The sequence below is a fragment of the Pseudophryne corroboree genome, chromosome 12 (assembly GCF_028390025.1).
Source record: "Pseudophryne corroboree isolate aPseCor3 chromosome 12, aPseCor3.hap2, whole genome shotgun sequence".
NCBI classification, from domain to species: domain Eukaryota; kingdom Metazoa; phylum Chordata; class Amphibia; order Anura; family Myobatrachidae; genus Pseudophryne; species Pseudophryne corroboree.
The window spans coordinates 48225525-48369703 of record NC_086455.1 but is presented as its reverse complement, the minus strand read 5'-3'; the positions used below and the strand labels follow the sequence as shown (position 1 = coordinate 48369703).

The following is a 144179-nucleotide window of genomic DNA, read 5'->3' as shown; positions in this document are numbered from 1 at the left end:
CACTGAGCACATGTGACAGACGTGACAGAGTCTGGAGATGCCAAGGAGAACAATCTGCTGCCTGCAACATCCTCCAGCATGACCGGTTTGGCAGTGGGTCAGTAATGGTGTGGGGTGGCATTTCTTTGGGGGGCAGCACAGCCCTCCATGTGCTCGCCAGAGGTAGCCTGACTGCCATTAGGTACCGATATGAGATCCTCAGACCCCTTGTGAGACCATATGCTGGTGCGGTTGGCCCTGGGTTCCTCCTAATGCAAGACAATGCTAGACCTCATGTGGCTGGAGTGTGTCACCAGTTCCTGCAAGACGAAGGCATTGATGCTATGGACTGGCCCGCCCGTTCCCCAGACCTGAATCTAATTGAGCACATCTGGGACATCATGTCTCGCTCCATCCACCAACGCCACGTTGCACCACAGACTGTCCAGGAGTTGGCGGATGCTTTAGTCCAGGTCTGGGAGGAGATCCCTCAGGAGACCATCCGCCACCTCATCAGGAGCATGCCCAGGCGTTGTAGGGAGGTCATACAGGCACGTGGAGGCCACACACACTACTGAGCCTCATTTTGACTTGTTTTAAGGACATTACATCAAAGTTGGATCAGCCTGTAGTGTGTTTTTCCACTTTCATTTTGAGTGTGACTCCAAATCCAGACCTCCATGGGTTAATAAATCTGATTTCCATTGATAATTTTTGTGTGATTTTGTTGTCAGCACATTCAACTATGTAAAGAACAAAGTATTTAATAAGAATATTTCATTCATTCAGATCTAGGATGTGTTGTTTAAGTGTTCCCTTTATTTTTTTGAGCAGTGTATTTTACTATGCTTTCAGGTCGGAAAAAGAGCCATTAACCACCCTGGGGGGAGTGGTTAACTGCAGACCAGCAATGAGAGGTTAATCGTGGAACAATGCCCTTGCTAATTTCACCCCCAGTGCTTAGGCTACTTTGAGATCCATTAACATTGCACTAAGTACATTTTCATAATTTAGACTTCTTTGTTTGAAATCAACAAGAGGCAAGAACTTCCAGTCATCTAGTCAAGAGAGCAGTGTGCCACCCCAAGGCATAAGGCTGCGATCCATTTTCAGCTAACAAAAATGACCTGATATTGCGGTTTCTGACCGATGGTCATTATCATGATATCCAATTAGAGACCGTTTTTATCAGCCGAAAACAGACCTGCGATCGTGCGATAACACATGGGATCCAAGATAAGTTCCTCATCCCATGTGTAATCGCGGCTCCGACAGCCACTTATCACTGTTTATGATTCAGGCGCCTGAGGCACCCGAAGCATAATCCCTGATAAGTGCAGGCATCGCGGGTAGGAGCATGCCGTATCGGGACTAATTGGATAGCCCCCGGCGGACCTATTAGCAGCAGTAAGTTACTGCTGCTAATAGGATACCCCCTGTGTCTGCAGACAAGAAGAGTAACTTAGTGATTGTGAAGCTGGATGTGAGAACTGGTGAGGGCTATGGCTTCCGCTGGGTGGTCTTCTGTTTGCCGGCGGCGGGGCTCCCGACGACCAGCATACCGGTGCCGGAATCCCGACCGCCGGCATACCGACATCTTTTCTCCCTCTTGGGGGTCCTCGACCCCCCTGGAGGGAGAATAGATAGCACCGTGCTCGCAGCGTGGAGAGCCCGCAAGGGGCTCATTTGCGCTCGCCCAGCTGTCGGTATGCCGGCGGTTGGGATTCTGGCATTGGTATGGTGGTCGCCGGGAGCCCGGCCGCCGGCATACCTTACTACACCCGCTTCCGCTGGACTGGCTAGAATCAAGGCTAGAGGAAAGGACTGTGAAAAGTCACAATCTGCTTTAATTGTTCTGAATCCCAGTGGGTTCTGTGTCCCTGCAGAACGAAGGATGTCAGTGAAGTGACCACTGTCTTGCTAGCCCAGTTTAAGGCTGAAGCATATTCTCCAGAATTGGATACTATGAGACTGTAATTGAACCTGTATGCATATTTGTTGTTAAAACTGTTGTAGTGTAACTCTGTTAACCATTCGTTAAAAGTGCTAAATTAACTTATTATTTCACCGGATATTTCGAAACGTATAATTTGACTGCAGATAAGAACCACTTGGCCCATCTAGTTTGCCCCTTTTTTACCTTTTAGTAACCTCAACCCTATTTGATCTTAGTTCTTTGTAAAGATATTCTTATGTATGTCCCAAGCATGTTTAAATTGCTCTACTGTCTTAGCTTCTGATGGGAGGCTATTCTACCTATCCACTACCTTTTCTGTAAAAGCAATTTTTCCTCAAATTTCCCCTTATCGGGGAACTGCTGAGGTCGGAAGTACCAACTTTGTCCATGTGAGAGACTGACGGGAGCCGGGGACCTACTGCCGCGGAAGGCAGGTCCCAGAGCTGGTCTACGGTGAGTTACAGGGACACAGGCAGCAGGGCGGATGGAACACACACACTTTCACTCTTTGTATAAAAAGACTCTACCTGGTGTAATGTGTATAAGGGGTTCTATCTGGCGTAACGTTTATAAGGTACTCTCCCTGTGTATAGAAGGGGCTCAACCTGACGTAACATGCATAAAAAGGTTCCTACATGGCGTACCATGTATAAAAGGTGCTCTACTTCCCATGATGTGTATAAGGGGCACTACTTGGCGTAATGTATATAAGGAGCTCTGCTCTACTGTGGTGTAATGTGTGTAAGGAGCTCTAACATGGCATAATATGCATAAGGGATACTACTGTGTGGTGTAATGTGAATTGGTACTATTCTAAACACATGTGTGCAAAAAGATAAACATAATCAGCAGGAAAATATGAGAACTGGGCGGGCGCCCAGCATCCTCTATTGACTACGAGAAAAGGATTTACCGGTAGGTTATTAAAATCCTATTTTCTCTTACAGCCTAGAGGATGCTGGGGTCCATTTTAGTACCATGGGGATGTACCAAAGCTCCCAGTAAGGGCGGGAAAGTGCTAATGTTCCTGCAGAACTGACTGACCAAATTTTAGGTCATCAGCAACCAAGGTGTCAAACTTATAAAACTTAGCAAACGTGTTTGCACCTGACCAAGTAGCAGCTCGGCAGATTTGCAAAGCCGAGACACCCGGGCAGCCGCCCAGGACGAACCCACTTCCTAGTAGAGTGGGCTTTTACCAAAGTCGGTAACGGCAATTCTGCCGTGGAATGAGCGTGCTGAATGGTACCCCTGATCCAGCGCGCAATAGTCTGCTTAGAAGCAGGACCCCCAATCTTGTTGGGGTCATAGAGGACAAACAAAGATTCTGTTTTCCTTATCCTAGCCATTCTTGCAATATAAGTCCTCAACGCTCTGACGATATCCAAGGACTTTGAGACGGCTGAGGTGTCAGACGCCACTGGCACCACCATTGTTTGGTTGATATGAAAAGAAGAAACAACCTTCTGAATCTCAGGAACAAAAGTCAATTGTTTCTGAAAGAAAACTGACAAAGCCGAAATCTGAACCTCGATAGATCCTAATCTCAATCCAGCATCCACACTCGCCTGTAGAAATAGGAGAAGTCTTCCTAATTGAAACTCCACCGCAGGAGACTTCTTGGATACACACCAAGATAAATATTTTCTCCAAATACGATGGTAATGTTTGGACGTTACCCCTTTCCTGGCCAGAATAAGTGTGGGAATGACTTCATTGGGAATACCCTTACGGGCTAGGATCTGGCGCTCAACAGCCATGCCGTCAAACGCAGCCGCGGTTGTCCTGATAAACTAACGGCCCCTGCTGAAGCAGGTCCTCGCGAAGAGGAAGAGGCCGAGGATCTTCCAGTATTAACTCTTGAAGATCTGGATACCAAGCCCTCCTTGGCCAGTCTGGAGCAATGAGTATTGCGCGAACTCTTGTTCTTTTGATGATCTTGAGAACTTTTGAAATAAGTGGAAGTGGAGGGAACAGATACACAGACTGAAACACCCACTGGGTCACCAGTGCATCTATCGCTATTGCTTGTGGGTCTCTCGACCTGGAATAATATTTCTGAAGCTTCTTGTTGAGGCGTGATGCCATCATATCCACTTGAGGAATGCCCCAACAACTTGCCACCTATGCAAAGACTTCTGGGTGGAGACCCCATTCTCATGGATGGAGATCGTGTCTGCTGAGGAAGTCTACTTCCCAGTTGTCCACTCCCGGAATGAAAATTGCCGACAGAGCTTTTGCATGTCTTTCTGCCCAGAGGAGTATCTTTGTCACCTCTGCCATTGCTGCTCTGCTTTTTGTTCCGCCCTGGCGATTTATGTAAGCTACTGCCGTTACATTGTCTGACTGTATCTGTATGGGACGACCTTGAAGAAGGTGTGCCGCATGATTAAGACTGTTGTACACAGCTCTCAACTCCAGAATGTTTACGTGAACGCGAGTTTCTTGACTTGACCACCTTCCTTGGAAGCTTTCGCCTTGCGTGACTGCTCCCCATCCTCAGAGACTTGCATCTGTGGTCACCAGGATCCAGGCCTGAATCCCGAACCTGCGTCCCTCCAGGAGATGAGACATTTGTAGCTACCACAGGAGCGAAATTCTGGCTTTTGCTGACAAGATTATCTTTTGATGCATGTGGTGATGCGACCTGGACCACTTGTCCAGTAGGTCCCACTGGAAGACCCTGGCATGGAATCGGCCATATTGTAGCGCCTCGTAAGCCGCTACCAGTTTCCCCAACAGGCGAATGCACTGATGAATTGATACTGTTCTTGGTCTCAAAAGTTGTTTGACCATGCTCTGGATCTCCTGAGCCTTTTCCACCAGTAGAAATACTCTCTGTACCTCGGTGTCCAGTATCATTCTCAAAAATGAAAACCTCATCGTTGGTTCCAACTGAGATTTTGGAAAGTTGATAATCCAACCGTGCTGTTGAAGCACCTTCAGGGATAATGCTATGTTTTGGATTAGCTTGTCCCTGGATCTCGCTTTCATGAGGAGATCGTCCAAATATGGAATTATGTTGACTCCTTGTTTGCGAAGGAGAACCATCATCTCCGCCATCACCTTGGTGAATATTCTTGGAGCCGTGGAGAGCCAGAACGGTAATGTCTGGAATTGGTAGTGGCAATCCTGAACTGCAAACCTCAGGTATGCTTGATGTGGCAGGTAAATGGGGACATGCAAGTAAGCATCCTTGATGTCCACTGACACCAGAAATTCCTTTTCTTCCTAGCTGGAAATCACCGCTCTCAAGGATTCCATCTCGAATATGAATCTTTTCAAATAAAGATTCAGAGATTTTAGGTTTAAAATCGGCCTGACTGAGCTATCCGGCTTCGGTACTACAAACAGGCTTGAATAAAAACCTTGATTCCTTTGTTCGGCAGGAACTAAAGCAATTACTTTGTCTTGACATAATTTGTGTATTGCGTTCAGGACATTTGTGCTGTGTTGAGCAGAAACTGGCAAGGCTGATTTGAAAATTCGTCATGGGGGAAGGTCTTGAAATTCCAACTTGTAACCTTGGGATATTATCTGTAAAATCCAAGGATCCAGGTCTGAGCAAAACCAGACCTGGCTGAAAAATAGTAGATGTGCCCCCACCCAATCGCACTCCCGCAGAGGAGCCCCAGCGTCATGCTGTGGCTTTTGAAGAAGTAGTTGCTGACTTCTGCTCCTGGGAGCCTGAGGGTGTTGTAGGTTTTCTACCTTTTCCTCTCCCTTTTCCTGTGAAAAAATGGGTACTTTTAGCCTTTTTGTACTTGTTGGGCCGAAAGGAGTGAATAGTATGAGAATGATATACTTTTTTAGCCGGTGTAGCTGCCGACGGCAGAAATGCTGATTTGCCAGATGTAGTAGTTGATATCATGGCATCTAGTTTCTCTCCAAAGAGGGCCTCACCATTGTAGGGGAGCGCCTCAATATTTCTTTTGGATTTCGCGTCAGCATTCCATTGGCGTATCCAGAGCGCCCTGCGGGCTGAAATCGCCATAGCAGAGGCCCCTGAGCCCATTAAGCCTACGTCCTTCATAGCCTCAACCAAGTAACCTGCAGAATCTTTGATATTACCTAGAATTTGCAGCATGTCATCTTTATCGACTGTGTCAATATTAACAATCAAGTTATCTGCCCACTTTTCAACCGTTACCTACCTACGCAGAAGCAATTTGTGGGCCTGAGCAACGTACCCGTAGCAACATAGATGGACTTTAAAGTCGTCTCTAATTTGCGGTCAGCAGGTTCTTTTAATGAAGCTGACCCTGGGGCAGGTAAAATAATTTTCTTTGACAACCTAGAGACTGAGGTGTCTATCATTGGGGGTGACTCCCACTTACGCCTATCCTCTTCAGGGAAAGGGTACGCTACCCGCAACCTTTTAGGGATAGCAAATATCTTTTCCGGGTTAGCCCAGGATTCCTCAAAAAATTTATTTAAGTCCTTAGATGGAGGAAAAGTCACCACCTGTTTTTATTTAATTTAAAATAATTTTTTTCCTCAGGTGGAGGTGTTGTGTCAGGAAATTCCAACACCTCTTTTATAGCGACTATCATACATTGAATGCTCTTAGCCAGTTTGGGGTCTACCCCCCTCAAATCCCCAGTGTCGACGTCAATGTCGGAATCTGTGTCAGTGACCCTTTGCATAATTTGGGCCAGAGACCTTTTCTGGGAACTGGAGGGGTCCCGAGTGGATGATGTGGAACAATCAGCAAATAGAGCATCTTCCACAGACTGTCTCCAATGCTTTGTCTGTTCCTCAGACTCAGAGAATTTCTTCACTAGTTTAGCCATATTACTCTGCAGCTTTCTCACCCACACCGGCTCAGAACACTCTTGTGCCTCTAAAATGGGTTCCTCTTGGGAAGAGCTTTCTCTAGACATGGTACACGCGTGTACAGTCACATCACTCACACACACACACACACACACACACACACACACACGGGAGCTAATGGGGACAGACTTACACTAATTTCTGTCAGAGGGACCCAGAGGGAATTGCCAGTCCACACCACGCGCCCTATATGTATTGCATACAATGAATATACATTTATACCAACACAGCGCTTTATATCCAATGTGAAGCCTGCAGACTTCAATAAATTATGTGCTCCCCTCCCTTCTATAACACCCTGGTACTTGTATCAGCGATGTGTGAGGAGAAGCAGCCTGCAGGATCAGCGCTCCGGCGTCTCTGTGAGGAGAAAATGGCGCCAATTGAGTGTTACAAGCAATTCTGAGAAGCCCTGCCCCCTGTAATGGCGCGGTTCAGCCACAGTAATATAATATTTATACTGGCAGGGGTATGTACACCAGCGGCTCCATTGTGTGTACTTTAATTCCAGTGAGAGTAAGGATTTATCATGTCCCCCACAGCGTGCAATCCCCCCCCCCCCCTCTCCCCGCGCGCGCTCTGCATTCTGTGCTGTGGGAGTGAGCCGCAGCCAGGCAAGGGCTGTGTTCAGTACCCTTCAGGAGCTAATGGTGTCCTGTCAGCGGAAGCAGAGCCATTAAACTAACTGAGAAGCTGGTTCCTACTCCCCCCCCCTAAGTCCCACGAAGCAGGGAAGCTGTTGCCAGCAGCTTCCCTGTAAAATAAAAAAACCTAACCAAGTATTTTCCAGCAGAACTCTGTAGAGCTCCACTAGTGTGCATCCAGTCTCCCGGGCACATTTTCTGAACTGGGGTCTGGAGGAGGGACATAGAGGGAGGAGCCAGTTCACACTGTTAAAAAGTCTTAAAGTGCCGAAGGCTCCTGCGGAACCGTCTATACCGCATGGTACTAAAATGGACCCCAGCATCCTCTAGGACGTAAGAGAAATATTGGTGCTCCCCCTCCCCCTTATATAGTTACATATATGTGTGTGTAGGTATATATATATGTATATATATATATATATATATATATATATTCCATTGTAAATGTCTGCACTCACAGCAATATTACAGTCACCAGTGTGGGGTGCTCCTCAAGGAAGCCTGCATAGGCCATCCACATATACCAGGTTATCTTCAAGACCCCAATAAGGATCTCAAATAGAGGGCACTCACCGATCTATAGCCATTGATAAAAGATTTATTAGTGCATTGAAGTCATCACATACATGTCGACGTTTCGGCTACACAGAGCCTTTTTCAAGACCGCCTCAGGAGACATCTGTTCAGCACGCCAGAAAACAGCTGTGTGGCAGTTCTCGGCAGGGCACCTGCCTGTAGCGTCCAAAGGATGCTACGGATGACAATGGCACAGGGATACTGGCTGCAGGGTGCCTTTCTCATATCCTGGGAAAGGCTGTCATGAAGTGTGTATTAAAAACTTTAAGAAATGTGCTAATTGTGCCTTGTGTGTTCTTGTAGTAACGACTGGTCAGATCGTGGAAGTATGGTCTACTGGGGCGTTTGAACAGAGGAGGTGTGCAGACTCCGGGTGGGCTCCCTCCTCTTCACAGAGCAGTATACTCTGGCATTGTGTCATAGTGTACTGCGCATGTGCAGGTCTCCGGAAACATGAAGCCCACCGTGTTCCGGAGACTAATCACTACTGCGCATGCACAGCAGTCATTTTGGCGGTGATTTTTTTTTTTACCACGCTGCAGCTCCAATGCGCGACTCCGATAAAAAGTAAGTAATAAAACATGGATGCAGTGTGTGTGGTATGGGCCCCCAGGGGCCTGTGTGCACTGCATCCATTGCATCCATTATGGGAACGCCAATGCTTGTCTGACTTCAGTAGCGGTCACAAGACTACAGATGACAGCAGAATTGCTTCCACATGAATGTGGTCATCAGCAGTTATTCAGATCTTCATGAGCAACAGGTTGATGCAAGGCAGGGAGAGCGCACAGGTTATAGTAAAATGCTCTGAGCAGATGTGAGATTCATGATAACTGAGATTCCTTGGGGCCTATTTCACAGCCCGCATAACTTCTGTATTTTTTATTTATTAGCAACAGGCAGCCTGCTTTGTCCTATGTTCATAATAAGTTGTGTCATTCAGAGTAATGCTTTAGCGCACAGGTTCTCAAACTCTGTCCTCAGGACCCCACACGGTTCATGTTTTGCAGGTCACCTGTAGATTTTTAAAATGTGACAGTTGGTGATCAATAGTGCAGCTGCTGGGTGACATGGAAAACATGAACCGTGTGGGGTCCTGAGGACAGAGTTTGAGAACCACTGCTTTAGCGGATACCTCTCTTATGTACTACACTAAGGAAAAAAAAAACATTAAAAAAAAATCATGTGCGCGCGTCAAAAAAATGGGCGTGGCCACACACCATAAGGGGCGTGGTCACACAACATAAGGGGCGTGGTCACACACCATAAGGGGCGTGGGCACACACCAGAAGGGGTGTGGCCATGCTCCAGAAGGGGTATGGTCACTGAAAATGGCCCACAGTGCCAGTTACATTGCCCCACAGTGCCAGTTACATTGCCCCACAGTTCCGGATACATTGCCCCACAGTGCCGGATACATTGCCGCACAGTGCCGGATACATTGCCCCACTCAGTGCCAGTTACATTGGCCCACAGTGCCAGTTACATTGGCCCACAGTGCCGGGTACATTGCCCCACAGTGCCGGATACATTGCCCCACTCAGTGCCAGTTACATTGCCCCACAGTGCCAGTTACATTGCCCCACAGTGCCAGATACATGCCCCACAGTGCCAGATACATTGCCCCACAGTGCCAGATACATGCCCCACTCAGTGCCAGATACATGCCCCACAGTGCCAGTTACATTGCCCCACAGTGCCGGATACAATGCCCCACAGTGCTGGATACAATGCCCCACAGTGCTGGATACATGCCCCACAGTGCCAGATACATTGCCCCACAGTGCCAGTTAAATGCCCCACAGTGCCAGGCCCCACTCAGTGCCAGTTACATGCCCCACAGTGCCAGGCCCCACTCAGTGCCGGTTACATGCCCCATTTGGTGCCAGTTACATGCCCCACAGTGCCAGATACATTGCCCCACAGTGCCAGATATATGCCCCACAGTGCCAGGCCCCACTCAGTGCCAGTTACATGCCCCATTTGGTGCCAGTTACATGCCCCACAGTGCCAGATACATTGCCCCACAGTGCCAGTTACATTGCCCCACAGACAGTGCCAGATACATGCCCCACAGTGCCAGTTACATTGCCCCACAGACAGTGCCAGATACATGCCCCACAGTGCCAGGCCCCACTTGGTGCCAGATAAATGCCCCCCCGTGCCGCCGGACCCCCCCCCCCCCCCCCGTCACTTACCGGCCGGTGGCTTCTTGTTGCTATGTGAGGGGAGGAGAGCGCAGCGCCTCTCCTTCCCCTCGCCGCTCCAGGTCTCCGGCGGCTGTCTGGCGCCAGTTCGCTAGCCAATCAGAGCTCGCGGACCGGCAGCCAATCAGGAGCCGGTCCGCAAGCTCTGATTGGCTAGCGCCGGAGACCGGACACAGCAGCGCTGCTGGCAGCGCTGCTAGTGCTGGCAGCGGCGGTGAGGGGAGGGAGAGATGCTGCGCTCTCCTCCCCTCACATTTAGGGTTGACAGGGGCGAGTGGGGCATGATGCCCTGGACGCCGGCGGCGCCCCCCTCTCCTGGGCCTGCCAAGGCGCCCAGGGCATGTGCCCCACTCGCCCTACCCTAGATACGCCTCTGGTTCTTTCCAAAATCGGCACCTTAGTGGCCATTTGGAATTTTGTACAATGGTATGCATGGGACAACCCCTGTTCTTTTGCAGCTTCCTGTGTTGCAGTTTCGGGAGTCATCCAGGGTGAGTTGTATTCCTGCAATGTTCTTCCACGCATTAATGGCAAAATACACAGTGGATTTAGGAACCATCCTAACATCTGCAATGCTTCTCACACTCATACTGTACCTCTGATCAAGCAGCCTACGATGACCTGTTTCCAAACTCAGCTCCTTCTGGCAGGCCAATTTGTTAGCAAATTATCTAATCAGTGCCCCTCTACTCGTTTTACACCTTCACGAAAACGTGCCTGCTGCAGGAGCACACCATTTCGCTTTCTCAGGGGTGTCCAATCAGTTTTGTCTTCATATTGTCTGATTGTTCTCATGCATTTTTGGCGTGTTTATAATTTTGTAGGCTTTTGAGCTTACCAGATGTGACTCAAGCTTACATTATGTCAAGTGTGTTTCTCATAAAACAATTATTACATTCTTGGTATAATGCAGTAGCAAAAATAGCATGACGTACCGGAGTTATCCAGTCTCTATGTTCTCAAGCAAGAACAAGGATAAAAGTATTTGTAACTTTAAGCTAACAGGTGCACAATCTGACCAGGGGTTAAATTTACCAAGCGGCGGGTTTGCCGTCGCTTTGAAACCAATGGACATCGCAAAGGCTGCTTGGAAGGATAAAATACAGTATTTACTAAAGCACTGTTTTAGGGAGTGTTATCCAAATTTCCATCGATACCCAGCAGTTTCTAAACAACCATCCTACTTCAAACCTACCACAAATTTCAAGCATTTCCATTACAGAGAGAGCCGGCCCTCGGCATAGGCAAACTAGGCAAATGCCTAGGGCATTTAGCATGTCTAGGGGCACAAGCAGATTCTGCTGCTTAAAATGATATGAGGCATGCCTATATTCTGTGTGTGACCGTGGCTGTATCTGCATACGAAATGCTACGTTACAGTGTATTCCTGGAAAACACTAACGTAGCATTTCATATGCAGATACAGCCACAGTCCAACACAGAATATAGGCATGCTACATATCATTTTAATGAGCAGAAGCTGCTTGTGCATCCTAGACATACAGCAATGCAAATAAGATGCATTTTTGGCAAAAAAGGCATCTCCTGCTGCATGGAGTATTGAGGCAAGATGTATGAGGACACATCTGTATCCAAGCAGAGGCAGAGGTCACAGTATTAGCTGCCATGTGAGTGCTGTGTGCGAGTGGGTTGGTTGTTCAACAGTGTTTGGCATATGTGTAAGGGGCATTACGTGTCATGTGTATAAATGCATTAATAGTGTGTGGCATATGTGTAAGGGATATTATGGGTATAAGGACATTAATAAAGGTTGCCGTAATCTGTGAGGTGCATTAGGTGTGTCATGTGTATAAATGCATTAATAATGTGCGGCATGTGTGTAGGGGACAATGTGTGTGTCATTATGTTTATAAGGACATTAATAACGTGTATAAGATGTGTAAGGGGCATTACTGTGTGGTATTATGTGTATAATTGCATTACTAATGTGTGGCATTATGTGTATAAGGTGCTCTACTGTATGACGTAACATATAGACAGGGCACTACTGTGTGTTCTAATGTGAATAAAGAGCAATATGCTGTGGTGTAATGTGACTAATGAGCAATTCAGTGTGATGTAAAGTGTATATAAGGGGCACTACTGTAAGAAGTACTGTGTGATGAAACGTGAATAAGCGACACTATCGCATGATATAAAGTTGCACTACTGTGTGGCGTAATTTGAATTGGGGGTACTATTGTGTGGCCATGGCCCTTCCCAGCAAGAACACGCCCCTTTTTGGGCTGTGCGCCGAATGTACGCACTGTTCCTATTTAAAATATAGGAGGTAGGAGCACCAAGATGAGGACTGTTATGGCTGAGGGGTGATGGTGCTGGAAAGGGGAGCAGGGTCAGAGGTGGAACTAGCGGCGGTGCTAAGGGGTACCTGCCAAAAACTTGCCTAGGGCATCATATTGGTTAAGGCCGACGCTGATTACAGATACTGCCTTAGGGATGAATGAGAGCGCTCTGATTGGTCAGAGTGTGGCTATTCCTATAGGAAGATGTTGTGCATTGTTTAAAGAGGGTTTTTGGATTTGCCAAGTACCAGAATGTCTATCTGGACTAAAGAGAACATTTATCAATGGAGTAGTAAGTAATACATATTTATAAAAGAATACAGTACACACACCAAATGTGCTAATTTCTTTAAAGATGCACTACAGGTGCCAGTAGGCCCCATCTGCCAGGGCGTGCTGGGACTTGTGGTTCTCCAAATGATCAAAAGCAATGGTAGACCTTAAAATTGGACACGACAGGGAGAGTGGGGACCTGCACTGCACCAGAACAATATTATAACTATTAGTAGTAACCTAAAACATTGATGGTGCTTTCATGTTATATATTTTTTTGTAAGCCTGGATTCTTGGAGAGATTGTCGTGGATTGGGCTTTAGTAAAACTGGGGAATGTAATCATGATGGAAAAATGGGCAAATGCATACCCTATGCTTTCATTTTTCTCCAATAAAATGCTTTACATATACAGTAAGAAGATACAAAACAGGGCCTTTAAACCCTCCTGACTGAGTACATTGGACCACTGCCCCCTCCCAGCGTAATTCTGTGATTCAAGAGTATCATTTTGATTCCACATTCCACATTCCACACCCTCCCATACACCTGCAAATCACAGCATTATGCTACAAGGGGGATGGGTAAAATGACGCAATTTAAATGACCCCGCTCCCAGCAAGAGCTGCTGAAGGCAAGTGTGGGATATAAAGACTTTTCCCCTCATGATGTGTCACAAAGAAAGAGAAAATGTAATGCAGATGCACACTCTATAGTACCAAGCACTGCCATAATAATAATAAACTCTGCAATCTAACATAGAGAAAAAGCTGTTTTAAAGAGTGTTACATAGATGAGAGTTATTCATTAAAATGATAAAAAGTGTTGTATTAGTATATTTGAAAGTGCTAAATTAAGTATTACACTGTGCCACTCCAAAGCAGCCTGGCACCACCAATTCAGGGGGCCCCGTGTCCCAAATGCAGGGCCGGCCCTAACCAATATGATGCCCTAGGCAAATTTTGGCTGGTGCCTCCTAGCACTACCGCTAGTTCCGCCTCTGACTCTGCACCCCTTTCCCAGCACCATCACCCCTCTTTCATAGCAATCCTCATTTTGGTACTCCTACCCCCTATATTTTAAATAGGAACAGTGCACACATTTGGCGCACAGCTCAAAAAGGGGTGTGTTCTTGCTGAGAAGGGGCATGGCCACAGAATAGTATCGCCAATTCAAATTACGCCACACAATGGTGCCACTTTATTCATGTGATAGTGTTCCTAATTCATATTACATCACACAGTAGGACCTACTTTACCTTATATATGTTACTCCTCACAGTAGTGCCCCTTATATACACTTTACATCACACTGAATTGCTCCTTATTCACATTACACCACACCATATTGCTCTTTATTCATATTAGAACACACAGTAGTGCCCTTTCGAAACATTACGCCACACAGTAGAGCACCTTATACACATAATGCCACATATTAGTAATGCATTTATACACATAATACCACATAGTAATGCCCCTTACATATATGACACACATTATTAATGTCCTTATGAACATAATGCGCCATACACATATGCCAACCTTTTTTAATGCGCTTATACAAATATTTGTAAATCTCATCCTCCTCCTCCTCGGTACAAACCACCCAATTAAACCCAGCAGCAGAATGGTCCAAAGTTTGATATCATTGCTGAGACCTATTTGGAAAAACGTAGGGATATTTTCTTCCCCAGACACTCATTGTTCATTGTCTACTCACTCTCGTGTGAAATGTTCTGACGTGATAATGTGTTTCTATGACATTACTGTTATGTTGTTCCATCATTTTGATGGGCTGGTAACTAGTATCAGATATTTTATATATATACCCCCATGTACTTTGCTGATGGTCTGATCAATAAATTCTCTAAATATGAAGACTGGTGAGTGCTCCCATTTTTACATGGTTTATATTGGAGTAGAATGACCTACTGGATCTTTTCCACATTGGATGTCACCCCAGCGAGTGATTACAAACTATATGGCCACACCTGTTAATTATTGAATTCAGGTGTTTCAATCAGACCCGTTGCCACAGGTGTATTAAATCAAGCTCCTAGACATACAGTCTCCATTTGCAAACACTGATAAAATAGGTCGTTCTTAGGAGCTCAGTGACTGAAGAGCTCAAGCGTGGTGCTGTGTTAGGATGTCACCTTTGCAATAAGACTGTTCATGAAATTTCATCCCTGCTGGATATTCCACAGTCAACTGTACAGTAATTGATATTATTAGAAAGTGGAAGCATTTAGGAACAATGGCAACTCAGCCACGAAGCGGAAGTCCATGTAAAAAAAATCACAGAGCGGGGTCAACGACTGCTACGGCGCATGGTGAGCAAAAGTTGGCAATGTTCTGATGATTCCATAGCTGAAGAGTTCTGAACTACCACTAGCATTAATGTAAGCGCAAAGACTGCGCGGCAAGAGCTTAATGGAATAGGTTTCCCTAGCGGAACAGCTGCATGCAAGCCTCACATCGCCGAGTCAAATGCCTAGCATCGGATGGAGTGGTGGAAAGAACACCAACACTGGACTGTGGAGCAGTGGAAACATGTTCTGTGGAGTGACGAATCACGCTTCTCTGTTTGGCAGTTGGATGGGTGAGCCTTAGTTTGTCAGATGCCGGGAGAACGCTACCTACCTGACTGCATTATGTCAACTGTGAAGTTTGGTGGAGGAGGGATAATGGGATGGGGCTGTTTTTCAGGGTTTGAGCTAGGCACCTTGGGGGTCATTCGCAGCGATCGGGTCGGAATTGCGCATGCCGGGACGGCCGAAGGCCGTCATTCAGTAGTGATCGCCCCTGCCTGATTGACAGGCAGAGGCGGCCGCAGGGCAGGAGGGAACTGGATGGCGGCATTAAGCCGCCGTTTAGGGGGTGCAGTCCGGCCAACGCAGGTGTGGCCGTACCGTTGGGGGGGGGGGGGGGTAGGGTCGCGGCGGCTGTGTGCCAGTGGCAGCGACAATCAACTTCCGGGCCAGTCGCAGGAGCTGCGCTGGCCGGGAGTTACTCCACATATACAAAAGCCGCTGTGCGATGCTTTTGTATTTGTGCGGGGGGTGGGCCGGACGGACATGCAGGGCGGACTAGCCCTGTGCTGGGTATCCCCCCTCATGTCAGGGAAGATGATAGTAGCTGTGCTAAATTTAGCACAGCTGCGATCATCTCGGAATGACCCTCCTTATCTCCGATAAGGGGGAATCTTAATGCTTCAGCATACCAACACATTTTGGACAATGCTATCCTTACAACTTTGTGGCAACAGTTTGTCGAAGGCCCTTTTCTATTCCAACATGACTGTGCCCCAGTACACAAAGCAAGGACTACAAAGACATGGGGGGATCATTCCAAGTTGATCGCTCGCTAGAGGCAGAACTCTGGGAGGCAATGGAGTCATCTGCCGCCGGGCTCCTGCTCTGAAGGGTGCACCTCTCCTCCCATTCTGTGACACCATTGAATTAAGTTAACTGATAGCCAGAGCCGGCCATAGCTATAGGCAAACTAGGCAATTGCCTAGGGCATTTGATATGCCCAGGGGCATCAGCAGCTTCTGCTGATTAAAATGATATGCGGCATGCCTATATTCTGTAGCATTTCATATGCAGATACAGCCACAGTCTCACACAGTATAAAGGCATGCTGTATATCATTTTAATCAGCAGAAGCTGCTTGGTCATCCTAGCCACATAACAATGCAAATAAGATGCATTTTCATAAAAAAATTTGCCCGACGTTAGCACTGAGGCAATATTTATGAGAACACATCTGTATCCAAGCAGAGGCAGAGGTCACAGTGTTAGCGGCAGTGTGAGTGCTGTGTGCATGTGAGTGGGTTGGTTGTGCAGTAGTGTTCGGAATATGTGTAAGGAGCATTATGTGTGTCATGTAAAAATGCATTAATAATGTGCAACATATGTATAAGGGGCACTATGTGTGTCATTATGTGTTTAAGGGCATTAATAATGTGTGGCATACTGTATGTGTAACAGGGTACTACTGTATGTGTCATTATGTGTATAGGGGCACTAACAATGTGCAGCAAATGTGCAGGGGGCACTATGTGTGTCATTATGTGTATTAGGGCATTCATAATGTGCGGCATATGTGTAAGGGACATTATGTTTTTACACATAATGTCCCTTACACATATTAATAAAGGTTGTCATAATGTGTAAGCACATTATGTTTAGAAGGACATTAATAATGTGTCTCATATGTGTTAGGGGCATTACTGTGTGGAATTATGTGTTTAAGGTGCTCTTCTATGTGGTGTTGCGTATAGAAAGGGCACTACTGTGTCGTCTAATGTGAATAAAGAGCAATAGGGTGTAGTGTAATGTGAATAAGGAGCAATTCAGTGTGATGTAATGTGAATAAGGGGCTCTACTGTGAGGAGTAACGTTTATAAGGTAAAGTGATACTACTGTGGGATGTAATATGAATTATGGAAACTATCGCATGATCAAATGTGAATAAAGTGCAGTACTGTGTGACGTATTTGGAATTGGGGTTACTATTGTGTGGCCATGCCCCTTGCCAGCAAAAACACACCCCTTTTTGGGCTGTGCGCCAAATGTGCGAACTGTTCCTATTTAAAATATAGGGGGTACAAACACCAAAATAAGGACTGCTATGGCTGAGGGGTGATGGTTCTGGGAAATAAGTGCAAGGTCAGAGGCAGAACCAGCAGTGGTGCTAGGGGGCACTAGCCAAAATCTTGCCTAGGGCATCATATTGGTTAGGGCCGGCTCTGCTGATAGCTGCCACTATCTCTTCAGTAGCCAACTTCCTCACTGGTCCCTGCACCTTACAAATCACACCCTCTTTATTATACTGTGAATATACACATTTTACAAGTGTCATAGCCAGGATTAGAAACCACAACCTATTATACTGGAAGCAGATACCTTACTGATGAAGCTGTTTGCTCCTGTATAGGAAATAAGAGAATTTTAACTATATGAAGATACTTCTCTGACAATTACATATAACTTCATATAGTTAAAATTCTCATGCTTCCTATGCAGGAGCAAATAGATCCATCAGTAAAGTGTCTGCTGTCAGTGTAACAGGTCATGGCTTCTAATCCTGGGTATGACTGCCAAGAAATGTGGAATTTAAAATAAGACAATTAAATGTATAAATACAGTATATAATTTTTTTTTCAGAACACTACACACACAGACACACAGACACAGACACACACACACACTTATCTTAATATAGGAAATAGGGGGGCACCAATATTTATCTTGCCTCCGGGCAACTGGGACGAACTTACGCCACTGTCGCTCGCTAGCTACTTTTAGCAGCAGTGCAAATGCATAGTCGCCGCCCACGGGGGAGTGTATTTTCACTTTGCAAGTGTGCGAACACCTTTGCAGCCGAGCGCAGCAAAAACATTTTGTGCAGTTTCTGAGTAGCTCTGGACTTACTCAGCCCTTGCGATCACTTCAGTCTTTTTGGTGCCGGAATTGACGTCAGACACCCGCCCTGCAAACGCCTGGACCCGCCTGCGTTTTCCCAAACACTCCCAGAAACCGGTCAGTTGACACCCATAAACGCCATCTTTCTGTCAATCACCTTGCGTTCGGCTGTGCGAATGGAATCTTTGCTAAATCCAGCGCCCAGCACCGATCCTCTTTGTACCCGTACGATGCGCCTATGCATTGCGGTGCATACGCATGCGCAGTTTTGCCATTTTTTTTACCTGAACACTGCGCTGCGAAAATCGTCAGCGAGCGATCTACTCGGAATGACCCCCATGGTTTGATGAGTTTGGTGTGTGGAAGAACCTCAACCTAATCAAGCATCTTTGAAATGAACTGGAATGGAGATTGCGAGCCAGGCCTTCTTGTCCAACATCAGTGCCTGACAGTGGTGCAAGTGGGCGGGTACGGGTGGGTACGGCGTACCCGTAAGAATTTAGCCGTGGGTACGCCGTACCCACACCGACGGGCCGCCGCTCCTCGCACCGCCGCTGATGTGAGGGAAGGAGAGCGCAGCCTGTGCCTCTCCTTCCCCTCAGTCTCCGGCGGCTGTCATAGTTTAATTCAGCGCCGATCCGTGAGCCAATCAGAGCTCTGATTGGCTCACGGATCGGCGCTGAATTAAACTGTGAGACACCCGCCGGAGACTGAGGGGAAGGAGAGGCACAGGCTGCGCTCTCCTTCCCTCACACAGGACGGCAGCGGCCAGCGGCAGCGGTGAGCAGGGAAGGGGGGGGGGGGTTATACCTGGCACTGGGGGATATCTGGCACTGGGGGGGCATTTCTATCTGGCACTGGGGGATATCTGGCACTGGGGGGCATATATACCTGGCACTGGGGGGCATATATACCTGGCACTGGGGGATATCTGGCACTGGGGGGCATATATACCTGGCACTGGGGGATATCTGGCACTGGGAGGCATATATACCTGGCACTGGGGGATATCTGGCACTGGGGGGCATATATACCTGGCACTGGGGGGCATATATACCTGGCACTGGGGGATATCTGGCACTGGGGGGCATATATACCTGGCACTGGGGGATATCTGGCACTGGGAGGCATAAAGCCTGGCACTGGGGGATATCTGGCACTGGGGGGCATATATACCTGGCACTGGGGGGCATATATACCTGGCACTGGGGGATATCTGGCACTGGGGGGCATATATACCTGGCACTGGGGGATATCTGGCACAGGGGGGCATGTATACCTGGCACTGGGGGATATCTGGCACAGGGGGGCATGTATACTTGGCACTGGGGGATATCTGGCACAGGGGGGCATGTATACCTGGCACTGGGGGATATCTGGCACTGGGGGGGCATGTATACCTGGCACTGGGGGATATCTGGCACTGGGGGCATATCTGGCACTGTAGGGGCATTTCTGTATCTGGCACGGGGGGCAATGTATATCTGACACAGTGGGGGCATTTGTGTATCTGGCACTGTGGGGCAATGTGTATCTGGCACTGTGGGGCAATGTATATCTGGCACTGTGGGGCAACGTGTATCTGACACTGCGAGGCAACGTATATCTGGCACTCTGGGGGCATTTCTGTATCTGGCACTGTGGGGCAATGTGTATCTGGCACTGTTAGTCAATGTGTATCTGGCACTGTGGGGCAATGTATATCTGTCACTGTGGGGCAATGTGTATCTGACACTGCGAGGCAATGTATATCTGGCACTCTGGGGGCATTTCTGTATCTGGCACTGTGGGGCAATGTGTATCTGGCACTGTGGGGCAATGTATATCTGGCACTGTGGGGCAATGTATATCTGGCACTGTGGGGCAACGTGTATCTGACACTGCGAGGCAACGTATATCTGGCACTCTGGGGGCATTTCTGTATCTGGCACTGTGGGGCAATGTGTATCTGGCACTGTTAGTCAATGTGTATCTGGCACTGTGGGGCAATGTATATCTGTCACTGTGGGGCAATGTGTATCTGACACTGCGAGGCAATGTATATCTGGCACTCTGGGGGCATTTCTGTATCTGGCACTGTGGGGCAATGTGTATCTGGCACTGTGGGGCAATGTATATCTGGCACTGTGGGGCAATGTATATCTGGCACTGTGGGGCAACGTGTATCTGACACTGCGAGGCAATGTATATCTGGCACTCTGGGGGCATTTCTGTATCTGGCACTGTGGGGCAATGTATATCTGTCACTGTGGGGCAATGTGTATCTGGCACTGTGGGGCAATGTATATCTGGCACTGTGGGGCAACGTGTATCTGGCACTATTGGGGTCATACGTGTATCTGCCCCTCCCCCATATGTGTATCACGCCCCCATTTCCATTGGCCACGCCCCATGTGGCATTTGGCCACACCCATTTTTTTGCGCGCGCGCCTTCGGCGCGCGCACACAGTACCCGTAAGACATTTTTTCTACTTGCACCACTGGTGCCTGACCTCATAAATGCTCTACCACAAATCTCCCCCACGCTCCAAATTCTTATGGAAAGCCTTCCAAGAACAGTGGAAGCTGTTACATCTGCAAAAGGGGGTCCAACATCTGCAAAAGGGGGTCCAACTCCATATTTAAGTATATGTATTTAAATACAGTGTCATTACAGACATTGTTGGTGTAATGGTCAGAGGTCCGAATAATTTGGTCCATATAGTCGGGGCTGGCTCTTCCATTAAGCAAGCTTTAGACAGCTGCCTAGGGCACCAGCATTTTGGAGGCACGACTGAGTCTGCCACTGCCTAGAGCACTAGCATTTGGGGTCTGCGATCACAAAATTAAGGATGTTTCTGTGAGACACCTGCTTGTTGTACTTAATGCCGCCTCCACATTTTCACCTGAGGGACTGGGAAGTCAGGGCTGGGGCTGAAGTTTTGCCTAGGGTGCCGAGAAATCTTGAACCGGCCCTGCATATAGTGCATGCATGCATGTATGTATGCATAATTATATACATACATACATATATATATATATATATATACACACACACACACACACACACACACACACACACACACACATATTCAAGATGTGTCCTAATGCAGTCATTCATACTATAAATAGGAAGAAAAGGGAATATAAGTTGCCTGTGTTCTGGTCAGCTTCCTTCTGCTTTTCACTGTTTCTGGGACATACTGCATGTTGTTCTTGTTTTATAAAAATTTTTTTTAGAAATAATTAAAAGTTAAGTTTTATCTATTAAAATTTACCTCCCACACCATAGAGAAAATAAAATAACAGCTATCACAGAATTTTTGGCACTTAAAAATCCCATGGTATAAGAAGCCTGTAAGGCTGGGAAATAATTGCTGTCACCGCTGCTAAAACAAAAATATGTCAACAGCCTTGAACTCAAAGTATAAGATCTCTCCAGCAAGCTTAGGTCCCAACCTTCTTACATAGCAAGATTATGACTGTACAAAGGGGGTTATTCAGGTTTGTTAGCAAACCAAATCTGATACCCCTTTTCCACTAACTCTAAAAACACGCGTAAATGCACGGGGCGTGCATTTACCCGTGTTTTTTTCTAGTAGAAACGGCCCCCCCTGCAAATTCCCGGATCAAGTGATCCGGGAATTCTACCCTGGTAGCTTGCCGGGTTGAACACGTGTTCAACCCGGTAAGCTGTGTAGTGTAAACGGAAGCCGTGTCGATGCGACATGGCTCCCGTTCACAGTGTATGGAAGGGCGGCCGCCCCTGCTGCGTCAGCGTCACCAACCTGGCAATATGCCTGGTTGGTGAGCTCATGTAGAAGGGGGCTCTAGCACGGGTCGCAGCCTTGTCAGGCTCCCGGCTGCAACCCCTGCTAGCAAGTGGAAAAGGGGTATAAATCTCTCTGCACGTGTTACATCTGCCCCACCTGCAATTCAACATGGTTTTGGCCGTTAGTGTGCTTTTTTGGTTTGCTAACAAACTTCAATAATGCCCAATGTCCACTTTATTATGTGTTATCTGAAAAAGCAGCCTTAATTCTTTTAGACATTTTTTTTATACTAAGGTTTTCCTATTTTAATTATTAAATCAGTAAAATCAAATAGGTAAAATTGAAGGGCAAACGTTTTAGACTAACAAACAAATGAGCTCTATAAAACTATTTCAGTAGTAGCAAGCAAAATATTTGTTAGTAACAGTAGACTGGTGAGGAATTCACCTTTAACCTTTTGCAGCAAAATTAGTGATAATTCACTTAATTTGTTTTGGCAAGCAGTCACAGTCAGTTTAGTGTATTATATCACCGAGAGACTAGAACAGAGTTTATGCAGTGTGTGTCATTTATACAATGGGACCCTGCGTATTGTAGTTTCATTGCAGGTAATGTATATGGGGGGTCATTCCGAGTTGGTCGCTCGTTATTTTTTGCTCGCAACGGAGCGATTAGTCGCTAATGCGCATGCGCAATGTCCGCAGTGCGACTGCGCCAAGTAAATTTGCTATGCAGTTAGGATTTATACTCACGGCATTACGAGGTTTTTTCTTCGTTCTGGTGATCGTAATGTGATTGACAGGAAGTGGGTGTTTCTGGGCGGAAACTGGCCGTTTTATGGGAGTGTGTGAAAAAATGCTACAGTTTCTGGGAAAAACGCGGGAGTGGCTGGGCGAACGCTGGGTGTGTTTGTGACGTCAAACCAGGAACGAAACTGACTGAACTGATCGCAGATGCCGAGTAAGTCTGGAGCTACTCAGAAACTGCTAAGAAGTGTCTATTAGCAATTCTGCTAATCTTTCGTTCGCAATTTTCATAAGCTAAGATTCACTCCCAGTAGGCGGCGGCTTAGCGTGTGCAAAGCTGCTAAAAGCAGCTTGCGAGCGAACAACTCGGAATGACCCCCATGGTGCAACACATAAATAAGTGATATACTGTAGTCACACCAAAAAGCAGATCTATAAATTGCCTCATAGACATGTAATGACATTGAGGTGTCTGCACTCTCACATTGATCACTTATAAGTTATGAAGAACTTTATATAACTCTAATACTTTACATGTAACACATATGGCACAAGCTGATAATTGCACAGTTGATTCGTAGTTGACCTGAAGGATAATATCACACAAATTATCTAGACATAAATTGTCCCACAAAGGTCAACGGACAACAAGATCTGTGTAATCCCAGGATCAAACAAACACATGCAGTGATCCTCAATGTAAAACCTCTAGATATCACAGTTAAACAGTAAGAGTACTTGGATATAGGTATTGTCTGGATACAACCATGTATATGTGTTTTATAAATTACCTCTCTTAATATTCCACGTTGAGCTGCATACCTCTCAACTGTCCCGATTCTAGCAGTGGTAATAGCGGTCGGGACAGTGCAGATCCTGACATCGGATGGGGTAAGTATTTCTACCACCACGTCCTGTACACTAACCCTCGGGGTGGGGGGGGGGGGGGGGGGGGGGCGTCTAGGGATAACCCCTCACTTGTGCCTAACATATTTTACAAGGTTTATTTGGGTGGTGCAATGCAATTGTTTTCCTTTGTAGACATGCGTTTATCCTAGTCTACACAAGGTCAAATTATTATTATCCTTTATTTATATGGCGCCACAAGGGTTCCGCAGCGCCCAATTACAGAGTACATGAATAATCAAACAGGAAAACAGCAACTTACAGTTGATGACAGTATAGGACAAGTACAGGGTAAATAAACATAGTTACATCAGCAGATGACACTGGAATAAGTATCAGGTGGCAGAAGACTGCTGGAGTTGATGCAGTTGAAGATTATTAAAGTAAGAAAGGATAAGCAAATGAATGGATTCAGGACATTCCCAGCAAAGTAGTTTAAATCAAGTAGAATCGTAACTGGTTTGCTCATCTCTTATTCAAAGTATTAAGGACTACATTCTACTAACCCTGTACTGAAGATTTAGTACCTCATACATTGTTTTAAACAGCAGGTATTCTACTTATATAACATTAAACTGAAGTTGGGTTTCCTAGAAGGCAGTATGGTTTCACTCTGTGTGGGTGGAAGGGGGGGGGGGGGGGGGGTTGGGAGGGGAGGGGGGTGGGGAGGAGATACTAATTACCCAGGCCCAGGTCTGACAGAGGTGCAGCTTCGGCTCTTCTCCTCAGCCCAGTACATGCTGCTGTGCTGCAGTGTGGTCAGGGAGGCGATTAAAGTACAATTTTTTTTGTATTTTTTTCTAAGGATGCATGGCTACATCTCCTGTAATTAGGCCCCCTGAAAAGTACATGGGCCCAGTCAGGATTTCTGCTGCCCTGGATAAAACACAGGAATTGCTGGAACATTTTGTGGTATGCCCGTTTCCAGTCACAAGTATATATCCAATTTCTTGTCTTAGAAAGCAGAAGTCAAAAGGTGGTCCTTGTATTTGTCTTGTACAGTATATCCTGTTTCCCCTTCAAGCCTGTGTCAGTATTGAACCAATTTTGTTGTGGTTGTTTCTTGTATTTCTGTCCTGGTACGTTTATCTTAAGATTGCCCTGTAATAGCTCTGAGAAAGCCAACGGCTTCCCGGTAAGTATTTTACCCTTACCCTACCCCCCTCCCTTAGCCTTACTCTAACCCACCCCTCACGCAACCCTCCACCTGGTGCCTAACCCTGATCTCGTCTCAGTGTTCCGTCGGCATTCACAGCGTGGGGATTCTGGCGTCAGGATTTTGACCTTTGGAATCCTGACCATATCCAGAGATTCCTTCTGGTAAGTTGTCAGGCATCTGTGTACCTCAGGATACTTCCAAACGCAAAGCTGGTGCTATAGGCCTAGGACTTCTGTAGTGGTCTTCCCTTCCTTGTGTGTTTGTGTTTAGCGTCTGTGTCCTGTTGTCATTGGGCCTTTAAAATATACATATGCCTAATCTTTAAATATGCCTCTTAATTAACATTAAATGTATTGGGAGCATTCTCACTTAGCGGACAATTGCATGTTGATGGTATGGACACATCTCAGAATATTTCTATTCAAATTAAGAACTGGGTTAAATTCAGCAAATGACCTAACTTTCATTAACTGCTACTGAACTCACTGATATACTGTATATACTGCTGTTGCCGACTACACAGACGCAGCAAGTGTCCTGAATGTATTAATAGCACATTTAAACCCAGGATATTTTTCAATAACTCTTACTGTCAGTTTAAATCTAGACAGTCTCTTTTCAAACCTTAATGCTAACTTTGTAAATGCTTTAATGGACTTTGGCTTAACAGTTCTCAGTCAGTTTCAATATACTGTACTAATCTCTTAATATAGATTAGAGCTTTAGAGACAAATTCTGAGTAAAGCTGCATTAATGCTTATTTTAAGTTGTGTGTGGGTATGTCCTCGCTAGTTTTACAGATATGTGCAATAAGCTATACAGTGCAATGCGCCCCAGCATTCTACAGCTGTCCTATTCCGTGACTTCATCGTAATAAATTAGGCTATATTTAGAATAGGACTACAACCACGGGTGTGGATCAATAGATCGACAGTGTCTAGGTCGACAGTCATTAGGTCGACAGGGTCAGAAGGTCGACATGTTCTAGGTCGACAGGTCAAAAGGTCGACATGAGTTTTTGTTTTTTTGGTGTCGTTTTCTTCGCTCGCCATGCTTCGGGCAAGATTACCGTTCCAATCGTAGTCCACGTGGATCGTTAAGTATAGGAAAAGTAAAAAAAAAAACAAAAACAAAAAAAAACAACAACTCATGTCGACCTTCTGACCCTGTCGACCTAGTGACTGTCGACCTATAGTGGTCGGCATAAACATTGTCGACCTAGACACTGTCGATCTTCAGACTGGATCCCTACAACCACATCCATTTACTGTTGGAGCAAAACATTTCTTAAAATGTTCTCTAATTAAGAAGCAGTGGTCTACTCCTAAGTTGTAACTTTTATCCAGGTGTACAAGAAAACCCCATAAAACTTCCCAAAGAAAAATATTCCATTTGACCACCTCAAAATAACATAAGGTAAACACAGGATAAAGATCAACCAATTGAATTATGTTTTGTGACATGGGCTGCCAAGTTTTTCTGGAAGTGCTGCAGATCTATGTTGGCATAACATGATGTGGTGTGACCAAACCCCCCATCAAACTGTTCAAGCACCCTATTACCCTGCCAATACAAGGCCATGGATGGCAGTCCTGACTGTGGGCATTCAGCACTTTCTCTGCCTTAAATTGACACTTAAAGGAGAAATACAGACGTAAGCTTAAAAATAATAGAAATATGCTTTATTAAATAAAACCATAAACATGTTAAAAAAATACCAAAAAAGGTTTCGTAATTCTACAGCAGGACTGTTCAGCGAGTGTCCCTCCTGGGTTTTTCGGAACTGTTGCTTTTGCAAAGTCTGTTACCCTGCTATAATAGGACGTCCTTTTTCTTTGTTTTTATTCAGCCCACATCAGCAAGCAGGCCTCTTGAAAGCAAATGTTTGGACAGAATAGCTTCAAATAATGAGCTACTTGTGCTTTTCCTGTAGCAGACAGCGTCATGCCAACAAATTCTATATGTCACATCCACAAATCAGAATAAGAATTCTTTTGTACAACATTATTATACGAAGCAGGAACTTCCTGCTACATTGTGTTCTGCAAATAGTTACAGGCTATAATGGTGGTATCAGTGTTATTTCCCCCTCTGCTGGTCTATTCAATAACTGTTTATTACATGATATACATCATTCAGGTACTTGTGTAAACTCCAAATAGTCACAAATCTACTCATTAGGTGACAAGCTGAATGAACAGATTTTGCAATAATTCTTATCAGCCAATCACTGCACACACACTGGCTGACGCTGTCATTGGTTGAATGGTTTTATGGGAGTATCCAATTAGAGTATGCAATTTTTTTTTTTGGAGCTATATGTTTCTGCAAAAAAACAAAAAAAATGGGGTTCTAAAGGCTGGTTATCTGGAATTCCACGATAACTGCCTGATAACGGTCAGCATCGGGGCTAATTGGATAGCCTCTGGGGAGTTTATTAGCCGCAGTTAATTACAGCAGCTAATTGGATACCAGCCTTAGTGTCCTTTCCTGAAGACGTTTTGGTCCTAGGTAACTGTAAGCAGATTGGGAGAGCAAAGTTTCTGCATAGTTTAGAAACCAATTGCATTTTAATGTTACCAATGGACCATGCCAGGAAAAACAGACACTTTTCACCATTGTTTCTGATACAGAAGTGTACTTAAAATATTAGGAGTGACTTTTTGGACTGTATAATATGCATAGAAATATTTAACCTTCAATAATCCCTTATGTCTTATAATGTTCTTATGAACATGGGGCCTCAACGTCTCAGCCATGAGAGAACAACGTCCTCTGCTTCTCTCCACATACGTACTGCAGATGGTCACTAGTTGGTGCTTAACACCTGTAGCCTTACACAAAGGTCTTCCGTCTGATGTGGATATTTCACCACTCCCAATTAGGAGATCCTGCTCATTATCTGTTCTGCAATACCCATGTATGCCTTGGCCTGTAAAATAAAAATATATGTCTAGTTAGTCCATAATAAGCGAATGTGCTAAATACACCATTGCAGACAATGTATGTGCCAGTTCCGCAGAAGTGCCCACCTCATTACTCTCTGGATCAGACACCACCACTGGCTTGCCCAAGTCACAGGATTCTCTAATGTTCATATGTAGAGGGATGTCACCTGAAATACACAAATGTTAAATATAGGCTCTGATGTAAGAGACCCAGGGTTCTTGGGATCTGTTGTTTTTGTAGGGCAACTCTGTACATGGTTGAATAACTGCAATTATTTATCAAAAGGATTCATGGTCGTGCCAAGTACTTTAAACACTTCCCTGGCTGTCCTGTGTGGGAGTGTGCCCGTGTGCAATAGGATGGTAGGTAGGGGTCTCTGTATTAGCAGCAGTATGCATCGTTTGAAACGGGGCAACCAATAGGCATGACGGTGAGGCACACACACGTGATTGGGAGAGCATACACGCATGCAAACAGTGCTCCATACATTTATCTGTGCATCCTGTAAGTATCAGATGGGCATTACATGTGTGTGTGTGTGTGTGTGTGTGTGTGGGTATAGGAGTTGGCAGCAGTGTGTATGTCGCCCCTACAGCTTCTGGTACTTTATGCATTAGCAGTAAAAAATTATTATACATTTTAATTCTTAAAACTACTTCTGTAAACAGGAAGAAAAAAGTTCAATCATTTCAGCAATTAATAAAATAAGTATCTACAAAAAGCACGGCATAGTATACGTACACACATATGCACGCCTGTATGAGCTTTGGCAATATGTGGCCCTTTTAGTATCTTCTGATCGGATGTATGAATAGGGATTGGATTTCTAGCATTAGACGTATAATATTCCTGTGTGCCAACGCTCCTGTCACAGTCCTGTCAGTGGCCATATACGGAGAGCTAGATGGGACAAATAGTACACACGTCCCAATCACTCATCATAGGTCAGTAAGTGTATGGCTATACTATACTAGCCTGGATTGGGGCTTCTTCTTGACAACGTTCATACAGCTGCTCATAGTGGTTGCTTACGGGTTTTCCTACCTAGAATATCCAGTCCCATGGAAGCAGCAAGTTGCCGTGCACCATCTGATCCAAAGATGTGGCTCTCATGATTGCATTTTGGACAACGGAAAACACTCATATTCTGCACTAAGCCAAGCACCTGACAACAAGCAGTAAGGGTTATTCAGTTCCATAAATGGTAATTTACACAGATACCTGTCATGCTCCCCTATAGCCTAGAAAGTACCAGAAGTACCCGTCATGCTCCCCTATAGCCTAGAAAGTACCAGAAGTACCTGTCATGCTCCCCTATAGCCTACAAAGTACCAGAACTACCTGTCATGCTCCCCTATAGCCTAGAAAGTACCAGAAGTACCTGTCATGCTCCCCTATAGCCTACAAAGTACCAGAACTACCTGTCATGCTCCACTATAGCTTACACAGTACCAGAAGTACCGGTCATGCTCCCCTATAGCCTACAAAGTACCAGAACTACCTGTCATGCTCTACTATAGCCTACAAAGTACCAGAAGTACCTGTCATACTCCACTATAGCCTACAAAGGACCTGTCATGCTCCACTATAGCCTACAAAGTACCAGAAGTACCTGTCATACTCCACTATAGCCTACAAAGTACCAGAACTACCTGTCATGCTCCACTATAGCCAACAAAGTACCAGAAGTACCTGTCATGCTCCACTATAGCCTACAAAGTACCAGAAGTACCTGTCATACTCCACTATAGCCTACAAAGTACCTGTCATGCTCCACTATAGCCTACAAAGTACCAGAAGTACCTGTCATACTCCACTATAGCCTACAAAGTACCTGTCATGCTCCACTATAGCCTACAAAGTACCAGAAGTACCTGTCATACTCCACTATAGCCTACAAAGTACCAGAACTACCTGTCATGCTCCACTATAGCCTACACAGTACCAGAAGTACCTGTCATGCTCCACTATAGCCTACAAAGTACCAGAAGTACCTGTCATACTCCACTATAGCCTACAAAGTACCAGAAGTACCTGTCATACTCCACTATAGCCTACAAAGTACCAGAACTACCTGTCATGCTCCACTATAGCCTACAAAGTACCAGAAGTACCTGTCATGCTCCACTATAGCCTACAAAGTACCAGAAGTACCTGTCATGCTCCACTATAGCCTACAAAGTACCAGAAGTACCTGTCATACTCCACTATAGCCTACAAAGTACCCGTCATGCTCCACTATAGCCTACAAAGTACCAGAAGTACCTGTCATACTCCACTATAGCCTACAAAGTACCAGAACTACCTGTCATGCTCCACTATAGCCTACAAAGTACCAGAAGTACCTGTCATACTCCACTATAGCCTACAAAGTACCAGAAGTACCTGTCATACTCCACTATAGCCTACAAAGTACCAGAACTACCTGTCATGCTCCACTATAGCCTACACAGTACCAGAAGTACCGGTCATGCTCCACTATAGCCTACAAAGTACCCGAAGTACCTGTCATGCTCCCAAATAGCCTACAAAGTACCAGAACAACCTGTCTTGCTCCCCTATAGCCTACAAAGTACCAGAACTACCTGTCATGCTCCCCCATAGCCTACAAAGTACCAGAAGTACCTGTCATGCTCCACTATAGCCTACAAAGTACCAGAACTACCTGTCATGCTCCACTATAGCCTACACCAGGGGTTCTCAAACTCGGTCCTCAGGACCCCACACAGTGCATGTTTTGCAGGTAACCCAGTAAATGCACAGGTGTATTAATTACTCACAGACACATTTTAAAAGGTCCACAGGTGGAGCTAATTATTTTACTTGTGATTCTGTGAGGAGACCTGCAAAACATGCACCGTGTGGGGTCCTGAGGACCGAGTTTGAGAACCTGTGGCCTACACAGTACCAGAACTACCTGTCATGCTCCCCCATAGCCTACAAAGTACCAGAAGTACCCATTTACAGAGATACCTGTCATGCTCCCCTATAGCCTTCAAAGTACCAGAAGTACCCGTCATGGTCCCCTGTAGCCTACACAGTACAAGAAGCACTCATTTACAGATACCTGAATGCTACCCTATAGCCTACAAAGTTCCAGAAGTACTTATTTACAGATACTCATCATGCTCCCCTATAGCCTACAAAGTATCCATTTACGCAGATACCTGTCATGCTCCCCTACAGACTACAAAGTACCAGAAATACTCATTTACAGAGATAACTTTTATGCTCCCATTGCAGTCTACAATGTATTCTCTGTATTGGTGCCTTTATGATCTAATGGTTGCAGTTGTAAGGAACAAAATATACAATTTATTTGACTGCTGAAAAAGTAAACTTCATCTAAAACTGTGCGGAGTTTGTATATTCTCCCCGTACTTGCGTGGGTTTCCTCCGGGTACTCCGGTTTCAACCCACAATCCAAAAATATACTGGTAGGTTAACTGGCTCCCAACAAAAAAAATTAACCCTTGCCTGAATGTGTGTGGTGTACATGTGATAGGCAATATAGATTGTAAGCTCCACTGGGGCAGGGACTGATGAGAATGGGCAAATATTCTCTGTACAGCGCTGCGGAATATGTGTGCGCTATATAAATAACTGGTAATAAATAAATAAATAAGCAGATCTTACATTTGCATTTACCATCCACAAGTGTGTGTAACATGTTACACAATACAATAAGAATTTAGATCAGAATAGCTGTTGCTATTGAACTACAAGTCCAAGCATGATCTGCAGCTTTGGGACTCAAAGTTCCCCAGGTGTAGGAAAAACATGGGGGTGAATTTACTAAGATGGGAGTTCTACTTAAAACAGGATGCTGCCCATAGCAACCAATCAGATTTTAATTCTCATTTATTTAGCACCTTCTAGAAGATAATACCTGAAATCTGATTGGTTGCTATGGGCAACATCCCATCTTAAATAGAACTCCCTTTTTAGTAAATATACCCCATGGTATGGGTAATTATATTTCACATGCTTGGCCTTGCAGTAAACTACTCTATGTGTTCCAGATCAGCAAGGATCCCAGCAGCACTCGAAATCCCACTGACAGGGGTGCATAAGGGGAAAATGCCTACCTCGAGATCACAGTATTCAGAAGAGCCTGTACCCACACACAATTATTTCCCACCCTCTTATCATAATATATCTACCCATGGTGGTCATTCCGAGTTGTTAGCTCGCAAGCTGCTTTTAGCAGCATTGCACACGCTAGGCCGCCGCCTACTGGGAGTGAATCTTAGCTTATCAAAATTGCGAACGAAAGATTAGCAAAATTGCGAATAGACACTTCTTAGCAGTTTCTGAGTAGCTTCAAACTTACTCCTACACTGCGATCAGTTCAGTGCTTGTCATTCCTGGTTTGACGTCATAAACACACCCAGCGTTCGCCCAGACACTCCTCCGTTTCTCCAGCCACTCCCGCGTTTTTCCCAGAAACGGTAGCGTTTTTTCACACACTCCCATAAAACGGCCAGTTTCCGCCCAGAAACACCCACTTCCTGTCAATCACACTCCGATCACCAGAACGAAGAAAAAACCTTGTAATGCCGTGAGTAAAATACCTAACTGCATAGTAAATTTACTTGGCGCAGTGCGAACATTGCGTATGCGCAGTTAGCGGAAAATCGCTGCGATGCGAAGAAAAATACCGAGCGAACAACTCGGAATGACCACCCATGTTCTTTCACTTGTCAAGAAACACTGGGGGACAGGCGGCAGGATCAGGAATATTTTATTTATTACCAGTTACTCATATAGCACATACATATTCCGCAGCGCTTTACAGAGAATATCTCCCTGCCCCAGTGCATCTTATAATCTATATTATACACACACACTAGGGTTATTTTTTGTCAGGAACCATTTAACCTACCTGTATATTTTTGGAGAGTGGGAGGAGACTAGAGTACCCGGAGGAAACTCACAGAAACATGGAGAGAATATAAAAACTCCACACAGTTAGAGCCATCGTGGGATCAAACCTAAAACCTCAGGGCTCTAAGGCAGTAATACTAACATCTACGCCAACTGTGCAGTAAATATGACAGATATACATTCAGTACTGTTAGCTCCTAGAGCTTTTCCAGTGATTAAAAGCCTTTCAAGCCAAAGAACACTCTAAATAGAATTACATTTTTCTCTAAATGTTTTCAAGTCCACAGAAAGTTTTGGTTTTCTGCACTTTTTTTTTTGTCAAGATCAATGAGAGCTACAGTTCTACTTGTTCTTCCCATCCTATATAATAAAAGGCTAATGTTGCTCCTCACCTCTATGGGGAGAATTAAAGTGTTCTGTGTGCCAGAAGCACTAATGCTAGACGGAGCAATTCAAGTACTATTCTGTTTGGGCGCGCACAGCCGCCGACGCTGACAATACCGTTATGTTGTTTCGTCATTTTGGTAACTACTGGGAGATAAATACCTTATTTAAAAACAATAATCTGAGTGGCCAAACACCGTCCTATGGGGGTAATTCCAAGTTGATCGCACCAAGAAATTTTTTAGCAGTTGGGCAAAACCATGTGCACTGCAGGGGAGGCAGATATAACATGTTCAGAGAGAGATAGATTTGGGTGGGGTGTGTTCAATCTGCAATCTAAATTCAAGTGTAAAAATAAAGCAGCCAGTATTTACCCTGCACAGAAATAAAATAACCCACCCAAATCTAACTCGCTCTGCACATGTTATATCTGCCCTTTCCGGCAGTGCACATGGTTTTGCCCAACTGCTAAAAAATGTCCTGCTTCGATCAACTTGGAATTACCCCCTATGATCTAAATTATCCTAAGGGTATCCTTCCCTTGCTCAGCCTGTAGACATTTGTAACTATTTAATTCAAGATAATGCTGTTCTAAGAAATGCTATAGAAAGTTTCCGGATAGGAGCAATTATTTGATCCAAGAGTGTAATGTGTAACTTACAGGAACATTGACTTTCTGAAACATTTCAGCCCCTCTGCGAGCATCCAGCAATGCAATATCCTGAGGAGTGGAGACTATCACAGCCCCTGGGAAGAGAAATCATTTAGTTACTGTACTCCCACTCACTAGCTGCAATGAGATCTGGCTCCCGCTGAGAAGATGTAATGACCAGCACAGTGGGCCAGGGAAGGGGAAGTCACAACGAGCTTTTTAACCAAATGAATGCTTTAGTGCTAGAAGAAAACTTATACATGTCATGCTCAACACTACGGATCGCCTAAGACAATTCTGCATTTCCGCATAAATGTAATACATACATTAGGCCGCAGAAGAGCAATGTGTAACAATAGGAAGATTTTCAAGCATGGCTACGGTATTGGTAAGGATCCCAGCTGTCAAAATCCAGACACTGATAACGCTGACAGACCCCTAGGATGAGTATGAGGGTTTGGGTTAGGCAGTTGGGGGGGGAGGGGCGGGACGACACGGACAGTTAGGCTGCGGGAGGAGAAGGTTAAAGGTTAAGATGTGGGAGGGTTGGGTTAGGTTTACAACGCTTACCCGGAAGCTGCCGGCATTCTCAGTGTCGGGATCCATTCTGCAGGGATTTCATACCCAAACCATTGATAGATGAGAAAATTAATACATGGCAGCCCTGTAACTAATGTAACATACATCTGGATTCCCTATGGTGCACCAGTGCAGGGCACATAGTAACGCCTGGATAAGCGTGTGCAGCTAGATTAATACATCTGCATTGAGAGAACACAACAGTAGAACAGGATGATAAATAAAACGCTTTAGTTGCCAGTGTAGACATATGAATGTAAATAACAGAATAGGAGGAACTTTGTCACTCTAGTGAAGTTAGTAGAACATCTGCTTAGTTCATTCATTTCCTGCTGACTAATCCAGACAGTGATTCAGAGACTATCCTTTCAGAGTTATAGTATATGCTAGTGGGCAGATAATGAGTGCACTCCGTACCAGAGATTGGGATGTTCTGAGAGATAGACAGATGCACATCTCCAGTTCCAGGTGGCATGTCTATAACAAGGTAATCCAACTCCCCCCAATCTACCTGTACCAAGATAGGGAGAAACATTTCCAGAGATTAATACAAGTAAATGCTGCAGAACCTTATATGCTATATAACTTTCAGTAATTTTGTTGTGCGTGCGATTTTCACCTGTCTTATTAATCGCTCGATCGCAGACATGACCATCAATCCCCTCCATACAATTGGAGCCGTCTCTTCCACCAGGAATCCCATGGACATGCTGGTACGGAAACACAAAGGGATCAGCACATTGTCTCTCTCTGCAGCCCATACGGCACACAGAGATACTGTACTAGTGAATCATTCTCTGTGTATAGAAAATAATACATCTCTGACTCAGTTTGTGTTTGGTTCTGCTAAGATCATACGGAGTGCATCTGTTCAGCAAATGTGTGGGTATAAATTATTGGCTGCTTATACTAGCCAATGAATCATTGTGTTTATTGGTTTATGTTTATGTGATGAACTAATGATATGTGACTCACTACATAGGAAAGGGATCCAGAGATAAGGAACAGTGGGGGTCATTCAGAGTTGATCGCTAGCTGCTTTCGTTCGCTGTGCAGCGATCAGGCAAAAAACGGCACTTTTGTGCATGTGTACGCAGCGCAATGCGCACGCGCGTCGTACTATTACAATGGACGATGTAGTTTCACACAAGGTCTAGCGAAGCTTTTCAGTCGCACTGCTGACCGCAGAGTGATTGACAGGAAGAGGGCGTTTCTGGGTGTCAACTGACCGTTTTCAGGGAGTGTTCGAAAAACGCAGGCGTGCCAGGAAAAACGCAGGCGTGGCTGGGCGAAAGCAGGGCGTGTTTGTGACGTCAAAACAGGAACTGAACAATCTGAAGTGATCGCAAGCGCTGAGTAGGTTTGAAGCTACACAAAATTATTTGGTAGCCGCTCTGCGATACTTCGCACTTCTGCTAAGCTAAAATACACTCCCAGTGGGCGGTGGCATAGCGTTTTCACGGCTGCTAAAAACTGCTAGCGAGCGATCAACTCGGAATGACCACCAGTATCTGTTGCTGAAGGTTTAAATATGATGGCTAGGCAACATAGCATTCACCATTTGCTTCAAGGCTTTAGCTTCGACAGGAACATAGGGGGTAATTCAGAGTTGATCACAGCAGCAAAATTGTTAGCAGATGGGCAAGACCATGTGCACTGCAGGGGGGGGGGCAGATATAACATGTGCAGAGAGAGTTAGATTTGGGTGGGGTGTGTTCAATCTGAAATCTAAATTGCAGTGTAATAATAAAGCAGCCAGTATTTACCCTGCACAGAAACAATATAACCCACCCAAACCTAACTCTCTCTCCAAACTTTATATCTGCTCCACCTGCACTTGCCCAACTGCTAACAGATTTGCTGCTGCGATCATCTCTGAATTACCCCCATACTGGGTGCCGTACATTGTGATTCTGGACCAAATTACAGAGTTGGGGGCAGAGTATATGGCTTGATTCCATTGGTGGAGGGTCACAATTTCTCATGACATCCTTATTTGAAAGAAGACTTTATACATTGCCAAATGCCACATGTAGTTTTCCAGCCACTAGTGATTATAATTGTGGGGGGAAAAACTCTAACAAAGGTTGACTAATTTAGAACGGGCTGCTGAAAAAAATAAAGAACTAAAAAATGTAATTTATTCCCACCTTCCTCTGCCATATTATCTGACCTGCCAAGCAAGTAAAGAGAAAGATCACTTATTGGGAGAGATTCAGGTCCTTCTCCATTTCCCATCTTCCCACTGACTTTACCCACTTTGGGCCTAATGCAGAGGTGGACACCGTTTTGATTCTTTTCGCAAATTGCCAATGGTTTGAGCCGCAATCCGTATGGTTGCTCAGAGGTCTGATGGTCAGACCAATGTTTCCGATGTTCGTCCAAAGTTGCGTCTTTGGGCGCATACAGTGGATCTGAGAAGCCAGTTTCAGGCGTCTCATTACAATGGGTGCAAAATATTAATTTGAAACAGGTGTCCCATCTGCATCCACACACTACTGAGCATGCCTACAACACTCCTGACACTCCCACTTGGCTGCTGCCCAGTTACCACCCAGAAATGCCCATTTTGCAGAAAGAGCGCCCCAAGCCACTAGTCTGCACTTGCGATCTCCGTCCGTGTGCACATTCCTGATTTGGCGCAGTCACAGGTTTCTTTCTACAGAGAATGTGCAGTGTGTGGACAACTGCTACATACGTCCGCAAACCCATTAGACTCAGACCCCTATGTACAGAGCTGTGTAATATCTAAGCATTCTTTTAACAACACGTTTTAAATTTGAATCAATCAGGTGACATGTAATAAAGAACAAATAAAACAGTATTTAAATATACTTCTCTAAGTTCCTTGCCATTCAGCTCTAATTTAGGTGTCACTATATTCAATGATACCCGTCTCCTTTGATGATATGCACATTTCTGTACGGCAAGGTTATACAACATATAGTTCTCCAGCTGTTGTGGAACTACACATTCCAGGATGCCCCAGTAGCAAAACTGTGTCAGGGCATGTTGGGATGTGTAGTTCCACAACCGCTGGAGGGCCGCATGTTTAATACCCCTGCTGTGCTGTTTCATTTACCTCTAATATTGGATGTTACTTTTTCAAGGTATTGTTTTTGTGAGTTTCTATTTTATTTCACAAAACAGTATTCTATGTATTGCTTATATATAAATATATATATATACATACATACATACATACACACACTGATATATACACACACACATATATATATACTGCACCCACTTTGTGTAATACCCTCCCACACACAATAAGACTCTCCCCTAGTCTCCAAACCTTTAAGCGTTTCCTGAAAACTCACCTCTTCAGGCTAGCTTATCACATTCCAGAACCGCTCACTCACCCTTCATAAGATTTCCTACCCAATTATATCCACACTGTACAGTCCACAAATATCCTCCACATGTTTTCTCTTTCTTCACTTTCCCTTCCTTCTGACCCTGGTTCATTATTGCTGGCATGTGATATCAGGCCTTCCTACCTCTATGACTGTTTGTAATTACCCAGTTTTATCATTGTGTACAATTGTAAAGCACAACGGAATTTGCTGCACTACATAAGCAACTGTTAATAAATAAATAAATAATACATAGTACCCGTGTATATACATACATACATATACACACACATACATACATACATACACACATATACACACACACACACACACACACACACACATATACACACACACATACATACATATACACACACATACATACACACATATACACACACACACATATACACACACATACATACATACACACACACACACACACACACACACACATACATATACACACACATACATACATACACACACATACATACACACATCTACACACACACACACACACACACATATGCACACACATACATACATACACATACATACATACATACATACACACACATACATACATACACACACACATACATACATATACACCTGGGTCTGACACCAATTTTTTTCTTACTTTCCACTGCACCTGTGTGGTCATAAAAAAAATGGAATTTGTGGCCCTCTTTGTGCTCTGTCACCTGTGTCTAGCACCCAATCTGTAGACTGTTTGTGCCCAACTCTCACAACAGCGACCAGCATGTGAAACCAGCCTCTCCAGCGCCCTCCCTGTGGTCTGTCACCTGTGCCCAGCACCAAATTGTAGCTGTTGTGCCCAGATTTCCCCAACAACGACCAGCATGAAAACATCCTCTCCCGGCGTCTCCTCTGGCTCTGTGGGTGATTACATCAGCTGCCAGTGCCCAGGAGGTACAATCAGCAGCTTTTGGCAAATTACCAGGTCGAAAATCCCGGGTAAGAGCAGTTTCCACTGCAGCTCACCCGGGAAAAACCCGCTAAAAAAACCCTGCTTGTGACCAGGGTATAAATCCCAGGTCACTTTACCCGGGATTTTCGACTTGTAGGTGTTCCAACTGACAGATATCCCAGGTAGGTGCACGTTCATGTGGAAAAACACGGGATTTTCAGGTCAGTGGGGGTATAAGTCTCATGAGAAACTGCTGCAGAAGTCACACTAACAATAAAACTAAATGACATCTTCAGGTAAACTGAAACAGGAAGGCACTCTACATAGTTAATGCTATATATTATATACAAAGATCTAAAGCATCTGCTTGTGCGATGCATATCACCGTCAATATGTATCAAGCTGAGTAAACAAGTTTGGGATGACAATGAATGCCTAGTCATTAAAGCATGCCTGACTGGGGCACAGATCAGTCGGCAGCAGTTTTTATAATACACTTTAGTAAATAAAGTTATGCAGGCTCTGTGCCACCAGTGTACTCTGTACAGGTCCTCAGCACTGCGACAGAAGCGAATAGATTTAAATGTTGCGTTTGAGCCAAGATTTAGCAAAAAACTCTGCACCAGTGGTTGCAGAAATATCTTCCTATCCTCTGGAGTTTAAACTGTTGTTTGATATCTGTGGACATCAAATGTGAAATAATATTTTTGATTTACTGATTAAGTACTCATAACCAGGGCTGGCAAGAGAAATCCTGGGCCCCGGTACAGTATCTTCCCGGGCCTCCCCCCCTATTTTCTTTTTCATCCACTAGGGGTCACTGGAGTACTTTTAGGACGTACCAAAGTTTCCCCCTTGGGCAGGAGAGCTAGTTGTAGGGATGGACATCGGAAGCCCATCATCGAATGGTGGATGGGCTTCCGCCATCGAATGTGCCGATGTGATGGTAGTTAACCATCACATTAAAAGCATTTGATGGTAAAACCATCGCGATGTTTGCGCGGGTGGTCTTCGGGTTGCCGAATGTCGGGATCCCGGCGCACAGTATACTGGCGCCGAGATCCCGACACCCGCCATACCGACAGATATTCTCCCTCGTGGGGGTCCACGACCCCCCCCTGGAGGGAGAATAAAAAGCGTGGCGCGCATATCGCGCCACTATGCCTGCACTTGCCACGCTGTCTGTATGCCGGCGGTCGGGCTCCCGGCGCCGGTATACCATACTACACCCGTTTGCGCATTCGCTATTTTCTTAGTTCACGCTTGCGCAATAAGCCGCACAGATGCGTAATCGGGGCGGGCTGGAGGTGGGACTGGAGACAGGGTAGAGGTGGTACTGGGGGGTGGGCTAGAGGTGATACTGGGGGCGGGCTAGGTGTGGTACTGAGGGAGGGGCCTAGACCAGAGACAGGCTATTACAAGAGGAAGCGGAGCGGCTTCAGCACTGGACACACCCACCATTACAGTAACCTACGGTAAGTGATGCCGCTGCCAGTTATCTGAATTGATTCGACAGACACCGAGTAGAGTACTGCAGTGGCAAGAGCTGTGTGGTTCTCACAGTGTCATAGAGTCAATCACAGCAAGCAATCTGCTCTGTTGCCTAGCAGCAGCCTGGGAGAGGGGAGGAACCGAACACGTCATGTCGGAGGCACAGAGACAACCTCCAATAAGTCACCAAGCTGTTTTCCCGATGCAGGGACAGCAGCAATACAGGAGCAGAGGCAGCGCAGCTTCCAGTATTTAAGTAAGCTAACCATCAGAACACCATCAAATTCTTACCATTAGATGGCGGCAAATATCGGAATGCCGCCATAGAATGGTTAAAAACACTAACATCAGAACAAAAACCATTGATGGTTGCAAACCATCATGATTCGATGTCCATACCTAGCTAGTTGGCTCCTGTAACACTAGACAGCCAAAGCTAGATGCTAATGCCGCAAACGTATCAAATTTGTAAAAGCGCACAAACCTGTGCACTGATGACCATTAAGCTGCATGGCAAAGTTACATCGTAGAAGCTCCATGACGTTCCCACAGAACACGTGGAATGGGCTGAAATGGATGCAGGCGGTTGTAGACTAGCATGCAAGTAAGCTTGACGAATGGTCAGCTTACGCCATCTAGCCAAGGTCTGTTTGGAAGCTGGCCAATCTATCTTGACTGCATCATTGAAAACAAACAATGTATCCGTTTTACGCACTGTTGATGTTCGGGCTACATAAACGTGAATTGCATGTACCACATCGAAAGAAGCTGGAGTCTCTGAGCCTTCTGAAAAAACAGGAACTACGATTGGTTGATTGATGTGAAAAGAAGATACTACCTTTGGTAGAAAAGCGGGATTCATCCAAAGTTCCGCTCTATCATGAAACACCAGATACGGTGGTTTGCATGACAACGCACCTAATTCTGAAACACGCCTTACCGAAGCTAATGCTAACAGAAAAACTGGTTTTCAGAGTTAGAAACTTAACATCCACTTGTTGTAAGGGTGAACTGTTGGCAAAAGAGACAAAAACGCCTTTGAAAGAAATTTGACAAGGCAGAGACCTGCACCTTTAGTGTAGCTAAACGTAGTCCTCCATCAAATCCTGCCTGTAAAAATAGCAAAAGACGGGATGACTTGAAAGAAGATGTCAGAAACTTCCGAGCTTCACACTAACCTATATAAGCTCGCCAAATCCTGTGATAATGAGCTGCTGTAACTGGCTTCCTAGCACTTAACATGGTTGGTATAACAGACTCTGGAATGCCCTCTCGTGTTGAGAGTGGTTCCAACAGCCACCCTGTCAAACGCTACCGTGCTAAATCGGGGTAAAGGAACGGACCCTGTTGTAGTAGGTCTGGACGCAGCGGAAGCGGCCACGGATTGTCTGCGAGTAGACTGCAGAGATCCAAGAACCACGCCCTCCGAGGCCAATGAGGTGCCACTAGTAAGACGGTCATGGCTTCTCTTTTGATCCAATTTAGCAACAGAGGAAGCAGCAGAAATGGTGGAAATAGATACACAAGGCTATACGGCCACGCTATTGTGAGAGTATCCACTGCCTTTGGATCTATTGTTCTGGACACATACTGGGGTGTTTGATGATTTTGGCGAGATATCAATAGATCCACCTGTGGGTAACCCCACCGCTGGACCAACATCTGAAACACTTCTGGATTTAAAGCCCATTCTCCTGGATGAAAATCCTGACAGCCGAGATAATCTGCTTCCCAGTTGTCCACTCTTGGAATTGAACACTGCGGGCAATATCACTTGGTGATGCTCGGCCCAATTCAGGATTCGAGCAACTGCTCGCATGGCCATGCTACTTTGAGTTCCTCCTTGTTTGTTGATGTATGCGACTGCTGTCGCGTTGTCTGACTGAACCTGAACAGTCTGAGACTGGAACATGTGAACAGCCTGTCGCAGCGTGTTGTAAATTGTCATGAGTTCCAGGACATTTATTGACAGTAATCTTTCTTAGTCTGACCATAGACCTTGAAGCTGACAATGTAGGACCACTGCTCCCCAACCTCTGAGACTTGCGTCCGTCGTCAGAATTATCCAATTCCAGACTCCGAACCTTTTTACCCTGGTAAGATTGTGTATGTGGAGTCACCAGAGTAGTGATACTCTGGCCCTTGGAGACAACTGCACCATCTGATGAATTTGTAGATGAGAACCTGACCACTGTGCGAGAAGATCAAGTTGAAAAGGACTTGAGTGAATTCTTCAGAACTGGAGTGCTTTGAAAGACGCCACCATCTTTCCTAAGAGTCGAATGCACAAATGCACCGAGACTGTCCGTGGTTTGAGCACTAACTGTACCAGATGACGAATACTTTGTGCTTTCTGTTCTGGCAGGTAAATTCGTTGATCCACCGTATCCAGAATCATTCCTAGGAATTGAATTCTTTGAGACAGGAGACAGAACCAGGCTCGATGTATTGAAGTTGACAATCCAACTGTGCTTAACTAGTACAATGTATGTCAGTAAGGCATTTTGAAGGAGTATTTGTTGAGACGGAACTTTGATGAGAAGGCCGTCTATCTACGGGACTATTATCACTCTAGGGATCTGAGATTAGCTATCATCACTGACATCACCTTTGTGAATACCCGAGGCGCTGATGAGAGGCCAAACGTTAGTGCCTGAAATTGATAATGGTTTTGTTGTACTGCAAACCTTAAGCACGCCTGATGCGGTAGCCAAACTGGAATGTGTAAGTACGCATCCTTGAGATCCAGCGAAATCATAAATTCTTGTGATTCTAAACCTGCAATTACTGACCGCAGGGATTCCATCTTGAATCTGTAGTAAGCGATGTACTGATTGAGCCCCTTCAGTTCAATATTGGTCTAACCGAGCCGTCCAACTTTGGTACTACAAAAAGATTGTAATAATAACCTTGACCCTGTTGGTGAACTGGAACCTGAATCAAAACTGCTGAATCTGCGAGAGACTGAATCGCGGTCTGCAGAACCGCCTTTTTTCTCCTGACACAGACAGGCCTGTCTTAAAAAACCGCATTGGTGGCAGACAATTAAACTCTATTTTGTAACCTTTGAACACTAAATTGCAGATCCACACATCTGTGGATGTCTGAAACCATGCCAAGTGAAACATCTAAAGGCGTGCTCCCACAACTGAAGATCCAAGATGGGCTGCAAGCCCGTCATGCCACTGGCTTGCCAGTGACCTTTGTGTCCTGACGACAGTTAGTGGTTTGTTGAAAACCACTTCCTCTACCACGTCTACGCTGTATGGTTGTTTCTCTAGCACGGCCTCAAAGGGTCTGAGGTCTAATAGATTTGAACGCTGGTCCAGCGTATTTCCTTTTAGGAACTGGTGCAGAAAATGGCAGGAAAACAGACTTTCTCCCAGTTGTCTGAGAAATCCATTTGTCCAATTCAGGACCAAATAACATATCGCCAGTGTAAGGCAACACTTCTATTCCTCGTTTTGATTCTGCCTCTGCCTGCCTGTCGGGCCGCAACTAGAGAAGCTGAAAGCCGAGAACTAACCTGGCCGACATCCATAGAAGCTGTACCTAAATACACAGCCGATTCACAAATGTTATCAGCAAGAAGTATAAGCTGTTCTAAAAAAAGATCCTTTGTAGGCCTAACTTGAGCTGTGTTGCAAATACAGCCTTGTTAACCCAAATTCCAACTATAGCAATTCTAAGCAATACCCCTACTGCTGTATACATTGACTTTAGCATAGCTTGTAGCTTACGCTCTGACGGGTCTTTAAACGTCGTTGCAGCTGGGACTGGAATGGTTAACTTCTCTGAAAGTTTTAAACTGAGGACTCCACTGTTGGTGGATTTTCCCATTTAGTTGTCCTAGACTCTGGGAACGGGTAGACAGAAACCGCCTAGGCATAGAAAACCGGTTATCTGGATTTTTCCATGCTTACGTTAACTGCTTATTAAGAGAATCTGAATAAGGAAAACACACTATTGCCCTCTGTTTTTTAGCAAATAAAACCTCATCATTTGATAGAGGTTCCTCAGTCTAAGTCAAATTTAGCACCTGGCGTACTGCCCTGATGAGATTATCAATGGCAGGGCCATCAGTAACCTCAATATCTGACTCCTGGCCCAATTCACCTTCCTCTTGTTCCTCCTGAGATATAAGGTCTGGCACTGAATCGTCAGAATGCAACGCAGCTGAAAAATTATGAGACAAACAATGACTACTCTTAGGAATTGAGTTATACCTGGACTTTTGTAAACCCTGCAAAGACATTGACATATCCTGAGCACACTCTGGAAGCTCAGACGGTATTAACTTAGAATCAGACCTAGCCACCTCATAGTCTTTTTGCACAGTGGCCAACTCTGACTTTAACTCAGTCATCACACCTGCCATCATCGCCCAAGGAGGATCAGGGTAGAGGTTTGTATTTGGACCCGTATTTGCAAGACACAGTGCAAGTGGAAATTCCATCAGGTAACACACTCTCACAGACACTGTAGACAAGCTGCTTCTTTGATTTTGCATTAACTTAGCTCATCATACACACAGACAGACAGGTTCCACGACTTAGTAAATTTTTTTACGGAAGTGTGTATAAGCCAGAAATGCACTGCACCCTGGAACACACAAAGTTCTGTTAAATATGTGCTTCACTGAAATTACTACTAACACCCCTGCCCTCCAGTGGCCGATACCAGATTCCTGCAGAAAGAAGCAGGAAGTGATTACAAAATGGTATCCACCATGTGCTTTGCTGTTTTTTTTTTTTTTTAACATAAGTACATTATGCACCATGTTAAACTATATACAGTATATCAATAAAGTACTACCATTCTCTAAATCCCTGGCCACCATCCCTTATCCGAGGTGAATCACTGGCTAGGGACTTAATATAACCCCCTCACCGCCTCTATGTCTGTGAGCCGCAGTGCTGCTGCAGGAAGTGCCAGCTCTGTTTCCCCCTCCCCGCAGTGTAGAGAAGCAGCGTGATCCTAGGTCAGTGGTGTATTCCCCCCTGTACAGGTGGCCAGCGGCAGCAGGGAAGCTGTACGTGGGCAGTAACTGGGAGCGGTATCAGGCAAATAGCTGGAGCTGTACGCGGCCAGCTAGGGTGGGAGCGGTACACAGCAGCCAGAGGCAGCAGTGAAAGCTGACCATGGCCGGACACAGGGACACCTAGCAGCGGTAGCTGTTACTAACCCAGGCTGGGGAGTGCAGGAAATCCATTTGTCCTTTAGTTTTAACTAAACATGGTGGGGCAGCCGCATGCACCGACCTCCCCCGCTATCCATTAACTGCCCGCTGTTACCTCAAGTGAGATTCAGAGAATATGACTGGGCTTCTTAAGCAAGCGTCGCCCAGCTTCTGCAGCCTTAGGCTGACATCAGCTACTGCTGATTTGGACTATGGCGGGGCTCCTATCCTGAGCACAGACAAGCCACTGCTGCACTTACCAGCACCCACAATCCCAGACCGACGCTTCTCAGTAAGCTGGGAAGGGACTGGGATATAAAAAGAAAAAATCTTCTTAAAAACAAAAGTAAACTTTGGAGATTCCTCCAAGTGTGCCCTTCCCTGTGAGGCACAAAAAAACACTGAGGCATCTTGGGAGTATGGAGGGTTACTAATTTAAATATTTAAATGTACCTATCCCTGCTAACACCTTATCCATATCCCAAGGGTACTCCAGTGACCCCTAGTGGATGAAAAATAAATATACCTCCTTTTTTTTTTTTTACCATGCCAGGTGAATACTGGCTGGATTTACATGTAACCCACAAATTTATTGTTACACTGCTATTTAGATCTAAGTTTGGACACGCCCCTACTAAATTCAAATATTTGATATTTTACACCCCCCCCCCCTTCCCCCCACAGTGCCACATGGTGTTACTAAGGTGCAAAGTAACTTTTTTGCTCTGCTTCCAATCAGGACAATGGTGTGTTGCTAGAACATAGCGCTATGCACCAGGGACATGCAGTAAGCTAAATGGCTCATGAGGCCCTGGCTAGAACCAGAGCCAGATTTACACACAATATATGAGCCCAAGGTTGTATGTGGGCATTATACACAGGTGCAATAGTATAAACTCCTGGAAATTTGAGTTGTTTTCATCAGAGATGTGCGGAAAAGATAGGCAATGCCTCACCTGCCACCGACTTTATACTCCAGAGTTTTGACTATAAAAATGATTAGAATAATACAAATAAGATATTTCTAATATATTCTGTGTATCTTTTATATACTTTATATAGTTAAAACTCTGGCGCAAACGTTAGTATGACAGGAAAGGCTCTGCCTCACTCACTGCCAGAATGGCCGAGACGGTCCCTGAAAAATCATGTGGTGCCAACGGCCTTTGCAGAAGAGTGGGCCAGTACCCCACCGCAACGTACACAACCCTCCCGCAGCTCGGTGGGCGAAGACACGATTTGTGGTGAATTGCGTCATCGTGGCCCTGCCTCACAATGCCTGTAACATTGGCATTGCGTGGAAGGTGCAGGTCCACGATGATGCAATTTTGCAGACACGCCCCCCCCTACACCACGCCCCCCCGCCATGCTAGATGGGGCAGCCAGAATATCGGCAAATATGGTTGTACAACTAATATGAGTGCAATAAGAATTACACTGGAAGTAAACAATGTCTTACCATCGAATTCCATAGTTCTTAAGAGGGATCATGAAGTTCTCTGGAAAAGTAAAATACATAGCATGACGCAGTGCTGTCTATTGTCTGACTAGCCTTAGTGAAAGCACAACATCATTCTTAAATCTTTGCCCTTATTTATCAATCAGTGATCAAATTCACTGTGAGTGATAAATTTCACCAGCCAATCCGCTCCTAACTGTTATTTTTCAAACACAACCTTTGACATGGATGTTAGGAGCTGATTGGCTGGTGCAATTTATCAATCACAGTGAGATTTATCACTCATTGGGGGTCATTCAGAGTTGATCGTAGCAGTGCTAAATTTAGCACAGCTACAATCTTTTTCTCTGACATGCGGGGGGACGCCCAGCACAGGACTAGCCCGCCCCGCATGTCAGTCCGGCCCCCCCTCGCAGAAGTGCAAAGAAATCGCACAGCGCCAATGCCTTTGCACTTCAAGAGTAGCTCCCGGCCAGCGCAGCTTTAGCGTGCTGCCAGGGAGCTACTCATTGCTCCCCGGTCCGCAGCGGCTGTGTGTGACGTCACGCAGCCGCTGCGGCCCTCCCCCCGTACGGTCCGGCCTTGCCTGCGTTGGCCGGACCAAACCCACGAAACGAACACCGCCGTTCCGCCCCTCCCGCCCAGCGATCGCCTCTGCTTGTCAATCAGGCAGAGGCGATCGTATCCCTGCTACGGTCTACGGCCGTCTGGCATGCGCCAGTGCACTACAGCGCATGCGCAGTAGGGACCGGTTCGCTCTGCTGCGTTAAAACGCAGCGAGCGAACGGGTCAGAATTACCCCCATTGTTAAATAAGGGCACTTGTTCCTTATATCAGTTCTGCAGCCTTTAATGAGTACTAGTAGAAAGAATCTCACTATCACTTACTGCTGGACACCTCTGGGTTTCCTTTCAGATTCATCATCCGGGGAATGGATGGTCCATACACATCAGCATCCAGTAGACCCACTGCATTTACCTGGATTTAATACACACATTTTATCATCACTGCTATACAACCACCCTCCAACATACAATACATGCTTTGTACATAATAGCATACTAAGGTGACCGTACGTGTAAGGAATGAGGTCACATTTTGTAGAACATACTTTAGCATTTTTTTCTGTACGTGCCAGGGATATCCACTTTGGAGGAAGGACTGCTGGACAATGTAGCATGAGCAGGCTAAATTCACAAAGACTTATTAGGAGCAGTCACTGCAGGTTCCTGCACATTTATATAGCAATAATAAATTGTCCTGTATAACTAATACTAGCCTTGGGATCTCTACCAGTGTTTATATGTGAATGCTGCGTGTACAATACCGAAACAATGCAGTGCTTCTGACTGCCATAGGAAGTGCCGGTGATGTCACCATGTACTGTCATCAGGGATTTCCACAACAGGCAGACCTTTCAGATTGCATGACAAAGCTTTCTCATAAAAACCACTGCTAACAGATCATATACTTAGTAGTAGCTGTTCCTGTATTAAGCCACACATTGAGTTTGCATTCACAAATTAATAATAAAAACAGAGAGGACCTGCACAAGTCTCTTTTTACTTCTAAAAGGTTTTACTGGATAAATAAATATGTCACAACAATCCCATATTGGGAATGCTAGACACCGCAGCATCAGCAGATTGCAGGTTTTTTAGATTTTCTCATTTTATCTCACATAATTTTACCCAGAACTATATATTATACTTGGGTGGATATATCCATTGTAGAAAGTGGTCAAGGTGAAAAACTAATCAAGAGCTCTGACTACTACCCATTGAAGCTGAACTAATACCGGTCATTTCGTCTGAGCTGGGCCACCAACAGAAATCTTGGGACCTCCCCGAGGTAGGTACAGGCTGGTCAGCAATTGTCTTATCCCCCTGTGTCTCCAACCTCACTCATTACCTGTATCACTACAGCCTCATCCTCACCTGTGGCTCTCCAGCACCTTCCTTCCCATCCCCCTGTGTCTCTCAGCCTCCCCATTACCCTGTATCTCTCAACCTCCCCTTTCCCTTGCGGCCCAGCCTTACCATATGTCTCTCCGCCTACATGGGGCACAGGGTGATCTGTGCCTAATGTCCAGATCACTTTATTTGTAGAATGGCTCAGGCCTTTTTGGCCTGCTTAACTGTCGATCAGTTGGAGTTATCTGGGCCTATGTCCAGATCACTCGTGTTATGGGGCTCAGGTTTACAGCCTTCCTAAATGAACACAGAGTGACCTGGGCCTAATGCCAGAGTCACGTAATGATGGGGCCCAGGCTTTAAAGCCTGCTTACCCACAGGCACTTGTAAGTGACCTGGGCCCAGTGCCCAGATCACTTGATTCACATGGGTGGCGGGTGGTCATTTAAATGAATAGATCCTAGTGCCCTCTAATGTGCACCGGGAAGATGGGCTCACCTATTGTGCCACAGGCCTACTGTCTGACTGTGCCCATGGTATAACTGAATTGCGATCGCATCACAGGGTGGCGCCATACATGCTGGGTGGCCTTGCCCTGTGCTGGATGGCCCCAGCATGCAATTTTATCCTTACCCCTATGGGGGTAATTCAGGTTTATTAGCAAACAAAAAAACCCTGAAAACATACAAATGGGCAAAACCATGTGCACTGGAGATGGGGCCAAATCTAACTCTCCCACCCAAATCTAACTCTGTAACATGCGCAGAGTTAGATTTAGGTTGGTTATTTTGTTTCTGTGCAGGGCTGCTTTATTTTTACACTGCAATTTCGATTTCAGTTTGAACACAGCCCACCCAAATCTAACTCTCTCTGCACATGTTATATCTGCCCCCCATGCAGTGCACATGGTTTTGCCCTTTTCAGTTTATTTCCCATTACCACATTTCTATATTTATTTTCTACATATAGAGTTATATGTAAAACAAATAATTAGTGTATGGTGCCATTAGAACCACATATCTAGAACAGATATCCTGGCACAATACAACTACTCAGTCATATTGCCCTTCTACATTTTCCTTCACATCCTTCCTTACTCATTGCTGGGTCTCCTCTATACTTCATATATTTACCAAAGGCCTTACAAGGTTTCTTTCTCTTTATACAATTCCCATACAGCGTTATATTCTTATTCTATTTGCATTTAGAAAGCAAGTCTTCAAATTAAATTTGTACTCTACATTATTCCTTACCTTTTATTATATTATACTGTATATATTTTAATTATTTTCACATATTACCATTCTGTATTTTAATCCCTTATTTTGTATATTGTATTTGACATATTATTTTCATGTGCATTTTCCTTCCTTTCTTTTACATAGTATTACTCTAGTCCATTCTTATTTTACAATGGTTTTAGCGCTAAAAATGTTTTAATACTTTTTCACAGTTACTGTATATGTAGTTTTAAATGTATTTCTAATTTTTGTTTATAACCTAATTATAATTCTGACTAACTCCTTTCATTTATACTATTATCTGCTGTCTCATGCCTGATACAGGCTATTCCTCTTCTATATAGCCATGCACCTCTCTTTAGAATGCCTGAATTTACTGCACTGACTAATTATATCATATTAGATATAACTTTTCAGCACTCACACCTGCTATTCTCACACAAGTGTCAGACTAAAAGGTGTCAGGCTGATCCACCTCTCTTATACCCCTCTTCCACCTGAAACCTGGCTCTGACTCTGGTAACTGAACATGGATTTTTCAAGCCATGTTACAGCAACTTGAAATCCTGTTCACGCCGCAGGCTGAACCCAGGTTGGTGGCAGGTCTTCCCTTTGGCGGCGCTTGGAGATGACATCATCAGCAAGCTCCGGTGAGCCAGCTCTCCATACAGTGTTAATGGGACCCGGGTCACCCTTTAACACTGAACCCTTACCCTGGTCAGATTCCCGGGTAACTGGCATATTGCCGGGTCGACATGGGTCTGCGTGTGGTGTGAAGGCGCCATAGCTGAAGTCCCAGGTTGCCTGACCCGGCAATTCAACCCGGGAATAAAGCAGTGTCATTCCCGGGTTGAATATCTGGGTCAATGGCAGCGTAAACGGGCTCCCAGGTCGATGCGACCCAGGACCCGTTCACTACAACAGGGAGAGGCGGCGCAGAGCTGATCTAATCTCCCAGCTCCGCCCCCGCTGCAGTCTCCGCCCCCCACCTCTATGGCAACCCGCCCGGTATATTGCCGGGTCGGGGAAGCCAGCAGCAGCGTCCAATGCCGGATCTCACACTGGAAGGACCAGTTTCCAATTGCCAGGTGGGATTCTGGGGTTCTGTACTTTAGTACCACAGGGTATAGATTTGGTCCACTGGAGCCTGGCACTTTAAAACATTTAGTGTGTGTATGTGTGTGCTGGCTTCTCCCCTCTATGCCCCTCCTACCAGACCCAGTCTAGGAAACTGTGCCAGAAGAAACGGACATTCCACGAGAGAAGAAAACAGTTACAACAGCGGTGAGGTACTAAGCCAACACACAACCATAACCGAAAAGGAGGGTGCTAACCAGAACAGGGGCTAGCAACACCAACCTAACCAGGATAGCAAAGCTATTTGAACAACATATGGGGACCGCAACGGTGGGCCAAACAAACACCTACTCAGATAAGCAGGAATCGAAGCACTGAGGCGGGCGCCCATTATCCACTATGGACTATAGAGAAAAGGAATTACCGGTAGGTATTAAATTCCTATTTTCTCTTACGTTCTAGTGGATACTGGGTAACTGTACTTTAGTACCATGGGGAAGTACCAAAGCTCCCAAACGGGTGGGAGAGTGCAGAGACCCCTGTAAAACCGCCTGACCAAACTGAAGTTCATCCTTGGCCAAGGTGTCGAATCGATAGAACTTAACAAAAGTGTTCGAACCAGACCAAGTAGCAGCTCGGCACAACTGTAAGGCTGAGACACCCTGGGCAGCTGCCCAGGAAGAGCCCACAGATCTCGTCGAGTGGGCCTGAATAGACGCCGGCAAAGGTAGAGCCGCCGAAGTATAGGCCTGTTGAATGGTCAACCTGAGCCAACGAGCAATTGATTGCTTAGAAGCCAGATGACCAATCTTGGTGGCATCATAAAAGACAAACAGCGAATCCGATTTCCGATGACAAACCTTCAGAGCCCTCACCATATTCAAGGACTCTGGACCAACGGAAGCGTCAGACAACACCGGAACCACAAAGGGTTGATTCATGTGAAAAGCGGACATCACTTTTGGTAAAAACTGAGGCTGGGACCTGAGTTCCGCCCTGTCTTCATGAAAAATCAAATAAGGGATCTTACAGGATAAGGCCCCCAAATCAGAGACGCATCTGGCAGACGTCAATGCTAGTGACATCACCGTCTTCCAGGTAAGAAATTTAAATTCCACCCCATGTAAGGGTCCAAACCAGTCTGATAGAAGAAAGAACAAAACCACATAGAGATCCCACGGAGCCGTGGGAGGTACAAAGGGCGGTTGTATATGAAGAACTCTTTTTCGGAAAATTTGTACTTCCGGCAACATTGCAAGTGGTTTCTGGAAGAAAATAGATAGCTCCAAAATCTGCACTTTGATGGAGCCTAAACGTAGGCCCATATCCACTCCCGCTTGCAGGAAAAGTAGAAAGCAACCAATTCTAAATTCCACGGGAGAACCCTTTCTACGTTCACACCAGGAAACATACTTTTTCCAGATACGATGATAATGTTTTGACGTAACCATCTTCCTGGCCTGGACCATAGTGGAAATAACCCTGGAGGGAAGCCCTTTTCTGGATAGAATCTCATTCTCAACTTCCAAGCAGTCAAATGTAGCCGCGGTAAGTCTGGATAGACGAATGGACCTTGCTGAAGAAATTCTTTTTGAAGCGGCAGAGGCCAGAGATCCTCCAGAGCCATGGTTAGGAGGTCCGAGTACCACGCCCGTCAAGGCCAATCCGGGGCAATTAGAATTGCTTGAACGCTTTCCCTTCTTAGTCTTTTTAGAACCCTTGGGATTAGCGGTAGAGGAGGGAACAGGTACACAAACTGGTATGTCCATGGTGTCGTTAGTGCGTCCACTGCTACAGCCTGCAGATCCCTTGTTCTGTAACAGTAACGGCATAGCTTCTTGTTGAGACGAGAAGCCATCAGATCTATCTGTGGACAGCCCCAACGGTGAATTAACTGTTGAAACACTTGGGGATGTAGGCTCCATTCCCCCGGATGGAGGTCATGTCTGCTGAGGAAGTCTGCTTACCAGTTGTCCACCACTGGAATGAATATGGCTGAGATGGCCTTTGCATTGGCCTCCGCCCAGAAGAGTATTTTTGACACTTCTTGCATCACCGCTCTGCTTCTTGTTCCCCCTTGTTGATTTATGTACACCCCCACTGTGGCGTTGTCCGATTGGACCTGGACCGGCTGATCCTTCAGGAGATAGGAAGCCTGCAGAAGGGCATTGTAAATTGCCCTGAGTTCCAGGATGTTTATTGGCAGAGCAGATTCCCGATTTGACAATGTCCCCTGGAACTGGGCCCCCTGGATCACGGCCCCCCAACCCTGGAGGCTGGCATCCATTGTCAGTAGAATCCACGAGTGGATATTGAAATTCCTGCCTTCTACCAGGTGAGGAATTTGTAGCCACCATAATAGAGAAATCCGGGCTTTCGGAGATCAGGTCACTTCCTGATGCATGTGAAGGTGAGACCCTGACTATTTGTCCAGCAGATCCAGCTGAAATGGCCGGGCATGAAACCTGCCGGATTGGATTGCCTCTTAAGCAGCTACCATCCTGCCCAGCAATCATATGCAAAGATGTATGGATACCTTGCAAGGATGGAGCACTGAGCGGACCATAGCTTGGAAAGCCAATGCTTTGTCCATCGGAAGAAACACCTTTACTGTGGTGAGAGTTTTGAAAATTTAGTATCCAACCATGATCCGTAAGTAGGTGAGTCGTCAGATCGATACTGTGCAGTAAACGCTACCTGGACATAGCCTTTATCTGGAGATCGCAGAAAATGGGGACAATGTTGACTCCCATCATGCGTAGTTGCAGCATCATCTCCACCATGACCTTGGTGAAGACCCTCGGAGCTGTGGATAGGCCAAAGGGTAAGGCCTGAAACCGGAAATGATCATCCAATACAGCGAACCTGAGGTAAGCCTGATGAGGGGGCCACATGGGAATGTGTAGTTAAGCATCCTTGACATCTAGAGAATACCCCCTCCTTCAGACTGGACACCACTGCTCGCAGGGATTCCACCTTGAATTTAAACACCCGTAGATACGAGTTTAGAGACTTCAGGTTCAAGATGGGTAGCACCGAACCGTCTGGTTTTGGAACAACAAAAAGACTGGATTAAAAACCCCTGTTACGTAATGGAGAAGGTAGTGGAACCACCACTCCCATCTGCAAAAGTTTTTGAATAGCCTCTTGCAGGGTAACTTTTGCTGCGTGTAAATCTGGTAAGCCCGACTTGAAAAATCTGTGAGGAGGAAGCGCTTGAAATTCCAGCCGGTATCCTGGGAAATGAGGTCCCTCACCCAAGGATTCTGGCAAGACTTCGCCCACACGTGGGCGAAGTGTTGAAGGCGAGCACCTACCTGAAAGTCGCCCTGCTGTTGGGGCCAACCGTCATGCAGAAGGCTTAGTGGCAGGGGACCCGGTGGTCTGGTCCAGGGATGCGTCAGTTGCAGGTTTATGGGACTTACCACGAGATCCTCTGGGAGTAGTAGAGACCCCTTGGCCCCTGCCTCTGAACTGGCAAGGAGGGTCATGGGTAAGAAGGTCGAGCAGGTGGTGCAGCAGACGGCAGATAGGGAGACTTACCCGTCATTGCCTGAGAGATCCATTTATTTAACTCGTCTCTAAATAAGGCATCACCTGTAAAGGGAAGGATTTTCAACACCCTTTTTGGAATCAGCGTCCGCTGACCATTGACGTAACCACAGAACTCTGTGTGCTGAAACCGCTATAGCAGTAGTGTGGCCATTTATCTTACACAATTCCTTTATAGCTTCGCTCATAAAATTTTCAGCATCCTGTATGTGTTGCAGCAGAGTAATAACCTCATCCTGGGGCAGAGTGTCTAATCCATTAATAATATTATTAGACCACTTGACTAATGCCCTAGAAAGCCAACCACAAACTATTGTGGGGCGATGTGCTACGCCCGCTGCCATATATATTGCCTTGAAAGTGGTCTCAATTTTTACGGTCAGCAGGGTCTTTTAGGATATAGCCCCTGGCACCGGCAGTAACAATTTCTTAAGACAGTCTGGACACAGACGTATCGACTGACGGGGTGTTTTCCCATACCTTCCCGTCATTAGCTGGGAGGGGAAATGTAGATAATTTCTTTTAATTTCTTGTCAGGGTTCACCCATGCCTCCCTGGACAAGGAGTTTAATTCCTTAGACACAGGAAACGTGGCCCAGGTCTTGGGTCTAACATTAAAGTACATCTGGTTCTTCTTCCTGTTCGGGCATGTGAAGAACCTCTCTTACAGCATAAATGAGGGCGTCCACCCCCCCGGGGGACAGAGACTTGTCCTCATCCATATCATCATCATCATCATCATCTACTTCAGGCTGGTAAGAAGGAATCAGAATTAGACTGGAGCACCTGTGGCAGTGTGTGTTTATGTGAAACCAACAGAGGGGGTTGAGAAGCCTTTCTGGTATCTGCTACTTTAGCCATAAAATCAATAGAGTGTATTAACACCTGTCTCTCCTTCTTAGCTGCAGCTATTTCTGAATTCACATTGTGAATCATGTTCTTAAAAGTATCTAGCCAGTCAGGTGCCTGTGAACTGTGTCCCTGTGGAGATAAGGAGCACTGTTCACACATGAGGGACCCCGCAGAAGACGGGCGGAGTTAAAAGCAGTACACATAACCATGTCAACAGACATATTGTACACAATGATAATGCAGCGTAAACCCACTGAAAACACATCCACACAGACCCTAGAGAGCCCCTAGAGTGACACAGAGAAATGGAGACCAGCACACAAAACACAGCAGCGCAGTGTGTAAAAGTATGTGTATCACCTTAAGTATGTGCAGCGGCGCTACCACTGATGTGCTCATTCCCTGCTATGATCCCGTGGTACCAGTACAGAGTCTGTAACAGTGTGGGTCCATGGAGGAGCAGTGTGCATGCAGCCTTGATGATCCGCAGCAGCAGGAAATGGCGCCTTCCCGTCTCTGGTCCCGCTCTCCGGGAAGCCCGGCACCATAATGGCACGTAGTCCCACGTAGATGTTTATACTGGCTGAAAGTGATAATACACAGTACACACAATGCCTACTGACAGTGTGGAGCACAAAGCCCTGTTGAGCCAGTGTAGTCAGCGGCAGCCACCGCAGCTCGTGGCCCGTGACATGCCACCAAACCGCAGCGGGACCCTGATGTTAACACTCACCGCATCTGTGACTCTTTGGCATCTGTTAGAGGGTGGCGGCTAGCTGGTGACGTGGGCCCACACAGGGTGGTGTGTGAAACCGCACCTCAGGAGCTCAGTGTCCTGTCAGCTGGGATTACGAACCATTAACCCTCAGGAGGTTGGTTCGGTCGCCCCTCTAAGTCCCACGAAGCAGGTAGATTGGTTGCCAACCAGTACTACCTGAAAATAACTAACTAAAACAAAAAATAAAGGAAACTCTCTGGAGCTCCAGAGAAATGCACCCGGCTCCTTGGGCACATTTTTCTAAACTGAGTCTGGTAGGAGGGGCATATAGGGGAGGAGCCAGCACACACATACACACATTAAAGGTTTTAAAGTGCCAGGCTCCAGTGGACCCGATCCATACCCCATGGTACTAAAGTACAGTTCCCCAGTATCCACTAGGATGTAAGAGAAAAGTCCATTTTAAATCACATCACAGTATTTAACATAGGTGACCTGGGTTTAGTGTGAAAGGCACCAACTCGGGAATAATAGAGTTGAAACTGCAATGTGAGAGATTCTGAGGCTGCTCGGACCTGGGTTTACGATGTGAAAACGGTATAACCGACACATAGCAAAACTGTGTAACGTGGTCTGATCTCTCTGCCCCCCAAAGGAATAATCCCCAGTCTTAAAGGGAGAAGGTATATAAAAAAACTGAATGTGTCTGAAGACAATAATAGTGTGAGTGTGGATGACATGTTTCACTAGATCCTAACTACTGGAAATGAACTTACATGATTCACTGCTGCCAAACTCAGAGCCAGATTAACTGTGAGAAAGAAAATGAAAGCATTAAGATATCTGAACTATATTACATTATATCTGCCATACTGTCCCTTATCACTTACCATTAACATCAAATGTAATTCAGCATAAGTGGAGCGTTTAGTCCAATATATACCATTTACACTATGTTTGTGGTCTACCTAAAAATACATTTTAGTCTATGATTTCACTGGGTGTGGTATGGAAGGTCGACAGTAACTAGGTCAACAATGTATGGGTTGACCACTATTGGTCGACAGTAACTAGGTCGACAGGATGTTTAAGTCAACAGGGTCTTTAGGTCGACATGTTCTAGGTCGACAGGTCAAAAGGTAGATATGAGTTTATAAGTTTTTTTTGGTGTCGTTTTCTTTGTATAGTGACCAGGAACCCCAATTAGTGCACTGTGTCCCCTCGCATGGCTCGCCATGCTTCGGGCAAGGTGCCTCGCTTCGCTCGGCACAGATTACAGTTCCAATCGTAGTCCACGTGGATCGTTAAGTATGAAAAGGTTCAAAAAAAGAGAAAAATTGTGGAAAACTCATGTCGACCTTTTGACATGTTGACCTAGAACATGTCGACCTAGTTACTGTCGACTAATAGTGGTCGACCTAGACATTGTCGACTTAGTTACTGTCGACTTAGAGACCGGATCCCGATTTCACTTATATGATCAATAAACCTGTATACATGTTCTCCTGCCTTCCCATGCAAAACATTGACAGCTACAGTATGGACTGTGCTATATATACACCTTTTCTGTGGACATTACACCGCTCAGATCAGGCAGTATTAAATCAGATTAGGGTATGTCACAAGCAGGGCAAGTATTATACCTGCAGTTGTTGATTTGCCAACACCTCCTTTGCCAGAAGCCACCACCAACACATGCTTTACCCCAGGAATTGGTTTCTGCTTTGGCAGACCGCGGGACATCACCTGGGCCTGTCTGTCCTTGAGCTTCTCTTCTCGAGATCCTGTTGTCTAAAAGAAGAAAGCACCAAAAGGTAATGTACACACAAAAACATAAATGCTACATTGAGCAATGCAAGATGCGTAATGCCGCAGGCCTATAATTATACCTGTAGAGAACAAAAAGAACTTAGCAACTAGGACTAGAAGCACAATCTTATTAGGAATCACTGAGAAATGTCTATTTAACGACCTACCAAATTAATATGATCATGCTTTGTGCTTTATATTCTAAAAATGGAAAATACCAATCAAGTTTTTAAGTATAGGATTAAGATCAGTTTTGCATCAAACCTATGAAACTTATTTTCTTGCACAGTCTTGGGGTTTGCATAATTAGAAAAGAGGAAACCTTATGGAATATGAAACTTGCGAAAAACCTTGCAAACGGGGCTAGAATATTATTGTCAGTAGCGGATCTTGCCACGGGCAAGCAGGACTTTTGCCCGGGGCGGCGCCTTCCGGAGGGCGCAGGGCGCCATCTGGAGGGCGCTGCACCAGGGCAAGATCCGCTGCTGCTGTGTGCCCCCCGCTGCCGCTGGGAAGGGAAACTAGACGCGTACGCGTCTAGTTTCCCTTCGTGGAGAGGTCCTTTACCGTGCGCGATGACGTCATCGCGCACCACACATCATTTCAGTCTGTACAGGGGGAGTAAATAACCACGCCCCCTGTACGAAGCCACGCCCCCTAATGCCTCCCAGGGCGCCAGAAGCCCCGGAACCGGCCCTGATTATTGTAAGCAGAGACGTGTAGTTAGGGGAGGCAGTGCCTTCCCCGTCATAAGGATTAAAATAACACAAAGGAGATATTTATAACACAGATTCTGTGATAAATATCTTCTTTTATTATTCTAATCATTTCCCCCCCTGTGAATATGCCTGCATATTGGGGTGGGAGGCAGCGGGAGAGATGCCTCCTGCTGCGAACACTAAAATTTGGGAAGCGGGGGCGGGGCCAAGCCATGGGCTGTAAAAATAGGATTTACCGGTAGGTAATTCAAATCCTTTCTCATAGTCCGTAGAGGATGCTGGGGCCCACATTAGTACTATGGGGTATAGATGGGTCCCTTGGGAGCCATGGGCACTTTAAGAGTTTAATAGTGTGGGCTGGCTCCTCCCTCTATGCCCCTCCTACCAGACTCAGTCTAGAAACTGTGCCCGATGAGACGGACATACTTCAAGAGAAGGAAATACACAGATAGTGGCGAGTCACACCAGCTCACACATAACAAGGCAAACCAAGCTAACCAGCTTGAACAAGTCAGCAACAGCTGAACAACAGTACTTAACCAAGTAACAAGGCAGTACTTAACCAAGTAACTACTGCAGGAAAATGAAGCGCTGGGATTTACCGGTAGGTAATTAAAATCCTATTTTCTCTTACGTCCTAAAGGATGCTGGGGTCCACATTAGTACCATGGGGATGTACCAAAGCTCCCAGTACGGGAGGGAGAGCGCGGAGGCTCCTTCAGAACGGATTGACCAAACTTTAGGTCCTCAGAGGCCAAAGTATCGAACTTGTAGAACTTAGCAAACGTGTTCGACCCTGACCAAGTAGCCGTTCGGCAAAGTTGTAAAGCCGAGACACCCCGGGCAGTCGCCCAGGAAGAACCCACCTTACGAGTAGAGTGGACCTTAACAGATTTTGGACAGGGCAATCCTGCCATGGAATGCGCATGCTGGATAGTAAACCTGATCCAGAGAGAAATCGCCTGCTTAGAAGGAGGCCACCCAACCTTGTTGGGATCATAAAGGACAAACAGAGCGTCCGACTTTCTGTGACGAACAGTCCTCTTCACATAGATCTTCAAAGACCTCACAACATCCAAGGACTTTGACGGGATTGAGGAGTCAGTAGTCACTGGCACCACAATAGTTTGGTTGATATGAAAAGCCGACACAACCTTTGGAAGAAACTGCCGACGCGTCCTGAGCTCAGCTCTATCCTCATGGAAAATTAAGTAGGGGCTTTTACAGGACAAAGCCCCCAATTCCGACACATGTCTAGCAGATGCTAACGCCAACAGTGTGACAGCATTCCAAGTGAGAAACTTGACCTCAACCTCCTGTAAAGGCTCGAACCAATCCGATTGCAGGAACTGCAACACCACGTTCAGATCCCAGGGTGCCGTAGGAGGCACAAAGGGTGGTTGGACGTGCAGAACCCCTTTCAAGAAAGTCTGAAAGTCCCAAATTTGGACCTTTATGGATCCCAAACGCAGGCCCACATCCACACCTGCTTGCAGGAAGAGTAGAAACCGTCCAAGTTGAAACTCTACCGTAGGGAACTTCCTGGATTCACACCAAGACACATACTTTTTCCAAATGCGATGGTAATGTGTTGACGTTACTCCTTTCCTAGCCTGTATCAGAGTAGGAATAACCTGAGCTGGAATGCCTTTCCGAGCTAAGATCCGGCGTTCAACCTCCATGCCGTCAAACGTAGCCGCAGTAAATCTTGATAAGCGAACGGCCCTTGTTGCATAAGGTCCTCTCGAAGAGGAAGAGGCCTCGGATCTTCCAGCAGTAACTCCAGAAGATCCACATACCAAGCTCTTCTTGGCCAGTCCGGAGCAATGAGGATCGCCTGAACTCTTGTTTTCTTTACAAGTTTTAGAATTCTTGGGATGAGTGGAATCTTCGGATCTCCATGCTCGGAAAACGGTGAGTAGACGCCCCGATCCGCCTCCCGACTGTCAATCTTCTTGCGATCCGCGCTGCGACCGCTTTCTTCGTTCCCGACGCCGTTGCCCCGCGACTGCCGTCGCCGAGCAACGACGTGCCTGCGCATCGCGTCCGCCGTGAATGCGCAGAAACGACCCGTTTGCACCACTGCGATGAACCGCAGCGTGCTAACGGGTCAGAATGACCCCCTTAGTGTGATTTGAGGACAGAGGTTGGGAAAGCCTGGCCTAGTGCTTATATTGGCATTTTCTTAGGACCTCACACTTTTCAGACACCCAGTATTTTACTACATCAGCCTGAGCTAGTAGCACTTGGAGAGGGCGTACTTTTTTTTTGTTAGAGTAAGATGATCATCAGTCGGTATCTAATGACAGTACATGCTTCCATCCACCGCTACATAGGACATGTGTGTGCATTGCCCTTACTGTACTCAGGCTATGCCAACCTGCCCTTTACATTCCTGTTCACTGCCTCTGTGTGAGTGGAGAGGTGCAATGGAAAGCTACTGTACAACTTAAGGGCCCCATACACTATTGCGACAGGTCCGTCTGACATGTCGCAGGTGATCACCCCGGCAGCCTCCCGGGCGGCAGGATCGCCAAAGGTACATGGTATGCTGTCCTTTTGCATACAATATATCTCGGCCAATCCCAGCCATGCCTGCGGGGTCCGACATATCACAAGTGCAGCACGTTCAATCTGGAGGATCCGACCCGATGCTCACGGGACGCGCATCGGATCGGATCAGAAACACCTCCAAAATGCCAGACTTCACCCGATTTCTGGCATTCGGCCTGAGATATAGCGGGATATCGTTCTAGCGTATGGGGCCCTTAAGTCTGCATAAATAGACGTACACGCTTTTAGTATGAACGGGCAGTGTGGAAAAGCATTTGTGCTTACATGTTCACATACATTCAACTTCTCTTGAGACCCTCTGTGCACAGCACGTTCTTCGTCCTGCGGGAACAGGCAGTCCTAAACTAATGAACCACTGACAGCTCTGCTATAAACTCCGAAATAGGCTGTAGAGTGTCAGGATGCTAATGAGGTCACTAGCAGCTACTGTCTGAAGGAGGAAGTGATCAGAGATTCCTGAAGAGGGCAGGAAAGAGCAGACATACAGTACAACAATAGAACACATCCGGCCTATACGGTACAATAATACGCTCACATTTTTTTCATGCTTACACAGTTTAAGGAAAAACAAGGCTTCATAGTCTAATCATTTGAAGAGCGAGTAGATTTAGTTACCCCACCAAGACTTTCATGAAGTTTTTGTAAGCTAACAAGTAATGCCGCATACACACGGTGCGACGGCCGATATATTGTATCCTGAGGCATGAACCTCCAATATACTCAATATCGACCCTGCCTGCACACACTATTTTTCCTTGCAAACCCGTGAGACCGCGCATCGGCATCGCAAGGTGTTGACACATGGTGCAATATGCACTGTGTTTTCTACCGATATAGACTATATAGTCCATATCGGTAGAAATATCGCACCGTGTGTAGGCCCCTTTAGAAGATGGCACGGGTTTGCATTTTTTTTTTTTTAAATTCAATACTTTTTTATTGATTTTCAGTTTTTCCTTTAAACAAAAACACACACAAAAAAAGGAATAACACAACACACATCAGATCCCCACCCAGGGAATACGCAGATTCCCGTGCCCAGTAGGGACCAATTATCACAATTAACATAGTGAACCGGTGCAGGCCCAAATTCCAGAACATAACTTATAAGTTAAAATGAATATCACATGGTAACATGGAACTTATAGAACAATGTATGCTGTACATAGTCATCTATGGCAACGCATCATAAATATTGAGCTGAACGCAGAGCTAGAACACTGGCACATGAACAGGAGTGGCTGACCGCGGGCGCCAGGGGACAACACAAACAAAAATAGGCAGTTCACCCAAAGCAGATCTAAAGTACACACCCACCCTAACCCCCCGTTGCATGTCTAGACATTCCAGGTCCTAGAGAGCGGGGACTCAAGCCATCGACCCCACAGGTCCTGATATTTTTTCTCCGCTTTTCTAGCTAAATATACATATTTCTCATGAGAGACCGTATCATTTACGAGTGAGACCCAGGACTGTAGTGTGGGCGCATCCCTGGCTAGCCAAAGCCTAGCGATACACACCTTGGCCAGGCCACATAGATTAATTACATAACGTCTGGCAGGGGGGTCCAGGGCATCCTCCTCCACAGCAGATAACACACATGTCGTCGGGGAGCATATAGACGAGGGAATACCTGTTGACACCAGGGCGTCGGTAACACCCGACCAGAATACGGCTACCTTGGGACATAGCCAGATAATGTGCCAAAAATCTGCATCCAGATTATCACATTTAGGACACCTGGAGGAGTGGGTACCTCCTATATGTCGCAACCGCACTGGTGTCATATATACTCTGTGTATTATAAACAGTTGGATTTGTTGATATCTAGTGGTGGTAGTGGACAATCGTGGAGAACATAAAGCACCCTCCCAGATCGCATCAGAGATGGCGCCCAAGTCGGATTCCCACCTGCTCCTGAGAAGGGACAACGGGTCAGAATAGTGAGATCGAAGCATGCTTGCGTAAATGTTGGACACCAGATGTCCGCTTCCCAGGGACTGCAGGAGAGACTTGACCGGGGAATCGGCAATCGTTGGAGGAGTTCCAGGAAATTGTGCGTTAAGCGCATGTCTCAACTGCAGGTATCGATAGAAATGTGAAGAGGGTATATTGTAATCCCGCTGAAGCTGCATGAAGGACCTCAGTATACCGTCGCTATATAAGTGTCCCAGGGACGTCACTCCCCACCTCCCCCACACCGCCCCAGCCCGCAGCGAAGCCAATTCTGGGAAGCCGAGGGCACCATCCAGAGGAGTGTCCGGGTCAATACCTCGGCCCAATAGGATTACATGTACCTGTTTCCATATGAGGACGGCCTGTCTTATTATAGGGATCTTGGACAAGTTAGGATTCCCACAAAGAAGCATCTGTAATGGAGAGCCAGCAGGGTAGACCCGGATAAGCATCTGGGAGTGTATAGTGAGAGCATCCGAGGCATTCACCCACTCCCATATATGTGCCAACTGCGCGGCATAGTAGTAAAATCGAAAGATAGGGAGAGCTAAGCCTCCCAGCACTTTCGGCCTGGACAGAACATCAAGTCTCAACCGCGCTCTCCTGCTGGCCCATATTAGAGAAGAGAGCAAACTGTCAATCTGTCGAAATGTCTTCAAGTTAATATATATAGGGGACTGCTGGAGAACATAAAGGAGTTTAGGCAAGTATACCATTTTTACCAAATTGACCCTGCCGGTAACAGTCAGGGGCAAAGACCCCCAAACCCTGACCTTCGAGCGTAGATAACCCATCAGCGGCATGATATTAAGGGAAACATAGGTACAAGGGTCATTCGATACCCATATACCCAGGTATTTGAAAGAATCTACCCATTTAAGGGGGGTTTGAATCACTGGGGCTTCCGAGACCGGGCCGCTAAGTGGAGTAATGGTGGATTTATCCCAGTTAATTTTGAGCCCGGAGAAGCGTCCATAGTCAGTTATTAAGTCAAGGAGTTTAGGCAAGGAGGAAACGGAATCGTCCACAAAGAGCAACAGGTCATCAGCGTATAACGCTATCCTGTCCTCTCTTGCGCCGACCCTAATGCCCACAATATCCTGAGATGCCCTAATCAAACATGCCAGTGGCTCAATAGCAATGGCAAACAGAGTCGGAGACAGAGGGCAGCCCTGTCTCGTTCCCCTGGATAGGGGGAAGGAGTCCGAAACAAACCCATTCACCGAGACTCTGGCCATGGGCTGAAAGTATAACAATTTAACATATTTGATAAAGTTGGGGCCCACACCAAACCTATTCATAGCCTCCCAGAGGAAGGTCCACTCCACCGAATCAAAGGCCTTTGCGGCATCCAAGGAGGCTATAACGGCAGAGCAGTCCTCCTCCCGAGGAACCTGAAAATGAGTAAACAGGCGCCTCAAATTGACAGCAGTGGACTTGCCAGGCATGAAGCCCGTTTGGTCAGGGTGTATAATTTGGGAGATAACCCGGCCAAGTCTGGAAGCTAAAATCTTGGCCAGGATTTTAATATCCGTGGGCAACAGGGAAATAGGACGGTAGGATTCAACCTTCCTGGGGTCCTTATCTGGCTTGGGAATGACTATAATCAAAGCCTCCAGCATAGACGGGGGAAGTGCATTTTGGGCAAAAATTTCACTGAACAAATCAAGCAACTGAGGGGCAAAGAATTTTGTAAATTTCTTATACAGTTCTGATGGGATGCCATCAAGGCCAGGGGCCTTACCATCGGGGGAGGCAGAGATCGCAGTCTCAATTTCCTCCACCGACAAAGGAGCGTCCAGAAGTGCCCTGGCCTCACTGGAGATGCGGGGCAAGCGGACTCCGTCCAAGTATTCACACAGCTCCAGCGGGGAACAGGTCAACCCAGAACTATATAGTGCCTGATAGTATGAGACAAATTCCGCCACGATCTGGGGGGTGCGGTCCAACACAGATCCAGCTGAATCCAAGATCTCCACCACAGTATGAGAGGAACGATCACCCCTTGCAAGACTGGCTAAATAAGAACCTGGTCTATCCCCAGTAGCATACTGGCCATGCGAGGAGAAGAGAAGTCTGTGCTGGGTTTTCCCCCACAGATACTCCTTCCATTCACCCTGCGCATGAAGCCACACCAACCTAGAGGCATCCAAGCCATCCCGCACATACGTCAGCTCTGAAGCAACCACCCGGGCCTCCAATTCAGACTCACGTTTTCTGAAGGAGGATTTAAGACTCCCTACCCGCTTAAGCAATGTTCCTCTCAAGAAAGCCTTGAAAGTGTCCCATAGCAGAGACACATCCGAGGTGTCATCATGCATAACAAAAAATTCTAACCAGCTAGCCTCCAAATCGGATCCCTCACCCATATGCGTCAGCCAAAAGGGATTCAATTTCCACACTCCTTGGCCTCGCTGACAGTTTAAGTCAATATGTAACGATATAGGGGAGTGATCCGAGATACCCCTAGTCTCATATTTAACATTTTGAACTTTGGGCAAAAGCTCCCGGGACAGAAGAGCCAAATCTATCCTAGAGAAAGAAGAGTGAGAGCGTGAAAAACATGAGTATTGCCTCAAATCAGGATTCTTCAATCTCCAGGGGTCGATCAGACCCAGCTCCGACACAGTGTCTGCAAATGGGGAATGCCTGGGCTGTGGGTTGGAGGACGCCCCGGACAACCTATCCAACTTGTGATTTAAAACGTTATTGAAGTCCCCCATACAGATAACAGCTATGTCAGGGGAGGCAGCCATAAAGGCAGAAGCCTTTTTAAGGACGTCATGCGAGTATGGAGGGGGTACATACACAGCCAGCAATAACAGGGGGATGGAGTTAATTCTGCACCTGAGAAATACATATCTACCCCATTGATCCGTTTGCACGGAATCAAGTGCAAAGGGAACAGACTTCTTAATTAGGATTGACACTCCCCGGGACGCTGCAGTATGCATGGAATGGAAAGCCCAGCCCACCCATGGTTTTTTAAGGGACATAATCTTAGTACCCAGTAAATGGGTTTCCATCAGGCAAATTATATCCGAAGCGTATAGCTTAATCTGTCGAAGGATCAAGGAGCGTTTAATCTTGTCATTGATGCCCCGCACGTTCCAAGACAGAAACTTAACCAACGCCATAGCAGGGCATCATTGTAATAGTGCAGAGTGCCCGCGGCCAGCCACCGTCAGTGAACATCATAGAAAATAAGCCTGCAGTTAGTTGCAACATAGACATAGCGGAAATGAGCACATTGCACAGCAAAAAATGAAAACTTATCAATACTAACAGTCTAAAGTAACCCCCACCCCCACCCCGTACACCACCTAAAACTAGCAGCATACCTGGTTCCCTAACGACAAAACTCCCTAACAACTAACAATCCCAACTAAGGCAGAGAGCACTGTAGCATACTCCACCAATACCAACTGGGGTTAAATTCCTATATCCACTAAGGGGGCCAAGAATATAATGACCTTGAGACAGGAGAATCCCCCAGCTAAACTTAAAACAAAACCGGTCCCCCCCCCAGACCAGCACCCCCACCCCAACAAACTAACCGCTTACCCCTTAAACTGTATAGCAGAGAGAACACCGAGAGCATAAGGCCCAAGAGCAACATAGAGGCAACATCTAACAACGCCCATCTCCACAGAGCCACCCATTCCCAGTGAAGGCCCACCACGGCCCCAGAAGGCCCCCACGTGAACAACATAGCAGCACATCACAAACAGTAGTACATTGACTAGTTGCAAAAATCACTTATATAAGTGCAATCAGCGGCTACCGCTCCCCAAGTCGGAAAACGTCTATCCAGCCAAAATAACAACTCGCAAAAAAAAAAAACATAACCACTAACAATTATACATCTCACCCATGACAATATAACAATAACATAGCAGGCATAAAGGAAGCAGTATACTTGCAAGTAGAGAAATCAAATGTATAAGTTCAATCAGCGGCTAACGCCCGCCGTGCAGGAAAGCGTCCGTCCAGCCACACTGATGCTTCACGAGGGGTCATGAAGAATTTTGTTTCTCCATCCGAGACCACCCGGAGTTTAGACGGAAAGAGCATGGCATAGGGGATATTCAGTGCCCGCAGCCTGCGTTTCACAGTGACAAACTGAGCTCTGTCCTTCTGGACGTCGACTGCAAAATCCGGAAAAACTGAAACTGGGGAACCGTTCCACTTAAGGGGACCCTTGGTGCGGGCCAGTCTCAGAATCACATCTCTATCCCGATAATGGAGGATTTTGGCGATAAATGTACGGGGAGGTGCCCCTGGAGGTAATGGGCGCATCGGGACCCTATGGGCGCGTTCCACCGCGAAGTGTGAGGTGAACTCCTCCGCTCCAAACGTATCCAACAGCCAACGTTCAAGAAATTTTTCAGGGGAGGCACCTTCCTCCTTCTCTGGGAGTCCGACGAAACGGACATTATTTCGCCGCAGTCTCCCCTCCATATCCGTCATCTTTTTATGTACCTCCGTCATCTGAGACTCCAATGCAGAAGTGCGTCTACCGAGGGGCGTAACAGTGTCTTCCAGCGTGGAGGTGCGCGTCTCAACTTCACCGACCCTCTCTCGCACCCGCTGAAGGTCTTGGTGTATAATGGATAAGTCCGCCTGGACCTGACCGATCCTGTCGGCCAAGCGGGCTTCACCGGCCGTGACTGCGTCCAGCACCTTTTGCAAAGCAGCATCGGTGGCCTCCACAGATGAGGAGCTAGCCGACGGAGAAGGTGGTTCCGAGGTCGACCGCACCTCCCCCCCCGGTTGGGACCGTGTCGGCGGATTTCTGGCAAACTTCTCTAGCTTCGCCGCAGCGGCGGCAGACTGATGCGGTTTCACCATTATAGCCGAGCGGACGGCAGGGAGCAGGAAGTATATTAAATAGTATATCACGAACTGTCCAGGGACGGCCAATGAGTAACTCGATGTAGTATATCAGAATTGTCCAGTCGCTGCCTGCGGGTAAGTATAGTATATCAAAACTGTCCAGTGTTCGTGTATGATATTGAAAGAATCAGCCTGTTAGCACAGAATGAATGAATGCAACAGGATGTGGACGTATTCCCCCCCCCCCCCCCCCCCTCAGTATATGGGGCACATGCAGCATAGAGCTGGATTCAATCAGATGAATTAAGTGTGTGCCATCATCATCAAAGCCCTCCAAGGGTTAACAGCACACTGCTCCCTGTCCCAGTGTGGAGCAGAGCTCAGCAGGGCAGCAGCAGTATGGGGAGAGCACATGCACACATAAACCCAGCCTTGCCAGACACTACCTCCTCAGCTGCAGGACACAGGGCGATCGTGCAGGAGCTGGGGCCGCCGGAGCGAGCAAGGAGAGCGGTAGCGGGTCACGTGACGCAGCCGCGGCCGGAGATCCCCCGCAGGCGCTTCTGAACAGAGACGGGAGCAAGGCAGGAGAGGCGCCCGCCACAGCGTCCTCAGCGACAGCAGAGGGGGGAGCCGCGGACTTGACATGAGCAGCGCTCAAGACGGGAGTCGGGTGGAGGTCCCAGCGCAGGCAGCAGGATGGCGGCGTCCCACGTGATCCAGCAGGCCCGGGGGCCCCGCTCACCAGAAGCGTTGTGTTGCTGCTGATATCACTGCTGACGGGTCCGAGAACAGCACAGGGGCACCCCCACACAGTACTACAGGTATAGGGGCGGATTGCAGGCCCAGGGGGGGACACAGGATGGTATAACAGGATAATATAGCTGGAGAGACACACAGCCTGTGTGCTACTCCATGTCCGCCGAAGCCACGCCCCCACGGGTTTGCATTTTTAGTAGCAGCATGTACAATATATTTGCTGGGTTTTGCATTTACAGGTTGAGTATCCCTTATCCAAAATGCTTGGGACCGGAGGTATTTTGGATATTGGATTTTTCCGTACTTTAGAATAATTGCATACCATAATGAGATATCATGGCGATGGGACCTAAATCTAAGCACAGAATGCATTTATGTTACATATACACCTTATCAGGGCCGGATTAACAATGGGGCGGATGGAGCTGCAGCTCCAGGCCTCCTATTGAAAATAGGCCCACAGGATAAGCTGCAGAAGAGACAGAAAGAAAAAAAAAACCTCTCTCCTGTCATCGCCAGAAGCACTTCCACCATATACTCCTCTCAGCCGGGTCAGAGCACTGCCTATCCCTGGGAACCCCCATGTCGCTCAAAGTCCCGCCCCCCTGCTAAACTCCGGCCCTGGTCTATGTACAGATGTAATCCCTGATCCCCCGAAGCTCCGCCCATATGCACCCAAATCTCCGCCCATGTATCATGAAAAGCTCCGCCCCCTGGCCCGTCTACCGATCAGTCGCCCGAGTATCCCAAAACTCCGCCCCAGCCGTGCTGAGCCCCTGACTGCCTGAATCATCCATGTCACCTGAAGCGCACCCGAGGTTGTGAAATCGGGACGGGAGTCACCCCTGGTGGTCCGCACTGTATGAGGGCTGCTAATGGTAAGTGCTGCGTCCGGTATGCAGTGCATGATGGAGCCATAGCGTCTGCACCGTAGTAACATCTCCTGAGATGGTACTGTGTTGCCTCTGGCAGTGATAGCATCTATCCGCTGCCCTGAGGGGGTCTGATAAACAATTCTCTGGTGAGCTGCCATGTTGCCTGTGGGGGAGGGGGGGGGGTCTGATAAACAATTCACTGGTGAGCTGCCATGTTGCCTGGGGGGGAGGGGGGGTTTGACAAACAATTCACTGGTGAGCTGCCATGTTGCCCGGGGGGGGCAGGTAGGACAGTTCAGGCAAGGGACTGTATAGCATGGGGGAGGGGGGGGGGGGGGGGGGGGACAGGTGAGCAGCTGTGTAAATGAACAGGGATAGCATCAATTCCACATCAAACTTTGTAAATTACAAAAAAAAATTGTCTTTTATAGAATACAATTTTAAAATCCATGAGTCAATATTTGAAATCATTATAACTCCTAAACAAGAAGACTAATATGATTAAGTGGGGTGTCTGTTGTACGTCTGTCTATACACACTGCTCGTTTTAGGGCCTTTTTTTATACCCCCACATGTTGTAAGCAGGAGTACAGAATATTGGCAATGTTTTATGTAGGAAAACTCAGTCCATAAGGACTTTTACAGATGAATGTTTAGTCTGAATTTGGTCACAAAACACACAGCATTAACAACCACTAAGAATATTCAGAGGCGGATTAATAATGTGTGCCAACAGCAATTATTATGCTGCTGATGTTAACAGCAAATCATTTTGCGAGTGGCCGCATAAGGTCCTACCCACTCACACAGCAAACGCTTCCCCCTGTTCCCGCCCAGGGTTGAAAAATCGGGCATAATAAATGTGGTTAATAACGGCGCAGCAGGAGTCTTCACAAGCTATCCCTGCACTTCAGTTTCACTTTCAGTTTCTGCCCCCTGACCTCTCCTGCGCGGCCTCTCTGTGATGTCACAGTGCACATCCCGCAGCGTGACTAATACAAGCTGCCCTGTTGTACAGCTGCCTGGAGTAGCCAATCTCAGCTCCTCGTGGGTCAACTTGCACAATCGGTGGCTGTCCAAATACTTTATTGCCCCACTGTATGTGTGTGTGTGATGTTTATGCGATTTATGGCACCGCCACATGCACATATCCACTATCTCTGTGTGTAGATTTAGACCCTTACCAGGCCATTTCATTTATTTAGCTCTTTATATGTTTGGGCACTGTTGTGTTCGCTGGGGCCTTTACTAGTTTTTACCCCTTTGTACCCGCTAGTTACTGCCCCAGTGTGTGCTCTGGGTTTTGGCATTGTCCACTTATGGAGCCCCTATTAGCTCTCTTTGAGGTCTGGGTCATTGTGTGACATTACACCGGGGGTTGGGTATATCAGTTTGACATGGCACTGCTGTATGTGCTTATTTATCACATTTGTCATCTTGTGGATTATGTTTATTTTGTATGTGTATTTTATTTTAATTTTATTTTTTTATTTGTTACTTTTCATTTTCTGTCGTTATCATTTTTTGGTCCTTTTGTATTTCACATTCTGCAATTTTTTGTGTATTATGGTGGTCATTCCGAGTTGTTCGCTCTGTAAATTTTTTCGCATCACAGCGATTTTCCGCTTAGTGCGCATGCGCAATGTCCGCAGTGCGACTGCGCCAAGTAAATTTGCTATGCAGTTAGGAATTTTACTCGCGGCTTTTTCATCGTTCTGGTGATAGTATTGTGATTGACAGGAAGTGGGTGTTACTGGGCAGAAACTGTCCGTTTTATGGGTGTGTGTGAAAAAACGCTACCGTTTCTGGGAAAAACGCGGGAGTGGCTGGAGAAACGGAGGAGTGTCTGGGCGAACGCTGGGAGTGTTTGTGACGTCAAACCAGGAACGACAAGCACTGAACTGATCGCAGATGCCGAGTAAGTCTGAAGCTACTCAGAAACTGCTAAGAGAGGTGTAATCGCAATATTGCGAATACGTCGTTCGCAATTTTAAGAAGCTAAGATTCACTCCCAGTAGGCGGCGACTTAGCGTGAGTAAATCTGCTAAAAGCAGCTTGCGAGCGAACAACTCGGAATGAGGGCCTATGTGTTTTACCAGCTGCCGTTCTGTTCTATTACTGCTATGCCATGTGCTGTGGGATAATATAATATTAATTGTCGTATGATTAGTCCTATTAGCGATACCCGCTGTGCTGTTATTGCATTATTATAGTTCTCCCACATATGTCCTTTTGTTTTATAACCTGGATGCTGTCCTGTTTGTTGTCAGTCTTCCCCAACAGATTCCCTATTGATACCACATACTGACATCCTCTGTGCTGTTGGAGTTTACATTATCTTCCTTTGTAGTACTGCACACCACTATGTTGCTATTCTGTTTCTGTAGGTAGTTACTTTGTTTCAAGGTCTTTGTTTCTAGTATAGCACACCCAGGATGCTGGGATTTATAGGGGTTAATCTGTTGCCTGTGTGCATTTAAAATATACTCCGCTCATTGTCTATGCCAGAGAGCGCCACACTGCTGTAGTCAGCACGGATGGTGTAATGGTGAGCATTACTGCCTCACAGCACTGAGGTCATGGGTTTAATCAGGGCCGTCTTAACAGCAGTGTAGGCCACTGGGCACAGGAGTGCACTGGGCCCCCTACCCATCCTTCAGCGGTAGGGGTGGGGGGTGCTATCAGTGATCGGTAGGGGGTGTTCTATCTACCGCTCAGCATGTAGGACTCGGAACAGAAATTTCTGCTAGTTACTCCTTTACTGCACAGATGGGGCTAAACTGTAGAAGGGGGCATTGGGCTGATTGAAGAAGCCCAGGTACATGACTTCCAGGGTGGTAGGGGGTGTTTAATACGTAGGGGAGGGGTGGACAGTGGAGTGGGCTTAATATTTATCATTTTCCAGTGGGAGGGCAGCTTGCTTGACTGCAGATATCTCAAGTTCCAGAAAACATATTTCTTAGCTTTGAATGGGATAAAAAAAACTATAGAGTTCCACCTTTCAGAAGGTTCTGGGGACTTGGGGATCAGAGTTCAGGAGCCAGAGCAATTCACCAACGAAAATCTAAAACTGCATATTAGGCGTGTGGAGCTGGAGCGGGGACCAGCTGCTTGATGGTTGATACAAGACAAGACAAGCTGCCAGTGTCCACCAAAAGGGGAGAGTCACAGCTTTTGGCTTATAACCTCAGAAAAAGAGCCCATTGAGCCCATACGAAAAGACGGTCCTGGGGTTTAATTTCCACCACGGCCCTAATTGTGTGGAGTTTGTATATTCTCCCTATACTTGCGTGGGTTTCCTCCGGGTACTCCGGTTTCCTCCCACAATCCAAAAATAATAAGAATTTACTTACCGATAATTCTATTTCTCATAGTCCGTAGTGGATGCTGGGGACTCCGTAAGGACCATGGGGAATAGCGGCTCCGCAGGAGACTGGGCACATCTAAAGAAAGCTTTAGGACTACCTGGTGTGCACTGGCTCCTCCCCCTATGACCCTCCTCCAAGCCTCAGTTAGGATACTGTGCCCGGACGAGCGTACACAATAAGGAAGGATTTTGAATCCCGGGTAAGACTCATACCAGCCACACCAATCACACCGTATAACCTGTGATCTGAACCCAGTTAACAGCATGATAACAGAGGAGCCTCTGAAAAGATGGCTCACAACAATAATAACCCGATTTTTGTAACAATAACTATGTACAAGTATTGCAGACAATCCGCACTTGGGATGGGCGCCCAGCATCCACTACGGACTATGAGAAATAGAATTATCGGTAAGTAAATTCTTATTTTCTCTAACGTCCTAAGTGGATGCTGGGGACTCCGTAAGGACCATGGGGATTATACCAAAGCTCCCAAACGGGCGGGAGAGTGCGGATGACTCTGCAGCACCAAATGAGAGAACTCCAGGTCCTCCTCAGCCAGGATATCAATTTTGTAGAATTTTACAAACGTATTTGCTCCTGACCAAGTAGCTGCTCGGCAAAGTTGTAAAGCCGAGACCCCTCGGGCAGCCGCCCAAGATGAGCCCACCTTCCTTGTGGAGTGGGCATTTACAGATTTTTGGCTGTGGCAGGCCTGCCACAGAATGTGCAAGCTGAATTGTACTACAAATCCAACGAGCAATAGTCTGCTTAGAAGCAGGAGCACCCAGCTTGTTGGGTGCACACAGGATAAACAGCGAGTCAGATTTCCTGACTCCAGCCGTCCTGGAAACATATATTTTCAGGGCACTGACAACGTCTAGCAACTTGGAGGCCTCCAAGTCCCTAGTAGCCGCAGGCACCACCAATAGGTTGGTTCAGGTGAAACGCTGAAACCACCTTGGGGAGAAACTGAGGACGAGTCCTCAATTCCGCCCTGTCCGAATGGAAAATCAGATAAGGGCTTTTTCAGGATAAAGCCACCAATTCTGACACGCGCCTGGCCCAGGCCAGGGCCAACAGCATGACCACTTTCCATGTGAGATATTTTAACTCCACAGATTTAAGTGGTTCAAACCAATGTGACTTTTGGAACCCAAAACTACATTGAGATCCCAAAGTGCCACTGGAGGCACAAAAGGAGGCTGTATATGCAGTACCCCTTTTACAAACGTCTGAACTTCAGGGACTGAAGCTAGTTCTTTTTGGAAGAAAATTGACAGGGCCGAAATTTGAACCTTAATGGACCCCAATTTCAGGCCCATAGACACTCCTGTTTGCAGGAAATGTAGGAATCGACCCAGTTGAATTTCCTCCGTCGGGCCTTACTGGCCTCGCATCACGCAACATATTTTCGCCAATTGCGGTGATAATGTTTTTGCGGTTACATCCTTCCTGGCTTTGATCAGGATAGGGATGACTTCATCCGGAATGCCTTTTTTCCTTCAGGATCCGGCGTTCAACCGCCATGCCGTCAAACGCAGCCGCGGTAAGTCTTGGAACAGACAGGGTCCTTGCTGGAGCAGGTCCCTTCTTAGAGGTAGAGGCCACGGATCCTCCGTGAGCATCTCTTGAAGTTCCGGTTACCAAGTCCTTCTTGGCCAATCCGGAACCACGAATATAGTGCTTACTCCTCTCCATTTTATCAATCTCAGTACCTTGGGTATGAGAGGCAGAGGAGGGAACACATACCCTGACTGGTACACCCACGGTGTTACCAGAGCGTCTACAGCTATTGCCTGAGGGTCCCTGGACCTGGCGCAATACCTGTCGAGTTTTTAATCATGTGGAAGACTTCTGGGTGAAGTCCCCACTCTCCCGGGTGGAGGTCGTGCTGAGGAAGTCTGCTTCCCAGTTGTCCACTCCCGGAATGAATACTGCGGACAGTGCTATCACATGATTTTCCGCCCAGCGAAGAATCCTTGCAGCTTCTGCCATTGCCCTCCTGCTTCTTGTGCCACCCTGTCTGTTTACGTGGGTGACTGCCGTGATGTTGTCCGACTGGATCAACACCGGCTGACCTTGAAGCAGAGGTCTTGCTAAGCTTAGAGCATTGTAAATGTCCCTTAGCTTCAGGATATTTATGTGAAGTGATGTCTCCAGGCTTGACCATAAGCCCTGGATATTCCTTCCCTGTGTGACTGCTCCCCAGCCTCGCAGGCTGGCATCCGTGGTCACCAGGACCCAGTCCTGAATGCCTAATCTGCGGCCCTCTAGAAGATGAGCACTCTGCAACCACCACAGGAGGGACACCCTTGTCCTTGGTGACAGGGTTATCCGCTGATGCATCTGAAGATGCGACTCGGACCATTTGTCCAGCAGGTCCCACTGGAAAGTTCTTGCGTGGAATCTGCCGAATGGGATTGCTTCGTAGGAAGCCACCATTTTACCCAGAACCCTTGTGCATTGATGCACTGAGACTTGGCTCGGTTTTAGGAGGTTCCTGACTAGCTCGGATAACTCCCTGGCTTTCTCCTCCGGGAGAAACACCTTTTTCTGGACTGTGTCCAGGATCATCCCTAGGAACAGAAGACACGTCGTCGGAACCAGGTGCGATTTTGGAATATTGAGAATCCAATCGTGCTGCCGCAACACTACCTGAGATAGTGCTACACCGACCTCCAACTGTTCCCTGGATCTTACCCTTATCAGGGAATTGTCCAAGGAAGGGATAACTAAAATTCACTTCCTTCGAAGGAATATCATCATTTCGGCCATTACCTTGGTAAAGACCCGGGGTGCCGTGTACCATCCATACGGCAGCGTCTGAACTGATAGTGACAGTTCTGTACCATAAACCTGAGGTACCCTTGGTGAGAAGGGTAAATTTTGACATGAAGGTAAGCATCCTTGATGTCCCGAGACATCATGTAGTCCCCTTCTTCCAGGTTCGCAATCACTGCTCTGAGTGACTCAATCTTGAATTTGAACCTCTGTACGTAAGTGTTCAAAGATTTTAGATTTAGAATCGGTCTCACCGAGCCGTCCGGCTTCGGTACCACAACAGTGTGGAATAATACCCCGTTCCCTGTTGCAGGAGGGGTATCTTGATTATCACCTGCTGGGAATACAGCTTGTGAATGGCTTCCAAAACTGTCTCCCTGTCAGAAGGAGACATCGGTAAAGCCGACTTTAGGAAACGGCGAGGGGGAGACGTCTCGAATTCTAATTTGTACCCCTGAGATATCACCTGAAGGATCCAGGGGTCTACTTGCGAGTGAGCCCACTGCGCGCTGAAATTCATTGAGACGGGCCCCCCACCGTGCCTGATTCTGCTTGTAAAGCCCCAGCGTATACTGAGGGCTTGGCAGAGGCGGGAGAGGGTTTCTGTTCCTGGGAACTGGCTGATTTCTGCAGCCTTTTTCCTCTCCCTCTGTCACGGGGCAGAAATGAGGAACCTTTTGCCCGCTTGTCCACGAAAAGACTGCGCCTGATAATACGGCGTCTTCTCATGTTGAGAGGCGACCTGGGGTACAAACGTGGAATTCCCAGCTGTTGCCGTGGCCACCAGGTCTGAAAGACCGACCCCAAATAACTCCTCCCTTAATAAAGCAATACTTCCAAATGCCGTTTGGAATACGCATCACCTGACCACTGACGTGTCCATAACCCTCTACTGGTAGAAATGGACAACGCGCTTAGACTTGATGCCAGTCGGCAAATATTCCGCTGTGCATCACGCATATATAGAAATGCATCTTTTAAATGCTCTATAGGCAAAAAATATACTGTCCCTATCTAGGGTATCAATATTTTCAGTCAGGGAATCCGACCACGCCAACCCAGCACTGCACATCCAGGCTGAGGCGATTGCTGGTCGCAGTATAACACCAGTATGTGTGTAAATACCTTTTAGGATACCCTCCTGCTTTCTATCAGCAGGATCCTTAAGGGCGGCCATCTCAGGCGAAGGTAGAGCCCTTACAAGCGTGTGAGCGCTTTATCCACCCTAGGGGGTGTTTCCCAACGCACCCTAACCTCTGGCGGGAAAGGATATAATGCCAATAACATTTTAGAAATTATCCGTTGTTATCGGGGGAAACCCACGCATCATCACACACCTCATTTAATTTCTCAGATTCAGGAAAACTACAGGTAGTTTTTCCTCACCGAACATAATACCCCTTTTTTGGTGGTACTCGTATTATCAGAAATGTGTAAAACATTTTTCATTGCCTCAATCATGTAACGTGTGGCCCTACTGGAAGTCACATTCGTCTCTTCACCGTCGACACTGGAGTCAGTATCCGTGTCGGCGTCTATATCTGCCATCTGAGGTAACGGGCGCTTTAGAGCCCCTGACGGCCTATGAGACGTCTGGACAGGCACAAGCTGAGTAGCCGGCTGTCTCATGTCAACCACTGTCTTTTATACAGAGCTAACACTGTCACGTAATTCCTTCCAACAGTTCATCCACTCAGGTGTCGACCCCCTAGGGGGTGACATCACTATTACAGGCAATCTGCTCCGTCTCCACATCATTTTTCTCCTCATACATGTCGACACAAAAGTACCGACATACAGCACACACACAGGGAATGCTCTGATAGAGGACAGGACCCCACTAGCCCTTTGGGGAGACAGAGGGAGAGTTTGCCAGCACACACCAGAGCGCTATATATATATATATATATATACACAGGGATAACCTTATATAAGTGTTTTTCCCCTTATAGCTGCTGTATAGTTAATACTGCGCCTAATTAGTGCCCCCCTCTCTTTTTTAACCCTTTCTGTAGTGTAGAGACTGCAGGGGAGAGCCAGGGGAGCTTCCCTCCAACGGAGCTGTGAGGGAAAATGGCGCCAGTGTGCTGAGGAGATAGGCTCCGCACCTTTTTCGCTGACTTTTCTCCTGCTTTTTTATGGATTCTGGCAGGGGTTAAATGCATCCATATAGCCCAGGAGCTATATGTGATGCATTTTTTTGCCATCCAAGGTGTTTTTATTGCGTCTCAGGGCGCTCCCCCCCAGCGCCCTGCACCCTCAGTGACCGAAGTGTGAAGTGTGCTGAGAGCAATGGCGCACAGCTGCAGTGCTGTGCGCTACCTTGTTGAAGACAGGACGTCTTCTGCCGCCGATTTTCCGGACCTCTTCTGCCTTCTGGCTCTGTAAGGGGGCCGGCGGCGCGGCTCTGGGACCCATCCAAGCTGGGCCTGTGATCGTCCCTCTGGATCTAATGTCCAGTAGCCTAAGAAGCCCAATCCACTCTGCACGCAGGTGAGTTCGCTTCTTCTCCCCTTAGTCCCTCGATGCAGTGAGCCTGTTGCCAGCAGGTCTCACTGAAAATAAAAAACCTAAACTAAAACTTTCACTAAGAAGCTCAGGAGAGCCCCTAGTGTGCACCCTTCTCGTTCGGGCACAGAGATCTTACTGAGGCTTGGAGGAGGGTCATAGGGGGAGGAGCCAGTGCACACCAGGTAGTCCTAAAGCTTTCTTTAGATGTGCCCAGTCTCCTGCGGAGCCGCTATTCCCCATGGTCCTTACGGAGTCCCCAGCATCCACTTAGGACGTTAGAGAAATACTGGTAGGTTAATTGGCTCCCAACAAAAATTAACCCTAGTGTGAATGTGTGTGTGTACATGTGATAGGGAATATAGAGTGTAAGCTCCACTGGGGCAGGGACTGATGTGAATGGGCAAATATTCTCTGTACACCGCTGTGGAATATGTGTGCACTATATAAATATCTGGTAGTAAATAATAGTCAGGAGGGGTCGCTGCCACACAAAGAGCTGCAGAGTATGGGGCGGGCGTAATCTCGGTGTGAGCAAGCAGAGTATGCCCACGTTGGAAGGACCTTGTACCGTAAAGTTCCGAGCTAGCCGCGCCGAGAGTGCTTGTTCGGCACAGATGTAGCCACGATGAGCATGGCTACATCTGTATTACAGTCACATTAACAAGGGGTTTGTTCATTCATAGACTCCCACATTGCACTGTTCATGTAAGTGAAGAGCGGGGGAAAAGGAGATTTTTGAGGGTAGGTGCTAGTCACACCATGCGTACTGGCTACACCCCCTATGCAGACCACACCCCCACAACACTGGTTACACCCCCACCTCAAGAGTCACAGCCTTGCTGTGCTATTCACACCCCCTGCAGCGGCACACAATAGGCCCTCACAAATTTCAGCTCCAGGCCCATGTGGACCTTAATCTGGCACTGCACCTTATACACACAGCCTGAAGGCAATTTTAGCCAATATTTTTTATAACTTTGTGCATTAAACAAAGTGTGTACAGTCACACAATTCACTTATGTTTCATATACACCTTATATACACAGCCTGAAGGTCATTTAATACAATATTTTTTCTAACTTTGTGTATTAAACAAAGTTTGTGTACATTGAGTCATAAAAAAACCAAAAGGTTTCACTATCTCAATTTCGCTCAAAAAAAAAAAATCAGTATTTCGGAATATTTGGATATGGGATACTCAACCTGTATTATTAATTTCAATCGGGGAAAAAAAACACACCACAAAACTACAAAATTGCATAGAAAAGGTGCATCAGTCAAGAATATTCTCTTTTCCCTTATCCCTAGATCATACATCCCATGTAATTGGCTTCCAACACCTTTTTTATTTGGGGCATTTACTTACTTAAAACTTTATATTGTTTATTACAATGTGGAATTTGTGGAACACAGTCACTTTCATAGGAACATCTCCATCCCTTTACTGTCTTCTAGCTACCCAGAGAAAGGAGCTTCCAGAAGTCTGTACTGTCTATGGACTATAGGGGTATATTCACGTAGAGGGATTCCATTAGTTTTACCAGCAGACGGGATGCCAGCTGTCCGCATCCCGACAGTGACATACCGCCTGCCAGAATGCCGGCAGCGGGGCGAGCGCTAAGAGTCCTCTTGCAGGCTCATTGGCTCGCTGCGCTCGACACAGGATCTATTCCCACTCTATGAGTGACGAGTGGGAATAGCCCTGGTGCACTGGGATTCTGTCTGTCGGCATTGTCGGCTGTCTGGATTTCAGCGTCGGTGTCCTGCACGCCTAGACCCCCGACAGCCGGCATTTTAACTGCAACCGATGTACAGTAAAGTTAGTACAATGGTAGCTTATGATTTAAACCACAGTGGTACAAAAAGAGTTACCGCCCCTTCTGAAAGCCCCACAACCAGCTGAGTGTGAGTTTTCCAGTTATCTTTAGCAGTGTGCATGCACAGTCACCCTCCCCTGATAGGAGGGCTCAGTCTATCCGAGTTACACTGAAGCCCAGAGAAGAGCATCCTCCCCACACTCCTATGCCTAAATTACAGAATCCTCCACAATGTGTCACATAATACATGGAATTTACATTAGAAATAAGGTAAGCTTTGAGTCCCTCCCCAGCTGGTTACCCAATACAAGTGCTGTGTATGGCCTAGCCATAGGATAACTTAAGAGGCAGACTGTGGACTTTCAGCTACCATGGAGCATCAAGTTCCCGTGTGCATTGTTTTCCTGTTTAGCTTATTTATTTACGTACTTAGGAGCTGCGGAACCCTTGTGATGCCAAATAAATAGACAATAATAATAATGCTCCACTGGCGATAGGCTTCCAGGATATGGGGTTGTGACTCCACAGCAATTTGGGTGTGCTGTGGGCAAGGTAAGAGGGGTTGTCTAGTTTCACAACAGGCAGCTGATGAGACACGTTGGGAGTTGAAACTGTTGGACCAAACGTGTCCAGGAAGCATAGCACATGGCATCTCCTAAAGATGCACATGGATATGCAGGCTACAATGTGCTGTTCTTTGCACCTTACAAGCCAAATACAGTGCCTTCTCCCAGCCATGTGCACTAGGCTGTGGCATTGCTTGCACTCTCTGATTAATGCCTTATGTGGCAGAGCATAATGTACTGGAAGCCCTGTAGCTACTCTCTGGCACTCAGTGGCACCAAGGGGGGGGGGGTACAAATTACCTGTGCCCAGGTCCATGCGCCCATTGCGATTAGGCCATGCCCTCTGAAAAGTACCTGGGACTAGCAAGGCTCTCTACTGCCCTGGCTGAGAGGCATGCCATGCTCATGTGAGTGGGTGCTTCTCATGTGCTAGACCCCCCCCAAAGAGGTGTGGCCATGCCTCCTGCATGCTGTGGTCACACCCCTCCAGGGAGGAAGGGGGACCAGAAAGTTGTTGTACCGGGGCCCAGGATTTCTCTTGACAGCCCTGCTGGCACACATGGTCTCAGCTGGCGTTATGTTTTCGTGCAGTAGCTGATAAACGTAGCTTTCACAGCTTAGTAAATTGTCCACACACTGCAATCCCAGCAGCCGCAGCTACTGACGGGGATGTGACAAACAGTGCCACGGGCAGGACCACATAAGAAATGAACGCCTCCTCTGCGGAAACCTTTTTAGCAAGCAGACTAAATCATACTTGCCTACCTGACCCTCTCCATGAGGGAGAAAATGCTCTGTTCCTGGACTTTCCTGGTAATGTATGATTGCCATCACCTGCGGTGAGCTAGGTAATTGATAAGAAATATGTTTCACCACAGGTGATGGCAATCATACATTACCAGGAAAGTCCAGGAACAGAGCATTTTCTCCCTCATGGAGAGGGTCAGGTAGGCAAGTATGGACTAAATGCTGCTGAAAAGGGATAAAATATATATATATATATATATATATATATATATATATATATATATATATATATAATACTGCTGATAACAGGACAACAAATATATGCTGAAGTCTAAAGAGTTCACGGATATAGTGAGCAGGGCCGGCTCTAGGCATGTTCGAATAGAGCGGCCGCGCAGGGCGCCACCCTTAATGGGCGCCGCGCGCTGGCGCCGCCATATTCGAAGCGAGCCGGCCCTGTGTGTGTGTGCAGCGCGTTGTCCCCGCCGTCCGTGTGTGCGGCGTGCGCTGCGCGGCGCCGGTGTCTAACGTCAGACGCCGGCGCCGCGCATAGCGCACACAAGTGGCCGCCCGCCCACCCGCACTCGGATCCTCACTCTCCCGCCCGCCAGCACTCACGCCAGCACTCCTCCTCCCTCTCTCAGACTCAGCGCCTCAGGTATTTGGTGGGGGGGGTCAAACATTTATGGATCGCACTGTGGGGGCATTTATCTGGCACACTGGGGGCATATCTGGCTCTGTGGGGGCATTTCTGGCACTGTGGGGGGCATATCTGGCTCATTGGGGGCATATCTGGCTCACTGGGGGCATATCTGGCACACTGGGGGCATATCTGGCTCTGTGGGGGCATTTATCTGGCCCTGTGTGGGGGCATTTCTGGCAATGTGGGGGCATTTCTGGCACCGTGGGGGCATATCTGGCACACTGGGGGGATTATCTGGCACACTGGGGGGATTATCTGGCACACTGGGGGCATATCTGGCACACTGGGGGCATATCTGGCACACTGGGGGCATATCTGGCACACTGGGGGCATATCTGGCACACTGGGGGCATATCTGGCTCTGTGGGGGCATTTCTGGCACTGTGGGGGGCATATCTGGCTCATTGGGGGCATATCTGGCACACTGGGGGCATATCTGGCACACTGGGGGCATATCTGGCACACTGGGGGCATATCTGGCTCTACTGGGGGCATATCTGGCTCTACTGGGGGCATATCTGGCTCTACTGGGGGCATATCTGGCACACTGGGGGCATATCTGGCACACTGGGGGCATATCTGGCACACTGGGGGCATATCTGGCACACTGGGGGCATTTCTGGCACTGTGGGGGGCATATCTGGCTCATTGGGGGCATATCTGGCACACTGGGGGCATATCTGGCACACTGGGGGCATATCTGGCTATGTGGGGGCATTTATCTGGCCCTGTGTGGGGGCATTTCTGGCAATGTGGGGGCATTTCTGGCAATGTGGGGGCATTTCTGGCACGCTGGGGGGATTATCTGGCACACTGGGGGGATTATCTGGCACACTGGGGGGATTATCTGGCACACTGGGGGGATTATCTGGCACACTGGGGGGGATTATCTGGCACACTGGGGGCATTTCTGGCACACTGGGGGCATATCTGGCACACTGGGGGCATATTTGGCACACTGGGGGCATATCTGGCTCTGTGGGGGCATTTATCTGGCCCTGTGTGGGGGCATATCTGGCACACTGGGGACATATCTGGCACACTGGGGGCATATCTGGCACACTGGGGGCATATCTGGCACACTGGGGGCATATCTGGCACACTGGGGGCATATCTGGCACACTGGGGGCATATCTGGCCCTGTGTGGGGGCATTTATCTGGCCCTGTGTGGGGGCATTTATCTGGCACACTGGGGGCATATCTGGCACTGTGGGGGCATATCTGGCTCTGTGGGGGCATTTATCTGGCCCTGTGTGGGGGCATATCTGGCCCTGTGTGGGGGCATATCTGGCCCTGTGTGGGGGCATATCTGGCCCTGTGTGGGGGCATATCTGGCCCTGTGTGGGGGCATTTATCTGGCCCTGTGTGGGGGCATTTATCTGGCCCTGTGTGGGGGCATTTATCTGGCCCTGTGTGGGGGCATTTATCTGGCCCTGTGTGGGGGCATTTCTGGCACTGTGGGGGCATTTCTGGCACTGTGGGGGCATTTCTGGCACTGTGGGGGCATTTCTGGCACTGTGGGGGCACTTATGCATCTGGCAATGTGGGCATTTATGTATCTGGCACTGGGGGCATATCTAGCCCTGTGGGGGCATATCTGGCTCTGTGGGGGCATTTATCTGGCCCTGTGTGGGGGCATATCTGGCTCTGTGGGGGCATTTATCTGGCCCTGTGTGGGGGCATTTATCTGGCCCTGTGTGGGGGCATTTATCTGGCCCTGTGTGGGGGCATTTATCTGGCCCTGTGTGGGGGCATTTCTGGCACTGTGGGGGCATTTCTGGCACTGTGGGGGCATTTCTGGAACTGTGGGGGCATTTCTGGCACTGTGGGGGCACTTATGCATCTGGCAATGTGGGCATTTATGTATCTGGCACTGGGGGCATATCTAGCCCTGTGGGGGCATATCTGGCACTGTGGGGGCAATTTTATATATGGCACTGTGGGGACATATCTGGCACTGTGTGGGCATTTTTATATCTGGCACTGTGGGGGCATTTATGTATCTGGCACTGTGGGGGCACTTATGTATCTGGCACTGTGGGGGCATTTATGTATCTGGCACTGTGGGGGGCATATCTACACTGTGGAGGCATTTATGTATCTGGCACTTTGGGGGCATTTATGTATCTGAACTGTGGGTGCATATCTGGCACTGTGTGGCCATTTATGTAGCTGGCACTGCTGGGGGGCATGTCACGTGTAGCTGGCACTGCTTGGGGGCATGTCACGTGTAGCTGGCACTGCTGGGGGGCATGTCACGTGTAGCTGGCACTGCTGGGGGGCATGTCATGTAGTGTTCCCGCTAGGCGTCTGTGGCTAGGCAATGTGTCTCAGTGCTCTCCCTGGTGCAATGTGTCTCAGTGCTGTGCCTGACGCAAAGTGTATAGGAGGTTCTACCTGGTGCAGTGTGTATTAGCTGCACTACTGTGTGGTGTAATGCAAATTGCCACTATTATGTGGCCACGTACCTTCCCCACGAAGTAACTCCCCTTAATTTTTGCTGCGCGCCTTCGGCGCGCACTGTCCATTCTTTGGCATATAGGTATGGGAACAACAAGCAGTATGTACATCATTTTGCCCTCCTAACTTAAAAAAGTGCCCTCCCTGTGATCAGCACCATGCCCTAAAAAGTGAACACTATCATGTGTAGCTGGCACTGCTGGGGGGCATGTCATGTGTAGCTGGCACTGCTGCGGGGCATGTTATGTGTAGCTGGCTAGCTGGCACTGCTGCGGGGCATGTCATGTGTAGCTGGCTAGCTGGCACTGCTGCGGGGCATGTCATGTGTAGCTGGCACTGCTGCGGGGCATGTCATGTCTATCTGGCACTGCACATTATGTGTATCTGGCACTATACTGGAGACATTGTGTGTAAGGAACACTACTGTGGCTATGTGTAAGGCGGCTAATTGTGTGAAAATGTGTTTATAGTTTGATGATATGAAGTTATGAGGCCACGCCCACTTTTCCAGAGGCCACACCCACTTTTCCGAGAGCGCGCGCCTGCGGCGCGCGCATAGGGGGGGGGGGGGCGCTTTTACATTTTCTCGCTCAGGGTGCTAGTAGGCCTGGAGCCGGCCCTGATAGTGAGACAACTGCAGGGGTAGGCGGTAAGTAGCCAGCCCACAGCCGCTCATATAGTGTGCTGGTGGAGGGCAGAAGGAACCTAATACGCCGCCATTGCAAGGTCGCATCCGCACACTTACCGAGCTGAGGGAGACTGCAGGGGCCGGGACATACCGTGCCTGGTGCAGAACCGTCCGCTGCATGGCTGCTCTAGCCCCATGCAACAAGCCTCTGGCGGCGGCCATCACTGTCACTTAGCAACGCGTGCTCTCGCTGTGCAGTGTGCCCTGCAGACCGAAGCAGGAAGTGTGCGTTCCAGCCGATGGCGGAAGTGTGCGTTCCACTCCTCCTTCTCATACATCCAATGAATGAGCAGCGAGTGTACGGCGCGTGAGTTTTTGCGTAGACGGTGAGTAAAATCTGTGTGTGAGATTGAGTGGTAGATTTATCTAAGGAAACGGAGAGAGGGAGTGATCGCCCCCCGTATCTCTGAGTGACTTCAATCAATCAGCCCTCTGCTGGTTGTAATCTCCGTATGCTTTGCCGGGAGCAAATCTCTTAGATTGATTACAATGTCTGCCACAGTCTGAATCTATCGATTGCCGAGCTTGTAATGCAGTGGCAGTCTGCTGCTGTCTGCAGCTCACCAGATAATGCTTGCATTGTTCAATGACAATTTGGAACTTGCAAAAAAGGAGGACTGATTAGTATACACAGCGTGGCCACTGGAAACTGCTAATGTATGCATATGGGAGAGAGTGTGAGGCTTGAGCAGCACAGGATGGTTCACACTGTTTGCAGTTCGTATATAATCACAGCCAAGTCCCAATGTGTGGCTCACTCACATGGCATGCTGGAATTAGTAGTTGCACTGCAGGTGACAATCCGCACATCACCTGTAGAGCAGCCAGTAGCAGTTATTTCTAAGCTCTGATTAATTACTGTGTAATTGATGACAATAAATATCTAATAAGTGTTAAATGTAACTATTTAAGAATAATAACTTGTTTTTAAAACGTGATTTTAATATTTTACTTAATGATTTACCACAAGTTGTTACTTTATTAGAAATGCAGTTTTCATCAGCTCCAAGTACAGCACCTTTAATCCTTTGCACTGCTGACAAGCAAAGGTTACATCCAGTTATAGGTATATGCAGGGGGGGGGTCAAAGGGGACACCTGTATCGGGCTACAAGGATACGCTACTTAGTTCCACGGCAGCGATGTGAGCCACCTTGTCCAAAAAGGAGAGCGAGCTGTAGGTGTGGACGCAGTCTCAGGAGGATATTCTATTGTTTGGAAAGTCAGTTGGGAAGTCTGTTTTTTACTATCTAATAGAAAAAAAACAGACACCCAACCGACTTTTCAAACAATTAATTTCCCCCCAGTGACTGTGCGGCACAAGTATATGCAGGTCCAGCTCTGTTGCAAGCATTTAAGGGATTTGGCAGCAGCTACGCTGGCCAGGATTCCCGTGCCTCTTCTGGTGGGGTGTGAGGGCCGCATGGTACCTGCTGTGCAGTGTTTGGGTCTGGATACTGGGTAGTACAGCGCAAGTGTGTCTCTCACCGGGGTAAGAATGCTTTGGTGAAGGGATGCAGGGTTTGGGATGGGGTGGGGGAGCTGGGAATGCAGCATGGAGTCATTGGGGAGAGACAGACTGTGGGATGAAGGAGAGATTGAGATACAGACTGGTGTTTGTGGGGGAGAAGGAGAGATATATAAATATGTGTATAAATATTATACACACACACATATATATATATATATATATATATATGTGTGTGTATATATATATATATATATATATGTGTGTGTGTATATGTATGTGTGTGTGTATATATATATATATATATATATGTATGTATGTGTTCCAGTTTCTTATACAGCGCAACAAATTCCGTTGCACTTTAATATATATGTATAAACCTGAGGTGCCCTGGGTATATGAATAGTTTCAGTATTTCTATGAAATTCAGCTACAGTACACACAGTAGAATGCTGAAACTGTGGAAGCCCATTTGGATGAGATTGTCAGACTAGTGTGGCGTTGGAGATTGCAGAAAACATTACTGCAACATGGGAATAATTTCATGTTGCTTTGGTGCCAAACATGGAATTTATTGCCATAGAGAGGCACCATACCTCCCAACTGTCCCGATTTTCGTGACTGTCCTGCTGTCCCACCCACGGGCCACAGTGTCCCGCGGTGAGGGGGGGAGGGGTGAGTTGGGAGGCTCCAGTCAGTCACTGCTCTGACTAGCAGCGGTGAATAGACGCTAGAGACGAAGGGACAGGGGGCATGCCAGCAGCTCATAGAGCGCTGGCCATGCTCCTATAGTGATGAAAAATGGGGGGTACTCCTTCCAAGCCACGACCCCTTTTCTATAGGTCACACCCGCTGCGCCGAACTTTCCTTCTTCCACTTCTCCCAATGTTGGGAGGTATGAGGCACTAATGTGGGGTTTTGTCCTGGACAAACTTCATAATATAAGCAATAATCAAACTGAATACATAGGGGTATATGCAATTAAAGTAGAAACCTGCCGTCTTGTCGGAAAGACGGCAGATTTCGACTTTTTCTGTTCGGAAGGGGTTCCAACCTATTTAATCCCACACAGATTTTTCCGCCAAGTCTGGCATTTCGACTTGTCGGAAAGTGCGTGGATCGGCGGAATAGCCACCGATCTGCGTGCTTCTGTCAGAAACGGGACCAAATTCGACAGTTTTTGGTCCCATTTTCGACAATCTCAATCCGACTTAAAAAAAAAAAGTTGGATTGAGGCGATGAGATGGGGGAGTATGGCGGCGGGCTATAGAGGCAGCAGAGCATAGGTAACTCTATAGCAGGGTGTCCCCTCCCCCCCCCCCCCCACCCGCAGCCGGGCTCCTTACTACCGAAATCGCTCCCCGCCGCCACTGACAGCACTCCCCGCCACCACAGACAGCAGCAGGACGGGACACCGGGAATGGCCAAATCCGGCAGTCGGATTTGGCTGCTCATTGAATAGGGCTTGTCGGATCCATTCTGACAAATGCAAGTCGGAATGAATCAGACTTTAATTGAATATACCCCATAGTTATTAACATACTATATGCAAACTAGTGTCTGTGATGCACATGACTGTGCCCGGGGATGCTTATAACACTGGCTGCGGAGCAGAGCAGTCTTGTTTGGCGCTGCAGTCAAGCATGTTAAAGTACAGATCTGGAAGTAGACTATAGATCTTTGTATTCTGGGCATTATTCAGCTTCAGTTGCAAAATCGCAAATCAGGCGATTTTCAGCGGACTGCGAATGCATTGCGCGTAGGCTAAATTGCGATCACAATTTAGTGAAATTGCATCGGTTGGCTTCTTTTACCTTTCTGGGCGGCTCTTCCCATGTGAATTTTAGAAAGCAGGATTGAGAAAATCTTTGTCTCAATAGTGATCCAAGCTGAATGAGGTCCTCTGTTTCTCTGTGAATGTTGATAGATGGGTAAACTTAAGGAGCAGCATGACTTGCCTGTAACACACCCCAACAGTTAAACTAAAGGTAGCATAGCACATGGCCAAAAGTAATACATGAGCTCACATTACCTAGTAACTACTTTCTTTACCTGTAGTAATAGTTAATTTCTCCTGCAGTGTCCACAGGTTATCCACAGGATAAACATTGGGATATGAGGTAGCGACAGTGAATTAGCACCAACGATCAAAGCTTTTGGCCTCCCAGAATGCAATGGGCCAGTCCCCTATATCCCCGCCTCCTGGCTCAAGCAATTCAGTTTTTTGTTTGGTGCGGCAGGAGCCGGACCATTGTCAGTGGGCTGCTGGTTTTTAGCAGCCATAAGCTTTTTATTATTTTATGTTTATAGTCTTACTCTTTTTCTCTGGCAGGGTCCACATGTTATCCACGGGATAACATTGGGATATGATGACGCAACAGCAGATTTGCACCAAACGGTCAAAGCTTTCTGCCACCCAGCATGCAACGGGCCCATGCATATGGGGAGAAGGCATCAGTTCTGCTTAGTAGGAGAACACCGACACAGCCGCACTGTTTCGGGAGGAGACTACCGAACAGTAGCTGACGCGGCTGCCACCACGGGTGCACCAGCGCTAGGCCTTAGGCATCATAGGCTCCAGGGGTAGTATGAGGCCACGATCCCTAGGGTTGATGTCAGCAGTGGGGAGTCAGACGCTCCCTTGGTCATCCCTCCCCCCCGGTCCATGACCAGTTTCCATCCGAGTCTCCCGCCATTAACTGAGTTCCTGTTTCCGTCTGAGACGCTGTGTATTTAAAGGGACCCATTCGCAGCATAGGCGGCTGTGTGACTGGTGCGTCAGTGTTCACTTGGGCAACTGTTCACTGTAAGTTCACGTAGCGGTTGTGTAGACTATTAGCGCCTGGATCCACTCAGCGTTCGCTAATGTATTGAACGATCCTTGAAGCAGGGTAAAGTCTCCCTGTATCCCACTCTCCTGATTCGGGTGATACAGTACTAAGGGGGACATTTACTAAGCAATGATAAGAGCAGAGAAGTGAGCCATTGGAGAAGTTGCCCCATCAACCAATCAGCAGCTCTGTATAATTTTATAGTATGTAAATTCTAGATTTTACTTCAGTGCTGATTGGTTGCCATGGACAACTTCTCTACTGGCTCACTTCTCCGCTCTTATCACTGCTTAGTAAATGTCCCCCTAAGTCTCTATCTACCTGTGAGTACGAACAGTTGGATAAGTGCCTAATGCATACGAGTCTGATAACTATTGCTGCTGATTTCTTTCGCTGTGCGACTGAATACGTTTAAAAAACTCCTATATAAGGTAATGCAGTAATATGTTCTCCTACATACTTGAAATGTATTTGTAGTTGATTATGTGCTCATATTGCATATTGTATTAATGTATAACCTGTGACTAATTGCTAACTTTACTATAATTCTGTCAGTTTTTCTGTGTATTCTGATCCTCAGTGTTGGTGCAAAGCAGGGTAGGGTCGGATTGTATGTCACTTTAACAAATTTTAAAGTGATTACAGTCATAAATTGTGTAGCAACATTGTATAGGTGTGTGATTCATTTATCTTGTCTAAGAGCAGCAATGGTGAGGAAAATACACTTTCCACAGCAGCACCAACAATCTTTCATGTTGTCTTGCACAGACATTCAGGACCAGTTCTAGTCCTTTTTGCGCCCCGTGTGGGACATTGGGGCGTGGCTTCATACAGGGGGCGTGGTCAGTTACGCCCCCTGTACAGTAGAGTAGCGCCGCTGAAATGCTGTGCGGTGCGCAACGACGTCATTGCGCACCGCACAGCAAAGGTCCTCTCCACGAAGGGAAACTAGATGGAAGTAGAGGCGTGGCTTCATACAGGGGGCGTGGTAAGTTACGCCCCCTGTACAGTAGAGTAGCGCCGCTGAAATGCTGTGCGGTGCGCGATGACGTCATTGCGCACCGCACAGCAAAGGTCCTCTCCATGAAGGGAAACTAGATGGAAGTAGGGGTGTGGCTTCATACAGGGGGCGTGGTCAGTTACGCCCCCTGTACAGTAGAGTAGCGCCGCTGAAATGCTAGCGTCTAGTTCCCTTTGTGGAGAGGACCTTTGCTGTGCGGTGATGACGTCATCGCGCACCGCACAGGAAAGGTCCTCTCCACGAAGGGAAACTAGACGCGTAGAGTCTAGTTCCCTTCACAGCGGGACCAGCGGGGGGGCACAGCGGGCAGCGGGGGGCACAGCAGTAGCGGATCTTGCCATGGTGCGGCGCCTTTCGGATGGCGCCGGCGCCCTCCGGAAGGCGACGCCCCGGGCAAAAGTCCTGCTTGCCCGTGGCAAGATCCGCTACTGCAGACATTATCCAGTATAGCTGAGCGGATAATGCCAGCTCCTATACCAGGGATAGGTTACCCTATTATCCCTTACATGCAACATTCCACCTGGGGTTTATCACATCCAGTACAGGAATCTGCAGCCTTTCAACAAAAACAGGCTGAAAGGCAGATGGAAAGTAAATCGCATAGACCTGAAACAACACCTTCACAGTCGCTGTCCGGAGATCCCCGACGCCGGCGGCCGACGCACCTGCGCATTGCAGAGCATACGTATGCGCAGTTCAGACCCGATCGCACCACTGCAAAAAAAGCTAGGGTGCTATTGGGTCTGAATGACCCCCCCAAGTACTAAAAGGATCTTTGAGGGGAACAAGCAGTACATGGACTTGTAACATCTATTTTTAAACATAAAGAAACAGAGAGAAATTTGGTGGTCATACTTGAAATCAGCATGCCAAAAACCATAAGAATCAGTCACCAAATTGCAGATGACCCCAATTTTTCAGGCCTGTAATGACTGCATTATATCTGGCTACTAATTCACCTACCCTTTGGTGCTTTCACCATTTCTCCCACAAATTTTATACAGAAAGGGCTCTGCTGGAAATGAAGCTAATGAACCCAGCACATACGGGGCTGAAATGCTAACCACCGTTATACCTTATTACTGTTACACCTTGCATGTTTTTTATTTAGCCAGTTTCTTTAAAAAAAATTACTAATTATTATATAGCTCTGGGCCTCCTTCAGAAGACAGGTTACCTAGCGTCATTTCATTGAGTGTTATAGACTATACATCAGGCATCTATCGGTACAATTCCTCATTCTGACCATACCAATCTCGATTCGCTGATTACGGCCCAAAAATGATTGGAATCAGCAAGTTGGGGATTGTTAGCCTTCTGGATTTCTATGACCCCTAAGAAATTGTAGATTAGCAGGTCAGTATTGGGGAATCGCCACTTTTACATATTGCCCACTTCAGTAGGCTGACTAGGTTCCATGGCGATATTAAAGACTTGCGGCCTAATTCAGCATGGATTGTTAATCTGAGTAATTGCAGTTGTCTGCAAGTAGAAAGGCGCTGCCCTGACAGAAAGAAAAAATGCCCGCTGCAAATTTGCAAATGCATCGCAGATTGTTATACAGTCGCAGAGGCATACGCAAATCCCAGAATATCGAAGAATCTTTGCCGTCTGAGCAAATGTGAGTAGCTCTGAAGCTGCCACTAATCTGCGACGGAGACGGCCTGGAAGTGGTCTGCGCTTACGTCAGAGAGCCTCCAAAAAAAAAACGCCTGGGCGCGCTTGCGGTTTTCTGACACACCCAAAAAGCAGCAGGTTTCCGCCCAGAAACACCGGCTTCCTGTCATTTAAATAGCGGCTACACTGCATTTACGATCTGTACGCATTTTCTGTCAGTATTACCCCACGCGCGTGCTCAGTGCGAACGCTACACATGTTCATTCATTTGATAATCGCTCAATTTGCAAATTCTCTAATTAGCGATCCATGCTGACTTAGGCCCTTGGTTAGCAATGTTTATCGAGATTGTATATTATTTTGTTATTCTGTCACACTATGCCCGCCCTCCATAAATAATCCCTACTGTTTGAGACAATTTAGTATTCTAATTGGGCTCATATTTATTAAAGGGATATAAAGTACACCCTACTTGTAGTGGGATCCGCCATATTGGTTTTCCTGGACATGGACATTAAAATATTACCCATAACTTCTGATTATTATCATTATAGTGACACAATGCACACCTGGCATCAGCAGGCAATCACTTGATCAATGCATTTCTAAACGTTTAGAACGTATGTGATGTCCATGTCCCTTTTTTTTCTACTTGTACCACAGATGGCGGCGCTTGACCGGGAGGTAACTGCTCGCGTTGTTCTGCAGCAGTGTTTACGTGCCAAGCTGCAGGTCAAACCTCAGGGTAAAGACTCTGATGCTGAATGGGTGGAGGTAGGTGGTTGTCAGAGACCGGAAGGCCTTAATCAGTGTCTTCTAGTTGCATGGAGGGGATGTAAGATTGGTGTTACTGTATTTTTGGTAACTGCGCACATTATATGCTGCAGTTACCGCTTCCCTGCATGTAATAATGCAGAGAAGTCATCAGAATGACATGGGTGCTGTACTTAGGGAGCTGAAGTGGTGTTCCAAGTTGTGGCGCTGACTTCCGACAACTGCAGATATCGATTTTGACCCCTGCACCGGTCGTTGCCGCATTCACACAGCACTGTCTCTTGCTTTTGGGTCTGACAGCCAGAGATTGTGCATATAAAAAACAATATATATATATATATTTTTTTATTTCAAAATAGCCGCGGGCGCTGCTGGAACGTTTTGACCGGCGTGTGAGCAGACTGATTGCAAACGCCGGTCAAAGCAGCAGCAAGAGGGAGAGCGGACTTTGGCCCTCATTCCAAATTGATCGCTCGCTAGCTATTTTTTGCAGAGCAGTGATCAGATAGTCGCCGCCTACGGGGGAGTGTATTTTCGCTTTGCAAGTGTGTGAACACCTGTGCAGCCGAGCAGAACGAAAACGTTTTTTGCAGTTTCTGAGTAGCTCTGGACTTACTTAGCCCTTGCGATCACTTCAGCCTGTCCGGTCCCGTAATTGACGTCAGACACCCACCCTGTAAACGCCTGGACTCTCCTGCGTTTTCCCTACCACTCCCAGAAAACGGTCAGTTGACACCCATAAACGCCCTCTTCCTGTCAATCTCCTTTGCGATCGGTTGTGCGAATGGATTCGTCGCTAGAAGCATTGCACAGCAACGATGCTGTTTGTACCCATACGACGCAGGTGCGCATTGCGGTGCATATGCATGCGCAGTAGTAACCTGATCGCTGCGCTGCGAAAAAAAAAATCAACTCGGAATGAGGGCCTTTGCCAGACAGATGAGCTAACACTCTCCCTCTTCAGTGACTGCTTGTATGATACATTCTATCTGTAAATGGTCCTTCTTCATCTCGATAATGGCCGAAGCAGGTCCACACAATTACTGATCGCAGCATATTCATACATCACATGGTGCTATAGAACTATTCTCTATAAGGCATTTTTTGTACAGTTAAAGTATAACAATCTCTTTTTTCTCTCTTTGCAGATACAAAGGGGTATGGTTATATATGTATGCTTTTTTAAAGGATCAGACAAAAATGATATCCCTAAAATAGGTAAGTAAATAGCTCCAACGATGGGTTTTAATGACTAGGACAAAAAAGAAAATTTTCATTTTGGGGGGCCAAAAATCCTCCGACATTCATACACTTGTACATTAAGCTGTGTACACACGGTGAGATTTTGACTATCTCCAATTTTGACTTTGCGATTTCCCCTGAACTCCCCGGAGCCGTGAACCACTGATATTGACTATCTTTACGTGAGATTTTGACTATGGGGGTCATTCCGACCTGTTCGCACACAGCGGTTCTTCGCTGCTGTGCAAACGGGTTGGAACTGCGCATGCGTGGCGACCGCAATCCAGCATGCGCGTGTTACCCAGTGACAGCCGTTGCCGGAAGACGACCAGAAGAGAGAAGAAAGTGATCGCTGGCGCTATCGCAAGAAGATTAACAGTGGGAAGTGTTCTGGGGTGGATACTCACCGTTTTCCGGGCGTGGAGATCCGAACGCAGGCGTGTCCAGGCGTTTGGAGGGCAGATGTCTGACGTCAATCCCGGGACCTTCGTCGCTGGATCCGTCGCACAGGGTAAGTAAGTCTGACCCTGGTCTTGTTTTGCAGGAAACATTTTTAGCATAGCAGGGCTGCACAAGCGATCGCAGCTCTGCTATGCTAAAATACACTCCCACATAGGCGGCGTCAAGTTGATCGCACGAGCAGCAAAAAGTTGCTACATGCGATCAACTTGGAATGAGGGCCTATACTATGTACTAGATTGTACACAATATAGTGAAGATTGACTTCAGGTGCATACACACGCAATGCAATGTAACCATACAATTTTGACTAATCTTAAGAAAAGTTAGTGCAAATCACACCGTGTGTACACAGCTTGCGATACCGATGTGAGCTCCGATGGGGTCGGTATCGTAAGGCTAGATAGACTGTGCAGGAAAGTCACTCTTGACTATATTGTGTACAATCTAGTACATACTGTAGTATAGCCAAAACTGTACATAGTCAAAATCTTACATAAAGGTAGTCAGTATTGGGGGTTCAGGGCTCCGGGAAGTTCAGGAGAAATCGCGAAGTCAAAATCTCACCGTGTGTATGCACCTTTACCTGCACAGTCTATCTTGTCTTGCGATACCAACCCCACGGGATCACATCGGTATCACAGCTGACTAAACAGCGTGCGATATGCACTAACTTTCCTTGCGATTTTGACTATATAGTCAAAATCGAAAGGCTACATCTCACTGTGTGTACACACCTTAAGTGTAAACTAGGTGTGACCTATAAATCTAGAATACTGGGACATACTGTATTATACACACACACACTCTGCAAATGTATCACCAGTAGTTGCAGGTTGAGTACGTTTCCTATCCTCTGCATCATCATTGCCATCTGCATTGCCTTCACAGGAAAATGCAGAATTCAAAAGTTAGGGATCATTTAGAGATCTGTGTTCCCTTTAATTGAATGCAGTATATTTTTTATTGCTGCCTGAAAGAACGTTTGCAGGCAGTAAACTCATAGACGGCTGTTCTAGTTGCGATGATTGCCAGTAATGATAAAATCAGAACAAACTGTACATATGTTCTTATAGTATATAATGTTACTTGTTGAGCACATTTAGAAGCTTTGGGGGTGATTCAGACCTGATCGCATAGCGGGCGATCAGCAATAGACTGCGTATGCCCCGCATACGCAAATGCACCGGCCAACAACAACGGTCATCGCCGGTGAGCAACAGGATGGTGTGAAAATTTAATTTGCACAGTGATTGACAGGAAGAGGACGTCTGTGGGTGGTAACTGAGCGTTTATGGGGAGTGTCCAGAAAAACACAGGTGTTCCCAAGCATTTTCAGGGAGGGTGTCTGACATCAGCTCTGGCCCCGATCAGCCTGTTCTCATTGCACTGACTGCACACAGTGGATTTTTGCAGCTCGGCGTACACATGGGATCGCACACTTGCACGGCAAATTTACACTCCTGCTGGAGGCAGCGACTATCTCAATGCAGGACAGCCTAGGCCATAGCTACCATAGGTGCAGGCAGTGTAGCTGCTATGGGGCCCAGAGCTGAGAAGGGCCCACCTTCCCTGTCACAGTTCCATGTGTTATATACAGCTTTCGCCATTGGGTGGTACGTAGGAGTCCTTTCAAACTTTTTCCTTGGGGCCTGCAATATATCTAGGTATGCCCCTGGATCTGCTCATTGTAGTGTGGTATAAAATGAACTGGAGGGCATTATAATGTTATAATATGAACCGTGGCGCTTTTATGAGGCACAATATGAATGGGGAGCACTATATATTATAATGTGAATTGGGGGTACTGTGCGGCATAATGTGTACTGGCAGCTCTGAAATGTGACATAGGGTGAACTTAAGCACTACTACGAGTCATAAAAGAACCTAGGGCACTACTATGGGCATAACATTAAATAAGGCTCTACTATGCTTCAGAAAATGAGCTAGGGCACTATTATAGGGCATAACATTAACAACTGCTGCAGAGAAATGTCTTTAGAAGCATTGGGACGGGGGCCCCTTCAAAATATTGCTTTGGGTCCCAAAAAGTTCTGGCTATGCCCCTGAGGACAGCAAAGTTAACAGCCCAGCAATCAGGTCTAAATTACCTCCTTTAAGTTGTGCATACACTGTACAATTATGTGGCAGATCATCTGCCAGATCTGGCTGGTTGAAATTAAAATCTAGCAATGGATGAGAGCAAATGACAATTGACCATTTGCTACCAAACACTGGAAATGGACAAAACCTGTTTAAATATGTTATAATGGGCCTTTTTTTTTTTTTTGCAGTGAGCGCTCTCCTGAATGTGAAACTGAGTGAGTCAGATACTGGGAAGCATGTGTCCATTGCAGAACTCCCAGGAGATGTCCTTGTTGTCCCTCAGGCTACACTTGGTGGAAAGGCAAAGGGCCGTTGTATGCAGTACCATTCAAACGCGGGCAAGGAGCTAGGCATGGAGTTGTATGCTCTTTTTATAGCTCAGTGCCAGCAGGAATTAGAGTCTCACCCCAAATGGGCGGAGGCTGGATCTGCGCTGCGCTATGGAACTTATGGAAACAGACAAGTTTTGCAGCTGGACACTAATGGACCCTACACACACTTACTAGAATTCTGAGCTCTTCATATAATTCTAATCACAGGACAAGGACAGCACTTCCTTTATTTAACACGAGACAGAGGTGATTATTGTAAAGGCAATTATTAAATACATTTCTAAACAGACTGACTTTTATAGTATTTGACGTCTCCTATTTCCTCCTCTATGTGAAGATTGAGTGACCTGTTGTATATCTACAATTCAGATTAGGCTTCAGGCTTGGATTATTTAACCATATGGCTGTCTGCAGTGTTACAGAAATGACACCAATGAATATGAGCAGAGGCAGAACTACCATTGGTGCAGCAGGTGCATTGAACTGGGGCCATGTGGATTAAGGGGCCCACTGTAGTCCAGACCAGCAATGAGTTATCCCCTGCCCCTTTCAGGGACAGAACAGAGGCTGTTGTGCACCTGCCCCCCACCAAGGTACAATGCCCCCTGTTATCCACACTACACAGGACACTGTGCTTGTACCCCTGTCACCCACTGTCTTTCCCTGTCACCCACTGCCTCCCCGTCATCCCCTGCATTCTGCTGTCACCCTCTGCCTCCTCTCCCCTTCCGTTGTCACCCTCTGTATTCCGCTGTCACCCACTGCCTCCCCCTGCCATACGTGTTATGTGTGCAGTAGCTGCAAATCTGTCAGTCCTGCGGTCCAGGCAAATCCACTCCGGTCCAGGCAAATTCAAGTCCAGTTATGTCTAATCCGGTCCAGTCTTCCACCTCAATCCAGGAAGTGAATCCGGTCAGATTTTGCACAGCAAAGTGAAAGTCTGTGAAGATATGCTTAATCTTTTGTCACAAGTCTTCCTATGTCTTACAATTCGTGTAGATACTCTGCAGCAACAGATTCCTGCATGCAAAAAAAATTTCAAATCCAATCTGTGTCAGTCTTGTGGACAAAAGAGTAAAGTCTCAAGATGACTGTTCATTATCTCCTCAGTTTGCCAGCAGTGGGAGTCCTGAACAACTGAGGATGTTGCAGTCTCTTTTACAGCAACTGTTTAAACCATGTTCTGAAATAACTGTTTTACTTTAAAAAATGATTGGAAGTTCTTTGTATGCCGTGAGAGTCGCTTCCGTTCTTAAAAAAGCAGAAGAGGCCAACGACTCTGGTTCCCCTAGTTGCGGGGTGACTCCAGGTGATGGAAAGGAGATTCCAGAGTTTTCGGCGCGTAAAACGTTCAGAGGCTGAGCGCCAGTGACGAAAGGAGCTCCTGCTTTGCTTATATTGCGGGAACGCAAGTCACTTCTTAAAGGACTGCTCCCGACGCAGGTCAGGGAGAAGTGACAACTCTCAATTAATTAAGGTCCAGGCCGATAAGTCATCTCAAACAGTCAACTCTGACTTTTAGATATATTTAATTTACTGCGCTAATGGGGTATAAGCTGCTTTCTTAAGGATTGATATTGTGATATTTTAAAAGAAAGCACTACTTGGACTGAATCAATGTGTACATTAAAATTAAAAATTAAAAAAGCGGTACCTGTAAAAAAAGAAATTATTAGTGGTACCTGTAGCAGGACAGCATCAGAGCTGTTAAAAAACTTAGCACATGGTTCCCACCAAAAAATTAGGTCATTTCCACCCGGAAGTCCCGGTATTTTTTAATATAAATAAAACCAAATAAAAATAACTTTTTATTAATTTCACTCCTCGAAAAAGTGCATTGAATTGCATGAAACGCGTTGGAGATCACACATATACCAAGGAGGAAGCCCTGTGCACGGCCTCAACATCGGCCGCAACACGAGCAGAGGAAACACCAGCTGCACCTGAAGCCGGGATTAACATCACACCAGCTCACAGCCCGCAGGACGCAGCGGGACTCGTAAGCGCTGCCAGCCCTGTCAACAGCCGCAGAAGAGGAAACACCAGAGCCGCAGTGCTCTCAGCTGCCTCGGAGCTATAAGTACAGGGAAAGGTAGGAAACCACCGGTAAATCAGGACAAAAAAAAATAAAAAATAAGTGTTGCTGGCTACCCCTTCACCCATTTCACTCAAAAGAGTGTAAACATTATACCACTAATAATGTCTTTTTTTACAGGTACCGCTTTTTTAATTTTTTATTTTAATGTACACATTGATTCAGTCCAAGTAGCGCTTTCTTTTAAAATATCACAAGTCAACTCTGACTCCCCAACTTCCAATAAAGTTGCCAAAGGTTCCCAAGAGGAGAATCCAGCCAACAACTGGGGTTCCTTGACCCGAAGCCCCATGTTAAGACTTGGGAACCAATTGAGGCTTTGTAAATCCCTCTATTCCGGGGTAAACCCTGGTTCTTCAGCCCTAGAAAGTACATCCTACACTCCAGCCCCAGGTGGGGGCTCCGAGTGTCCAGCCCCAGGTGGGGGCTCCGAGTGTCCAGCCCCAGGTGGGGGCTCCGAGTGTCCAGCCCCAGGTGGGTGCACCGAGTGTCCAGCCCCAGGTGGGTGCACCGAGTGTCCAGCCCCAGGTGGGTGCACCGAGTGTCCAGCCCCAGGTGGGTGCACGGAGTGTCCAGCCCCAGGTGGGTGCACGGAGTGTCCAGCCCCAGGTGGGAGCTCCGAGTGTCCAGCCCCAGGTGGGGGCTCAGTCTTGCCAGCCCTAGAGGAAGTATCTGATGTCCCATCCAATGTTCAGACTCCAGATGGGGATAGCTATGTTCCTGCCACAGAAGATGAACCCCTTTCTTTATCCTCAAGTGAGGCATCCGACTTCATGATCAATGATTTGATCCCTGGAGGGGAAGTCAATATCCAGGCCTTTGGAGAAGTACTCAATGTGTCTGCTTATGGCTTGACCCCAGGAGGGGTAGCCGATATTTTGACTACAGAAGGGAAGTCCAATGTTAAAACTCGAGAGGGGATATGTGATGTCCAGACTCCAGAAAAGATGTGCCAGGTGCCGATCCTAGGAGAGGAACCTCATGTATAGACCCCAAAAAAAACACTCTACCGACCTCAGGCATGGGGTACGACGTTCGGACTCAAGAAGGAGCATCCAAGCCTGGAGCCCCTGAGGGGGCATATGATTGCATAGTCCTAGAAAGAGCATTGGATTCATCAGTTCCTGAGAGTGCATCAGATCTACCTGAAACCCATGAAAGGAATGTTCCTCTGAAGGAGGGAGTTCCAACCAAGATCCCTGAAAGGGTGACTCCAGTTGAGGCCTCTGAAAAGAGGATTCTAGTCGTGACCCTTGAAGATGTAGCTCCTGTTGTGACCCCAGCTAGGGAGGCTCCAGCTGAGACCCCAAGAAGGGAGATTTAAGTTGATACCTCTGAAGAAATCATTCCAGCCAAAGTCTATGAATAGAGAATTCCAATCGAGACCCCTGTAAGGGGGATCCCTATCTTGACCCTTGAAGAGGAAAGTCCTATTGAAATTTCAGGAGAGAAAATTTCTGTTGTAACTCCAGAGGGAGGAACTTCAGCTGTGACCCTGGGGGAAGATAATTCTATTAAGTACCTTGAAGGGAAGATTCCAGCCGTGACCCCAGGAGGGATGGTCCATGCTTTGTCCTTAGAAAAGACTTCCAATCCAGCTTCTGAAATGGTAATTTCGGAGAAGAAACTCAAGCTGCAAAGCTCACAGTCTCCTTCTGAAGACCAAGAACCAGATCTTGTATTCTTCTATGGTGAACTGGAAGAATTTTACAAGTTAGTGTTGCAAACTATGTATACAGCTACATTCTGTTCCCAGAGCCGGCCCTAGCCAATTTGATGCCCTAGGCAAAATTTTGGCTGGTGCCCCCATACCCCCGCTGCTAGTTCTGCATCTGACTCAGCAACACACAGTGGGGCCCACCAGAGGTTTACCATGTGCCCCTATGGGCCCCACTGAGTTCAACCATGCATAATGCCACACAGTAATGCCCATAATACACATAATTCCACACAGTATTGCACCTTGACTGTTCCTCTCCAACTCAGATTACAACTCTGAAGCCAATGAAATTCCTTTGGTTGAAGGTACCTTCAGTTCAGACAATATATTTGGCATTACTGTGTTCAAACCTAAACAACCTGGGAAAAATAAAAATAAATCTTGTCGGAGGAATTGAGTCTGTCTTGTCAATCCTTGTTCTTGTTTTGTGGTTAGTTCCCCTTGGCCCAGATGGGGTGTCCGGAGTCCACCCCTGAAGAGGGGGGTACTGTTATGTGTGCAGCAGCTGCAAATCTGTCAGTTCTGTGTTGATTAGCACCTGGATCCGGCTGCTCCCTTCTGTTGTTTTCGTTTCCTAGCAACTGATCACCGGGACCTCATTATCTGCAACTTCAGCCAGACTATCATGTGATTGGTCTGTTTCCCTTTAACTAGGGAGTATCCACATACCACTGTGCCAGTGATAGAGTTCAGTGTCAGAGAGAGTCAGGTTCTAGTCTGGTCTCCTTAGAGTAGGGGTGGGCAACATGCGGCCCGCGGACCGATCCTGCCTGTCCCGCTGTGCCCCATCAGAGTGCAATGACAAGCGGCCCGACAGGCTGAGCCGCTTGTCATTGCGTTACACTGCTCCCAGACGCGGCGCCACTGAGGAAATCCCGGTCACGTCACAGGGTCAGCTGACCGGGATTTTCTGTGGTATGCGCTGGGCGGCATGGGGGGGGAGGGCAGTGAGCAGGAGCGGCGGCCAGTTACTGAGGAGAAGAGCGCAGCGGCATGGGGGAGAAGGAGGAGGAGGGAGGTGGGGGAGGGAGCCGCAGCAGCGCAGTGTAATTGGTAGAGGCGCTGCTGCTGCTGTCCCTCTGGTTCATCATAGGCTGCCCTCCGCCACTGTGAATGCTGGGAAGCGCTTCCCAGCATTCACAACGGCGGAGGGCATCAGTGATGAAGCAGATGGACAGCAGCAGCGCCTCCACCAATTACACAGCGCTACTGCGGCTCCCTTCTCCCCTGCCCCAGATCTCTGCAGAAGCTGCACCGAGGAGCCTGAGCCAGCGGAGAGAGTAAGTATAATTCTTTCTTTCTGTTTCTTTCTTTCTTTCTGTTTCTTTCTTTCTTTCTTTCTTTCTGTCTGTCTCTTTCTTTCTGTCTCTTTCTTTCTGTCTCTTTCTTTCTTTCTTGTGTAAAAGAGGGCACGCTGTCTGCTTTAATGTGTAAAAAGGGCACGCTGGCTGCCGTAATGTGTAAAAAGGGGACTCTTGTTGAGTATTTTATGTGTGGCCCTCGAATATTCGCTGGAAGTGTTAAGTGGCCCCCCAGCTGAAATAATTGCCCACCCCTGCCTTAGAGCCTGTTTCTGTGATCTCAGCACATGGCCATTGCACGCTGCACAAGTTCCCAGTCTCCTTTGTCCTGGTAACTGGTCCCAGTTTTCCTGCTAGTCCTGCATCCAGTTCATCTGGGACCTGTATCTACTACAATTATATATCCAGTGTGTCGACGGTGGAATAGCTACCCGAGTGATAGGCCGGCTGTGTGGGTTAGACTAGGGACCACTGGAGCCTATCATGCGTCTGCTATCGTCACAACTGAGGGCCTGAGCTGACGGGAGGCAGCCTCAGTTGTAGGGGCTGAGATGTAACGTAACCTGGGAGGTTGTATCAGACCCCTAGACATGTAAGTAACATGTAGAATAACTGCCCGAAGGCGTGACCACGACAACCAGGATAAAAGTCAATGATGTTTATTATGACAAACTCCGTAACACAGCAGCAGTAAAGGAAACATAAAAGTCAACAGATGATAAATACAATTCCTGGGTACTACAGGGTGGCAAGGGCCACAGGCACTGGTAGTGTGAGACAGTTCTTATAATCTTCTAGTTGGAAAGTCCTTACCAGGCCTGACTGTAGCAATGGAGAGAACCCAGGATCGTACCAGCTGATGTTCCAGGAAAGGCTGGGCTGCTGAAGATAAAACGGCTGCTGTGGATACTGGCTGGAACCAGACTGTTGTTGGTACGGAGTGGATACTGGCTGGAACCAGTTAAATAATAAACGAACTTGAGAGCGATGAAATAATAATGAAGTTTGGAGTTTGAGAACGGTGAAATAATAATACCGGTGGAGAGTGGTAAACTGCAGAAAGGACACCGGCCCTTTAAGAGAAGCTGTACACTGCTGGAAGCTGGGCTGGAAGCAGGTGATTGATAATGAAGTTTGGAGTTTGAGAGCGGTGAAATAATAATACCGGTGGAGAGTCAGGCTACACCGCAGATGGAATGCTGGTGCGGGTCTCTATAGCAGAAGTCTGGAGACAGGAGCTGGAACCTGGAAGACAACCACAGGAGAGAGACAAACTGGAACTAGGTTAGACAACCAAAGCACTGACGCCTTCCTTGCTCAGGCACAGCTTACTTATACCTGCAGCAAGGAAGGGGTTGGCTAGGCAATTATGCAAATCAACAATACAGACAGCAGATTGGTGGAAATGATCAGATGACAAAAGTCAAGATGGCTGCACCCATGCAGACACTTGGAGGGAAGTTTGGTTTGTAATCCATGTGAGAATTGAAACAGTAATGGCGACGCCGGCCACAGGAGACAGGAGACGCCAGACTGACAAGCGCATATTTAACCACGCGGGCACAGCGGAGGCCGCGGCTGATGAAATCACCACTCTGACATTCTGCATGTGGAAACTCAGGAACAGCGGGATCCGGTCCTGGAACGCTGAGCCAGCCTTAGGAGGCATCTGAAGGGTAAGAAATGGCGTCCAGAGAGCCCTTCCAGTCAATGAGGTATTGTAACTGACCGTAACGGAAACGTGAGTCCAAAATCTTGGCCACCTCGTACTCGACTCCCCGTTGAGTCTGAACTTTGGGAGCTGGAGGAAGTGCGGAATGAAACCGATTCAGGATCAGCGGTTTCAACAAAGAAACATGAAATGTCCTGGGTATTTTCAAGAAGGATGGTAACTGTAATCTGTAGGCAACAGGATTGATGACTTGTTCAATCTTGAAGGGTCCGATGTAGCGAGGTGCAAATTTCATGCTGGGAACTCTCAACCTCAAATTCTTCGTGGACAACCACACACGATCACCCACCTTGAGAGCAGGAACCGCTCTACGCTTCCTATCGGCAAACTTCTTATACCTGAATGAGGCTTTAAGCAGGGCTGCGCGGACGTTCCTCCAGTTATTTGAAAACTGACGCAAGGTGACATCCACTGCTGGAACAGAAGTTGCGGGAAGCGGTTGGAATTCTGGGACTTTAGGGTGGAATCCATAATTAATGAAGAATGGTGTAGAAGAGGATGAGGAATGGTATTGATTGTTGTGGCTGAACTCGGCCCAAGGAAGGAGTTGAACCCAGTCATCTTGAGAGGAAGACACATATATACGGAGGAAGGCCTCCAAGTCCTGATTCACCCTCTCGGTTTGACCATTGGTCTGAGGATGGTAAGCCGTGGAAAACTTTAACTTGACTTAGAGGGCTTGACACAAACTTCGCCAAAATTTGGCTACAAATTGTACTCCACGATCCGAGATGATCTCTTCAGGAAGACCGTAAAGTCGGAAGATCTCTTGTATAAACACTTGAGCCAACTTGGAAGCTGACGGAAGACCGGTGAGAGGGATGAAATGTGCCATCTTGGTGAACCGGTCAACTACCACCCAGATGGTATTAAACTTGTTACAGATAGGTAGATCGGAAACAAAGTCCATCGACAAATGGGTCCACGGTCGACGGGGAACAGATAATGGAACCAGTTGCCCCGCAGGCGACTGGCGGGAGACTTTGTGTTGGGCACACTTTGGGCAGGAGGCAATAAATTCCATAACGTCCTTCTTCAGAGTTGGCCACCAGTAGGACCTAGAAATAAATTCAAGGGTTTTCTGAATGCCTGTATGTCCAGCAAAACGGGAAGCATGGGCCCAATGCATGAGCTTCTTCCTTAGAACTGGCTTAACAAAACTTTTCCCTGGTGGAGGCGTAGAGTCCATCCCTACCGTGTAGAATGCCAACGGATTAATAATAGGATGCTTGTCTGCAGACTCGGACTCATTTTCTTGCTCCCATGAGCGGGAAAGGGCATCGACCTTACGATTCTGAGAACCCGGACAGAACTGGAGTTTAAAGTCAAACCTAGAGAAGAAAAGTGCCCATCTGGCCTGACGAGGATTCAGACATTGTGCGCCTTTGAGATATAAAAGATTTTTGTGGTCGGTAAGTATGGTGATTGAGTGGGAAGCTCCCTCCAACAGGTATCTCCACTCCTCCAGAGCGAGCTTGATGGCTAGCAACTCCTGATCGCCAATGGCATAGTTGCGCTCAGCTGGGGAGAACTTCCGGGAGAAGAAACTGCAAGGATGTAGATGTCCATCTTTGGCCCTCTGGGATAACACTGCTCCTACTCCAACGGAGGAGGCATCTACCTCTAAGATAAAAGGGGAGTCGATGTCGGGCTGTTTCAGAACTGGTGCAGAAATGAACCGTTGCTTCAGAAGGTGAAAGGCCTGTGTAGCTTCCTCGGACCACTTGGACGGATTAGCACCTTTCTTGGTTAATGCAGTGATAGGCGCCACAATGGTGGAAAAGTCTCGAATACATTTTCTATAATAATTGGCGAACCCTAAGAACCTCTGGACCCCTTTGAGGCTTAAGGGTATAGGCCAATTCTGGATTGCTTGGAGTTTCTCAGGATCCATCTCTAGTCCGGAACCGGACACAATGTAACCTAGAAACGGAATGGTTTTAACTTCAAACACACTTTTCTCCAATTTACAATAGAGGTGATTGACACGGAGACGGGAAAGAACCTCTTTTACCCAGAAACGATGATCTTCGAGATTATTAGCAAAGATGAGGATGTCGTCTAGATAAACCACGACATGGCGGTACAAGATGTCCCTGAAGATCTCATTCACGAAGTGCTGGAAGACTGCTGGAGCGTTGCTCAATCCGAAGGGCATGACGAGGTACTCATAATGTCCGTCACGGGTGTTAAAGGCGGTCTTCCACTCGTCACCCTCACGGATTCGGATGAGATTGTAGGCACCCCTCAAGTCCAGCTTTGTAAAAATGGTTGCACCACTAACTCTATCAAAGAGCTCGGTAATCAGGGGTAAAGGGTATCGGTTCTTGACGGTAATGTCGTTCAGACCTCTGTAGTCGATGCACGGACGCAGACCACCGTCTTTCTTCTTAACGAAGAAGAAGCCTGCGCCGGCTGGAGAAGAAGATGGTCGGATGAAACCCTTCGCCAGGTTCTCTTTGATGTACTCTTCCATGGAGTGTGTCTCAGGCAGAGACAACGGATAAGTTCGGCCTCGCGGTGGAACCTTCCCTGGAATGAGGTCGATTGGGCAGTCCCATTCTCTATGAGGAGGAAGGATATCAGCAGAGGCTTTACTGAACACGTCCGTGAAGTCTTGATATGGAGGAGGCGGAACATCAGATGACCTGGGGAAGGAAGAACAAACAGGAAGAACTTTGGCTAAACAAGTCTCAGCACAGGAGGGACCCCATGCCAGTATTTGCGTAGTCGTCCAGTCAATTGATGGGTTGTGGAGACGGAGCCATGGAAGGCCTAAAACCACTGGATGTGTGGCTCTTGGAATCACTAAAAAAGAAATATACTCAGAATGAAGAACTCCCACTCTCAGACGAACTGGAAGAGTCCTTAAGGAAATGACTGCGTCAAAAATCTTGCTGCCATCCACGGCAGTCAAAGAGATGGACGAGGACAGTCTCTCGGTGGGTAGGGACCACCGTTTAACATAAGCTTCGGTTATGAAATTCCCAGCTGCTCCGGAATCAAGGAGGGCAATGACGTTCCTGTAACGTTGAGCAATTTGGAGCGACACTGGGAGGTTACAGTCATGAGGAGATGGAGAGGAGATCATTACTCCTAGCCGGCCCTCTCCTTGGCGAGCTAGGATCTGGAGTTTCCCGGACGTTTGGGACAGGCATTGATAGTGTGCGACGGAGCTGCACAGTAGAGACCGAGAGACTCAGAGAGACGTCTTCGGCGCTCAGCGGGAGATAGACGGGAACGACTAATTTGCATAGGCTCATCCTTGGATGGAGATGGTTGACGAGGAGGAGGAGCAGAAGATTTAGGAGTAGATGATCTTCCTCGCTCGGTTGCTCTCTCTCTGAAACGTAGATCAACCTTCGTGCAAAGAGAAATTAGCTCATCCAACTTAGAGGGCAAGTCTCTGGTAGCTAACTCATCCTTGATGCGTTCTGATAAGCCATGCCAGAATGCAGCATACAGGGCCTCGTCGTTCCATGCCAGTTCGGATGCCAGGATTTTAAACTGTATAAGATACTGTCCCACAGTACGTGTTCCCTGGCGTAAACGGAGAATCTCAGATGAAGCAGATGTTATCCGGCCTGGCTCGTCGAAGATGCGCCTGAATGTAGCTACAAAGTCAGTATAGGAGGATAGCAGGGGATCAGACTTCTCCCATAAAGGTGATGCCCAGTCAAGGGCTGAGCCACTGAGAAGGGAGATGATATAGGCAATTTTGGTACGGTCACTGAAGAAATTGCCAGGTAGAAGCTCAAAGTGGATTTCACATTGATTGAGAAATCCCCTGCAGAACCTTGGAGATCCATCAAATTTTGCTGGCGTTGGAAGATGAAGATGTGGACTGGAAATGGGTAAGGTGGGTGGGGTTACAGCTGGTGTCACTGTAGTGGACGCACCGGGCGTGCCAGGTCCACGGAGGGTCGTTTGAATCCCTTCCAGCCGTGTAGAGAGATCCTGGAGACAGCGGATGATGTGGCCCTGTGCAGCCTCCTGATGTTCAAGTCGGGCTGCTAGTTCTTGCATCGGCCCCGCCGCTTGATCCTGGTCTCCGGCTGGATTCATTAGGTCAGTGCTTACTGTCACAACTGAGGGCCTGAGCTGACGGGAGGCAGCCTCAGTTGTAGGGGCTGAGATGTAACGGAACCTGGGAGGTTGTATCAGACCCCTAGACATGTAAGTAACATGTAGAATAACTGCCCGAAGGCGTGACCACGACAACCAGGATAAAAGTCAATGATGTTTATTATGACAAACTCCGTAACACAGCAGCAGTAAAGGAAACATAAAAGTCAACAGAGGATAAATACAATTCCTGGGTACTACAGGGTGGCAAGGGCCACAGGCACTGGTAGTGTGAGACAGTTCTTATAATCTTCTAGTTGGAAAGTCCTTACCAGGCCTGACTGTAGCAATGGAGAGAACCCAGGATCGTACCAGCTGATGTTCCAGGAAAGGCTGGGCTGCTGAAGATAAAACGGCTGCTGTGGATACTGGCTGGAACCAGACTGTTGTTGGTACGGAGTGGATACTGGCTGGAACCAGTTAAATAATAAACGAACTTGAGAGCGATGAAATAATAATGAAGTTTGGAGTTTGAGAACGGTGAAATAATAATACCGGTGGAGAGTGGTAAACTGCAGAAAGGACACCGGCCCTTTAAGAGAAGCTGTACACTGCTGGAAGCTGGGCTGGAAGCAGGTGATTGATAATGAAGTTTGGAGTTTGAGAGCGGTGAAATAATAATACCGGTGGAGAGTCAGGCTACACCGCAGATGGAATGCTGGTGCGGGTCTCTATAGCAGAAGTCTGGAGACAGGAGCTGGAACCTGGAAGACAACCACAGGAGAGAGACAAACTGGAACTAGGTTAGACAACCAAAGCACTGACGCCTTCCTTGCTCAGGCACAGCTTACTTATACCTGCAGCAAGGAAGGGGTTGGCTAGGCAATTATGCAAATCAACAATACAGACAGCAGATTGGTGGAAATGATCAGATGACAAAATCCAAGATGGCTGCGCCCATGCAGACACTTGGAGGGAAGTTTGGTTTGTAATCCATGTGAGAATTGAAACAGTAATGGCGACGCCGGCCACAGGAGACAGGAGACGCCAGACTGACAAGCGCACATTTAACCACGCGGGCACAGCGGAGGCCGCGGCTGATGAAATCACCACTCTGACATTCTGCATGTGGAAACTCAGGAACAGCGGGATCCGGTCCTGGAACGCTGAGCCAGCCTTAGGAGGCATCTGAAGGGTAAGAAATGGCGTCCAGATACCCGGATCGTGACAGCTATGCTGTGAGTACCTGTATGCTACTGCCTGTAATACCGACTGTATGGAACCAACTTGCTATGTGGTGACCTGCTGTGCAAAATAAACATTGAAAGTGTTCATCTAAGTTCCCGTGTGTGTGATCCTTGTCACAATATATATACAGAAACTCTTCCGCATTAACACTTATATAGGGCTCATAAAACTTGTACTGGTCTAACGAACTTCACACATTTCTTTTATGAGTCAGTGAGAGTGCTGTCGTATTGAGAATGAGTCAGGGTGTCCTATCACTTCTTTGATAATCACTAAGTACTGATGTGTCACTTTGTCACCTCACCTCAATGAATGAGAGACTTTGACCTGTGCTGAAATGTTAGCAAGAAATATTCTTATATTGCATGAGAGCTGTGGTTTTGGGAGTGGATCTCTTTCTTACTGGGTTTAAATGGCTATTACCAGCATTGTACAGCCCCCACAATGATGCAATTCTGCGCAAATCACATCATGAAGCTGCTCTGGACTAACCACTTCACTCATGAAGTGGATGGCTGTGAGTGGGCTATGGGAGACATTAATGGCCCAGATTTATCAAGCCTTGGAGAGTGATGAATTGCACAGCGATAAAGTACCAACTAACCTGCTGCTAACTGTCATGTTACAGGCTGTGGGGGATATTTAATAAAACATAATTATCTCATAAAAGCTGGAAAATGTGATATTTATGTTCTCTGGAGATGTGTCACGATCCAGGTAACTAGACACCATTTTCTGCCAGTTACGTGCCTCCTGAGATTAGCTCAGCGTTCCAGGGCCGGGGGCTCAGCTTGCTAGGTGGTGTATTGTTTACATTACCTTGTTTGTTGTTCCACAGCGCTGGTTCAGCGGCCTTCTCAGTGATGTAATTTACTACCAGTATGGTTTTCTCTGTCCCGCCGCCGCGCGTGCGCGATCTTGCGTCATGGGAGCTGAGGGTGACGTTCTCTCTGTGCTGCGGCTGCCGCCGCCATCCCTGTGCTGCTGTGTGTGTGGAGGAGTGTGGACCCTTCTGTTGCCGCGCCCTTCGCCCCCATTGTGGTTTGGCACATGGTTCTTTTCCCCTTCGGACACTGTCATGAGCGCAGCCATGTTGGATGTAATCAAATGTTACTCTTTCCACCAATCTGCTGTGCTGCTGGAGCCTGGGGTAATTGTCAGCATGTATAAATATCCTGTCCCAGCACCCAGGAAGCTGTCAGTGCTTCAATTGTCTTCCCAGTGATTCCAGTCTTCAGCTTTATGTCACGATCCGGGTATCTGGACGCCATTACTTACCCTTCAGATGCCTCCTAAGGCTGGCTCAGCGTTCCAGGACCGGATCCCGCTGTTCCTGAGTTTCCACATGCAGAATGTCAGAGTGGTGATTTCATCAGCCGCGGCCTCCGCTGTGCCCGCGTGGTTAAATGTGCGCTTGTCAGTCTGGCGTCTCCTGTCTCCTGTGGCCGGCGTCGCAATTACTGTTTCAATTCTCACATGGATTACAAACCAAACTTCCCTCCAAGTGTCTGCATGGGCGCAGCCATCTTGGATTTTGTCATCTGATCATTTCCACCAATCTGCTGTCTGTATTGTTGATTTGCATAATTGCCTAGCCAACCCCTTCCTTGCTGCAGGTATAAGTAAGCTGTGCCTGAGCAAGGAAGGCGTCAGTGCTTTGGTTGTCTAACCTAGTTCCAGTTTGTCTCTCTCCTGTGGTTGTCTTCCAGGTTCCAGCTCCTGTCTCCAGACTTCTGCTATAGAGACCCGCACCAGCATTCCATCTGCGGTGTAGCCTGACTCTCCGATCCATTCTGGACTCACCTGTTTCCAGCCACAACAATCACCTGCTTCCAGCCCAGCTTCCAGCAGTGTACAGCTTCTCTTAAAGGGCCGGTGTCCTTTCTGCAGTTTACCACTCTCCACCGGTATTATTATTTCATCGCTCTCAAGTCAATCACCTGCTTCCAGCCCAGCTTCCAGCAGTGTACAGCTTCTCTTAAAGGGCCGGTGTCCTTTCTGCAGTTTACCACTCTCCACCGGTATTATTATTTCACCGCTCTCAAACTCCAAACTTCATTATTATTTCATCGCTCTCAAGTTCGTTTATTATTTAACTGGTTCCAGCCAGTATCCACTCCGTACCAACAACAGTCTGGTTCCAGCCAGTATCCACAGCAGCCGTTTTATCTTCAGCAGCCCAGCCTTTCCTGGAACACCAGCTGGTACGATCCTGGGTTCTCTCCATTGCTACAGTCAGGCCTGGTAAGGACTTTCCAACTAGAAGATTATAAGAACTGTCTCACACTACCAGTGCCTGTGGCCCTTGCCACCCTGTAGTACCCAGGAATTGTATTTATCCTCTGTTGACTTTTATGTTTCCTTTACTGCTGCTGTGTTACGGAGTTTGTCATAATAAACATCATTGACTTTTATCCTGGTTGTCGTGGTCACGCCTTCGGGCAGTTATTCTACATGTTACTTACATGTCTATGGGTCTGATACAACCTCTCAGGTTCCGTTACATCTCAGCCCCTACAACTGAGGTTGCCTCCCGTCAACTCAGGCCCTCAGTTGTGACAGTAAGCACTGACCTAATGAATCCAGCCGGAGACCAGGATCAAGCGGCCAGGCCGATGCAAGAACTGGCAGCCCGACTTGAACATCAGGAGGCTGCACAGGGCCACATCATCCGCTGTCTCCAGGATCTCTCTACACGGCTGGATGGGATTCAAACGACCCTCCGTGGACCTGGCACGTCCGGTGCGTCCACTACAGTGACACCAGCTGTAACCCCACCCACCTTACCCATTTCCAGTCCACATCTTCATCTTCCAACGCCAGCAAAATTTGATGGATCTCCAAGGTTCTGCAGGGGATTTCTCAATCAATGTGAAATCCACTTTGAGCTTCTACCTGGCAATTTCTTCAGTGACCGTACCAAAATTGCCTATATCATCTCCCTTCTCAGTGGCTCAGCCCTTGACTGGGCATCAACTTTATGGGAGAAGTCTGATCCCCTGCTATCCTCCTATACTGACTTTGTAGCTACATTCAGGCGCATCTTCGACGAGCCAGGCCGGATAACATCTGCTTCATCTGAGATTCTTCGTTTACGCCAGGGAACACGTACTGTGGGACAGTATCTTATACAGTTTAAAATCCTGGCATCCGAACTGGCATGGAACGACGAGGCCCTGTATGCTGCATTCTGGCATGGCTTATCAGAACGCATCAAGGATGAGTTAGCTACCAGAGACTTGCCCTCTAAGTTGGATGAGCTAATTTCTCTTTGCACGAAGGTTGATCTACGTTTCAGAGAGAGAGCAACCGAGCGAGGAAGATCATCTACTCCTAAATCTTCTGCTCCTCCTCCTCGTCAACCATCTCCATCCAAGGATGAGCCTATGCAAATTAGTCGTTCCCGTCTATCTCCCGCTGAGCGCCGAAGACGTCTCTCTGAGTCTCTCTGTCTCTACTGTGCAGCTCCGTCGCACACTATCAATGCCTGTCCCAAACGTCCGGGAAACTCCAGATCCTAGCTCGCCAAGGAGAGGGCCGGCTAGGAGTAATGATCTCCTCTCCATCTCCTCATGACTGTAACCTCCCAGTGTCGCTCCAAATTGCTCAACGTTACAGGAACGTCATTGCCCTCCTTGATTCCGGAGCAGCTGGAAATTTCATAACCGAAGCTTATGTTAAACGGTGGTCCCTACCCACCGAGAGACTGTCCTCGTCCATCTCTTTGACTGCCGTGGATGGCAGCAAGATTTTTGACGCAGTCATTTCCTTAAGGACTCTTCCAGTTCGTCTGAGAGTGGGAGTTCTTCATTCTGAGTATATTTCTTTTTTAGTGATTCCAAGAGCCACACATCCAGTGGTTTTAGGCCTTCCATGGCTCCGTCTCCACAACCCATCAATTGACTGGATGACTACGCAAATACTGGCATGGGGTCCCTCCTGTGCTGAGACTTGTTTAGCCAAAGTTCTTCCTGTTTGTTCTTCCTCCCCCAGGTCAACTGATGTTCCGCCTCCTCCATATCAAGACTTCACGGATGTGTTCAGTAAAGCCTCTGCTGATATCCTTCCTCCTCATAGAGAATGGGACTGCCCAATCGACCTCATTCCAGGGAAGGTTCCACCGCGAGGCCGAACTTATCCGTTGTCTCTGCCCGAGACACACTCCATGGAAGAGTACATCAAAGAGAACCTGGCGAAGGGTTTCATCCGACCATCTTCTTCTCCAGCCGGCGCAGGCTTCTTCTTCGTTAAGAAGAAAGACGGTGGTCTGCGTCCGTGCATCGACTACAGAGGTCTGAACGACATTACCGTCAAGAACCGATACCCTTTACCCCTGATTACTGAGCTCTTTGATAGAGTTAGTGGTGCAACCATTTTCACAAAGCTGGACTTGAGGGGTGCCTACAATCTCATCCGAATCCGTGAGGGTGACGAGTGGAAGACCGCCTTTAACACCCGTGACGGACATTATGAGTACCTCGTCATGCCCTTCGGATTGAGCAACGCTCCAGCAGTCTTCCAGCACTTCGTGAATGAGATCTTCAGGGACATCTTGTACCGCCATGTCGTGGTTTATCTAGACGACATCCTCATCTTTGCTAATAATCTCGAAGATCATCGTTTCTGGGTAAAAGAGGTTCTTTCCCGTCTCCGTGTCAATCACCTCTATTGTAAATTGGAGAAGTGTGTGTTTGAAGTTAAAACCATTCCGTTTCTAGGTTACATTGTGTCCGGTTCCGGACTAGAGATGGATCCTGAGAAACTCCAAGCAATCCAGAATTGGCCTATACCCTTAAGCCTCAAAGGGGTCCAGAGGTTCTTAGGGTTCGCCAATTATTATAGAAAATTTATACGAGACTTTTCCACCATTGTGGCGCCTATCACTGCATTAACCAAGAAAGGTGCTAATCCGTCCAAGTGGTCCGAGGAAGCTACACAGGCCTTTCACCTTCTGAAGCAACGGTTCATCTCTGCACCAGTTCTGAAACAGCCTGACACCGACTCTCCTTTTATCTTAGAGGTAGATGCCTCCTCCGTTGGAGTAGGAGCAGTGTTATCCCAGAGGGCCAAAGATGGACATCTACATCCTTGCAGTTTCTTCTCCCGGAAGTTCTCCCCAGCTGAGCGCAACTATGCCATTGGCGATCAGGAGTTGCTAGCCATCAAGCTCGCTCTGGAGGAGTGGAGATACCTGTTGGAGGGAGCTTCCCACTCAATCACCATACTTACCGACCACAAAAATCTTTTATATCTCAAAGGCGCACAATGTCTGAATCCTCGTCAGGCCAGATGGGCACTTTTCTTCTCTAGGTTTGACTTTAAACTCCAGTTCTGTCCGGGTTCTCAGAATCGTAAGGCCGATGCCCTTTCCCGCTCATGGGAGCAAGAAAATGAGTCCGAGTCTGCAGACAAGCATCCTATTATTAATCCGTTGGCTTTCTCCACGGTAGGGATGGACTCTACGCCTCCACCAGGGAAAAGTTTTGTTAAGCCAGTTCTAAGGAAGAAGCTCATGCATTGGGCCCATGCTTCCCGTTTTGCTGGACATACAGGCATTCAGAAAACCCTTGAATTTATTTCTAGGTCCTACTGGTGGCCAACTCTGAAGAAGGACGTTATGGAATTTATTGCCTCCTGCCCAAAGTGTGCCCAACACAAAGTCTCCCGCCAGTCGCCTGCGGGGCAACTGGTTCCATTATCTGTTCCCCGTCGACCATGGACCCATTTGTCGATGGACTTTGTTTCCGATCTACCTATCTGCAACAAGTTTAATACCATCTGGGTGGTAGTTGACCGGTTCACCAAGATGGCACATTTCATCCCTCTCACCGGTCTTCCGTCAGCTTCCAAGTTGGCTCAAGTGTTTATACAAGAGATCTTCCGACTTCACGGTCTTCCTGAAGAGATCATCTCGGATCGTGGAGTACAATTTGTAGCCAAATTTTGGCGAAGTTTGTGTCAAGCCCTCCAAGTCAAGTTAAAGTTTTCCACGGCTTACCATCCTCAGACCAATGGTCAAACCGAGAGGGTGAATCAGGACTTGGAGGCTTTCCTCCGTATATATGTGTCTTCCTCTCAAGATGACTGGGTTCAACTCCTTCCTTGGGCCGAGTTCAGCCACAACAATCAATACCATTCCTCATCCTCTTCTACTCCATTCTTCATTAATTATGGATTCCACCCTAAAGTCCCAGAATTCCAACCGCTTCCTGCAACTTCTGTTCCAGCAGTGGATGTCACCTTGCGTCAGTTCTCAAATAACTGGAGGAACGTCCGCGCAGCCCTGCTTAAAGCCTCATTCAGGTATAAGAAGTTTGCCGATAGGAAGCGTAGAGCGGTTCCTGCTCTCAAGGTGGGTGATCGTGTGTGGTTGTCCACGAAGAATTTGAGGTTGAGAGTTCCCAGCATGAAATTTGCACCTCGCTACATCGGACCCTTCAAGGTTGAACAAGTCATCAATCCTGTTGCCTACAGGTTACAGTTACCATCCTTCTTGAAAATACCCAGGACATTTCATGTTTCTTTGTTGAAACCGCTGATCCTGAATCGGTTTCATTCCGCACTTCCTCCAGCTCCCAAAGTTCAGACTCAACGGGGAGTCGAGTACGAGGTGGCCAAGATTTTGGACTCACGTTTCCGTTACGGTCAGTTACAATACCTCATTGACTGGAAGGGCTATGGTCCTGAAGAACGCTCTTGGACCAATGCCTCAGACGTCCATGCTCCTGCCTTGGTCCGAAATTTCCACGCAAAGTTTCCTTTAAAGCCTAAGAAGTGTCCTGGGGCCACTCCTAAAGGGAGGGGTGCTGTCACGATCCGGGTATCTGGACGCCATTACTTACCCTTCAGATGCCTCCTAAGGCTGGCTCAGCGTTCCAGGACCGGATCCCGCTGTTCCTGAGTTTCCACATGCAGAATGTCAGAGTGGTGATTTCATCAGCCGCGGCCTCCGCTGTGCCCGCGTGGTTAAATGTGCGCTTGTCAGTCTGGCGTCTCCTGTCTCCTGTGGCTGGCGTCGCCATTACTGTTTCAATTCTCATATGGATTACAAACCAATCTTCCCTCCAAGTGTCTGCATGGGCGCAGCCATCTTGGATTTTGTCATCTGATCATTTCCACCAATCTGCTGTCTGTATTGTTGATTTGCATAATTGCCTAGCCAACCCCTTCCTTGCTGCAGGTATAAGTAAGCTGTGCCTGAGCAAGGAAGGCGTCAGTGCTTTGGTTGTCTAACCTAGTTCCAGTTTGTCTCTCTCCTGTGGTTGTCTTCCAGGTTCCAGCTCCTGTCTCCAGACTTCTGCTATAGAGACCCGCACCAGCATTCCATCTGCGGTGTAGCCTGACTCTCCGATCCATTCTGGACTCACCTGTTTCCAGCCACAACAATCACCTGCTTCCAGCCCAGCTTCCAGCAGTGTACAGCTTCTCTTAAAGGGCCGGTGTCCTTTCTGCAGTTTACCACTCTCCACCGGTATTATTATTTCATCGCTCTCAAGTCAATCACCTGCTTCCAGCCCAGCTTCCAGCAGTGTACAGCTTCTCTTAAAGGGCCGGTGTCCTTTCTGCAGTTTACCACTCTCCACCGGTATTATTATTTCACCGCTCTCAAACTCCAAACTTCATTATCAATCACCTGCTTCCAGCCCAGCTTCCAGCAGTGTACAGCTTCTCTTAAAGGGCTGGTGTCCTTTCTGCAGTTTACCACTCTCCACCGGTATTATTATTTCACCGCTCTCAAACTCCAAACTTCATTATTATTTCATCGCTCTCAAGTTCGTTTATTATTTAACTGGTTCCAGCCAGTATCCACTCCGTACCAACAACAGTCTGGTTCCAGCCAGTATCCACAGCAGCCGTTTTATCTTCAGCAGCCCAGCCTTTCCTGGAACACCAGCTGGTACGATCCTGGGTTCTCTCCATTGCTACAGTCAGGCCTGGTAAGGACTTTCCAACTAGAAGATTATAAGAACTGTCTCACACTACCAGTGCCTGTGGCCCTTGCCACCCTGTAGTACCCAGGAATTGTATTTATCCTCTGTTGACTTTTATGTTTCCTTTACTGCTGCTGTGTTACGGAGTTTGTCATAATAAACATCATTGACTTTTATCCTGGTTGTCGTGGTCACGCCTTCGGGCAGTTATTCTACATGTTACTTACATGTCTAGGGGTCTGATACAACCTCCCAGGTTCCGTTACATCTCAGCCCCTACAACTGAGGTTGCCTCCCGTCAACTCAGGCCCTCAGTTGTGACACTTTACTAGAGACTCTCCTGTAATTACACTCTGCGGTGCAGCCTGACTCTCCTGTGATTACACTCTGTGGTGCAGCCTGACTCTCCTGTGATTACACTCTACGGTACAGCCTGACTCTCCTGTGATTACACTCTGCGGTACAGCCTGACTCTCCTGTGATTACACTCTACGGTACAGCCTGACTCTCCTGTGATTACACTCTGTGGTGCAGCCTGACTCTCCTGTGATTACACTCTGTGGTGCAGCCTGACTCTCCTGTGATTACACTCTGTGGTGCAGCCTGACTCTCTTGCTATGGCACCCTGCGTTGGCAGAGTGTGTGCCCCGGCTTCCAGCAGCTCTTCTCCAGTGGTGCTTTGCTCTCACTATCTTCAAGAATCTGCAATTACAGTGAAGTGCTATTTCTATGATCCCTAGCGTCACTTAAATGCTTTACCTGCGATCTCTAGCATCATAAAGCACTTTAAACCAACTCCCCAGTTGCTTTTCTCAAACCAGTAGGAACTCAGAGACTTTCTTTGACGGTTAATGTTTTGTTGCACTTTCTATAACTTTTATTATTTAATAAGAACCTTAAAGTCACCTCCAGTTGTCGTGGTCACGCCTTCGGGCATTGGTACTGCAGCTCCTTTGCATGTCTAGGAGTCCCATCTCACCTCCTAAATTCAGGTACCCGTCAGCCCCTACAACTGGGCTTCCCGCTGCCAACACCAGCCCTCATTTGTGACAAGATGAAGATAAATACAGTGGGGATCGAAAGTTTGGGCACCCCACGCAAAAATTCATTTTAATGTGCAAAAAGAGGCCAAGGAAAGATGGAAAAATCTCCAAAAGGCATCAAATTACAGATTAGACATTCTTATAACACGTCAAAAAAAGTTTGATTTCATTTCCATCATTTACACTTTCAAAAGAACAGAAAACAAAAAATGGCGTCTGCAAAAGTTTGTGCACCCTGCAGAGTTAATACCTTGTACTGCCCCCTTTGGACAGCTGAGACCTGGCAGTGTCATGGATTGTTCTCAATCATCGTCTGGAAAGACCAGGTGATGTCAATCTCAAAGGTTTTAAAAGCCCAGACTCATCTGACCTTGCTCCAACAATCAGCACCATGGGTTCCTCTAAGCAGTTGTGTAGAACACTGAAACTGAGAATAGTTGACGCTCACAAAGCAGAAGAAGGCTTTAAGAAGATAGCAAAGCGTTATCAGATGCCCATATCCTCTGTTCAGAATGTAATTAAGAAATGGCAGTCATCAGGAACAGTGGAAGTTAAAGCAAGATCTGGAAGACCAAGAAAAATATCAGACAGAACAGCTTGCAGGATTGTGAGAAAAGCAAGTAAAAATCCACGTTTGACTGCACAATTCCTCCAGGAAGATCTGGCAGACACTGGAGTTGCGGTACACTATTCCACTATAAAGAGATACTTGTTCAAATATGGTCTTCATGGAAGAGTCATCAGAAGAAAACCTCTTCTACGTCCTCACCACAAAAATCAGCGTTTGAAGTTTGCAAATGAACATATAGACAAGCCTGATGCATTTTGGAATAAAGTTCTGTGGACTGATGAGGTTAAAATAGAACTTTTTGGCCGGAATGAGCAAAGGTACGTTTGGAGAAGGAAGGGCACAGAATTTAATGAAAAGAACCTCTGTCTAACTGTTATGCATGGGGGTGGATCAATCATGCTTTGGGGTTGTATTGCAGCCAGTGGCACAGGGAACATTTCACGAGTAGAAGGAAAAATGGATTAAATAGGATTCCAACAAATTTTGGACGTTGACTTGATGCCATCTGTGAAAAAGCTGAAGTTAAAGAGAGGCTTGCTTCTACAAATGGATAATGATCCTAAACACACCTCAAAATCCACGGTGGATTACATCAAGTGGTGTAAATTTAAGGTTTTGCCATTGCCTTCACAATCTCCTGACCTCAACATAATTGAAAATCTATGGATAGACCTTAAAAGAGCTGTGCGTCACAGACAGCCCAGGAATCTCAAAGAACTGGAAGACTTTTGTAAGGAAGAATGGGCGAAGATACCTCAAACAAGAATTGAAAGACACTTGGCTAGCTACAGAAAGCGTTTACAAGCTGTGATACTTGCCGAAAGGGGCAGTACAAGGTATTAACTCTACAGGGTGCCCAAACTTTTGCAGATGCCATTTTTTGTTTTCTGTTCTTTTGAAAGTATAAATGATGGAAATAAAATCAAACTTTTTTTGACATGTTATAAGAATGTCTAATCTGTAATTTGATGCCTTGTGGAGATTTTTCCATCTTTCCTTGGCTTCTTTTTGCACATTAAAATGAATTTTTGCCTGGGCTGCCCAAACTTTCTATCCCCACTGTATCTCCTCTCCAGTGACAGCACAGTCCAAAATTCAAACAGGGGAGCCACACCAACTGCCATTGAGTCCCGAACAGCACTGTCTGGCAGTGTTTGGGGTGGCACGTGGCAGTTGGTGTGGCTTCACTGCATGAATTTTGGACTACTCTGCAACTGCCACTGGAGAGGAGATATTTATCTCCATCTCCAGAGAACATAAATATCACATTTCCAGCTTTTATGAGATAATTATGTTTTATTAAATATCCCTGTGTTTGAAAAATGACAGGAGCTGATTGGTTGGTACTTTATCACCAAGCAATTTATCACTCTCTAAGGCTTGATAAATCTGGGCCTTAGTTTTTCAGGCATCTGGGAGAGGCACCCGCGATTCATGAGCCTCCCACAATTCCAGAAGAGTATCCAAGTATGGCTTATTTGGAGCATTAATATTTAATGTGCACAAATTATTATATTTAAAACAGAGAGCAAGTTTGTTGCCCTGCTCAAAGGTAATGACCAGACATTGGAAATGATGAAAAAACAAAACAAGCAAAGGTAATTAACAGTGCTTCTGTGTGAAAGCAAAAAACAAGGTAAAAAGTATGAAAAACACCTACGAGCATTTTTGCTTTGTTGTGTAAATAATTTGATTTAATATGGGTGGTCATTCCGAGTTGTTCGCTCGCAAGCTGTTTTTAGTAGATTTACTCACGCTAAGCCGCCGCCTACTGGGAGTGAATCTTAGCATCTTAAAATTGCGAACGAAAGATTCGCAATATTGCGAGAAAAAAAAACTTAGCAGTTTTAGAGTAGCTCCAGACTTACTCTGCCTGTGCGATCAGTTCAGTGCTTGTCGTTCCTGGTTTGACGTCAGAAACACTCCCAGCGTTCGCCCAGACACTCCCCCGTTTCTCCGGCCACTCCTGCGTTTTTTCCGGAAACGGTAGCGTTTTCAGCCACACGCCCATAAAACGCAGTGTTTCCGCCCAGTAACACCCATTTCCTGTCAATCACACTACGTTCGCCGGTGCGAACAAAAAGCCGTGAGTAAAAATCCTTTCTTCATAGCAGAATTACTTAGCGCAGTCGCAGTGCGAACATTGCGCATGCGCTCTAAGCTGATTTTCACTGCGATGCGAAAAAAAAGAACGAGCGAACGACTCGGAATGAGGGCCATAGTGCAGGTTTTTAGAAGTGGAGATATTGGGGGTAATTCTGAGTTGATCGCAGTAGCAAATTTGTTAGCAGTTGGGCAAAACCATGTGCACTGCAGGTGGGGCAGATAAAACATTTGCAGAGAGAGTTAGATTTGGGTGGGTTATTTTGTTTCTGTGCAGGGTAAATACTGGCTGCTTTATTTTTACACTGCAATTTAGAGTTCAGTTTGAACACACCCCACCCAAATGTAACTCTCTCTGTACATGTTATATCTGCCCCCTGCAGTGCACATGGTTTTGCCCAACTGCTAACAATTTTGCTGCTGCGCTCAACTCAGAATTAGGCCCATTGCCCATAGCAACCAATCAGATTCTAGCTATTACCTTCAAGATTGTAGAAGGTGCTAGATAATAGAATCTGATTTGTTGCTACAGGTAACATCTCCACTACTAAAAACCCGCACTTTAGTAAATATACCCCAATGTCAGATGCAGCGGAGCGATTTTTTCCCCCCACTGTGCATTCGCCAAAGCCACAGTGGGCATCGATTGATAAGCCATTGTGGAGACAGAGAGGATTGCAAAGTGAGTGACAGGTAGTCAGTGTTTTGGGAAGGAAACTGGGAGTGGTTAAGAAAATGCGAGGATCTCTTCAAGTTCATACATAGCAGGAAAGGCCCTAGCGCAGAGGTTCTCAAACTGTGCAGTGGCTCCCTGGGGTGCCTCAGGACACTTGCAGGGTTGCCCTGGTTTGGTGGTCCAGGACCAATTCAAATTATTCATGGTCAATATAATAGGCAAAACCAGTGCTGGTGGCTGCCAGTCATAAAATATGTGGCCAAACAGATGCAAATCTTGTCCCTCACCACACAACTGACCCTAAGGATGACATATAAACGCGATCTACTTAATGTAATATTTCTTTCTAAATTTCTCAATAAATTTTTGGCCTAGGGGTGCCGTGAAAAAAATTCTGATATTCTAGGGCGCCGTGATTTAAAAAAAGTTTGGAAACCACTGCCCTAGCGCCAGGGCTGGTTCCGGGACTTCTGGCGCCCTGTGCGGCATTAGGGGGCGTGGCTTCCTACAGGGGGCGTGGTCATTTACGCCCCCTGTACAGACTGAAATGATGTGCGGTGCGCGATGACGTCATTGCGCACCACACAGCAAAGGACCTCTCCACGAAGGAAAACTAGACGCGTACGCGTCAAGTTTCCCTTCCCAGCGGCAGCAGGGGGGCACACAGCAGCAGCAGCGGATCTTGCCCTTGTGCGGCACCCTCCGGATGGCGGCGCCCCGGGCAAAAGTCCTGCTTGCCTGTGGCAAGATCTGCTACTGCCTAGCGCCTTAGGTGAGATGCTCATTCTGATGCAGCATAGGGGTACGCAGAGGTCCAGTCATGGTCAGACTAATGTGCACCAGCTGTTTGCCATGTTTCCGCTTGTGTATAAGCGACGGATGTGAGACACCAGTAGTGCACAAGATGGCAGCTGAGTCATTAGCATATTTGCGCAAATCCACTGCGAACGCATGCGATGCAATTTCACCTCTGAATTGGGCCCACACAAATATAACCTTCCTGTAAAAAAATAAACAAAATTCTCAAAAGCTTATTTAACGTTAATGAAAGATTTATTATTAAACTAAGTAGGCGACAGCGCAAACTGTTAAAATATATATTATCCAGATCAAATCCATTTCATCGACGTTCTGCAGTCTGCTCTGGCTGCAGCTCTGTGAGCCGATAACCAAGCCTGCGATTGGCAGGAACGCCTTTCAGGCGATTGCCGATAGCAGGAAGATTGGCGGCGGCTCCGGCAGACCTGTGCATAGAGCCCAGATGTTGAAGCTACGGTCCGGTTCTTGACCTAGAAATAATGGAGCCGCCCGGCCAGCTGGTGATGCTGGATGTTGCTGGGCAGCAAGAGCCACAGCGGGGTCTGCGTATACTAGAATGGCTCCGGTACCTGCGGATCACACTGCCCGTTACTGCCCGGGTAATGGGTCAGGGGGGCGGACGCTGCTGGGTGCCCTGGGGCTGAGCGAGGGTTCTCTGTACAGTAATTGGGTGATCGGGTGATCGTCAGCACTAGGCTGAGCAGTGCACCGTTACATGATGTTCTCGCTGCAAAAGTATTCCTAACCTAAACTGTTCCCCACTTACAGTGTGCCTGTATGGGAGGTGATTGCACCAGGACATACATTGCTAGATGTTCATATTAAAGGTCTTGGGAAAGAAATAAGGATTAGAAGAAACTTTGTAATTCAAATACATTTGGCCTGATTTTATACAGTTTTTATTTTTAAAATAATGTATTATGTGTCTTACTTTAGTTCTGTCATCCTGTTCTTACCCTGACACTAGGGGGCAATTCAGTTAGGTGCAATGTGCGGTTCATCGCGTTCCGGGCACAGTGTTGCAACCCCCTACATCGCTGATCTTGCATCACCTCCCATAGAGGAGCACACAGAAATCGTACATGACAAATACAGTATGTGCGTGGCACATCACCCCACTGATTGCACCAACAGAACATCGGGTGCAGTTTATGTTTGAATTATTTTCACTTAAATATGAGGTAGCACACGGGGGCTCATTGTTGTGTTACACGGGGGCTCATTGTTGTGTTACACGGGGGCTCATTGTTGTGTTACTGTGGGATAATTCTGGAATGGAGTAGTTTTGCATATTTACTGAATAATTTTTCTGTTTTACAGGCGGAAATAAAGCTGAATCAGAAGCAGTTGGTTGAGCAGTTGACTTTGGTGATGATGGGCTCTCCTGGTCCCCCAGTTCGGCGATTGCTGGCACACAATCTTGCTGTTGTTTACAGTTCAGGAGACACTTTTTCAGTCTATGAGACCATTGATCGATGCAATGAGTTGATCCGCAGCAAGGACGATTCTCCCATCTACCTCCCCAACAAGCTGTGTGTATTTGTGTTATGTCTTAGCAATTCATCTGATTTCTTACCTGGTGAACCTGTTGTACCAACCTTCACTTTGCTCTACTCCCGCTGTACAGTGATGATTATTTCCTTATGACCTCTTCTGCTTTATTTTAACTGTTTTTGGGGTCTAATCATGAAGCAGTAAAAAGAGTGGAGAAGTGAGGCAGTGTAGAAGTTGCCCACGGCAACCAATCAGCTGCTCTGTATAATTTTATAGCATGCAAATTATAAATGTTACTTCAATGCTGATTGGTTCTTCTCCACTGTCTCCCTTCTCCACAGTTTTCACTGCTTCATGAGCTCACAAGCAGTAGATAAACAAAGAAGTGTCCATAATGAATCTGATAAATGCAATTTCTGTCTTTATGCAGTGCTGCTGTTGCGTGTCTTGGAGCTCTGTATCAGAGGATGGGGCGTCTTCTTGGAAGCACATTTAGTGACACTGTTGCCAACCTACTAAAAGTTCTCCGTAATGCAGAGGTGAAGTTATAAATACTGCTTTCATTTTCACATTGTTCTATTGGCATACACTGATAAACGAGGGACTTTTTTTTTTTTTTTAACAGTCCTTCTGTAAATGAGCCAAGCCTCTTGGGTCAAACTCTTAGCTTGAAACCGTCAGCACCCCATCCAACATGTCTTAAAGGGGGGATTCAATTAGCCACGATAATTTACCACAGGCTGATTGATTCCCCGGGGCTATTCAGTTATCCCTGGCTGCAGTTGACAGGGAGATCTTTTCGGGTCTGAGCAGAAATAAAGAAATCCCCAATAAATAGCTCGTTATGGGGGGGGCACACTCGTTAACGCATATGTCCGGGAACCTCTCCTGGATTCTATGTGCTAACGCCAAATAACAGGGTCATTTAGTGGACAAGAATAAAGGGCTCTAATTGAATAGCCCCGTTTCTCATACGTCCTAGAGAATGCTGGGGTCCATTACATGACCATGGGGGTATAGACGGGATCCGCAGGAGCCATGGGCACTCTAAAGACTTTTCATTGGGTGTGAACTGGCTCCTCCCTCTATGCCCCTCCTCCAGACCTCAGTTGTAGAAATGTGCCCAGGTCAACTGGATGCACTCTGAGGAGCTCTACTGAATTTCTCTGAAAAGACTTGTTAGGTTTTTTATTTTCAGGGAGATCTGCTGGCATCAGACTCCCTGCTTCGTGGGACTGAGGGGGCAGAAGTAGGAACCAACTTCCTAAAGAGTTTCATGGCTCTGCTTCTGGCTGACAGGACACCATTAGCTCCTGAAGGGAACTGAACGCTAGCCGTGCCTAGATGCTCACTCCCACAGTACGCCGTCACCCCCCCCCCCCTACCCCCCCTCACAGAGCCAGAAGTCAGAAGACAGGTGAGTGTTAGAAGACAGGTCTTCAATCAAGAAAGTGACGGCTAAAGGTACCGCGCGGCTGGCGGGAGCGCAGCGTGCCATGTTGCCCACACATACACAGGCACTGCAGTGCGCGGGTGGGGGGACGCCCTGGACAGCATGAAACCTATGGAAACTGGCATAAATAAGGGGCATAAGTTGCTGAGGCACAGCCCTACCCCCGCCAGTATAAAAAATTACCTCATAAAAGCTGAAGAGAAACACACCATTGAAGAGTGGAGCTTCCTCCTCAGTCAGCCAGCACACTGCTCAGCGCCATTTTCTCTCTCTCCTCAGGCTGCAGAGACAACACTGGTCCTCCTCCACTATTGACAGGGGGGGCCACAGTGAATTTGGTGCTATATAATTGTGTTCTTAACATTATAAAAGCGCTGAATGTCAGTGGGCATTTTGTGTTCACAGACATTGTGTTGCTGGCGCTGGGTTGTGAACTGGCAAATCCCATCTGTATCCCTCTTACAGATTTTACTGTGGGTCTGTCCCCTATAAATCCCGAAGTGTCTGTGGTGTGGTTCTGCACGTGTGTAACATGTCTGTGGCAGTTAACTCTGTGGAAACATGTTAGGGACACAGAGGAGTAATATGACACCAAGAGCCTGACTGGGTGAAAGGTTACATGATAGTGTGAATCATATCAGTAAGAGGTTGGACTGAATCTCATACAGAAAATGAAAATAATCTGTTGAAGATGTGATTTTTTTAATAGTTCTGCCTTTCATCTACAGGGACCTTTCTGAGTCACATATAAATTTGCACAGGTAGTACAAACTGATACCGACACGGCCTCTGATTCCTGTGTCGACACTAGTGATTCCAGGGGAATAGGTCCTAAGTTAGCAAAAAAGCATTCAAAACATGTTTTAGCTATAAAGGAGGTGTTAGAAGTTACGAAGCCCCCTCTTTTACCACAAGGAGAGGGTTTACTTTAGTAAAGAAGTAATTTGATTTTCCCTCCACCTCAGGTCTGATTTAACCTGAAAAGAAATTTTGGATTCCCAAAAGGAATTCAGGCAGCTAACCTTTTTCCAAAAAAGGTGGGAGTCACCCTGCATTTTAGACTGGGCCCTGTCATAAAAGAGAAAAGGTGTTTCTCCCTGCGCCTGGAATGGCTTCACTTAAGGAGCCAAAAGACCGCAAGTGAGTGAGGTAATTTATTGATGTGGCCAATGGGACACTACTCAGGCCTACCATTGTCTGTGAGTGGGTGAGTAGTGCTATTGAAAAGTGGTCAGAAAACTTGTCATTAGACATTGACACAATAGATGGAGACGAGATACTCCTAACGTTATGTCATATCAAAGACGCTGCTGCGTACGTACTAGAATCCATGAAATATATTGGTTTCTTGGGATCAAGAACCGCTACCATGGCAGTATCGGCTCGGAGGGCGTTGTGGATTCGCCAGTGGAATGCTGATGTAGATTCCAAAATAAAATGTGGAGGCTCTACCGTATAAAGATGAGGCCTTGTTTGGTGATGGGCTGGATGCGCTAGTCTCGGCGGCAACCGCTGGTAAATCGACATTCTTGCCTTATGCTCCTACATCGGCAAAAAAGTCACATCACTCTCACATACAGTCCTTTCGGCCCAACAAATACAAAAAGACCAAAGGTCTCCCCTTTTTTTGCAGGTAGGGGAAGGAGAAAAGGAAAGAAATCCGCAGCGTCTCCCGGATCGCAGGAGCAGAAGTCCACCCCTGCTTCTGCCAAATCTGCAGTATAACGCTGGGCCTCCCTTGCGGGAGTCCGCTCGGGTGGGAGCACGTCTGAATCCAGATTTGGCTGAAAAGTTTCAATCTGGCCTGGACCAATGGGTCTTACAAATAGTTTCCCATGGGTACAAACTAGAGTTTCAAGACGTCCCCCCATGCCGATTTTTCAAATCGACCTTGCCAGCTTCTCTTCCGGGAAGAGAGGCAGTAACAACGGCAATTCAAAAATTATATCAGGATCAGGTCATTGTCCTGGTACCCTTGGCACAGTAAGGAGAAGGTTTTTTTATTCAAGCCTCTTCGTAGTTCCGAAGCCGGACGGCTCGGTCAGACCGATTTTAAACCTGAAAAATCTGAATCTCTACCTGAAAAGGTTCAAATTCAAGATGGAATCCCTGAGGGTAGTGATATCCAGTCTGGAAGAGGGGGACTTCATGGTGTCAGTAGACATAAAAGATGCTTACTTGCATGTTCCCATTTATCCTCCTCACAAAGCTTATCTGAGATTTGCAGTACAGGATTGCCATTACCAGTTTCAGACGTTGCCGTTCGTACTCTCCACGGCACCGAGGGTATTCACCAAGGTGATGGCGGAGATGATGGTCCTCCTTCGTTAAAAAGGAGTCAATATAATTCCATATCTGGACGATTTCCTGATAAAAGCGAGATCCAGGGAACAGTTGGTGCAGAACATCGCACTCTCCCTGTCAATACTCCAACAACACGTTTGGATCATGAATTTTCCAAAGTCGCAGTTGGAACCGACGACAAGATTGTCCTTTTTAGGGATGATTCTGGACACAGAAGTACGGAGAGTATTTCTTCCAGTGGAAAAGGCTCTGGAAATCCAGAAAATGGTCAAACAAATATTAAAAACCAACAAGCGTGTCGATCTATCAATGCATTCGGTTGTTGGGGAAAATGGTAGCGGCCTATGAGGCCATACAGTTTGGCCGATTTCATGCCAGAGTATTCCAGTGGGACCTGTTGGACAAGTGGTCCGGATGCCACCTACACATACACTGGAAAATAATCCTGTCCCCCAAAGCCAGGATTTCACTCCTGTGGTGGCTACACAGTTCTCACCTACTAGAGGGACGCAGGTTTGGGATTCACGACTGGGTCCTAATAACCACGGATGCAAGTCTCCGAGGCTGGAGAGCTGTCACACAGGGGGAATGCTTCCATGGAAAATGGTCAAGTCAGGAAGTCTGCCTTCACATAAACGATCTGGAATTGAGAGCCATTTACAACAGCCTTCTACAAGCGGTACATCTTCTTCAAGATCCCGTGCAGATCCAGTCGGACAATGTAACAGCAGTCGCGTACCTAAACAGGCAAGGCGGAACGAAAAGCAGAGCGGCAATGGCAGAGGTGACAAGGATTCTCCTCTGGGCAGAAAGACATGTTAGAGCTCTGTCAGCAATTTTCATTCCGGGAGTGGACAACTGGAAAGCAGACTTCCTCAGCAGACACGATCTTCATCCAGGAGAGTGGGGCCTCCACCAAGAAGTCTTCGCAGAGGTGACGAGTCTTTGGGGAGTTCCTCAAGTAGACATGATGGCATCTCGTCTAAACAAGAAGCTTCAGAGATATTGTTCCAGGTCGAGAGACCCTCAAGCAATAGCAGTGGATACACTGGTGACCCAGTGGGTGTTTCGGTCGGTATATGTTTTCCCTCCACTTCCACTGATTCCAAAAGTTCTCAAAATAATAATAAGAACAAGAGCTTGAGCAATCTTCATTGCCCCAGACTGGCCAAGGAGGGCTTGGTATCCAGATCTTCAGGAGTTGCTCATAGAAGATCCTCGGCCTCTTCCTCCTCGAGAGGACCTACTACAGCAGGGGCTGTGTGTGTATCAAGACTTACCGCGGCTATGTTTGACGGCATGGCTGTTGAGCGTCGGATCCTAGCCCAAGGAAGTCATCCCCACTCTTATTCAGGCCAGGAAAGGAGTAACGTCTAAACATTACCACCGTATTTGGAGAAAATATGTGTCTTGGTGTGAATCCAAGAAGGCTCCTACGGAAGAGTTTGAGTTGGGACGTTTTCTCCATTTTCTGCAGGCTGGTGTGGATGCGGGATCTTAGATTGGGGTCAATCAAGGTCCAGATTTCGGCCTATAAGTTTTCTTTCAAAAACAATTGGCCTCCTTTCCAGAAGTTCAGACGTTCGTGAAAGGGGTTCTGCACATCCAACCTCCATTTGTGCCTCCAGTGGCACCATGGGACTTTAATGTGGTGTTGCAGTTCCTTCAATCGGGTTGGTTTGAGCCTCTACAAGAAATAGAGTTGAAGTTTCTCACTTGGAAAGTGGTGATGCTTTTGGCGTTGGCATCCGTAAGGCGGGTGTCTGAATTGGGGGCCTTGTCCCACAAGAGCCCTTACCTGATCTTCCATAAAGATAGGGCAGAGTTGAGAACTCGTCAACATTTTCTTCCAAAGGTGGTTTCCTCTTTCCACATAAACCAACCCATTGTTGCTACTGACATGTTCGCTGAGTCAAAGTCTCTAGATGTGGTTAGAGATTTGAAGATTTATGTCGCTAGAACAGCTCGAATACTGAAAACAGGTTTTGTTTGTCCTGTATGCTCCCAACAAGATTGGGTGTCCTGCTTCCAAGCAGACTATTGTGTGCTGGATCAGAGGTACGATTCAGCAAGCTCATACTACGGCTGGATTGCCGTTACCGATGTCGAGGGAAGGCACATTCTACTAGGAAGGTGGGCTCCTCCTGGGCGGCTGCCCGGGGGGGTCTCGGCATTACATCTTTGCCGAGCAGCTACGTGGTCAGGGTCAAACACATTTGCAAAATTCTACAAGTTTGACACCTTGGCCGATGAGGACCTCAAGTTCTGTCAATCGGTGCTGCAGGGTCATCCGCACTCTCCCGCCTGTACTGGAGCTTTGTTATAAACCCCATGGTCATGAAGTGGACCCCAGCATCCTCTAGGACGTATGAGAAAATAGGATTTTGATAACCTACCGGTAAATCCTTTTCTCCTAGTCCGTAGAGGATGCTGGGCGCCGGTCCCAGTGCATACTTGACCTGCAGTTTAGTTATTACAGTTACACAATTTGTGTTATCTTGGTTCAGCATGTTGCTGCAATTAGTTCATGCCTGTTAGTGTGTGTTATGTTGAATGCCATGTGTGCGGCATGGTTGAGGGGGTGAGTTGGTAGATATCTCACCACTAGTTAAGCAATTCCTTTAGTCGAAATGTCAGTCTTCCTTGGCACAGTTCCTACAACTGGGGTCTGGAGGAGGGGCATAGAGGGAGGAGCCAGTTCACACCCAATGAAAAGTCTTTAGAGTGCCCATGTCTCCTGCGGATCCCGTCTATACTCCCATGGTCATGAAGTGGACCCCAGCATCCTCTACGGACAAAGAGAAAAGGATTTACCGGTAGGTTATCAAAATCCTATTTTTTCACATCCAGGATGTCACCAGGTCTAATTGAACCCCCCCCCCCACACACACACTTTTTAACTTTTCTGTATTTTAATTTTTTACAAATACAAATATTTAGAAACTTTTAGAAAATGTGTCATACGTAGCTAAATATTTATTTATAATATTTGTGGGTGAGACACCAATGCTTATTCAATGACAAATGTAAGAACATCTATAGCAAAGAAAGTGTCTTCTAATCCTTAAACTATGTATCTTGTAGCTTGTTTCTCACAGCAATATGTTCTTTTTTTTTTCTCTTACATTTTAGAGGATACTGGGGTTCCATTTAGTACCATGGGTATAGACAGGTCCACTAGGAGCCATGGGCACTTTAAGAATTTGATAGTGTGCGCTGTGGATGCTCCTGAAGAGTTTTCTGCATTTATTTTATATATTTGTTATTTTCAGGCAGGTCTGGATGGCACCAGCCTACCTGCTTCGTGGGACTTAGGATGGAGGGGGGGACGGGGGGAAACGGCCCAACCTCTTGAAGGGTTAATGGTCCCGATCCCAGCTGACAGGAGACTGAGCTCCTGAGGTAACTTTTCGCAAGCCCCACAATGGCAAGCGTACATTCCCACAGTATGCCGCCACCCCTAACAGAGCCAGAAGAATGAAGAGTGGTGAGTACTAAGCCGGTGACCTGGTTAGCGGGGCGCCGGCCATTATGGCAGCATGAGGGTACGGTGACGCACGGCTTCTAACCGGGGCGAAATGCGTCTCAGTTCACTGTACACAGTACCCACACTGGCAATAACAGCATTAAAACTGTATTCTCTCCATTTTGAGCACCAGATTACCTCAGCTAGTATAAAAAAGCGGGAAGACCGCGCGCTATTCTGTAGCTCACCAGCACCATTTTCCCTCTGCAGTGGACACAGACGCTGACTGACAGAGACGCGCAGCTCCTCCGGAGTGACTCCAGTTTACCTCAGCGGTACCAGTCTCCTAGAGTACTAAGGGGTACATTTACTAAGCAGTGATAAGAGTGGAGAAGTGCCCATGGCAACCAATCAGCACTGAAGTAACATCTATAATTGCATACTATAAAATTATATAGAGATGCTGATTGGTTGATCGGGAAATCTGGCTCACTTCTCCATTCTTATTACTGCTTAGTAAATGTACCCCTAAGTCCCCTATCAGGATACTTAGTCTGCGACCCCGCTAAGCTTGGCATTAGTGATAAGGGCGCGGTGGGGGCTGGCTCCAAATAACTGTGTCTCCCTGAAGGGCTCTTTGTGGGTTAATTGAGCTTAACCTTTTCCTGTGTGTGTGTACTGTCACATTTACATTATGTCAGGCACAGAGTGTGTTTCTTGTACAGCGGTGTGTTCCTCCAGGGGGCTCACTACTGGGTACTCAGGGCAGTGCACCTTCCCAGAATAGCGGGGCTGAACTGGAGTGGTTTATTTCCATTAAAGGAATGATCTCCAATATTACTACAAAATTATCTCGCAATGAGAAAGAGACGCAATACTTAAGATAGACTGTGGATGAGTTTATGAATAGAGACTCGGTCACCAAACCAGCATCTCAATCCCCTCCCATTTGTCCGCAAAAACGATCTCTGGCCCATTTCCTGCAGTCTGACGGACACTGACGGGTCAGACATGGAGGAGGGTGAGGTGGATTTGGAGGGGGAGGATGCTACTCTGTCACAGGGAATAGAGGCTCTTATAGAGGCTATCAGAGATGTTCTGCAAATTCCTGATAAGGTGTCAGAGGTGTGTGAGGAATCTTATTTTCATGTAAAAAAGAAGTCCTCAGTCACTTTTCCTGTGTCAAAGGAATTGAATACCCAGTTTGAAGAACCATGGGTTTATCCTGATGATAAATTTCAAATCCCTAAAAGGTTGCTCTCATCTTTTCCTCTGGAGGATAGGAAAAAATGGGAAAATCCAACTATAGTGGATGCATCAGTCTCTAGGCTGTCACAAAAAAGTGTATTGCCTGTCCCTGGTGCAGCCTCCCTAAAAGACATGGCTAATCGTAAAATTGAGACTACACTCAAATCATTGTACACAGCTGCTGGGGTGGCCCAGAGACCCTTTATTGCATGTGCATGGATCACAAAAGCCATTGCTAAATGGTCAGGTAACCTAATTGAGGGGGTTAGATTCCTTGTCTAGGGGGGATGTTGTTTTACTCCTGCAGCATATACAGGACTCTGCAAACTTTATGGTGGAAGCCATAAAAGAGAGAGGCTTGCTTAATCCACGCACCACCGCTGTGGCAGTGTCAGCACGCAGGGGCTTATGGCTACGCCAGTGGACTGCTGATGCTTACCCCAGGAAAGGCATGGAAGGCCTACCATTCACAGGAAAGGCCTTATTTGGAGATGAACTAGACAAATGGATCTCCAAAGCTACTGCGGGTAAGTCTACGTATCTTCCTTCTGCAGCTCCCCCAGCCAGGAAAGCTTACTCACCTTAAATTTACAGTCCTTTCGGACGGCCAAGTTTAAGGGCGAATCCAGAGGTGCTTCTACAGCCTTCAGAGGCGCAAGAGGTAAACCATGCAAACCAGCAACTGCAGGTGCTCAGGAACAGATCTCAGGCTCTGCTTCCTCAGCCTTCAGCATAACGGTGGACCGCGATGCCTGGAAGGCTGTCAGGTGGAAGCCCAACTAAAATTCTTCAGCCACATCTGGTCAAGTTCATGACGGGATCCCTGGGTTATTTCCCAGGGCTACAGACTGGAGTTCCAAGAGCTCCCACCTCAGAGATTCTTCAAATCAGGATTACCAGTTTCACAAGAGGCAAGTATAACTTAACAGCATGCCATCCAAAAGCTGGTACAGACTCACGTCATTGTTCCAGTTCCACCTCATCTTCAAAACAAGGGGTAATATTCCAACTTGTTTGTAGTACCGAAACTGGACAGTTCGGTATGGCCGATTCTGTACCTCAAGTCCTCGAACCCGTTCTTAAGTGTTCAAGTTCAAGATGGAGTCTCTGAGAGCGGTGATCTCAGGTCTGGAGGAAGGGGAATTCCTAGTGTCTCTGGATATCAAGGATGCGTACCTTCATATTCCGATCTGGCTGCCTCATCGGTCTTATCTACGGTTTGCACTGCAGGACTGTCACTACCAGTTCCAGGCCCTGCCATCTGGTCTCTCCACGACACAGAGAGTGTTCACCAAAGTGATGGCAGAGATGATGTTTCCACTCCGCAAACAGGGAGTGAATATAATTCCGTACCTGAAAGATCTTCTGATAAAGGCGCCATCCAGGGAGAGGTTGCTGGACAGCATTGGTCTCTCAACCAAACTTCTCCAGGATCACGGGTGGATTCTGAACCTTCCAAAATCTCAGCTAGAGCCAACACAGAGGCTTCCATTCCTGGGAATGATACTGGACACTGAGTCGCAGATGGCGTTCCTTCCATTGGAAAAGGCATTGGTAATCCAGTCGATGGTTTGGGATGTCCTGAAGCCAACCCGGATATCGGTGCATCTATGCATACGCCTTCTGGGGAAAATGGTGGCTTCATACGAGGCGCTTCAATTGAAGGTTTCATGCAAGACCCTTCCAGCTCGATATGTTGGACAAATGGTCGGGATCGCATCTTCACATACACCAGAGGATCCATCTGTCGCCAAAAGCCAGGATCTCCCTTCTGTGGTGGCTAAGGACTTCTCACCTCACCTCGTCGAGGGTCGGAGGTTCAGAATTCAGAACTGGATTCTGTTAACCACGGACGCAAGCCTCAGAGGTTGGGGAGCAGTCACCCAGGGGGTGCAGTTTCAAGGAAGATGATCAAGTTAGGAAGAATTCTAAAAAGAATAAAAAAGGGAAAAGGTTCAAGCAATACTCATTGCTCCGGACTGACCAAGAAGAGCCTGGTACACGGACCTTCTGAAGATGCTTCTCGAAGATCTGTGGCCTCTACCTCTTCGCGAAGATCTTCTGCAACAGGGCCCGTTCATCTATCAGGACTTACCGCGGCTACTTTTGATGGCATGGAAGTTGATCGGCTGATTCTAGCCAGAAGAGGGATTCCTAACAAGATTATCCCGACCATGATCCAAGCCAGGAAGGGGGTAACATCTAACCATTACCACCGTATTTGGAATTTCATCTGGGACGTTTCCTGCTTTTTATGCAGGCAGGTGTGGATGTGGGTCTACGTCTGGGCTCCATAAAAGTCCAGATTTCGACCTTATCTATTTTCTTTCAGAAACAATTGGCTTTACTCCCTGAGGTCCAGACGTTCTTGAAAGGTGTTCTGCACATCCAACCTCCCTTTGTGCGTCCCACGGCACCTTGGGATCTCAATTTGGTGCGGCATTTCCTCCAATCGGACTGTTTTGAACCGTTACAGGAGGCGGATGTAAAATATCTTGCGTGGAAAACCGTCACACTGTTGGCCTTGGCTTCAGCGAGACGTGTGTCGGAGCTGGGGGCTTTGTCTCACAAAAACCCCAATTTAATTTTCCATGAGGATAGAGCTGAATTTAGAAATTGTCAGCAATTTCTTCCTAAAGTGGTGTCTGCGTTTCACATCAACCAAGCTATTGTGGTTCCGGTTGTCACCGACACCTCTGTTACTTCAAAGTCTGGATATTGTGAGGGCTTTGAAGGTGTATGTAAAGCGAACAGCTTGTCACAGAAAATCGGACTCGCTGTTTGTTCTTTATGATCCCAATAAAATTGTGTGTCCTGCTTCAAAGCAGTCCATTGCATGCTGGATTAGGCTCACTATCCAGCATGCATATTCCACGGCAGGTTTGCCGGTTCCAAAATCTGTACAGGGTCACTCTTCTAGGTCGGTGGGTTCTTCCTGGGCGGCTGCCCAGGGGGTGTGTCGGCTTCACGGCTCTGCCGAGTAGCTACTTGGTCTGGTTCGAACACGTTTGCTAAGTTTTACAAGTTTGATACTTTGACCAAACTGAAAGTCCTCAGAGGCCAATCAGTTCTGCAGGAACCTCAGCACTCTCCCGCCCGGTTTGGGAGCTTTGGTACATCCGTATGGTACTAAATGGAACCCCAGTATCCTCTAGGACGTAAGAGAAAATAGGATTTTAATTACCTAGCAGTAAATCCTTTTCTCGTTGTCCGTAGAGGAAACTGGGCGCCCGCCCGTTGCTTCGTTCTTCCTGCACTGTTACTTGGTTAAGTAATGTTGGTTCAGCTGTTGCTGTTCCTGTTTCAAGTTTGGTTAGCTTGGCTTTCCTCTTGTGTGTGCTGGGTCGGAATCTCACCACTATCCTTATCTATCCTTCTCTCAAAGAATGTCCGTCTCCTCGGGGACAGTTTCCTAGACTGAGTCTGGTGGGAGGGGCCAGCCCACACTATCAAATTCTTAAAGTGCCCATGGCTCCTACTGGACCCGTCTATACCCCCCCATGGTACCAAATTGACCCCAGTATCCTCTACGGACTAAGAGAAAAGAATTTACCTGTAGGTAATTAAAATTCTATTATTTTTCCCTGTTTATGTGCAGTCTCAGGGACGTTCCGAGATAATGCTGAGCCTGGAATGCATTGTGGCTGGTCTTGGAACCTCTGCCTCGCCCTGCCATCGAGACATATACAAGGCAGCCCGTTCATGTTTGACGGACCGATCCATGGCTGTGCGCTATGCAACGGCACAGGTGCTTGCTTCCCAAAATGCAGTTTGTGTTTAAAATTGTATAACATTGAGGGTCCTATTTGTCAAGAACTTCAGCCCTAGGAATGATGCGGATACTGCAGTTTCTCATGATTACCACTAGATCAAGTGAAAAGGCTATTTTATTAAGTTTTGAACACAGTAGATATTGCAGATATCTTCTATGTAAATCGGAGTACACACTATAAGGTATTGCCCAGTGATGCTAATGAGTAGAACGATATAGACAGAATACAGAAAACGGCAGATATAAACCATACACACTATCCAATAATCGATTAGTTTGAAACGATCCTTTCATTGCCAAATCGCCTTGTCAATATAATGTCTCAGTTGGCAGACATTGGGCCGAGGTCCATACACACTGCTCTTTCTGAATGATACCAAAACAGGACTGACATAGTGGAAACCAATCCGACGGGGTTTAGACCGACCGTAGGGCCCTGGTGCTCCATATAGATGTGTCCTCATACTGCTCCATATAGATGTGTCCTCATACATCTAGCCTCAATACACCATGCACTGTTAGAGGACTACCATGAGTGAGAAGGCAGTTCCTGGGTAGATTTGCTAACGTCTGGTGGTTTTTTTTTTCTCTTTTTTTACTTCAAATGCGTCTGTGGCTGGAGCTGCATACAAAATGCTACTTTCCAGGAAATTTCTGTAACCTAGCATTCGTATGCAGATGCAGCCGCAATCACACAAATAATATAGGCATGCCGCATTTTAATCAGTAGAGTCTACTTGTGCTTCATAGTCGCGTAGTGAATATGCATGTTCATGGAAAAAATGTACAAAATTATGCTTGGTGTTAGTAAACACACTCACAGCTAGGCGCGATTAGAAGGGCTCTTTAACGCGTCTGCAGTAAGGATGTGGGAGGACACATCTGTACTCGCTACACAATTATCTGCCCCATCTGACAGATACTGTATAGCCGTGTTGGGGCGAGAACCGCTTCATGTGTGCCCAGCTTTATTGTCAGTATCGGAGCACGCCATAGTCCACGTTGTGCTATTTATGAAGTTTGAAACTAAAAGTCTGGCTACAGTGGCTAACACCATCTTCTTATTGCGTTATCCCACACCTACCTATTAGAACAGGGACTTAGGTGCAAAAAGGGGGGATCCATTTGCAGTTCTCTGCCTCTTACTGTCCTCACCATGCACATGTATGACCTTAGGGATGGAACCCAGCAATTGAAATATTAGCTGCTGCTATTAGTGGCAAGAGTGTAGCTGTTAGATTTATTGGTGCAGCTGGCCTGGCACTGGTCAATTTCCATAGTTTATGTTTGACTGAAAAGTTACACCGTCAATATCTTTTTCTTGATAAATAGGCTACAAAAAAAAATGTAAATTCCTCGTCATTCCCATCATTCGATTTATTACTTTATTTGACTTATTGAAATACGTACTAAAATATGCTGCTGACTACTTTTAATATTTTTACAGTGTCTCCTGGCCCTTCAAAACGAGGCATCGTTTATGTGGGGCTCTGACCTAGAAAGCCTGGTTTCTCTCTGCTTCAAGGCATTTGAAGGCAGCAGTTATGACGTACGCTTGGGGGTATCCCGTTTATTGGGGAAAGTACTAGCCAGAGCCGTGCAGGGAACATGTGAGTGCAATGGATGTTGCAACTGTTCTGAACCTTGAACTGTTTTATAAAGTGTATCGCCATTTATAAACCTCTCCATTTATTACAAGCAGTGCAGCGAGCGAGTAAAGATAATACCTAACATTTAGTATACTTTTCTAGTTAGAACTTTCTGTGCATTGCTCATCATGAATTACACTTTGTTAAATGGAATTATCGCTCTTCCTTTGGCATGTTTGATATAATATTATATAACCTAGCGATAGATATTATTATGTATTGTGCTGTATATGTGTTGTGGAGTTTTGCTGTCTTTCCATTTATATGTTTATATTTGTGCCCTGGTTTCCATTTGAACAGCTCCCTCAAGGCAAAACGTGCGTAAGCTGTCGCAGCAGGATGCTCTTGGTCTCCTATCTACTGGATTTCTGCGAGGGAATTCCGGGTTTCTGAGAGGTAGTGCAGACCTGCTGGGAGGAAATGGCAGCACAACTCGCCATGTGCAGCTGGGAGCTACTCAGGTAGACCTTTGGATCAGAAATCGTTTTGTCTCTAGCAGTCGTGTTAAAGCTCTGATCAGCCTCAGGAGGCTTCCTGTTTGATTATGGCTTTTAACGGGAATTATAACTAACTTTGAACTTGAGAAATGTAGACAAGGTTGGGATGTGTTTAGTTTTTTTTTACATGTTTACTCCTCTTGTTCCCATAGGCGTACATTGTGTTTATCAGTACACTTGGAGGCCAGTGGCTTGCTAGAAATGTCCCTGTACTTTTGTCACATGTGCTAGACCTGGTGTCCCATCAAAAAACAACCCAGAACGCCATAGAGGCTGCCTGTGCTAGACGTTGCACCTCCTATATTCTCAGAGCTACATTAGGGGAACTGCTGGGAGAGAAGGCCCAGCTGGAAGCTGCTCGAGAGATATGCGAGGTCATAAAGAAGCTCATGACGTCTGTGGGTAAGTACAAACGTTTCGTCACCCCCACCACTCATTACCGCCTCCTTTGTCTTTCTATAATGTGCTACTAGATCTTATGCATTTGTTTTCTCTTGAAATAAAGAAAAAACGAAAAGTCTATCAAACTGATGGTATATTTACAATATGAATATTTGTATTATTAGTAAAAGGAGGGTTATCTTTTCCATGTGTCTTCATTATGGAGGTACTGGTCTTTGTGAGTCACAAGTAATCAACTTCCACATGCCATAGAGTTCAATTCCACATCCTTAGTGGATAAAAGGAGGTATTCAATTGTTTGAAAATTCAGTTGGGAGTCAGTTTTTTCCCTGTCTATTAGATAGGAAAAAACAGACACCCAACCGACTTCAAATAATTGAATTCCACCCAAGGCCTACATTTATTCCATAACTGCTCTCTGTAGTGTGTGTGTGTGTGTGTGTAATAAATATATATATATATATATATATGTGTGTGTGTGTGTATATATACATATGTATGTGTATATATATATATATATATATATATATATATATATATATGTGTGTGTGTGTGTATATGTATGTGTGTGTGTGTATATGTATGTGTGTGTGTGTATATGTATGTGTGTGTGTATGTATGTATATATATATATATATATATATATATATATATATATATATATATATATATATATATATATATATAGTAAATCAGTAGGACCATATATAAGCCCAGAACATATCCAAAGCCTTAACACAGGGTTTTCTAAAAAAAAATCTGATCACAACAGCGTCACCCAAAAGGATGCGTAAGCTAAAAGGGAGTGGGGGAGCATTGACCTTGGACTATCCCAAAAGGGTTTAGCAAGTTTCACCTCTCTCTCTCTCTCTCTCTCTCAGATAGTTTGCTGTCACACAGCGTACAAAGAAGTTGTGTTTTTGCCGTGCATTATTATAATGGGTGCAGGAGGTGCGGTGTAAACCCCCCTGGACCTAAGTGCATGTGTGTACTGCACACCCTGCTCCCATTAGCAATACTCCCATGAATTGACCCTGTTTATATGTAAGATTATTGTCTGCGCCTGCGTTTTTCCAAACACTCCCTGAAAACGGTCAGTTGACACCCAGAAACGCCCACTTCATGTCAATCACTCTGCGGACACCAGTGCGACTGAAAAGCTTCGCTAGACCCTGTGTGAAACTACATCGTTCGTTGTAATAGTACACCACACGTGCTCATTGCGCCACATACGCAGAAGTGCCATTTTTTTGCCTCATCGCTGCACTTCGAATGAATGCAGCTAGCGATCAACTGGGAATGACAACCATAGCCCCAGTTCACATCCTATATAAGATATGGTCCATACTGTAAATATCTCCTATAATATTACATGTATTTATAGCTTTCATTAAACAGGTTAGATATGTCACTGGGTCTATATAAATCAGCGTCAATGCCCTTTTTTCATCTGCCCATGTTATGGATAGTATGTATTATATACGTACATAGGTAGGTCTGAGCCCCCCTCGTAGCACAATCCCTATAGCCTGTACGGTTATGAATAAGAAAAAGGCTAAATTCCCTCTAGTAGACTCTCCGTTATGCATTTAATGTTTCACTACAGTTGGAAAAACAGATGTCTTTTATCAGATTATTATCAGTTATTTATATAGAGCGCACACATTCCGCAGCGCTTTACAGAGAATATTCGGGGAGCATATACAAACTCCACACAGGGCCATGGTGGGAATGGAACCCATGACCTCAGTGCTGTGAGGCAGTAATGCTAACCATTACACTATCTGTACTGCCCAATAGATCACTCTCTGAGTTGTTTTCCTATCTATGTCTGCGTGGTTACAGTAACTAACCTCTTTTAACTGGCCATTTCTCTGCATACCCATTCATGTACGTTATGATACTCTCCTCTTATGATCATTTGCCATACTGAGGTATCCAGGCATAGGGACTTCTATAATTAGTTGTGTAGGTATTGTGTGCTGGTAAACAGGGATTTCCTTTTATTGGCTACATTCCATTACGTTCTCTCCAGGTATGGGATGTACAATGTGCACCGTACATTTCCATCCAGCCACAGACCATGTGTAATTCAGGAGTGTCCCGGTTTAAAGGGATAGTATGGTAAGCCCAACTATATAGGGACGGAGATCCCTATTAGGGACATCCTAAGCAGCAGCTACTCTCCTCCCCAGAGCAGGTGTAATAATTCCTTTTTTTATTTTATTTCTGTGGAAAATGTTGTATTATGTTCTGCACTACAGCTGTTTGGTTTGTTGCCGTTAGGCTTTCCGTTGACAGATACGTTATATAATCGTGTGCTTCATACTGCAAAGAATAATTTTTTTGAGTTGATCTTTATGTAAAATATACCAGTACATATCCTTTTGCATTTTTTTCGGTTTGCTTTGTTTTGGCTCGTTGAGTGAGTTTTCTCTGGCTTATGGAAACACACGGCCTTTTTTTTTACTTGTGTCAGGTGATGACTGTGATTTGTGGGTGTGACTGGTCCAGTCGTAATGAAGTTGGAGCTTGATGAGTGTTACTGACGATTGTGTTGAATCAGTTATTTACAAAGGCATTAGGTATTTTGCTGTAATATGCTTGGTGTATTTCAGACTTCACCGGTGTTTGCACTATCTTTATATAGACAGAGGTAGGGGACGGTACTCTGTCACAGGGTGTACAGGCTCTCATAGATGCTATCAGAGAAGTTCTAAATATCCCTGATAAGGTGACAGAGGAGAGTGAGGAATCTTACTTTAACATTAAGAAAAAATCCTCAGCCACTTTTGTGTCAAAGGAACTAAATGCCCTGTTTGAAGAACCGTGGGTTAATCCAGGTAAGAAATTTCAAATTCCCAGGTGGTTATTATCATCTTTTCCTCCTGAGGATAGGAATAAATGGGAAAATCCACTGATAGTGGATGCATCAGTCTCCAGGCTCTCACGTAAAATTGTACTACCTGTGCCTGGTGCAGCCTCCCTAAAAGATGCTGCTGATCGTAAGATTGAGACTACACTCAAATCTTTGTATACTGCTGCCGGGGTGGCCCAGAGACCCACTATAGCATGTGGGTGGATTAAACGAGCCATTGCTAAATGGTCAGGTAATTTAATTGAGGGGTTAGACACCTTACCTCATTATTTTGCTCCTGCAATATATACAAGACTCTGCGAACCTTATGGTGGAAGCAATACAAAAAAAAAAATAGGTTTACATAATGCATGCACTACAGCTATGGCAGTGTCGGCACGCAGAGGATTATGGCTACGTCAGTGGACTGCTAATGCGGACTCCAGGAAAGGAGTGGAAGGCCTACCTTTCACAGGAGAGGCCTTATTTGGAGATGAACTTGACAAATGGATCTCCCAAGCTACTGCGGGTAAGTCCACATACCTACCTTCTGCAGCTCCGCCAGGTAGGAAGGCCTACTCAGGACCTAATCTACAGTCCTTTCGGACTGCCAAGCTTAGGGGCAAGGCCAGAGGTTCTTCTACCGCCGCCAGAGGTGCTAGAGGAAAACCACGCAAACCAGCGACTGCTGGTTCACAGGAACAGGGCTTAGACTCTGCTTCCTCAAAACCTTCCGCATGACGGTGAACCGCGATGCCTGGAAAACATGAGAGTGGGAGCCTGGTTAAATTCTTCAGTCGCATCTGGACAGGATCGTGCCAGGATCCCTGGGTAATAGATCTTACATCCCAAGGCTACAGACTGGAGTTCCAGGAGCTCCCACCTTACAGTTTCTTCAAATCAGGCTTACCAGTTTTACAAGAGGCGAGCGTAAACTTCCACAACGCCATTCAAAAACTGTTACAGACCAAGGTCATTATTCCAGTTCCACCTCATTGGCACAAGGGTTACTATTCCAGCTTGTTTGTAGTACCGAAACCGGACCGATTCTGAACCTCAAGTAATTGAACCCGTACTTACGAGTGTTCAAATTTAAGATGGAGTTGTTGAGAGCAGTAATCTTTGGTCTGGAGGACGGGGAATTCCTAACGTCTCTCGATGTCAAGGATGCGTACCTTCACATTCCGATCTGGCCGCCTCATCAGGCTAATCTACGGTTTGTCTAATCTTAAGGATAGACCGAATCAGGCACAATTAACTATCTAATTTACAACAATTGTCTTTTCTCTGACGTCCTAGTGGATGCTGGGACTCCGTCAGGACCATGGGGAATAGCGGCTCCGCAGGAGACAGGGTACAAAAGTAAAAGCTTAAGGATCAGGTGGTGTGCACTGGCTCCTCCCCCTATGACCCTCCTCCAAGCCTCAGTTAGGTTTTTGTGCCCGGCCGAGAAGGGTGCAATCTAGGTGGCTCTCCTAAAGAGCTGCTTAGAGTAAAAGTTTTATTAGGTTTTTTATTTTCAGTGAGTCCTGCTGGCAACAGGCTCACTGCAACGAGGGACTTAGGGGAGAAGAAGTGAACTCACCTGCGTGCAGGATGGATTTGCTTCTTAGGCTACTGGACACTAGCTCCAGAGGGACGATCACAGGTACAGCCTGGATGGGTCACCGGAGCCGCGCCGCCGACCCCCTTGCAGATGCTGAAGAGAGAAGAGGTCCAGAAATCGGCGGCTGAAGACTTCTCAGTCTTCATGAGGTAGCGCACAGCACTGCAGCAGTGCGCCATTGCTCTCAGCACACTTCACACCAGCGGTCACTGAGGGTGCAGGGCGCTGGGGGGGGCGCCCTGGGCAGCAATGAAAGTACCTATGCTGGCTAAAAATACATCACATATAGCCTCTGGGGCTATATGGATGTATTTAACCCCTGCCAGGTTGTCAGAAAAACGGGAGAAGAAGCCCGCCGAAAAGGGGGCGGGGCCTATTCTCCTCAGCACACAGCGCCATTTTCCCTCACAGAACTGCTGGTGGGAAGGCTCCCAGGCTCTCCCCTGCACTGCACTACAGAAACAGGGTTAAAACAGAGAGGGGGGGCACTTATTTGGCGATATGATTATATATTAAGATGCTATAAGGGAAAACACTTATATAAAGGTTGTCCCTGTATAATTATAGCATTTTGGTGTGTGCTGGCAAACTCTCCCTCTGTCTCCCCAAAGGGCTAGTGGGGTCCTGTCCTCTATCAGAGCATTCCCTGTGTGTGTGCTGTGTGTCGGTACGTGTGTGTCGACATGTATGAGGACGATGTTGGTGAGGAGGCGGAGCAATTGCCTGAAATGGTGATGTCACTCTCTAGGGAGTCGACACCGGAATGGATGGCTTATTTAAGGAATTACGTGATAATGTCAACACGCTGCAAGGTCGGTTGACGACATGAGACGGCCGGCAAACAAATTAGTACCTGTCCAGGCGTCTCAAACACCGTCAGGGGCTTTAAAACGCTCATTTACCTCAGTCGGTCGACACAGACACGGACACTGACTCCAGTGTCGACGGTGAAGAAACAAACGTATTTTCCTTTAGGGCCACACGTTACATGTTAAGGGCAATGAAGGAGGTGTTACATATTTCTGATACTACAAGTACCACAAAGAAGGGTATTATGTGGGGTGTGAAAAAACTACCTGTAGTTTTTCCTGAATCAGATAAATTAAATG

The 144179-nt window shown here is 46.9% G+C and overlaps 3 protein-coding genes across 9 annotated transcripts in view; 2 read left to right on the top strand and 1 right to left on the bottom strand.

Annotated features, from left to right (window-relative positions):
* Positions 1 to 26423: 26423 nt before the first annotated feature.
* NUBPL (NUBP iron-sulfur cluster assembly factor, mitochondrial) lies at positions 26424 to 85331 on the bottom strand. Its single transcript, XM_063947465.1, has 11 exons — positions 85227 to 85331; positions 57641 to 57788; positions 56774 to 56808; positions 47532 to 47622; positions 46645 to 46684; positions 34839 to 34929; positions 34637 to 34730; positions 33650 to 33735; positions 28762 to 28882; positions 27801 to 27883; positions 26424 to 27700 (listed from the first exon to the last, which is right to left on the bottom strand). The coding sequence occupies exons 1-11, from the start codon at positions 85329 to 85331 to the stop codon at positions 27650 to 27652; spliced, it is 945 nt and encodes a 314-aa protein (XP_063803535.1). The 3' UTR covers positions 26424 to 27649.
* DTD2 (D-aminoacyl-tRNA deacylase 2) lies at positions 85045 to 97307 on the top strand. 6 transcript variants are annotated; one of them, XM_063947470.1, is made up of 4 exons: positions 85045 to 85130; positions 92769 to 92879; positions 94028 to 94097; positions 96875 to 97307. In XM_063947470.1, the coding sequence occupies exons 2-4, from the start codon at positions 92769 to 92771 to the stop codon at positions 97198 to 97200; spliced, it is 507 nt and encodes a 168-aa protein (XP_063803540.1). In that variant the 5' UTR covers positions 85045 to 85130; the 3' UTR covers positions 97201 to 97307. The 6 variants fall into 6 exon arrangements, with proteins under 6 accessions (XP_063803540.1, XP_063803537.1, XP_063803538.1 ...); XM_063947467.1 differs by lacking the exon at positions 85045 to 85130 and adding an exon at positions 85399 to 85495; XM_063947468.1 differs by lacking the exon at positions 85045 to 85130 and adding an exon at positions 85521 to 85826.
* A 25384-nt stretch (positions 97308 to 122691) lies between these two features.
* The window catches only part of HEATR5A (HEAT repeat containing 5A), a 231919-nt gene continuing 210431 nt past the window's right edge, over positions 122692 to 144179 (top strand). For both annotated transcript variants that reach the window (XM_063947464.1, XM_063947463.1), the window contains exons 1-7: positions 122692 to 122921; positions 123643 to 123854; positions 124247 to 124355; positions 135886 to 136035; positions 137507 to 137669; positions 138009 to 138169; positions 138358 to 138607. In XM_063947464.1, the coding sequence (XP_063803534.1) occupies positions 122802 to 122921; positions 123643 to 123854; positions 124247 to 124355; positions 135886 to 136035; positions 137507 to 137669; positions 138009 to 138169; positions 138358 to 138607 (1165 nt within the window). In that variant the 5' untranslated portion in view covers positions 122692 to 122801. The remainder of the gene's footprint in view (positions 122922 to 123642; positions 123855 to 124246; positions 124356 to 135885; positions 136036 to 137506; positions 137670 to 138008; positions 138170 to 138357; positions 138608 to 144179) is intronic.

What these genes read in the sequence shown, in the direction of transcription:
- NUBPL (XM_063947465.1), bottom strand. Translation starts at nt 85,331, where the DNA reads ATGGCCGCCGCCAGAGGCTTGTTGCATGGGGCTAGAGCAGCCATGCAG. An exon ending in CTGCAGTCTCCCTCAGCTCG is followed by an intron (nt 57,789 to 85,226) that starts GTAAGTGTGCGG and finishes TTCTTCTTTTAG; the next exon opens with ACAACAGGATCTCGAGAAGA. An exon ending in TCGAGCGATTAATAAGACAG is followed by an intron (nt 34,731 to 34,838) that starts GTGAAAATCGCA and finishes ATCTTGGTACAG; the next exon opens with GTAGATTGGGGGGAGTTGGA.
- DTD2 (XM_063947466.1), top strand. Translation starts at nt 85,868, where the DNA reads ATGGTTCACACTGTTTGCAGTTCGTATATAATCACAGCCAAGTCCCAA. An exon ending in CTGATGCTGAATGGGTGGAG is followed by an intron (nt 92,880 to 94,027) that starts GTAGGTGGTTGT and finishes CTCTCTTTGCAG; the next exon opens with ATACAAAGGGGTATGGTTAT. An exon ending in AAATGATATCCCTAAAATAG is followed by an intron (nt 94,098 to 96,874) that starts GTAAGTAAATAG and finishes TTTTTTTTGCAG; the next exon opens with TGAGCGCTCTCCTGAATGTG.